Genomic DNA, 108,108 nt, shown 5'->3' with positions numbered 1-108,108 from the left:
TCTAGCAAAGAGGGCCACACTTGCACCAACCCTCAACGTGCCTTAGTCAGTTTGCTGAGAGGAAGTGGTGTAAAAATAGAGTATCTCCTGAGCACATGCAAAGTGTTGCTGTCGCACAATGGCTCCCGGGCTAGCATACTGAATTTCCCGCGTACATCAATCCTTGCTTTCCTAAAAAGAATATGTCCTGTCACTCATTTTCCGTAAATGTGATATCGTTTTGGAAACGTACGTGAAAGCTGCAGATTTATGCACCCCGAGTTGGCAGTAAGGCTCATTGATTAAACGTGCATCGAATGCGATTAATGACACCGCAAGACACCGTTTAGTGACGCTGACTTGAGCACGAGGTGTGTGCAATGTGGGGAGGCTGCTTTTGATTAAATACTTTACCATTTTAATTTGTTTTAGTTATTTTTTCCTTTTTATGGTATATTTTGGAAGGTGCTTTTTATATAGCAGACGCAAAACAGAGGTATTTGAAATTAACTGGAGTAAAAAACGGGAAAGCTTGATGCAATTCAAGCATTAGAATGGTTTCTGTGATCATGTGCAATAGGACTTACATCTGAATAAGCATGTTTAGGGTTACCTTGCACTGCACTTTTTCCTTTTCCTAACTGAAGATTTGCCCAACTGGGTCTCTGTGCTGGGACATAGTATGTCCTTTTAGTTTGAGATCCCACTTCCTTCCTCCCAGTTGAATGCAGCGTTCCATTTAAATAAAGCACACCACACAATAAAGGTTCAGCTGATAAGCTAGCTCTAACAGTATTGTTACCAACTACCTGTATTGAAAAGTCCCTTTAATAGAGGGTTGATGGGATGCTGTTTACTTCCATGAGATGAAAAGCTTCAGCTGTGCATTCCTATACATTAAGCCCCTACTAAAGGTACAGAACGTTTTCTTCAGATCTGTTGGCAATTTTGTTTGTCAGAGCTAGCATTTCATTTTGATCTGTGGTGTGAAATAAATACATTTCCACTGTGTCCTTCTCAGCCTGTTGACTTCAATGGACTCTGAAGGCTGTAATACTGTTTAGGATGGTACTGCATGTTATGCAACCTGGGATGAGGAACTGTTTGGTTAAATAAGTCAATCCTACCAGGAATAGTGTGGTTTTTCCTATAAAATAATTTTCAGTTTTATTAGGAAACATTAAGAATTTCTCAAACACACTTAACTGGCCACTCATAATTTGCTGAGAAATAAGCTAACAATTGGAAATTGTCTTGAAATGTGTGGATGTACTATCAGTAAATGCCCTAAGATGATTGTCTGTATCTATCTAACATGTGCCTTGATCTGGATGGCCCAGGCCAGTCTGCTCTCAACAGATCTCAGAAACAAAGCAGGGTCAGTTCTGGTTAGTACTTTGATGGGAGACTACCAAGGAATACCACAGTCTCTGTGCAGAGGAAGGCAATGGCAAACCAACTCAGAGTCTCTTGTCTTGAAAACCCTACTGGGGTGCTGTAAGTCTGCAGTGACTTCATTGCTGTTTACAGACACACATCTGACATGTAGTATTTATTTACTTGATTTCTATGCCACCTCTAATAAAAACATAGTGAAAACTGAACACAGCAAAAAGTTAGGTTGTTAAAAAAACTTTTTGCAACTGTATGTAAACTCTTTTTTGTTGGCCATTCTGAGTAACTAAGGACACAGACTTAAAATCTACTCCAGTGATGTGAAATGGCAGCCATCATGAAATTATCTAGTGCAATGGCATTCACTCTATAGTGTGCTCAGAGCCAAATTCGCAACTAATTCACCAAAAGAGCCACATGAATCCTGTATGCCCTTAGTATTACCCTGCTCAATACACATACAGTAATATAATTATTATTAAATAGGCATATAGGGTGGGCTGTTACTACCTCAGTAACTTTGGCTAGCCCTTGTGTATCTGGCATAAGGTGTAGGTTAATAGCAACAGACTAATTGAAGAGCTGGGTTTGATTCCCCACTGTGCCACATGAGCTGCGAACTCTTAGCTGATGAACTGGATTTGTTTCCCTGCTCTTACACATGAAGCCTACTGGGCAAATTACAGTCCTTTCAGAACACTCTCAGCTCCACCTACCTCACAAGGTGCCTCTTATGGGGAGAGAAAGGGGAGGAGTTTGTAAGCCCCCTTGAGATTCCTTACAGGAGAGAAAGTGGGGCATAAATCCAAACTCTTCTTCCTGACCTTCCTATATTCTCATCATGAGGCACAGCAATTGCCAGAGAGAGAGAGATTATCATGGTGCCCAAAAGAGAGCAAGCTAGCTGTGTAAGGAGTGTAAGATCTCCAACTCCTTACTGTGGCCAGCTTGCTCTGTTTCCAGTCTTCAGGTGCAGCCTAGAGATGTCCCAGAATTACACCTGATCTCAAAATACAGAGACCCCTGGGAAAAAGGGCTGTTTTGGAGGGTGGACTCTATGGCATTGCATTCCGTTGAGGTGCTTCCCCACCCCAAATTCCACTCTTCCCAGGCTCCACCCCCAAATCTCCAGAAATTTCCCACCCAGGAATTAGCAACCCTAGTCTGTTCCTGGATGACCAAAATGACAGCAGCCTGGCATCCCTGGGAGCTTCAGGGCAGGGCAAGTAGTGCATGTGATGTCAACATGTTAGCCAATGACCTAAAAACTTTATTGTAATATAACATTTCTAGAGCATTGATTGATGTCCCACCAAGGGACATTTTCTGAACATGGAGACACATAGTAGAATGTCTTCCCATTGTTCTGTTCTCCATTTATCTCCCACTGACCTCAGAGGCATGGGACAGGTGGAGGGGCTCTTCAGCAGGATGCCTAAAGTAAGTATATGGCATTCCTTGGTGATGGTGGTTTTACTCTCCCATCCCAATGTGATGGTGGTTTTATTCTCTCTTCTCTGTACCTCCTTCCTTGATTTCCTCCAGGAAGCTGTCTGGGTGTTAGGATAAGGACGGTTGTTGGAGATAATAGGTCCTTTCCTTATATCCTTAATGTAAGACCCACAGCTCTGGAAAGTTAGCAGCTTACCTCTCCTCCAGTTCTTTCAGTGGCTGGTGTTTAAAGGTTCTAACCACAGTGGCACAGGCCTTACCAAGCACTGGCCTGACCCATTTTTCTGGGACATGGGACAGGTGTCATATTGGGGAATGGTGCTCTGAAGAGCCACCTGTGGCTCCCAAAGTACTTAGTGATATTACTGATCTAGTAATTGACAGTGCCATCCTAATTACAGCTAATATCCTAATGCCATTTATGTTAGTGTGACTCTGCTCAAGGCTGCACTGAAAGTGTGGTATTGGAAAGTGTTACTAGAAGAGTAATGAGTCCCAGCATGTTTTGTGTGACACTTTGTGTCACTCCTGTGTATTACAATATTCAATAGTGGTTACCAAATATTTTGACTTCTGTGTTATAGTTAAATTACTAGTTTCATTAATATAGGCTAAAGAACTTTCCTGGATGTAAGTACCATTGAGTAACACAAGACTTATTCTTGAGTAGACCCGTTTAGGATTGGCCATGTAATATAAAACTCTGACTATTATAAATATTAAAATTGTGTAATTTAATTACAGTTGCTCATCTGATGACCACGTATACAAAACTGAAGAGAAACCAAGGAAATAAGGCAGGATAGAAACATTTAAAATAAATTAAATAAACTTTGTTCTATTTTCATTTGGCCATACGTAACATGATGTGACTTAAATAAAGCTTCAGTGACATCAATTGGAGAGTACTGGATATGATTTATCATGATTTATCAATGTTTTATACTACAGCAGTATATTTCAGATTTCACTGTTAATATTGATTACATTGATTTAAATAGTAATCCATTAAACTATGTCACCTATAGACTGCAGAAGATTGAACTGAGTCTCCACTTGTTTGAAGGCACAATGGAAAATGAAATCAAATGTTCCTGGATCCCTGCCATGTGTTCAGACTGCATTGTTTTTGATAGGCTGGCTATCTCAATTTTTTATTTTCTGGTGGTTTGAACATTCATTTGTCAGCAGCTATAAATACTATAGTAGGACAGATATTTTTTACCTTTTGCCACTAATTCCAGTTTCTCCATTCTGGATTGCAAAGCTTGGAAGCCATGCTACTAGATTCTATTCATCTTTGATAAGAAAAAATCTTCACCAAGTTCAGTAGGGATTCCTCCCATGAAAATATGTGTAAAGTTACAATCCAAAATTACTTTGTCATGGAAGAGATCCAGGGTATGATTCCGGTAGGAGTAATCACTTGTTAAATTAGGCCTTATTGCTTTCAGTAGGAGAGCATTAACGACATGCTTAATTCTGCTAAAATAAATGGAACTTCAGTATACTTAATTTGGGCTGGAATGTACTCCAGCACAGTAGTTTCATTCTTAATTATTTAGATTAGCTCTGGTATAGTGTCTATACCAAAGCAGGTCTACTCAAATGTGTCTGGGACCAAAATTGCCTGGATGATCTATACAAGAATACAGGGAACACAGAGGAATGTAGCTGTGTTGGTTCTTCTGGAGCTCTCAGCAGCTTTTATTAATATTGGTCATAGTGCACCTACATTCTCGTGGTTCTGTTTCCAGCATGTCTTCTTGCGATACAAGGAATACCGTGAACCCTAGTTTACAGACCTCACTTGTGACTCGCCCTTGTGCATTATGGGAATCATAGTCCTCAACTTCAGGCACTTTCCGATGTAGAACAGCGACACGACGCGCCTGGCAACGCCGTGCATCTTGGGAATTGTAGTTGATGAACTCATCAGTTGTCTTTGTTACTTGCAGACCGACGGACTTCATTTCCCAATAATCTTTGCGAAGGAAACCGGATCCCGGCTTGTTCTCGTGGCATTGCGGGAGAAGCAGCGGCGTGGAGTGGAAGCGAATCACTGGAGACAAGCTGTTGCAGGCTGCGGCTCATCACTGCAGAAAGCTGCGATGACGGTGAATGCCGGGGTGATGCGCTCACCCTCCGATTTTGGGTGGTGGGTGTGGGGGAATTGGGAGTCAGTATGCAGGGAAGTCAACTGAGGAAGAGGGAGAGGCCTGTGGCCCCATCTCTTTGCAGTAGAAAGAAGACCTCTTCAGCTCGCTGCTTCCCTGTTTGTTCTTGGTGTTTCGTTTCCTCGAATAAAAGCTTGCCTCGTTTCAAGTTCGAGTCTTGTAGCTGAGAGGAGGACAGGACTCTTGTATGGCAGGTCTTTTGTCAATTTTTTATCCCAGGTTTCCTCTCAGGGTCGCGGGATACTGTACATTAGGCAGAGAGAGAATGATTGTCCCAAACTTACCCTGCACCTCATAGCTATATTGAATAGTTAGCATCCCCAGCCCCATAACAAATTTCTTATCAGTTATTCTACAGAGATGAAGATTGCACAATGCCGAGCCACATTTAAGGGGTTGCATAGTACTCCCTTGCTAGGGTAAGTGGTAGTGGCAAACAAACTGGGCAGGCAGCGAGAGCCAGTTGGTCGAGAAGGTGGAGCAAGATAGGAGGCGAAACATAGGAGAAGTTGGGTGGGCAACAAGATAGTTCGAAGTAGCGCCTGCCACATCTTTCTTCCTTCCACAGCCATTACCTCCACTAATAACCCGGTTACTAGTATAAGAGGGAGCAGAGAAGAAGGTGGTGATGCAGCTGTTTTTTTTCCTGTTTATTGTGCTGAGTGGGTGGTTGAAGAAGGGAAAAAGACGAACAAGTGGTGGCAGCAAGGTACTGCTGCCCTGGTCTGTGCCAGAGAGAGAAGAAGCTGGGCTGAAGCTGTACCAAGTGTGGCATCTAGGAAAAAGAAAGTCTCCTGCTGCTGACACTCAACTACTGTGCCACACTAGCTCTCTGCAAGAAGTTGCATCTAATGAAATCCCCTCTTCTATGTAATTGTTAGAAGGGACACCCCACCCCCCTTCATTCTAGGAGTATGTTCCAGAGGAACTTCTCTGTTATGTCAGAGTATAGCATAACCTCACTGAGCATATTGTGTGCTGGAGCAGATCAGTGTGATCTAACTGACAGCTCACCTGGCTGATGCAAGAGGCAGAATTTCCCCGCCTCTGATTGGGTATTGTGTTGGAGCGGAAACATTACTCCGCCCTGGTTGAAAATTCATGTTATTCTTATTCTCATTTTAACGTTTGCACTTATCCACACATAAACAATTTATCAAAATCATTGTACCGTAGCTTCTATTTATGTTTCTTCATAGCCACGCCCAGCGCAGCACAAAAAAAAAGCGTGTGCTCTGCGCACAGCCCACTTCACTCTGATTGGCTGGAAGGTTTGAAGGGCAGGAACAATAAGCTGCGTCTGTCCCATGTTTCTCCCCACCAAATCGGCTTTAGCATGTGATTGAAAAAAAGGTTCACTTCAGTGCAGATTCCAAAAAAATGCGTGATGGGGGGGACGCATGCTAGAACCGAGATAAAGCCTTGTTTGGCACTCAAGCCGTGGGGAGTTCTTGCTTAAACTGTGATTTTTCGCATGAGTATTATGTGATAAATTGACTGTGGGGAATGGCCCATGTGCATTAGCTCACCCATTATATCCTCCTCAAAACTGGCAGCCATGCAAGAAGAAATAGTTGACAAGCTGCACCAGTTGTCATTTCTGAGGAAGGGTCTGAGCCAAGAGGCCTCTGAGGAATTGGCAGAATTGCTGGGGCTCAGCACTGTTTGCTCCTGTTTGCTTACTAATGGGCCACTGGGAAATTTCTCTGTAAGATAGATGGCCAGTCTATTCCCAAGAATGAGTCATGACTTTTACAATTCGAAGTTCCAGTGTGCAAGAGTGTTGGGTTTGGATGGGAGAGACCCTGTTTGGTGTTATTGTTTGCCCATGTAGGTTGGAAGCTCAAACGGAAAGGACAGGGTGCAACTTTTCTTGTGTAGATGATCAGGCCATGGCAAATACAACTTGTCCTGCAGAATAAGAAAACTTCCACTTGGCGAATTTCTTTCTTTGCAATTGATCAGTGCATAGAGCTCTTTATATGGTCCTCGTACAAGATTGTGTTATTTGTGGTGAAATTAGATTATGCAATTTCATATGTACTTTCTAGTCAGAAGCAAGTCTGTAGAGGTGGTAGACAGCCTGTGGTAGAAATGGTGTTGTAAATGGAGACGGTTCTAACATTAAGCTTTCTTCAGTCCTTATCTGATAGCACTTGATATGGACCATTAGTCTCCAGCTTTCTTTGACAGGGAGGAACAATCTTTTAATTTAGACCGGTTGCTCTTATATGTTTTTTGAAGATTAATATAACTTCAGTTTTGAAGCACCATATAGTGCACAAAGAATGACCAAAGAACTTTAAAAGTATAGGCCCCCCACTTTCTGGCTAGAATAATGTCTGGGAAATAGAGGATATTTCTCCAGTATAGTTTTAGAAGCATCATGTGTTATATGTGAAAGATTAAAGGTTTTCACCTTACTTGAAGACCTTACATTGATCACTTTTCCTTAGAAGTTTCACACCATTTCCAAATAGTATACCAAGCTGCTTATTTGCAATGTTGTTTCATTCTGTTTGCAACTTGCTGTTAACTTCTTCTAACATAGGCCCCTTCTCCATGGGCCAGTAAACACAGATGGTAAAAGAAACATTTGGGGGGAGGGGGGAGACTTAGCACAAGTCCCACCCCCAAAACAAGTCTGCCCCCATGTTATTTTCCACAAACTTAAAAATTTCTTAACAAGCAATCATTTTAAAAAATCTTCGATTGCAGCCGCTCGTGAGCGAACAGATGGACAGGAGATGCTTTATTCGCCTCCATTTTCCTTTTAAAAATGTTTCATGTCTTGCTTCTGTGTAACTACGCAGGTGCAGATGGTCATATCATGGGACACTGGCATAGCTGTGGGGGTTTGTTTGTGCATTCCTGCGTAGCTATGCATGTGTGGGAAGTAATTTTAAAAAATAGACACTCAGTGCAAAGGCATGACAGCAACCCAGATTTTTTCTGTGGGCTCCAATTGCTACCTGCACGGATGCATGCGAACATGAAAGCAGGAAAACGGGTTACTTCTTCCCCACTACGACCTGTTATACTTCTGCTGTAAGAGTGGCCATAGTCTGCTATTTTGCTGGTCTGTATGCTATTTAACTGAATCTGCCTCATTAGCCAGTAAAATGGCAGGCCAGGCTATAAGTGGTTGTTCTTCATTAATGCCAAGGAATAGTAAACTGGCTGTTAGGTTTGCAGAACTAGAGTCTTTAAGGAAGAAAGCTCTGAGATTACCCAATTGACTAATATCAGAGTATGACTGACTAAAGTGAGATTAGGTTAAACAATGTAGTCAGTGTTTGGCTGATTATCCACCAGTGTTGTGGTGCACAATGGGACAGGAAGTGCGTCGGGTCAAGAAATCTCTTCCTGTTCACGGCTCACAGAGAGAGGAGGTGCGTCAGGGCAAGATCTCTTATCCCAACAAGTTTCCTCTTGCCCCACGCGTGCTTCTTGCTTTCCCCGGGGAAAGCTAGAACACTTCTGGCGTGATTTTTTGCACCAGAGCAGGGTGAGGCTGGGAAACACCAGCAGTGGGTAATTAGTCTTTATGTTGCAGATCGGTTTTTCAGTGATAAACTTGTTTGTAATAAACAGCTTAGCAACCAGATCATATCAGGTATTTTCCTGTAACTTCAAGCAAAAATGAGCCAAACTTTAATGTCTTTTAATTTTCACTGTTTCTGTGGGCCATTAGTGTTTTGTGTTAATATTACTTTGTCTCAAGTGATATTTATACCCGAGACAAAGCCATTTTACTTAACCCTTTAAGACAGCGGTTCTCAACCTCCGGGGGTGGGCGGTATAGAAGTCGAATAAACAAACAAACAAACAAACCTGTGGGTCGCGACCCCTTTGGGGGTCGAACAACCCTTTCTCAGGGGTCGCTAACACTCTGCATCAGTATTCTCCATCTGTAAAATGGATAAATGTTAGGGTTGGGTGTTACATGAGGAACTGTACTAAAGGGTCACGGTATTAGGAAAGTTGAGAACCACTGCTTTAAGATTTAAAATGTGTCTGTACTGGGGGTGACTATAGATTAAATAACCAGACATGGTACTAAAAACCTTTTTGCTAGATGAGTATTGTGGCTCACGCTTTGGCATTTTTGCTGGTTGTTGCTTATAGCAACTTAAAAATGTATAATGGAATTAGTCTTGAGGATTTTGTTTCTGGAATTGACAAATTCAGTAGCCCCATTTCAGCTTTCTAGGAGTACAATGTGTCAAGCTGGCTTGGTTTGAAAGGAATAAGTGGTATGTGAATAATCGCTGTCATCCTTCTGAAAAAGCATAAGCTAAGCAGTTCTGTTCAGTGGGCCTGTGCAGTATGGTGCACACTGTAATTACCAGGCACAAACAAATTTTCATTGACCGAGTTGGGTTTTTTTTCCTACTTGGATTTGCTGCAAATGAGTATGTAATTGGAGTATCCAATAGGTATCTCTCTCTTTTATTCAAGAAGCAAAGTGGTATGACTAAGAATCAAAAGGTGCTTCTAGGGAGAAATTGCTATTGTAGTTTAAATGGTGGTTGCCACTGAAATTGCTTTGTACTTTAAATGGTTGTATAACTTATTAAAATAGGCTTTGAAAGTCTGTTCTGTAGGCCTTCTGTCATGTTTAATATTTTATGCAGTCATCCACATTTACTTGCCTGCTATCATAATATGACATGTTTCAGAGCCGATGGCAATTTCAGTGATCTTGATTGCCTGTTGTGGACTGTGGAAACTGGCACAAAATCCAGTAGCTTGATCTAGATGCCAGAAAAATGAGCTTCCATGTTTGACACATTTTTTTAGCCCTTTGCAAAATAGTAAATAATGTGAAAAACAAGAACTTTCCCCCATCACCTATCAAAACTTAAAAGTGTAGTATTTTATTACTGAGCAAACATTCAAAAGTGTCCAAGTTGCATAATCATGTTATCATTTCAGATTATTGGCTCCTGTCTAACTATCTAGTATTGGCAACCAGCTATTCAAGTTGCCAGCCTAAAATTTCTACTTATAGTCAGAAAAGAAGGCAGGTTTTTCTGCCCACCCGCCTTCTCCCATCACCCCCCCCCCAGCTGCTTCTCCCCTCCTTTTGCTGTCTTTGGCCTGCCCAAGCCCAGCTTGTTCTGTGTGGGGGTGGGAGAAGGGGGGCAGGGGGATAGGGAGGCTTCTGCTGGGCTGGTGGGGAGGGCAGCTTGCCACCAATGCACTGCTGGTCTGGCTTGCTTTTCAATTGTGGGAAGGCGGACAGGAGATTGGTTGGAATGAGAGGGGCGCACTTCCAACTAGTGGGCAAGCAGGACTCATGACTCCTGTGCACCCACTGGTTGGAAGTGAGTCATCAACTCACATTCCAAAATTTAGTGAATTATATGTTTAGATTATTTATAGTCCACCTTTCTCACAAGGCTCAAAGTGGATTTTACATATAGTGAATCAGTGCAGTCAACAAGTGGGACATTCAGTAACTAATGAATTAGGATTTTCAAACCTCTGAAACTCAAAAAGAACTGAAGCATTGTGTATGTATTAACATGACACATTCAGCAGTATGGAAATTACGTAATAGGATCCTAGTTATAGTAAGCTATACGCAGCTGTATAGAGCACAGTCACAATCATTAATCCAAGAAAGTTTGTGAATTATTTAGTGCAATTCAACTGTATTGCCTGCATAAAAAAGCCCTTTTGAACCATTTTGCATGGTTTTGCATAGTTTGTGAAAAGCTCAGAGAGTGGAGGCTTTCCTGATGTCGTTAGGCAGGTCATTCTGCAAGGCCATGGCCTGGTGGAACTCTTTACCAGCTAAGACCAGAGCCCTGTGGGACTTGCTTCAGTTCCATGGGGCCTTAGAGAGAAATGTTCCACTGGGCCTTTGGTTAAGGCAGATATGGTTTTTCCAAATTGCTGCCCCCTCTCTCTTCCCCAATTTGCTGTCCATTTAAATTATAATTGGGATGGGGGATGTTATGTAGTTCATACTGGGTTTTTTTGTCAGTACCCTGCTAGTTGGTTTAAATAGTTAGCTGCCATCATGGATAATATTGATACATATGTTATCCTATTTATTTTGTTTATTATTGTTGTTTTAATCAGACACTGAACTGTTTCTGATTTAACTACTTGTATGTTAGCTGCTCTGAGCTTGGCCATAGGCTGAGAAAGGGTGTGGTTGTAAGACTAATAAAATAAATAAAAAAGGAGGGAGTCACTACAGAGAAAGCACAAGTTGTTGTTGTTGCCCATTTGCAGGTTAGTACCTGTAGAAGTCTCTGCTGGAATGAGTGGAATTGTCGTGGCCCAGCATACGGAGAGAGGTGGCATATAGGTTTTCCAAATAAATAAAATAAAGTTTTATTATTAGCTGATCTTGGCCTCTTGCATAATCCCTACGAAACAATCAAGATCTAAGCTTGCTGCAGTGTGTTTGTTTTCTTGTCAATGGTCATGTCTTTTACTTCAAAAGCCAAACAATTCCATAATGGAGTGTGTTGCATAACTCTTTTCTTGTATTTCACTATTGTATTGTGTTATTGCATAATTTTATTGCAGTGTGTGTTTGTATTATATAGTTTTGTTGCATTGTCTTAATTTTGTTGTCTCCTTGAGAAAGACAGACTATATATGAAGTAAATAATAACAATAAGAAGAAGGTGGAGAAGATGCATGCTTCCCTGAGATCCTTGGAAGAAGGGCAGAATAAAAATTTGCTAAATAAATATAGCAAGTCTAGTGTAGGAAAATTATGTATATTGTAGGTTTTATATCTGTGGACATTTTGTACAGCCATTCTAATTTAGTTCTTTTATTCTTTTTAAGGAACGGAAGGGGACAGCTAAAGTCGACTTTTTGAAGAAGATCGAAAAGGAAATCCAGAAGCAGTGGGAGGATGAGGGAGCATTTGAAGTCAATGCAACAGATGCTGCAAACCAGAAGAGGTGGGAATGTGTGGCACTAGTAGGAAACCTCAGTGTGTGTGTGGCGGGGGGGTGGGGGGGATTGTATGTACTAAATGTTGCAGTTCTGGATAATTTTGCTGTATAACCACTTCTGTATTCAAGGTAGTGACCTTACAATCATTGCAGACAATTAAAAAAGTCAGTGTAGTTTTTGATAGGGCTTGACTGTAGCATCTGCCTTTGGGATTTAATTTTCTATATAACAGCATGGATGTGGGTTCTGTTTGTGGTACTTGGTTGCAGTGGTGTAGTGCTTAAGAGCAGTGGGCTCTAATCTGGAGAACCAGGTTTGTTTTCCCTTTCTTACACATGAAGCCTGCTGGATAACCTTGGGCTAGTCACAGCTCTCTGAACTCCCTCAGCCCCACCTACTTCATAAGGTGTCTGTTGTGGTGAGAGAAAGGGATAGGAGTTTATAAGCCACTTTGAGACTCCTTATGGTTGAGAGTGGTAGGATATAAATCCAGACTCTTCTTTTTCTTCTTCTTAACTGTATGTAGGACAGAAGCCTGTGTAAGGGGTGGAAGTTAAGTATAGATTTCCTCACTAGATGCCTGTTGGAACCTGGTGGTTTTTTAGAAGAATCAAATCCTCACCAGGAAGTATAATATGAGGCAGGATAATATAAGTCCTAGATAACTGAAGAACAAAACTGGGGCTGAAAAAGCTAGGGTTGGGTCAAATATAGCAGCCCAGACAAGGAGCAAGAGGGAAGCCAAATCCAGGATTGGGGAAGCGAATTCATACGTTGGGCACTAAAATGAAACCAGTCTCTAACAGTTGCTATAAGGATTCATTCGATGTTTCATCTGAGATTCCTCTTAATCTGGGAAAGTCCTGCTTGAAGCAGATAGTTGTTGACATTATGGAGTAGAATAACAATAATGTTAGATTAGATGTGCTACAACATTTCTATTTTTAGGGGAGATTTATGATCTTTTCCATGATGCTGTCCTTATAAATTACTATCCTGAATTCCTGGTTCTACCTGACAAAACCAAAGCTAAGGGTTACCACCTTCTGTGCAGTTCTGCAATTTAATCTATGATTTATTTATTAAAACATTTATAACTCACCTTTCCCCATGGCAAAAAGGTGCTTTACAATCTATTATTAATACATAATTAAAAACATCGGATGAGCCAGTCCTGTCTCTCATTAAAATGCACACTTTTTAAAAACTCTGTTGAAATAAAAGTCTTCTAGCACCTCCTAAAATGTTTTCAGTGGGAGCAGCCATTGAAAAATGTAGGCCTTCAACAATATAGAGGATGACAGTCTGAAGACTTTGACCAGCTCACAGGGACAAATGGGTAGAGACACTCTTTTAGCTATGTGAATCCAGGTTGCGGACGGCTGTTAAGGTAATAACCGGTATTTCAAATTGAACTCAGAAATAAACTGGCATCCAGTGAATGTGTGGACCTTTCAGCATTTATGAGAAATTGTCCAAAAAATGTATTCAGCCTTTGAGGTGTAAAATACCAAGAGGATTAGTGCAGGTTATCATTGTTTGGCCTGCAATAAATAATGTCTTCTTTAAAAATAGCATGTTTCAATAACATTTCTTAGTGTTCACAAAGATCCAATTTATATTAGTCACATAATTAAATCAGCCCAATTTTTTTTTAGCAATCCCTTTGGCTCCATAATATTAAATGGTACCTCCTTTGAAAACGTCAAAGCAGTATTTATTGGGTAATTTCTTACTTCATTAGAGATGTAAGGGTGCAGCTGATTCTTATTCTTCATGTCCATGAATGATGAGAATTGTAGTCCATGAACACCTGAAGGGCCAGAGTTGGACATCTCTGCCCTGTACCTTTATTCTTCTGTTCTTTCAGGGAGCAGCATGCATGCGCTCCTGTGCCCCTATCCTATCCCTCCAATAAACCTTACAGCCCTGTGAGGTAGACTGTGCCTGGTGTGTGTGTCTGACCAGAAACATTCAGTGAGCTTCAAGGCAAAGTTGGGATTTGAACTCAGTTTTATCAGTCCTAGATCACACTCTGATCCCTCTGTCACATTGGTTCTTACCTCAGCCTGCACTACAAGCCCCAAGAGTGTGTATAAGATTGCAGTCTTAAGAACAGGAAGCAAAACTGTAATTTGTAAATGAACGAAAACTTTAAAAGGTTGTCTTCAGTTTAAGGAAACAGTTTTTATTTTTTCCAAACCTAATAAAAAAATATTTTTTATAACAAAGTACAAAGGCTCAAATTAACAAAAAACAACATTAATAAAGGGATTAGGTCATTCTAAAGCTTGACAGATGTATACTAAAGAGTTCTACGCAGTCTTCAAGACCGAAAATTTATTTAAAAAGGGAAGGTCCACAATTTTTTTTCAGCAACAGAAGAAGAAAGAAAAGAATATATCTTTCTCATGACAACTGTTTGGAGAGGACATCTATTTTTGATATGAGTTGTACAATGTGTTATGTGTGGCCACTGTAATAATAAAATGCTTGAGCTGTTAAAAACATGCATAAACAAAAGTAATGAAGCATGTGTTTCTTGCAGATTTTAGATAATCATCAGGATTAATTTTGTTTCAGTTCTACTAGTAGTATCATAGGTTAGCTAGATGTTCTTTTCAGAGAACAGTCTTGTGTATTTTAGTTGTCTTCTGTTTTAATTGCTGCAAACTTATTGATGCATGCTTATTTTGTATCTTCCACTCAGCAATGGCAAATACTTTGTCACCTTTCCATACCCATACATGAATGGCCGACTTCACTTGGGACACACATTTTCTTTATCGAAATGTGAGGTATGAATTTTTCTGTGTTAAAACTTAACAAATGCTGAGAGGAAAAGAGAGAGAGGAAAAAATTCGGTCCTTGAGTCAACTGAGTGCTGATTACTGTTCTTTTTGAATAATGACTGTGTGAAATGGTGGAATTTGTGTACCTTGTTCATTTCTGTTTCAACCTGTATTTGTATGGTGGTTGAAGCAGTGGTGGGATTCAGCAGGTTCGCACCACTTCAGCAAAAAATCCAAACTTCACATACACGCTACAGGGGTCAGTGCTATCAGTCACAGACCAGGAAAGGGATTTAGGCGTCTTAGTTGATAGTTCCATGGGAATGTCAACTCAATGCATGGCAGCTGTGAAAAAGGCAAACTCTATGCTGGGGATCATTAGAAAAGGAATTGATAATAAAACTGCAAAGATTGTCATGCCCTTATATAAAGCAGTGGTGCGGCCGCACTTGGAGTACTGTGTCCAGTTCTGGTCGCCGCATCTCAAAAAGGATATTGAGGAGATAGAAAAAGTGCAGAGAAGGGCAACAAGGATGATTGAGGGACTGGAGCACCTTCCCTATGAGGAGAGGCTGCAGCGTTTGGGACTCTTTAGTTTGGAGAGGAGGCGGCTGAGGGGGGATATGATTGAAGTCTACAAAATTATGCATGGGGTAGAAAATGTTGACAGAGAGACATTTTTCTCTCTTTCTCACAATACTAGAACCAGGGGGCATTCATTGAAAATGCTGGGGGGAAGAATTAGGACTAATAAAAGGAAACACTTCTTTTTTTTTTTTTAAATAAATTTTATTATTTCAACCATATAAAACAATATTACACAATACAAAACAAATTTACAGTAAGACTTCACATAACACATCCATATAACACATATATCTTTTCTTCCTAATTCTTTAACTGGGTGAATAAAGAAATTCCTTTCTCCACAGATTCTTATCTTATTCCCAAAATAATATACTTCGTATTTACTACTCCCTAGCAGCCTTAATTATATGTCTCTAGTTAGAAAAAAAATTTTTTCCCCATAATACAAGCAAATGTATTTGTATATATATTCAAACTCATATCCCTTCATATATATTCAAACGTAAGTCTATAATCAAGTACAAATATATCTATCTTATATCTTATACACTTGCTTTTTTTAATTACTATTATATATATCCAACTAATCTATTTCTACAGTAGATATTTTTATATTATTAATTCACAGTTCTTATTTTCTCATTAACTATCCTTATGACTTAACTTTTTTACATGTTACAGTATTTTACAATATCTTTACACTCCTTCCTTGTATCCATATATTTTAGCAATGGGGTCCAAGTTTCAACAAAATCTTTGATGTTTTTATTCTTGATCAGCGATGACAGCTTTTCATTTGTTGCGTATTCTAGAAGAGCGCTCAACCAATCTTCAATTGATGGAACCTTTTCTAATTTCCAGTTCTTGGCTACAAGTAGCCTCGCCGCTGTAGTCATATAGAATAAGAGTTTTTTATATTTTAAGTTGATTCTTGTTTTCTTACACATTATGTTAAGTAGAAATAGCTCTTTGCTGAACTTTATTTTATTACCCAAAATTTTTACAATCACAGTATATATTTTTGACCAATATTCTGCTATTTTTTTACAGTCCCACCAGATATGCTCGTATGATCCTATTTCTTCCATGCATCTCCAGCATTTGTTATTTTTTGTTTTGTACATCTTTGCTATTTTCGCTGGGCACAGATGCCACCTATAAAACATCTTAACCCAATTTTCTCTTAAATTTATATTTTGTGTAAATTTTATGTCTTTCCACATATTGTCCCATTCTTCTAATTCTATGTTATGACCTATTCTCTGTGCCCAAATAATCATATTGTTTTTTATTCTTTCTGATTCCATTTCTTTTGTTAATAACATTGCATAGACTCTTTTAATTATATATTTTTCGTCTTTAAATAGAGCTTCCCAAAGGTCACACTTGTGTAATTCAAACCCTTTCTTTACATCCTGCTTGAACTTATCCTTCATCTGAGTATACAGGAATCTCTGACACTGTTGTCCATTTACCATGATTTCTTCCCTTTCTTTAATTTTCCAGTTATTATTAGTCCCTATAACTATATCCTTATATCTTACTGCGTTATATATTACTTCAATTGGTCTTAATGCTACTGCTTCTTGTGGAGATATCTGTAAGGAATTCCATAGAGCAGAAATAAAAGGCTTTTTGGGTTGAAAGACCGTTTATTCAGACATCTTAGAAAGCTCACGTACACGACGTGACAGGAATGAAGTCTCCCGCCAGAACCACAGGTTATAACCTTCTCCGTCCCATCCCCCTCCCGGTTTCCCCAGTCCCATTCTCATGGGAACGGCATTCTCATCTCTCTCTGTGAGATAAGGCCTCTACCAGAGTAATTGCTGCCGATTCTGGCCCATCGCCCGAGTCCTGGAATCCAGTCAAGGCCAAGCGGCTGTGCTGAGAATCAACACCATTGAAACCTTTACACTCTGCCTCCTCTAAGAAAAACTTCTCCCCCCCTGGTTTGTGCGGGAAGGTGCGATGGAAAGCAGAAATAAGAGAGGGGGTGTCAATATTTTCTGAATACACCCATTGATTATAACCAGAGGAATACCCCACCCAGGAAACCAAGTATTGCAAGCGATTGCGGTTAAAACGAGAGTCCAGAATGGCGTCAATTTCATAATGCTTGTGGCCATCAATTATAATTAGGCAGGGGGGTATCTCGGTCATTACCAGGCATCCGGAAGCGGGAGCCTCTCCTTGAGCAAACTGGAATGAAAGACAGGATGGATATTACTTAAAGAATTAGGCAGATCTAACGGGCAGTAACATCATTAATCACTTTTGTAATTCCTAAAGGTCCACTAACTTTTGCCCAGTTTTGAGAATTTATGTACGCGTCTCTGAGATTTTTTAGTAGACAAATAGACCCAAAGCCCCAACACGCAAAGGAAAGTCAGAGCGATGTTTATCCGCCTGGAACTTTTGGGAATCTTTAGCTTGTTGCAAAGCAGTCTGAACCGTTTTCCACCCCTCAGCCAGAGATGAAATCCATTGCTGGAATTCTGGAGGATGAAGCGCCTCAGCGAGTAGTTGGAGACTTGTGGCGGAAGGAGCGACCAGACACAATTTGAAGGGGTTTTTTGCGTGCTGCTATGAGCGGCGTTGTTATAGGCATATTCTGCAAACGGAATTAAATGCACCAGTTGTCTTGGTGATAGTTGGTGTAATAGCGTAAATACTGTTCGAGTTCTGTTCGTTCTCTCCGACTCCCCGTCACTTTGAACGCGATGGTAGGAAGTGCAACGCCGGAGTGGTCCCCAACAAGCCCAGGAAAGCTTTCCAGAATTTTGAAATGAATTGAGGCCAGCGGTCGGACACCACCTTGAGGGGAGGAGTGTAGACGATATATATGTTGAATGAACAGTCGCGCCAATTTAGGAGCCGGAGGGAATGGAGGTGCAGGGGATGAAATGGGCTTGTTTGGAGAATAGGTCCACCACCACCCACAAGACTGTGTTTCCCTGGCTCTCTGGTAAATCCGTAATAAAATCCATTGAGGTGACTTCCCAGGGACGGGAGGCAAGCAGGAGAGAGTTTAACAGTCCATGGGGCTTTCCGAATGGATTTGGCCTCCGCACAAACAGAGCGCCCTTGATATAGCCTCAATGTAATGCTGTGGCGCCACCAGAACTGACGGCGGGCTAAATGCAGTGTCTTGAGAAAGCCAAAATGTCCAGCCGGCGGGCATCATGACGAGCCGAGAACCTGCTTACGAAGGGGGAAGGCATCGCCAACACTCCCCGGCTTCCAAAACACCATCCACTAAAGCGCAGCTGGGGAGTGCAGCCTTCCTCCGCCCGACGGCTTCGAAGACCACGCCTCCTCGAAGTTCCCGCGGGAAGGGGAGACAAGGCTGGGTATGGCGATGGAGGAGGAGGCGGATGTCTGAGATCGAGTGGACGGCCAGCCCCAGTTGGGAGGAGAGGACAGTGCGCTGGATGTCTCGGTAAAGCAGCTCCACCCCCTCCCGGGAAGGCGACAGCATCAGCCAGTTTGTTGGTTTTTCCGGGGAAAAATGGACAGTGAAAGAAAACGGAAAAGAAATCATTGCGCGTAGTTGTTTTGCAGACATTCTGAGGGGGGGGGAGAGGGCGGCCAAGTTCTTGTGATCCGACCAAACCTGGAAGGGTGTTTAGCCCCTCAAGCCAGTGGCCAAAGTGAAAGCCGCTACCTTGATGGCAGCAGTCTCTTTATCCCCTACGGTCCAGTTAAGTTCTGAGCCGGAGAATTTTTTTGATAAATAAGCACCGCGGAACAAGCCTACCATCTTTATTTCTCTGCAACAGGGCTGCCAAGCGCTTTGTCGAAGCATCCACGTGAACCCGCGAAAGGAAGGTCTGGGTCGAGGTGCTTTAAGACGAAAGGCTTTCGGTGAGTGAAAAGTCGATTTCAAAAGCTGGAAGGCTGTTTGACATTCCTGAGACCAAGGGAGGGGCGGGCTTGGCAGCCTGTGGGTCTTTACCCTTAGTGCGTAATAAGTCTGCGTGGAAGGGGTTAGTTCAGCAAATTGGGGTATAAAGTCACGCGATAAAATTAGGCAAACCCTAGGAAAGATTGGAGCTCTTTCGGTTGGTGAGGGAACGAGCCATTGGAGGACTGCTTCAATCTTTGCAGGATCCATTTTTAAACCCCTCGGGTGAGATCCTGTAGCCCAAATAGTCTATGGAGGATTGATGAAAAGCAGCACTTAGACAGTTTTGCGAAGAGGGAGTTGTCGAGTAAGCGTTGCAATACTTCGAACCAAAGCCTCATGCTCCTCCATGGTTTGTGAATAAATTAAAACATCATCCTAAGTATACAACTACTCCTTTATATAATAAGTCATGCAAAACTTCATTGATGAGGGGCCATGAATGTGGGTGCCCTAGCTAACCCGAATGGCATAATTAAGTATTCATACTGTCCAAATTTGGTATTAAATGCTGTCAAATGTTAGTAGCCCTCTGCAATCCTGACTCTGTGGTAGTATGCTTCTCTCAAATCCAACTTAGTAAAATCAGTCCCCTTGCCCAATGCATCTAAGGGTCCTTGATTAAGGGGCAAAGGGTATTTATTGGACATGGAAACAGCATTTAATCCTCGGTAATCAGTACAAAGTCTTAAAGACCGATCCTTTTCTTTACAAAATAGGACAGGGTAGATGCTGATATGTTTGGTAGCCGTCATTATGAATCCGCTTGAAACAAGGTTTTATCTAAGAGACGCGAGGTTCCTTCTCTTCATTAGGAGACTCATCGATAGATTCTACCCTTGGGTAGTTGAGCCCAGACTGTAATATGATCTTGCAGTCAGTGTCTCTATGGGGGGCCAATTGATCACATTCCTGTTCTTGAAACACTCTGGCTAAGTCCTGGTAAAGCTTGTGGAATGCCAGAGGAATTGAAAGAATCATTGGGGCCGTGTACAGCCCGAAGAAACCAGGAGTTTATGTCGTTGGGTGGTGGGTTTTCCCCAATTCATATGCTCTCCACAGGGGATCAGTGAATTCTAGAATCCGTTCTTTCCAAATAATATTTGGTTCATGTAACAATAACCATGGCATGCCCAGGACAATGGAATGTTTGGCCACTGGAGCAAGTGTGGAAACTAATCTTCTCCCAATGGTCAGCTTAACGAAGAAGAACAGGTTACGCTTTTGAATCGAGCCGGGCCCTCGGCTCCGAGTGGGCTGCCGATCCATTTGTGTGAAGCGGTATGGGCTTTGCTAGGGAACTTCGGTCTAAAACCGAAGCTCTTCAGCCACTTGGGGCCGCGATTAAGCAATGGGAGCAGCCAGAATCCTACGAGGGCTGAGGCTAGAATCACGCGGCATGCTTAGCAGGGTTGAAGCCAGAACCGCTTGAACCGTAATGGGGGCTGCCTTCACTCCACCGCGATCTGGAGTAGGACCCACATCCATGGGTGCTGATGAGAGGCAAACCGCCCACTTCCCCTCCCTGGGATCACAGCCCGGTAACAGCTTTAGACGAGCCCGTTGGAGGAGGACCCGAACCTCCGTGGTGGCTTGGCAGAGGGGTGCGTGGGGTCGGAGGCCAGTGGACTTCTGTTTTCGGGCAGTTGGCAGCCAGATGGCCTGGTCCCCGCAATAGAGGCACAATCCCAAGCGCCGGCCAGCGTTGAGGGAGGTGGTTTTGGTAGAGAGCGGCTTGGCAACTTGGCGAAGTCGCAGAGGTGGTTGTAGTAGCGAGGTTTCGAGGCGTGGGACGCCCGAGCTGCGCGTAATCCAAAGCGAGCCGCTACTTCATGCGATCCCAATTCGATCCATTCAGCGATAGTGCGCGGGATCACGGATGAGAAGCACCGTTTCCGCGAAGTTTGATGTCGATGGCATCAAAGAAGTATTCACATTTCATGCGTTCAGGCCACTCAGGAGGAAGTCGCAGCAGCCATCCGACGGAATTCATGAGCAAATTCGCAAAAAAGAACGGTTGCCCTGCTGAATAGATTTTATGGTACGGATGGCTTCATTTTCAGCGTCCGGATCTTGGAAGCGGGCCCGTAAGGCTTGAAGAAATGCAGCCACTGTGCGAGTATCATCCGCCTGCAGCTCAAAAAAGAGTCACAAACCAGTCAGCAGCCACCCCATCCAGGACAGAACCCGATGTCCATTATTTTTTCCGCGTTCAGATCGATATAAGTCATCAAACTCCTCCATATGTGCATCGAGTTGCAGGATGAAGTAGTAGGGAGCTTAGAAGCGGTCCCATCTAAGCGGGCAGGGATCGGGGCCTGTAGTATCCTCTCTCCCACGACCCTTGGAGCCAGCTGGGGCTGCGATTCACGCAGGTTGAGGCGTGAGCAGGAAGAGCAGGAATCGGTGGAGGCACGGGCCTGGCGCCGCTGGCCCTCTTTGGAGAGCAGGACCTTGGGAGGCGCAGATGCTGGCGGTAGCAGGACCCTAGAAGCCGTCGCCCGATAGGAGGGCAGTGGTGTTGGGCGCTAGGGTAGCGGTGTAGGCACCAGCTTTCGGGGCATCCTATCGCTGCTTCTTCAGCTCCTGTTCCAAGGCAGCTAATTCCCTCTCCCTTCGCGAGTCAAGGCATCTTGATGCGCATGCAAGGGCGCTTTCGCTCCAGTTTGGCTTAGTTCGTCTTTCGTTGAATGGCTGCAGTCAGTTCACTTTGCATTGGAAGAGCCTTGATGCCTTGGCGTTGGCGTTCAGGTCCATTTTAGAGTGTTCCAGGACCTTATCATGGATCGATAAAATCCTGCATATATTGCCGTTACAGCAGCGTCTTTGGCTTCGGTCCAGTTCGAGCGTTGGATGTCTTTGCGCTGTTGTTCACAGTCTCTTTGCAGGTTTTCAGCTCTTTTTGCAGCTGTTCGTTCCTCCTCCCATAGCTGGCGTTCCGCGGGCCCATGCCTCTTGGGCATCTGCGCGGTCGGGCCACTTCATCGTCCCAGCTTTCTTTGGACGGGAAATAAATCCGGATGGGGAGTCAGGCTTTCCAGATTTCTCCTCATCGGAGAGCAGCACCTCGAGAGTCCACCGAGGCGGCTCCACGAGCGCCTCTTGTGCATCAGCTACCTTTAGTCCGGGATCTGGAGAGGCCCGATTGGGAACCGGCACGGAAACCTTCTCCCAATTCCTGATCCGATAAAGTTGGTATCAACTGCGGTCTTGGGGCGGCCCCGGTGCTATGCCACTGTGGATTCTTGGGAGCATCATCGAAATACTGAGTCAAGGAACCGTTCAATTGACTCCTGGGTTGCCATGAAAAGTGGTCAGACCCATCTCCTCCAGTGACAGAGTTGCATCTGAGGTTTTGTAATCCACACCGAAACGGGTAGAGATCCGATCCACAGCGCTTACCGATCCATAGACAGCGCCCAAAGCGACTCATGCAACTCCGCGCTGATCATTTCGCGTCCCTCATCCCAATTGAAGTAAGGGAAGACTTCGTGTTGAAGCGAGGGCGGGGAGAAGTCACCAGCGAGACCCGTTCTCCCGCTGGATCCTCAAAGCCAGGAGGGAAGGCTCGAACCCTCTATGGGGCTACCGTGCCTTCCACAGTTTCAGGAATATTCAACCTCTGCATGCCGGAACACCAGAGGTCCACTGATATTTAGAAGGAAGATGAAGATTGATTCCTGTCACAATGTAAGGAATTCCATAGAGCAGAAATAAAAGGCTTTTTGGGTTGAAAGACCGTTTATTCAGACATCTTAGAAAGCTCACGTACACGACGTGACAGGAATGAAGTCTCCCGCCAGAACCACAGGTTATAACCTTCTCCGTCCCATCCCCCTCCCGGTTTCCCCAGTCCCATTCTCATGGGAACGGCATTCTCATCTCTCTCTGTGAGATAAGGCCTCTACCAGAGTAATTGCTGCCGATTCTGGCCCATCGCCCGAGTCCTGGAATCCAGTCAAGGCCAAGCGGCTGTGCTGAGAATCAACACCATTGAAACCTTTACAGGTTTCCTGGTGTAGAAAATGTTGACAGAGAAATTTTTCTCTCTTTCTCACAATACTAGAACCAGGGGGCATACATTGAAAATGCTGGGGGGAAGAATTAGGACTAATAAAAGGAAACACTTCTTCACGCAACGTGTGATTGGTGTTTGGAATATGCTGCCACAGGAGGTGGGGATGGCCACTAACCTGGATAGCTTTAAAAGGGGCTTGGACAGATTTATGGAGGAGAAGTCGATTTATGGCTACCAATCTTGATCCTCTTTGATCTGAGATTGCAAATGCCTTAACAGACCAGGTGATCGGGAGCAACAGCCGCAGAAGGCCATTGCGTTCACATCCTACATGTGAGCTCCCAAAGGCACCTGGTGGGCCACTGCGAGTAGCAGAGAGCTGGACTAGATGGACTTTGGTCTGATCCAGCTGGCTTGTTCTTATGTTCTTATGTTCTTAGAACCGGTTGTTAAAATGGTGCTTGTATACAACCAGTTGTTAAATTATTTGAATCCCACCACCGGAACTGGTTGTTAAATTATTTGAATAATTTAACCACTGGGTTGAAGGGTTTAGCAAGAATTCTCAGTCTAAACATTTGAACACAATTGGCCAGTTTCTTCTGTCTAGCAACTTCCCCATGTCGGATCTTAACATCTTCATATATTTATTTTATTGGCTGATTAAAGCACTTCTTTACTTGATTCCTGTGTTTCTGTGATACATTTCAGTTTCCTGCCTGTCACAGTTCAGCTGGACTGGCATGTAGCGAGGTGTCCTCAGTGGTTCTTTCATTTAAAAATTCACCTGTTCACCTTTCAGAAAAGCAGAAATATGCTTCAGTTTTCACATATCTTGGTTGGTGACTTTAGCATACATTATCTTTGTTTCCTGCTGGTCAAGGTTTTTGTTTGGACTTCCAAAAATATTGTCAGACTCAGAGCTTTTGAGATGGAACAACTGTGGACTCTAGAATGTTTCCAGTCTTGTTATGTTGCAAAGCTATGCAGTGAATTATTTTCGTTTTTTCTGGCTCCTTTGTAATCACAGATTGGGTAACATCAATGAATAATCATAAAGGGGAGGATTAAATCTTAAATGAGTGATAACCTTTCAACACTAAATGCTTTTAACTTACCTACTTGTATTTGACCCTTCTTCTGCACATTTTTTTGGTGTGTACTACCAGTATATTATTGCTTAATGTTGGCCATTGCTTTTGTTTCCTGTAGTTTGCTGTTGGCTATCAGAGGCTAAAAGGAAAAATCTGCCTATTCCCATTTGGACTGCACTGCACTGGCATGCCCATCAAGGTAAAATTAGGGTTTTGTGTTTTGTTTGTGAAAAATACCATTCAAATTCTGTACCAAAGAAATATGTATTCAGTGTTTCGAGGCAAAGCGGCTTCTCCTGGGTCTTATTTTTAGATTTGGACTGAATAACAGTACAAAGTCCACGTTGTAGTGAAAAGTTTGGGAATTTCTGCTTTCGCTTAGCAATTTGAGCTATTTCTTTGCCATGGTAATTAGTACTCAGTGGAGTGCCAGTGATTTTCAGATGTGCCTAGTTTCTTTTAAATGAATTATCCTTATGTTTAATGATTTTAGTGCCTTGTTTTTGTTTTATGAGCCACCTCAATCAGGTTCCTGGAGAGAGGGCGCATAAACTTCCTATGTAACTAGCACACAGTTCTAATTTGCTTGCCTAAGGCTACAGGCTAGGATCCAAAGAACTCTTCTAGCATATCCAAAGTGCTGAGCATTTGTAGTGGAATTTTTAAAACTTTTTCTTTGAACAGCAGACTCCCAAGTCATAATACATACTTTTGGGGCAGGGTGGTGGTGGAGTTGTTTGGTGGGAGAATTGCTTTTTAAAGTCCCATTGGCTCTAAATAATTTGGTACCAGGGTTAAGCCATTTCCAGCTGATCTTATATGGTGAGAAGGAATAGTAAAGTGATAGATGTACAAATGATTGCTCTAACCATTACTACCAAGCCATTGTGGATTTTCTCATAGGCATGTGCAGATAAGCTGAAAAGAGAAATGGAACTGTATGGTTGTCCACCAGAATTCCCTGATGAAGAGGAGGAATCCAAGGGGGATGAAATGGTCATCAAAGACAAGGCTAAAGGCAAAAAGGTACTGTTTAAAAGGTGCATGGTTTTTTTGCTGCTATTGAAGATGATTTTGCTGCTATTGAAGCTACAGCTGCTCTTTAAATGTGAAAATGTTTCTTCAGGCTGAGCTTTCTTCAGTTCTGTCAAATCTGTGTCGTTTTTTGGATATTCACTCTCTTTTCTTATTTTCATTAAAGAGCAAGGCTGCTGCTAAGGCTGGATCATCAAAACATCAGTGGGGAATCATGAAGTCTTTGGGCCTCTCTGATGAAGAAATAATAAAGTTTTCAGAGGCTGAACATTGGCTCGATTACTTCCCACCTCTGACTATTAAAGATTTAAAGAGCATGGGACTGAAGGTATATGTTACTTCTCAAATTAGTATTTTAAAGAACTGTTTGACTTAAACTAATGGGCAGATTTCTCCCTTCCCCTGCAACCTTACCTAATTCTGTAGACATGGTTAAAATAAAATATTGGACTGCATACAATTATGCTTTGATATTGTATATGTCTTACTATATAATTGAACAGTGTGTTTCTGATGACAGACCAGAAAAAGTGAGAGCTGCTGGACACTATAGTCCTCAGCCATCTGGGAGGGCTTAGATTCCAGCTCCTCATGGAGGGCAAGAACTATACTTCCCAGCAGCCCTTGCTCCAGAAAGCCATACTCTCCTCCTTCCCCCATGGTGTGCTTCTTCCTGGCAATGGCGAGCCTTGAAAAGAGGGAAAAGTGCAGGAGGGTGCCATTACACCCCCCCCCCCCCGGTGTGCTTCTCCCTACCAGGACTGGGTCCCTGTGGTGAACTTTGAAGAATTTCCTGCCTGGGAACATGGGGACTCTGTCAAGCTGCAGCTGAGCTGGAAGAACCCATTTGCAAGTTAGGGGAGCCTATCTGTATGTGGGGTGGGGAGAGCGGGAAATCTGAGAAAGAAGAGCCTGTTTGCAAAGTTAGAGGAGCTTGTCTGTCTGTCTGTATTGGTGGTGGAGAATCTGAGAAAGGAGAGCCCGTTTGCAAAGTTAGAAAAGCCTGTCTGTGTGTGGGGTGGGGTGCGGGGTGGGGTGGGGTGGGAAGATAGAACTTGTACGTAAGCTTTTTTTCCATTGAATAATTAGATTAAGTTTTGGTTGTCTGTGGTACATTTTAGGGCCAAGTGGGGAGGAAAGGAGGAGGGGTTGGCCACCTTAATGGCCACCATTAACCCACCTGCGGTCTTCTAGGACAGTATTTGTTTATATAACAGGCTTTACTGCTAGTTTTAATTTGTTTACATATTTTCAAAAGATGTTTTGCAGCATACCTCTTTATCTAGGGCAACACAACAAATACAATGGCGTTTTCCGCATGGACCATATATCCTGGGATAAGGAAGTAAAACATCCCGGTTCGGCCATGATTTCCACACGGCTTCTGGGTCTAACTCTGGCCCACTCTGCAAGATTACCCTTATCCCACGGCTTTCAAAAATGATAAATTGGTGGTTCTTTTTTAAAAAGTGCCAATCCTTCTCCCATGCAAACACCGTGGGAGATGGACCAGTTTATTTTTCCCGCCTTGCCACCTGCTCTCCCCACCCCACAGCTGCAACCAATCAGAACGTTGGAAAAATGGGACTGTTCGCGCATGCATGGAAATGTTGGCCTGGAAAATGAAACTAAACCGGGGACCATGTGTAATCATCTGGAATTGTTCCTCCCTGTTTGAACGCGATAATGGGCAGCCATGTGGAGGGAGAAACTGAGATAGAAACATCCTGGCATGTATGATCCTGGTTTTCCCCCAGGATATTATGTCCGTCTGAAAAACGCCAATGTGTCGATCCCACTTAGACTCAAGCAATGGGCTTGTACTCATTTATTGGAGTTTGATGCTGTTTTGGTTGATTGTAGCTTTTGAAACTTCTGGAGTGCTAGTAGACTCATCCTTTTAAAATACTTTCAGGTAGATTGGAGACGTTCCTTCATCACCACTGATGTTAATCCCTATTATGATTCTTTTGTACGATGGCAATTTCTAACCCTAAGGGAAAGAAATAAAATAAAATTTGGCAAACGGTAAGTGTAATCCCATTGTACACCTAGTCTGTTATTTAGTTAAAAAGATAAAGTCCCCACATGGCTAACTTATTGTACTATTGTATAAATATGCTCTGGTAGTTACTTTATTACATCCTGGCTATGGACATCATCCAATTTTAATGTTTTGTTTTTTTACTGTGAGGGGTTATGGATTTCATTCTCAGTGAGTTGTCCTAGTGAAGAAATGAGGTTTCTTAACTTAAAAAATTAGTATGTTATGAATTGAATTCATAGTTCAGAGATGTACTAAAGGGCAAATGATCATTTTGAACTTTTGCTGGTAAATAATACATGCATACTGAGGACCTGTGCTATTTCTGAAATGACAGAAGGAGCCTCCCTTTTTTGTAGTTCTGTGTTAAATCATAAACAGTTGCTGCTTTAATGACTCGGTATATTGGGTTGAATCCGTGAACAGAAGTATGTGCAGTGGGTGTGTCCCATTTCCCCACACTGCCCCCCCCCCCATTAAAAAGCTACCTCTGATTGTTGAGGCACTCTTAGGAAGGATGTGGGGTGCAGTTTGAAAGGAAAGTGGCCACTATTCCCCACTCTCCCTAAGCTTGAATTCAAATAGAGCAAGGGCTCTTGCTCAACCGTGTGTGGGAATTTGTTTGTTCGTTTGTTTTGCAGTTCCCCATTCCAGAGTCTCAGAATCCTCTGGGTGCTGCAGAGGAAAGGGGAAGAGTTTGGTTCTGAAGACTTATTCTGTTCTCAGTCCTCTGGATCCAAAATTCAATTCAATCTAATTAGGGGGACACATACCACATAATATGGGCCTGAGAATTTTCAGTGGGAGGTGGAAATAGAATAAGAAACCAGGAACAGTTCCTTATCATTCTGAGCAGCCCTTTCTTGATGATATTGTTCTCTATAAAGCCCTAAGGAGTGGAATCTATTGAGAGTATGTGTGTTCTTGTTATAATGTCTCTATATGGTCTGTGACATACCAAATTAATGTGTGTTCTAGATACACTATTTATTCACCAAAAGATGGACAGCCATGCATGGATCATGACAGACAAACAGGGGAGGTAATGAATAATTCTTGATGCATTTGAGTGTAACTTACATACTGTTCTTGAAATTACTATTTACAGGGAAATTACAGGGAAAGCCTGACATCTGTACAAATAATCCCTTGCAAGTTATGTTTATTCACTAAATTATCTTCAGTCTCTAAATGGAAACCTGGAGGAGTTTGCTAAAATGTATACCAAACCAAGATCTGAAGAACTATGCAACTAGTTCCACAAGTTCACAGGGTTATTAAACTGGATTGTGGTGGTTTTTGTTTTTCCCGTCCAAAATGCTTTCATGTACTACTGCTGCCCTTCTTCTCACACGTATATCATGTTGCATGGCAAATTGTTTTTGAAGAGATGGGAGTTTTCAAAGTATTTTGTGATTTGGAATCAGGAACTGGGTATTCAGAGGAAAGGGTCACAAACTTCTTTTGAGGGCACAAGTCCTTGATGAGCTTTTTGGATCCTGCCCATGGTTCTAAACAGTGCATTGTTAGATTTTATTTTGTACCTTAGTTTTATTATGTCATACTGATGTATCCATTCGTTAGTTGAACAGACATTGATTCCACAGGGATAATGCAGAGCCTAGTCTTGTAGTTATATGCAGTCTAGTCTAGTGTATGAAATCTGGTATTCTTCAGGATGTTTTATCATATTCAGACATAGCTTATAAGTGCCAGATACAGGAGTGGTGTACTCATTGTTTGCATTGCTTGCTAGGGTGTTGGACCTCAAGAATACACATTAATTAAGATGAAGGTGGTAGAACCTTATCCTGTGAAATTAAGGTAAGTCTCTAGAGTGTTTATCAATCTGCCAGATACAAAAGTAGCTGGCTCCAGAGGTTGTTTATAATAATAAATTATTATAGTATAATAAGCCTTTTTGCTTATTAAAGACTTATTTGCTGTAATTGACAGAACAGAAGCAAAATCATTAGCTTATTACAAGTAAATCCTGAATTCCCTGGAATAAGATACGTGATGGCCACTGGCTTAGATCACTTTTACAAGGACCTGGCCAAATTAATGGAGGGCTCGTCTCTCAACAGCTGTTAGAGTGGAAGTTCCTACTTCAGAGGCATTGTACCGATAAATTCTAGATGTAGATTCTCAAATAGGAGTGAGCTTCTGGCCTCATGCCTTACATGTGAATTTCTAGGTAATATCTGCCTAGAGGCTATTGGAAGCAGGATGCTGGACTAAATGGATATGTGATATGATCAAGCTGAGCTCATGCTATGAATTCTTTTTTCTGCATTCAATTGATAGTTAGCCCAAGAATTGCTGATTTTGATAATGTGGGTTTTGATTCAAAGTGCATCTGACTATTCTGCAGGAAAAGAAAAGTCTGATCATTCTACATTCAAATTTTATATCTGTAGAAAGAAGGATCTTTCTTTCACTTATACTGTGCAAAATGAAAGTGTTGACATAGTTGGGCTCCCAGATACGCTTGATTTGGGTTGTCAAAGGTGAGGCCTTATCATCATGTTATAGTGGATTTTGGCAATAGGTTAGAAAGTTTCAAAGGGCTAATTTTAACTCCTCAGCTTTTGGGGCTTCATATAAGTAATCAAAGATACTTCGCTGATTACCTTTCCTTCCCTTACAGTGGCCTTAAAGGAAAGAATATCTTCTTGGTAGCTGCTACTATGAGACCAGAGACTATGTTTGGACAGACTAATTGTTGGGTTCGCCCTGATATGAAGTACATTGGATTCGAGACTGTGAATGGGGATATTTTTATTTGTACACAGAGAGCTGCAAGGAATATGTCTTACCAAGGTTTCACAAAAACTAATGGAGTAGTACCTGTTGTGAAGGAGCTTATGGGGGAGGTAAACCTTTTTCAGTCTGTGACTAAAATGATTTATGTGGTACTGTTTGAATGTCCAACTTGGGCATTATCTGTAATATTAGCATACTACATCAGTACTGAACTAAAGTTCCTTTCTCATGCACATTGTGCATAACCTTTTCAAGGTAGTGCACTTACTCTCAGAATCTTTGGAAGGGATAATTTCCATCCAAACATTTTATACATGTGTAAAGGAATAAAAATGTTTCGTAGGCTGACATTGTCAGACAAGTTTTTCCATCAGGTAGGAGCATAAATAATTTTTGGGTAGGGGCAGCTGTTGAGCTTACCTGTTTGCTGGTTGGCACCTTTGCTAAAATGAGCAAACTGCCTCAGGAAACCATACTGAGGGCAGCAATTTTGTGTGAGTTCTCGGTCATGAAGGATTTCAAAACCAACACCTTCAATTCAACCAGAAACTAATTGGTAACCATTGAGCTACTGTGAAATAGATGTAATATGCATACTCTGCTTTAATGTATTTGTCATTTGAATCCCTCTTTATCCCCAGGGGATAAAGCACCTTACATTGTTCTCCTCTTCTACATTTTATCCCCATAAAAAAACCCTGTGAGGTAGGCTAGGCTGAGAGTGTGTGACTGGCCAAAGTTGGCCCAGCAGCCTTCCATGGCAGAGTGAGATTCAAAGCTGGGTTTCCCAGTTCGTAGTCTGAAGCCACACAACATTTCTGACAGTAATTGGGCTGCAGTACGAAATATTTCCATATACCACTTCATGAGAATCTGGTCCAAAAGACTTTGGTTCAAGTCGAAAGATTCTGAAATATACTATAAGGCTATAACTGTAGTGTGCACTTCTATAAGTGCAATGTTGTTTCTATTCCTCCTTCTCAGGTGTAATCCATTACTACCTGTCTTTCCCCCAAGTTCCTTCTGGAGTTGAAAATGTGGCATTGCATCTTTCAGATAGATAGGAGTGCCTTCTGTCTGCACATAGGAGATGTTTAGATCCAGGCCTTTTATGTCTACCCTATATAATAATCTCATTTGTGTCCACTTCAGTTGTAACTATGACTTGGGCGGAGAGGTCCTCATCTTTAATCCTTCTTCTCTGCTTAGGAGATCCTTGGGACTGCACTGTCAGCTCCTCTAACGTGCTACAAAGTCATCTATACCCTCCCAATGCTGTCTATTAAGGAAGATAAAGGCAAGTCTGCATTCTCTGCATTAGTTACAACTCCTTCTGCGAGCTAATACCTTTCTTTGCATAGATAGATTTTTAGATTTTTCTCAGCCAAGAACCTATAATATTTCTGTAGTCTAGATTCTGGAGACTGAGTTGCAGAAGGCTGATGGCTAGATTAGATAATAGCCTTTTAACTTCAAGGGTGCATTATATAAACACATTCATTTAATATAATTGCAATTATGAGCCCCTTCCAAGTTTGATGTTTTCTTCCAGATATATTTTAAAAGATTTATCAATCTTACCAAATCAATCTTGCCTATTTTTTTTGTACTCTACGCGTGCATGTTTCTTCCTTCCTCTGTGCAAATTGGCCATGAGAATCTCCAAAGATCCCCCAAGTTATCATCAGAGTTCCTTCAGTTGTCGTCTGGTTGCAGCTTTGGCGTCTCAGGGAGGGAGTTGTCAAAAGATTTTTGTCAGGGAACAGTTTTTAAAGAAATATTTGTGGGCATGTTCTGGTTTCAATACAATTGTGTAATGCTTCAGTGTGGTAGCATACAAGAGATGTTCTTAGTTGCAATGTATCCCATATAGCCAAGTGGATAAAAATATTGCCTTATTTTCTTACTGTTTGACTTGAGCTACTTGGAAATAGAAGCCTTTTTAAAAATGTGTCATTAATTTGGCGCGTTTTTGCAATAAAAATACAAATAGGCTAATCTGTGCTTTTTCGACATATTTTAAGGCACTGGAATAGTTAGCAGTGTCCCATCTGATTCCCCGGATGACATTGCTGCCTTTAGAGACTTAAAGAAAAAACAGGTAAGCTTTTTAAACCTTCCTCTTTAATACTGTTTGCTAGTTTGTACCAAAAGACAAGTGATTTGATTTGTTTTATTTGTTCCCTGTCTGGAGATTTCCATGAAGAATTTCAGTGCGTAATCAGACAGCTTTTACAGATTCTAACACCTCCTACTTATTGTAGGCATATTTTTGAGTCTGGCAAGAGGATTTTCATTTTAGAATCATAGAGTTGGAAGAGGCCAGAAGGGTCATCTAGTCCAACCACCTGCCATACAGGAATACACAGTCAACACACTCCTGACAGATGGCCATCCAGCCTCTGTTTAAAAACCTTCAGAGAAGGAGCCTTTACCATCCTCCGAGGCAGGGTATTCCACTGTTGAACAACCTTTGTTGTCAGGAAGTTCTTCCTAATGTTTAGGTGGAATCTCCTTTCTTGTCATTTGAATCAATTACTTTAGTTATTAAGTTTGTCCATTAGGTTTCATATCTTGGGAAGTGAAGCAGTGAGGCTAGTGTCCACAAGATCCACATGGATAGGTAAATTTTAGGCATTACGGCAGCGATACAGGAGTTGCTTTTCTGTTGGACAATCAGTCGAGACTGAGGATAATGACTAGGTGATAAGGACCTAAACTGTTGGCCCTGTCCAATGTTGTAGCAGTACTATGAGATGAATCCTTGCCATTTCCCACTCCATTACCCTGTTCTGTGGTAGTTAGTGTATCAGAAAGAAAGACCTATATTGAAGTTCCCATTATGCCATGAAGTGCTTGGGTTATCCTTGGCAATTTTCTTTCTCTTAATGTGATCTACTTCACAGGGTCGTTAGTATAAAATGGAGGAAGGGAGAGCTCTATACCTTGAAAGAAGGACAGGATTAAAAAGTACCAGCCAGATGGGTAGAAAACCAAATTTCATTTAGTTGGTCCATCATTTGATAGTATTGGCCTTCTCACATCTTATATCTTGCCTGATTTACCCATGTCAAATGCTGATACAGTGCATTTACCTGGTGCAGTGTATTTGAAGGAAATGGTATTGGGAAAATCTCTTCTAAGTTTGGGTAAGGAAAGTTTTTTTTCATGTTTCATTTCTAATTCTCCACAGCCGTTTCGAGCAAAGTATGGCATTAAAGATGAAATGGTCCTGCCATTTGAACCAGTGAGTACAACATAGAATGATTGTGTATGATCTCTTAAATGCCTTCAAATTTTGTCACAACTCTTATGTTCTATATTTAGACCTATAATCACAACTCTTATGTTCTATATACAGGCCTCTCTCTAGTCACAACCTTTATATTTTATATATAGGCCTCTAGGCATGATCATTGCCAAAGATTGGTTCAGTTGTGAGAGAGTTGGGCAGTGGTAAGCAAGAGACATTTGTGAGGAATCAGAGGCAGTTAGTGCCTGTTGGTTGGTAGGGCTCTGAGGAGATGAAATTGCATTCCTTGATTGGTGAAAGATCTATGCATGCGTTCCTAAGAAGAAGAGTTGTCTGAGCTCTTGGAAATCCATCACTTTCTTATTTCCAGATGTTAGGAGTAGACTGTGGTTCTGGGATGATGATATGAGGGCCCTTCGTGCTTTATTATTTTTCCTATGAAGCATTTGCATTCAAAACAGGCTCCAAGCATTGAGGCCATGTAAAGTGTTGAACACGTATGACTCTGCCTTATACTCAATGAGGCCATTGGTCCATCAAGATCATTATTGTCTACTCAGACTAGCAGTGGGTTTCCAAGGTCTCAAGCAGAGGTCTTGCACAACACCTATTGTGTGATCCTTTTAGCTGGAGATGTGGGGGATTGAACCAGGGACCATCTGAAGGACAAGCGGAGGCTTTTCTCTGAGCCAGTTCCCCTCACCACAACCCTTCTGATTTCTGAGACTAGAGGGTCTCCGTATGGGTTCATTTTCTCCATGTTAGCCTTGAGAATCAGCGGCTTTTTAAAACAGTGTGAGAGTAGAAAGCTGAGATTCTTGAAGTTATTCCAAACAAAGTTGTTTGAATTCTTGCAATAACCAGTTTTTAATGTGTTTTTTTGTTGGGGGGGTGGGGTTTCTCAGTATTATCACTGAAACTGTCTGTTGGTTTTCTTAATTACATTCAGGGCAAAGTGTGAACGTTAAGCACTAATCTCATGTTTTCTCAATAAAGTTATTTGTTAGTGATGAAGTGTGTGCATATATATGTTTTCAGAGGAGAAAATAGCACTTGACCCCCAGCTTTGCCCCGCTGCCCTCCGAGACTGGAAAATGAGCCTGGTTGGGAGAAAAATGACCTGAGAGGAAAGGGCGAGGGGCAGTGGGCAGGATCAAGTCTTCCCACCTTACTTGGGTTTTCTCATGAAAGCATCTCTTCTCTCTTGTTTCCCAAAAACATGAAATGCAAGTCTTTTCTAAAGGAATGGGCTCCCCCCTCCCCATGCCTGCCCCAAACAAGCTAACTTACTGTTTGGTTCTGACAGTTCATCATGGAACACGGCACATCTGGAACACAGCACACAGCACATCTGGTGTTGTGCACTGTATGTAACCTACCTAGGTATTACTAGTGTAAAGCTGATTGTTGTATCCATCAAAAGGCAATTTTGGGGAAGTTGTTCGTTAGCAGAGCTCCTTTTTCTCGCAGTTCGACAGCAATAGAACATTTTTGGTACTATCTCAGTAGAATATTTTTCATTTTTGTAAATGTGATTTTTGTTTTAAAAAGAAGGTTTTTATAAAATGTTTATAGAAACTTGCTTATTTCATGAAATTAAATGTAAATTGACAAATTCAAAGTAGACTGTGCAAGTAGTAAAGAACTGCAGCCTAACTGGAATCATAGCATAGAAGTATCTCTCTCTGTATGTAAACTTAAAAGGCTGGCCAGTACGCGGACAGCAAAATCTATATGATAGGACTGTAGCAACCTAGCTGTGGCTCTGACTGAACTGCAGGGCTTTACTGTACAGCACCATGCCTTCACCCAGGTATCAGGTGGCCCTGCAGTACAACAGGGAGATGTACATTTCGGCATCTGCCAGTTTGCTAGAGCAACACAAAATGGCAATTGTAATTTTGCAAGGTCATCTCTTGAAGCTTCAGGTGCCAGTTTGAGTTGCCATAGCAACTACAGCCTCTTTGCAGGGTAAGGATGCTTGTTCTGAGTAGGAAGGGACAAACGAAAGAGGAGGAACGGAAAAAACGAGGACCTCTATCACACAGGTCATCTTTGTTATCAATGCCCAAATGAATAAATAAAAACACTTGAACACTAGAAATATGTGATAATAGTTGTTGCCTGTTGCTGCCTGTTTTCTGTATGCAAACCGTTTGGCAAGGGAAGGTGCTTTTGTAAAATCTCTTGCCCCAGTGAAGTACTGGTCTGTTCCCCCCATGCCCATTAAGCAAGTGGCAGTTCTAACTCTGTATATCCCTACCATAGCCAAGTGAGATCCAAAAATTGCTGTTGCTCATGATTGGTACTGGTCCATTAAGAGGGCTATGAAGCTAATCAGAGCCATGAATTTTTTAATGAATAATATACCCTTGTGAGACTCCATTTGAAACTCAGATCTGCCTGTCTGATTGAGAGCTTTGCTTTTATGTACTTTGTTGGTATTCTTTGCACACTGTAGATTTAGACCAGACAATAGTGCTCTGATGCAGGATTTAAAGCCAGGCATCCACTGGATAATTTTTGGGACATGTTTTACGATTCTTTCATAGAACATTAAGAGTCCCAATAATTTCAAGCAATAAATATTGAAGAAAAACATTGTTAAGAAGCAAAGCAGACAAACCTTCAAGACTTTTAATACTCATTAAATACAGGTAGAATACTCATATTCTACCTGTGTGATGTGTAGTTCTAAGATTGTTTTATTTGGATGAACTTAACTGTTTTTGTTTCATCTCTTCTCCTTCCATGGCTCATGTTCCAACCCATTAGGCCAGGGGTCCCCAAACTTCTTCAGCCTGCAGGTGCATTTGGAATTCTGATATGTCATGGTGGATGACAGCAACAAAATGGCCACCACATGAGACAGAGCCGGCCACAAAATGGCTCCCACAGCTTAACTTCAGTAACACAGAGCAGACTTATGTGCTAGGGTAGCAGCTGCTGTCAACGGAACATTAAAAAAATGACACAGCTAATCAAAAGCATTGGTGGGCAGAAGCTTTACCAGACTCCATTGTCTTTCTAAAAGCACTTGGCAGGTACCAGAAAAGGTGTTGGCAGGTGATATGGTGTAACAGGGACCATGTTGGAGACCACAGCATTAGGCTATGAGCAAGACAAATACTGTTGATATATTTGGAAACTTATAGGTTTGAATTCCCAACAGTATTCTTGATTTGCTTGTACAATTGATAATAGTTCTTCACTGTGCCTTTTTATATTATCAGGTGCCCATCATAGAGATCCCTGGCTACAGCAACCTTTCTGCTCCACTTGTCTGCGATGAGCTCAAAATCCAGAGTCAAAATGACAGAGAGAAGCTGACAGAAGCCAAGGACATACTATACCTGAAAGGATTTTATGATGGAGTAAGGAAAAAATCTGTATCTTCTAAAGCATCTTAAGGGAGAACTGAGTGTGATTGTTTTTGTTTTTACCATAAGCAAAGAAAGACCTAGCTTTTAGGGAATTGCATATGGTCAGTTTTGCTTCTGTGTCAAGGGTCTGAGAAAGAATTGCTCTGTAATTGGATTGGTTGTGACTTGCCTGTGATGTATGACCCCTTCCGCACATGCAGAATAATGCACATTCAATCCACTTTCATAATTGTTTTCAAGTGGATTTTGCTATTCTGCACAATAAAATCCAGCTGTAAAGTGAATTGAAAGTGGATTGGAAGTGTATTATTCTGCATGTGCAGAAGAGGCCTGTGTGTTTGCTTCCTTCTATTTTGCCCATGACACACTTCAGCATATCTGGGATTGTTCTGCTACATACTATCCTTGTCCAGTGAGCAGCTCTGGCACAGTACACCTTGTTTCTCTTTATTTTCCTCTTCTCTCTGTTTTACAATTTAGGATGCCTTTATCTATAATTCACATAAGGCGCTGCCTTCTAATACATCCACTGATGCTTATTTTGGGTTGGGTCCAAAGAAGTGTGAGCAGTAGAACATTAGTGGCTATCATTTATTTAAAATATTTACATCCTGCACTTGTTATTGAGTCTTATGTAGGGCTATAAGTAATAGGCTTTATAACTACACTCAGCTTTATAACTATAGTCTTATTCTTATATAAGATTTTTTGTGTATAGTTTTGCTTTGGAATTTGTAGACCTCTTTTTGATTTTTGTATCCTCAATCCTCTCATCACATCTCATCTCTCTATTTAATACTTCCATAAACAAGAGAGAACAGAGTGGGCATCCTTATCTTGTTTTTTCCCTCTGTATCTCATAAGGTTTTATTAAGTTTCCATTAACAGTTGTTTCTGCTGTTTGTGATGTATAGATTGATTACACCCATTTCATAAAATTCTCTCCAAATCCCTATTTTCTAAGACCTTATCTGAAAAAGACCAGTTCAAATCGTCAAATGCTTTCTCTGCATCCAAGAATACCAAGGCAACTTGCTTTTCATTATGTTTTTCCAAATATTCCAACACATCTAGTACAGTTCTAACATTGTCCCTCAATTGCCCTTTAGGTAAAAAGCCATATTGGTCTTCATGAATAACAAACTGTAGCACAGTCTAAAATTGTAGTAGATAGCTTATGGTCATTATTCAATAATAATATTTGTCTATAATTTTTTGTCAAAGGCCCTATCCACACGAATCACCTAAAATGTTTTAAAAACCATTTTAATTCCCTCCCTTTCGTTTGCACTCACCCCCTTGAAATGATTACCAGCTGCCACTATGTGACCCCCCCCTTTTTTTTTTAGTTCAGCATTGAGTTGATGCTTCAATGCTTCATGGTATCACACTGCATTCTATACTCCTTGTATGCTTGATGCTTCGAAGATTCCCCCCCCCCCCCCCCCCAATTAATGAACAAATAGAGCAATGCTGGAAATAAACAGGTGAAAAGGAACTGAGTACACTCAGAAGATGGAGAACCGGGTTAGTCAGGTTTGTAGAAGTGGACTTTCAGGCATTTTTCTTCAGGAAAAGGAAGGAACACAGTCATATATACTAAAATTCTGAAACAAATCTGTAGTGATTTCTCTTTTCAGGTAATGTTGGTGAACGGATTCAAAGGCCAGAAAGTCCAGGATGTCAAGAAACCCATTCAGAAGATGATGATAGACAATGTGGGTAGCAGTTTGTACTACTTTTTGAGATTACATGGTCAATTTCACAACACAACTGTACTGCCTTGTTTCTAGCATTCTGGCCCCAGAACATGAACTGCACTAGGTTAAATATTTTGATTTTGGTGTAAAAGAGAAATTATTGTGCTATCTATCAAACAGAGAGGATGGTTCTTGAAATCCTGCAGAGTTGTCTGCTTTCTTTTGTGAACCAGTCCATTTAATGTTTGCTCACCAAAGACAAACTTGTGTGATTCTGATGGGTTTTTTTAGGCATACTGGAAAGAAGGTTGCCCGATAGTTCTGAAGTTGACAGATTGCAGTAATGTCGCTCTCCCTTAAATCTTGTATCTAGAATACTTGGAGCTTCTTTACTCCTGAGTTCTGAATTCATAGAATATGATGGTTTATCTATAGCACTTGCATGTCTTTTTCACAAGAGGGCAGTTAAGGTATTGAGTGTCAACTTCTCTTTCAAGTACTTGGCATTGTGGATCTTTTAAGTTTTTCTTTACTGTGGAATTTCTTCACTGTGGTGTTTCATATCTATCTTAATCCTTTATTTTGGTCAATCCCCATGACATACAAAATTGAGCTTTGTCGTAGACCTTTTAAATGCATGTAATGGTCTGCCTACTCATGGGCAAATTTAGGCATTCGTTGAAAGCCACACTGCATGTGTTGGAGATCTGTAACCCCAGTCCTGCCTGATACAGTCAGCCAGAATATCAATTGTGAAGATTAGAGGGTTAAATAAAACAGAATTCAGGATTTGGGTGTAATTAAATGTATTACCTCAGTCCCTAAAATTCCCTTGTTATCATGACTATGTCATTCCTATTGTTTCCCTTTTCTTCAGGGTGAAGCAAGTATTTACATGGAGCCCGAGAAGCAAGTTATATCTAGATCTGCAGATGAGTGTGTGGTGGCTCTCTGTGACCAATGGTAAGTCAAAAGTTAAGCATAGCTTAATCAGCCCTAAGACTATTTTTGATGTCTGATTTTTGACACATTCTATTTTTTATCTGATTTTAGGTACTTGGACTACGGTGAAGAAAGCTGGAAACAGCAGGCTTTTGAATGTTTGAAGGGAGTTGAGACGTAAGTTTATTGATTTTTTTAAAATATCACCATTTCTCCAAGGTGCGTCTGTGATTTTCCCTTCCTCTATTTTGTCTTCATTACAACCTGGAACAATAGATTTGGTTAAGAGATTGACAGTTTCGAGATCATTCAGTGAGCTTCATTGCAGATCAGGGATTTGAATCCAGGTCTCTGTAGTCTAATAGCTCAATCACTGAACCATACTTGTTGCCTTGTTAGGAGCAGGGAAGATGTGGGCAATATCAAATTAGGAGCAAAACCAAGTATGTATGTTCTGCCCTTCCCAGGTTTTGTGAAGAAACACGAAGAAATTTTGAAGCTTCTTTAGACTGGTTAAAGGAACATGCCTGTTCAAGAACATACGGATTAGGTATGGAGAGAAAAAGTTTTCCATCTTAACTTCATTACATGGCTCTTCATTTTTTGTTGGATTCTTGCAGAATACATTTTGGCACATAGTGGGATGATATATGCAGAAAAGGATTTAATGTTACCTCTGAGTTGACATTAGGGCACAGTTCAGTTTTTCATGAAAAAGCATCTTCTGATTGTTCCTAGTATTGTAATGGGCATATTAATTCAGAACTGACTCAGGGCAGAGTTCATCAGTATGCTTTAATAATGAAGAATTTGCCTTCATTTTAGGTTACCAACTCAAGTATTCAGACCTTTTTTTGCTCTTTCAAAGATGATGGTTCATACAAAGGTGGTCAATTACTATCTTAATACCTGCTGAGTTGTGCCAACTAAAGAGTTGATTTTGCAGACCCAGTAATTTGCCTTTTTATCCTCTGGAAGGCCTGAAAATTAGGATGCATTTTTGCGCTTTGGAATAAACATACTTTGTCATCCTGCAGGAACTCGCTTGCCGTGGGATGAGCAGTGGCTGATAGAGTCTCTGTCTGATTCTACTATCTATATGGCTTTCTATACGGTTGCTCACCTGCTGCTAGGAGGCAATCTCCGTGGGCAAGGAGAATCCATATTGAAGATTAGGTAAGGGACAATGAGTGGGTAGGAAAGAATACTGTGATGATGTAGGTTTTTCCCCTCTTGGAGATAGTCAGCTTGGTACTTCATATAAAATTGAAAGCAAAGATAACCCTCTGGATACTGATACAAAAATTTGCATTTGCATCACACTTGGGAAAACACTGGATGCTTTCATTAATCAAAGTTACCTATGGGTCTCTTTGCAGGGCATCTGTAAATCCTAGCAAGGGGAAATAGTGGTCAAGTAAATTGACAGATATGGTTTCATGTCATTTTTGGTTTCTCAGACAACAAGGAAAATGAGAGGGCTAGCAGTTGGCTAGCATTTTCTTGCTGTCTCTCTACATGTAATCCAATACAAGGCCAACAATCCTGTCAATTGAGCACCTCTCATTTTACATACAGTAATCTTTGTTGTGTTTTCACTGACTGGAAGGCTATTGCTGCAGAACCTTAAAATGAAAATATAATTTCAAGGCACCATTTCATGTTAATGGAACTCCACCTTCAGGCTTCCAGTAGTGTTGTCTCCTGCAAAATAAAGACAGATCTACAGAGCCTTGCTTCAAAATGTCTTTCTAATGAACTAGTTTGTGTGATTTCATCAAGTGCCCTATTTAAATTATGGTGACTTGTACTGATCAGTTGCAATACACAGTTGGAGATCTCTGTAAGATGGTAAAACCACTTAAGGACCTTTCAGAAAGGATGTTTGAGAAGGAAAATTACAGTGGAGAAGTGGCTCAGGTTGTCATGTGGTAAACTTTCTTTTAGAAGTAGCCATGGTATGCCTGAGGTGTCTGCACTTGCTGTTGAGCTGGCTAGTGGCCGTGTCTGTCCTGAAAGATGGGAATGAATGCATTTTGGCCACTTTTCTCTTTGATCTGTTCATCAGGGACAGAACTACAGGCTGTAGCTGCCAAAGTGCTTCCAGTTCAGAATTTTACGTGAATTTATTGTTCTGCATTAGGGGGCTTAACCTCAGTCTTCTGTTTTACTTTAGGAAGTCACTTAATGCCCCCGAGTTAAGATTCAGTCAATCTATGGCACTAACAATATGTGAAAGATTACATTCACAATGCCAGGCCAGAAAGACTTCAGAATGAACCATCACTCAATTAGGATGTGGATCTTAATTCTTCCTTATTGCAGCCGTCCGCTGATCCAGTCAGTTGGTAGTAGTCGCTTCTCTGTCCACCAGGAGGCATCATCACTCAATTAATGTGAACCTTCATTTTTCTATAAAGTAATATTTACCATTGTATGTTTATTTATTTATTTTAGCTATTAAAAGTTTTATATCCTTTTCCTTTGGCTGAAGGCAGTTTACAAACAATAATGAAATCATTACCAATTAAACCAAATTTAAAAAATAATCCAAATACCTGTCCTCCAAGCCATCTGCTTTTCACAGTCTATCAAGTGCCTTGGCAAACAATCAAACTTTGTGGCACCACCCGAACCTCACCCCGACTAGGGGACTCTCCCCACCTCTTCAGGGAGCCCATTCCACATAGTGGGGGCTGAAGTGGAAAAGGCCCAGGCTGTGGTTGGTGTCAGGCTGTGATTTGTTGTACCTAAGTACAACCAGTAGGTAAAAGCCTGAAGACTGTAGCTGATGCACAGGAACCTATGGGAGGAGATAGTTCTTCAGTTATGTGGCACCCTGAATTGTACTCAAAAGCAAAGCAGCAGCCAATGTAGCTTTTTCAGATATGTGCCCATTCAGCTAGCCCCTGGCAATAATCAGATTTCCTCATTCTGGTCCAGCTGCAGTTTCTGGGTCTTCTTCTAGGGCAGCTCAATGTGGAGTGCATTACAGTAGTCCAACATGAGGTTACAAAAATGTGGATCAGTGTGGCAGGATTGGCTGCCTCTAAGAAAAAAGAGTGTTGGTGAACCAGAAGCAGGGGATATAAAGCAGTTCTGGCAACTGTGCCAGCCTGCTTTTTCAAACCCAATCTGAATCTGAGAGAACCCTCAAGCTCTTAACCTCCTTAACTGACCTCACAAGGTGTCTGTTGTGGCGAGAGGAAGGGAAAGGAGCTTGTAAATCCAAAACTCTTCTTTTTCTCTGCAGAAGCGAACTCCATCCAGGGCAAGAGGATTCACTTCCTCCATGGCATCAGCCTTTCATCACTTCTTTCTTGTCTGAATTCAGGGAATTCTCCGTTTCCTACCTGAACACTGACTGTTCCCTCAAACCATTTCCAAATTATTGCCATTTTAATGGCAATAATATTTAAACACTGCAAACTAGTGCAAAGCTGAGATGGCCACTGGGGATTTTCTTCTTTGAGGACTCTATTCTAATCGTCATGGTTGGTATTAGGGCCATTAGGGTGGCAGACTAGGTTCCCAGTAGCATGGGGGACTTGTAGGTGACTTGGTGCGGAAATGAGCATGTTGGCCTGAGTTTGCATAATATGGATGATGTATTCATGCAATTAATACTAAGGCAATATCCACCAGCTGTTTCCAGTTTGAAGAGTCAAGGAATAATCAGTGTGTGTCCTAGTCTCATTTAACATTGTCTATCTTCCAGGAAGCTCAGAGGAGTAGTGGGGCAAAATGGTGTCTGGGGCCAAATCCTGGCCTGCACCCACCCCAAAAAGCAGCCAAACTCCCCCACTTCCCTGCTAAAACAAACAAAAAAACCAAAAGACAAACCTGCTTCCTCCTGGGGAGAAGGGCTGGCTGGAGCAGGCTCTGCCAGACGAATGGGATTCCTTGACGCCACTGTCCCATTCCCACCGCCAGGCCCTGCTTTGTTCTGGAGGGGAGGGCTTCCTGGGCTTCTGCTGGGCAAGCTGGAGGGCACCTTGTCGCCACTTCCTCATCCCTGTTACTCGCTCTCCCCTCCAGAAGGAAGCAGGGTCTAACGACAGGGATGGGGCAGCAGTGGCAGCAGTAAGGCATCCTCCCACTCACCCGACTGCAACCCAGCCAGCCCTCCCCACAGGAGGAAGCAGGGTCTGGCAGGTGAGCAGAAGGGCATCTTGCTGCCGCTGCCCAGTCCCCACTGCTGGGCCCTGCTTGCTTCTGGGTGGGCGGGCGGGGGGAGTGACTGGCAAGCAGGCGTGTGTCATGCTAGTGAGCTGCTGTACTTGCTCCTGGGGGGAGAGGAGGTCTTAGAGCCCAGTGTGCTCCCCACGTGACAGGTTGGAGTGGTGCTTAGGTCGTCTGACCCCTCTGATCCCCCTAGATTTGCTTCTGAGTAAGCTTCATATCTGTTTTATTATTTTTATCACAGTATTTTAAGTTGCTTTCAATCTATCTAACTATATGTTATTTATTGGGAGTGTTTCCAGAATTCCTAAAGTTTGGGGGGAGGGGCATTGTTAGATTTTAGCTTTCAACTTGTTTTTAAACTATCAAAATTAGTTTTTAAGATGAAAGTAGCTATATTTTGAAGTGCAAGAAAGATGGGGGGGGGGGGGAAACCAAGGAACTGCTTGAAACCTGGGGGATTTGCCACACCATGTGTAAATGAATGACCCAGTCATATGAAATACAGAGACCAAGTAGCGAATGCTTAGTTAATGTAAGTGTAAATGTCTGTTTAGCATGATATAGCCTTAAAAGTAACTTTCACTGTATCTTTCTCATAACTTTTCTCTTACTGTTCTACACAGGGCAAATCAGATGTCTAAAGAAGTTTGGGACTACATCTTCTTTAAGACAGCTCCATTCCCTGCAACAAAAATCCCAAAGGAAACATTGGATAAACTGAAGCAGGAGTTTGAATTTTGGTATCCTTTGGATCTGCGAGCCTCTGGCAAGGACCTTGTTCCAAATCACTTGTCCTACTTTCTCTATAACCACGTGGCTATGTGGCCAGATCAAAGGTTGGTTTGAATTAAAGCCAAGGCGATTGAAATGTGCTTTCTCAGGTGTATTTCTAGAAAAAGCCACTTTCCCTCTTCTCCAGCTTTGAGTATGACGCAGAAGAGTTTATGCCATATAGATAATCAGACCTTGAGTCAAAGTATCAAATGAACTATACCTGAATTTTCTACTTTGGAGTATCTGATTCTCTCATATTCTAGTAATGTTTTGTTGATATGGATTTGGGTCACTTGTTTTTGGTTTTAACATGTATGCTGAATCACGTTATATTTAAAGAATTGTTTTTTTAGACGTGTGGATCTATCAGTATTTAACAGTATTTATTTTAAAAAAACTATTTTCTGTTGTCCACTGCAGAGAAAAATGGCCTGTAGCTGTGAGAGCAAATGGACATCTTCTCCTGAATTCAGAGAAGGTACATTTTACTTTGTGTGTATTGGAGATTTGTGACGGTCAGAACTAACAGGGGTGCATCGTATTCCTGCTTCAGAAATCTTGCAATGGCATCCATCCAGTCGCACAGCAACCCAATTCTGAAGAGCACTCCAGTTTTCAGGAGGGGAGATACCATCTTCTGCTGAGTTTGCCTCTCATTATAAACCCCTACTTCATCCTCTGTTCTGTTCTTCTGGCTATGTTGACCCTCATGCATGAAATTGAGACTGGGTGGGTGTCAGTGGGGAGTACCAAGAACTGGAGGCACAAAAAGTTCTTTTCCATGAGTCCTCTTAATTGTTGGAGGCAAACCAAAATATTGATACGGCTGGTTTCCACTTGCTTTACATTTTACTACCTTTCCCAATTTTGTAGGACCTAAGTATTTACATGTTTTGATTACCAAACTTGACATGTAAATCTTTTTTTTTTGCCAAGCGTTGATTAAAATCTTAATTGTCTCTTTTTCTGTGACCAGTAAATATCTTTGTAATATTTTGAAGGACAGAGTTTATCTGCTGCGCTTTACCTTACCATTCCAGTTACTTCAGCACTGCATACATGGCTCTCTACTTCACCATTTTATTAACACAACTGCAATTTGAGGAAGATGTTGAAACCAAGAGAATGACAGATAAAAATTCACCCAGTGAGCTTTGGGGCCAAGTGGGAATTTGCATCGCAGTTTCCCCAATCCTAGTCTGAAATTCGAACTCTTATGCCAAGTATTATAATCACTCTTTTGTTGTTATCTGTCATGGAGTACTTGATCTCAGCTCATGATCCCAGCATTATTTAGCAGTGTATATAAGATCCAGAGGGATCTTCTTTCATTTTAGCCTAAATCATCAGCATAATGAGAACTTTGTTCCTTTCTTATGCTTAGAAATGGGAACCATATAGAACAGTGGTGGCGAACCTTTGACACTCCAGATGTGGCCATGCTGGCAGGGGCTGATGGAAATTGTAGTCCATAACATCTGGAGTGCCAAAGGTTCGCCACCACTGATATAGAATAAAGCCATATGATTGATGTTGAGTCGTACAAATGAGTTTACTTCACCTGTATAGCAGAACTAAATGCTGGTGAAGTTACAATAATGTATCTAGGTTAAAATAGGGTGTTAGATTTGATTGATTGGTTCCCATGGATATTCCATTTGTTGATGAAAAACTTATCAGTGCTTCAGTCAACTTGTGATGGTGTTTGTTGTGTTTTCCCACAGATGTCTAAATCTACGGGCAACTTTCTCACCCTTTCCCAAGCTGTTGCGAAGTTTTCTGCTGATGGTAAGAAGCAATGAGGTTGAAATTTGAAATGTTGCCAAAGTGTTGGACAAATGGCTCTGCCCTCAGTGGCATAAATAAGTAAATATTAAGGCTTTTAATGGATGCATTTTAACAAGATTAGAGTTATTTTGAATATTTTAAATTTGAATCTGTAAGTTTGACCCAGGAAAAAGTGAGATATAAATATTTTAATAAATAATGGTTACGAACAGGGATTCATGGAGAAGATCCCATCCTTTTGTCTTGCTCTTTCTGACCCCCATCTACCCTCTCCACCCCCCTTTTCCTCGCTGCTTTTTTAGTCTTATCCCCCTCCCCCAATGGCACCTTCTCTCCCTTTTATCATCCTCTCCTTTTCCTCTTGATTTTCCTGCTTGCGATCACCTTCTCATGGGATACCTGGTGGTGGCACCTTTGTTGCCCTTGCTACCACCACTTGCTCCTTCCTTCCCTACTGCTTTTCTGGTTGCTGCCACGCTTTCTCATTGACCATCTGCCTGCAAAACCACTGCCTGCTCTTGCCTGGCTCAGCTGATGATGGCTCACTCACCATTCCTGCTATTTTTTCCCTTTCCCCATTGCCTCTACTGCCCACCAACTGGACCTGGTTTTGATTGATTATAGGGTTGCTAAGCAACTGATGAAAATAGCAGCCAAAACCTTGTGACATAGTATCATGAGATCTTTGGATTTTTCCCCAGTACATAAACATTTTTTAATTTTCTTTGTGCAAACTCCAGAGCTGCCCCTGGTTTGTACAGACTATCCCTAGAATTCTGATATTTTTCAGCAACACCCATTCCCTTGTCCATATCAACACAACAGCTTCAAAATATAGTTTAAAATTTGGCAACGAGAAACTTCCTCTTTCCTTCGCATCTTGCCTATTTTTATATTTAATTCTTGGTTTCTTATCCTGCAAAATGAAATTTCTTATATCCTTTTGCCATTGCCTAAAGCATGTTACAGAGTTAATTATTGGTATAATTTGGAACAAAATTAACATTCTTGGTAATAAATTCATTTTTATCACCAGAATTCTACCCACTAAAGATAAATTCAGCCTGCTCCATCTCAGCAAGTCTTTTTTTCACATCATTCCACATTTTGACATATTTTGGAATAACACACAGTTCTTGTTTGTCAACCACACTCCCAAATATTTAATTTTTTTTACCATACATTCAGATAGTTGAGATAATCTGAGGTGATCCCTATTTTTAGTCAGGATTTTAGTTTTGTTTGTATTCAGCCTAAACCCCGCCAGATCCCCAAATTCTTTTATTTTACATGACAATCTTTCCACATTTTGTACTGGTTCTTCCAGTATCATAACTACATCATCTGCAAAGGGTTTTAATTTACAATGCTGCTTACCAACTTTCAAAACCCTTATTTGATCATCACATCTTATGTTTCTGTTAAGAATCTCTGAAGTCAGTATAACAAGTAATAGTGAGAGAAGGCATTCTTGTCTTGTTCCTTTTGTTATCCTTTTGATATCTGACATATCCCCACTTACAATTATTTCAGCATACTGTTTGATGTAGATTACCTCTATGTACATGAGTATTGTGGGTTTCCACTTGTAGTCTGTTTGTTTTTTAATCCAGCTTGGAACCTGTGTTTCATGCTGGAGCAGTAGTTGAGAGTCAGGTCTTGCTATCTGTGTAATAATACAACAGTTGACTTCCTGTGGCACTACTCTATAAACTTGTTTCCTGTCCAGGTATGCGATTGACATTGGCTGATGCAGGCGATACTGTTGAAGATGCAAACTTTGTGGAAGCCGTGGCAGACGCTGGAATCCTCAGACTGTACACTTGGGTGGAATGGGTGAAGGAAATGCTTGCAAACTGGGACAGCTTAAGAAGCGGGCCTGCTACTACTTTCAATGACAGGGTCTTTTCCAGGTAAAGTGAAGTAAACCATAAACATCTAGTTTGAAAATATCTCTCTCTCTAAAAAAATCAGATTGACAATGAAATATTTGCACAGTTCAGTTCCACTTGCACTGTAGCATTACTCCTTCAACTTGTTGAACTCTTGATTTATCCATTTTTTTTCTTCCTCAGTGAAATGAATGCTGGCATAGTCAAGACAGAACAGAACTATGAGAGGATGATGTTTAAGGAGGCCCTGAAAACTGGCTTCTTTGAGTTTCAGGTAGGCAGTCTACTCTCCTTAACACAGAGAACAAGTTCATGTTTTTATATTAAAAATTCTATCCTGTCTTCTAGCCCAAAGGCTTTCAAAGCAACTTATGACCAATTTAAGGTACACTGAAAGAATATAACAACAGAAGCCCATATTAAAACAGTAGGTAAAACAAAACAAAAATCCTAGGATGTTGCTCTTCCTATTGAACCTAATATCTCTAGGAACCAAGAACATAAGAACAAGCCAGCTGGATCAGACCAAAGTCCATCTAGTCCAGCTCTCTGCTACTCGCAGTGGCCCACCAGGTGCCTTTGGGAGCTCACATGTAGGATGTGAACGCAATGGCCTTCTGCGGCTGTTGCTCCCGATCACCTGGTCTGTTAAGGCATTTGCAATCTCAGATCAAAGAGGATCAAGATTGGTAGCCATAAATCGACTTCTCCTCCATAAATCTGTCAAGCCCTTTTAAAGCTATCCAGGTTGAGTGGCCATCACCACCCTCCCTCGCTGGCAGCATGTTCCAAACACCAATCACTGCGTTAGCGTGAAGAAGTGTTTCCTTTTATTAGTCCTAATTCTTCCCCCCAGCATTTTCAATGAATGCCCCCTGGTTCTAGTATTGTGCGAAAGAGAGAAAAATTTCTCTCTGTCAACATTTTCTACCCCATGCATAATTTTGTAGCGGAGCTTGGATCCATATCCCCCTCAACCGCGCTCCTCTCCAAACTACAAAAAAAAAGGAGGTCCCCAAAGCGCTGCGAAAGCCTCTCCTCATAGGGAAGGTGCTCCAGTCCCTCAATCATCCCTTGTTGCCTTCTCTGCACTTTTTTCTATCTCCTCCGAAAGTATCCTTTTTTTGAGATGGAGCCGCAAAACTGGGACACGGAATTACTCCAAGTCGCGGTCGCCACTGCTTTATAAAAGGGCATGACAATCTTTGCAGTTTTATTATCAATTCCTTTTCTAATGATCCCCAGCATAGAGTTTGCCTTTTTCACAGCTGCCATGCATTGAGTTGACATTCCCATGGAACTATCAACTAAGGCGCCTAAATCCCTTTCCTGGTCTGTGACTGATAGCACTGACCCCTGTAGCGTGTATGTGAAGTTTGGATTTTTTGCCCCTATGTGCATCACTTTACATTTTGCTACATTGAACTGCATTTGCCATTTCTGAGCCCACTCACCTAATTTATCAAGGTCCGCTTGGAGCTCTTCGCAATCCTTTGTGGTTCTCACCACCCTACATAATTTGGTATCATCTGCAAACTTGGCCACCACGCTACCCACCCCTACTTCCGGGTCATTTATGAATAGGTTAAAGAGCACTGGTCCCAAAACGGATCGGGGACACCACTCGACATCTCTCCATTGTGAGAACTTCCCATTTACACCCACTCTTTGTTTCCTGTTTCTCAACCAGTTTTTAATCCATAGGAGGACTTCCCCTCTTATTCCTTGATTGCTGAGTTTTCTCAACAGTCTCTGGTGAGGAACTTTGTCAAAAGCCTTTTGGAAATCCAAGTAGACAATGTCCACTGGTTCACCCCTGTCCACATGCCTGTTTACACCCTCAAAGAACTCTAGTAAGTTTGTAAGACAGGATTTGCCTCTGCAAAAGCCATGCTGACTCTTTCTCAGCAGGTCTTGCTTTTCTACATGTTTTATAATTTTATCTTTAATGATAGATTCTACTAATTTACCAGGAACAGATGTCAAACTGACTGGCCTGTAATTCCATAGGTCCCCCCTAGATCCTTTCTTAAAGATTGGTGTGACATTGGCCATCTTCCAGTCTTCAGGGATGGAGCCTGATTTCAGGGATAAGTTGCATATTAAAGTGAGAAGATCAGCAATTTCATGCTTGAGCTCTTTAAGAACTCTTGGGTGAATGCAATCTGGGCCAGGGGATTTGGTAGCATTTAGTTTATCAATGGCTGCCAGAACTTCTTCCTTGTCTACCACTATCTTTGCTAGTTCCTTGGATTCGCCTCCTAAGAAGCTTGGTTCAGGTGCAGGAATGTTTCTCACCTCCTCTTGGGTGAAGACAGATGCAAAGAATTCATTCAGCTTCTCTGCAATCTCCCTGCCATCTTTTAGCACACCTTTTGTTCCTTTGTCATCTAACGGGCCTACCGCTTCCCTTGCTGGCTTCCTGCTTTTGATGTACTTGAAGAACTGTTTGTTGCTGGTCTTGATGTTCGCAGCCATGCGTTCCTCATAATCCTTTTTTGCCTCCCTTACAGCTAACTTGCTTCTCTTTTGCCACCATTTGTGTTCCCTCTCATATTCTTCATCAGCCAAACTGGAAACTGGACTTCCATTTTCTAAAAGACATTTTCTTTTTTCTGATAATTTCCTCAACCTCTCTTGTTAACCATGGTGGCTTTCTTTTGGACTGGGTGCTGCCTTTTCTAACCTGTGGAACACATTCCAGCTGAGCTTTTATTACTGTGTTTTTAAATAACCTCCAAGCATCCTGGACAGTTTTGACTCTCTTGATTTTCCCTTTCAGCTTCCTGCGCACTATCCCCCTCATCTTTGAGAAATTTCCCTTTCTGAAGGCGAATGTAACTACATTAGTAGTTGCCACTTGTTCGCATGCTGAGATACTGAATCTGACAGCATTGTGGTCGCTGTTCCCTATCGGCTCAACAACACTGACTTCCTGCACCAGGTCCTGGGTCCCACATAGAATTAGATCTAGGATCACCTCTCCCCTGGTTGGTTCCACAACCATCTGCTCTAAGCCACAGTCATTTAGCATATCCAGGAATGCTCTCTCCATACTATGACCTGAACATGCATTTTTCCAGTTTATATGGGGATAGTTAAAATCACCCATTACCACTACATTTTTGTTTTTGTTGGCCTCTCTAATTTCTTTTTCCATCTCAGAATCCTCTTGTGCACTTTGGTCAGGGGGACGATAATATATTCCTAATATTAAACTGTCCTTCACACCTGGTATTGATATCCACAGTGATTCTGTAGGGGAACCAACTCCCCCATTGTCTATTTTTATGTGATACTATGCTCTCTTTGATGTAAAGGGCAGCTCCACCCCCAATGCGCCCTGTCCTATCCTTCCTATAGAGCCTGTAGCCTGGTATAACAGCATCCCACTGGTTCTCCTCATTCCACCATGTCTCTGTAATGCCCACTATATCAAAGTCCTCCTTCAAAACTCTGTACTCTAGCTCCCCCATTTTAGGTCAGATTCTTCTACTATTAGCAGAGACACCTGTATCGCCCCATTATTGTCTCTGTCCTTAACCTGGGATTTGTATGTGCTTTACCCTCAAGTCTTTTGTAGACACTATCCCTTGTCACATGCACATTGCTATGTTCCTCGCTTGTATGTGGTTGATTTAGAAAAAACCTCCCTCTCTGTCTGCATCCCCATAGATACTGTATTCCGAACCGAAGTCACCTCAGCTGCTGTCGGCTTTCCCCCAGTGATCAGTTTAAAAGCTGTTCTGCCACCTTTTAATGTTGGCGCCAGCAGCCTGGTTCCTCTTTGGTTAAGATGAAGCCTGTCCCGTTTGTACAGGCCTACCTTGTCCCAAAAGGTTCCCCAGTTCCTGACAAATCTGAAACCCTCTGCCTTACACCACCTTCTCATCCACGCATTGAGACCCTGTATCTCCGCTTGCCCTAGCTAAGCCCTGCTGGCGATGGAGCGGGTAGCATTTCTGAGAATGCCACCTTGGAGGTCCTGGACTTCAACCTGTTTCCTAGCAGCCTAAATTTAGCTTCCAGAACCTCCGGCTACATTTCCCAATGTCGTTGGTGCCAATGTGGACCACAACTGCTGACTCCACCCCAGCACTGTCTAAAAGCCTATCTAGGCCAGGCGTGACATCCGCAACCTTTGCACCAGGCAGGCAAGTCACCATGCGGTCCTGCGCCTCTCACAAACCCAACTCTCTACATTTCTAATGATCGAATCACCCACTACAAGGAGCCCCACCTCCCGAGGTATCCTCAGTCGAGAGGGATAGCTGATCACGAGTTAAGGAAGGGATCCCGTCTAAGGGAGCATCTTCACCCACCTCTGACTGGCACCGTACGTCCCGAAGACCTTCATTCTCCATAACATCTGAAGAGATGTCACCTTGGGAAGTGGGACCGGTACTGTTAGGTCCCTGAAAGCCTCGTCTGTCACCCTCTCTGCCTCTTTCAGCTTCTCCAGGTCTGCCACCTTGGCTTCAAGAGAACGCACACGTTCCTTGAGTGCCAGGAGCTCATTGCAGCGAGGGCACACCCACGACTTCTGTCATACATGTGACACTCAGTGCAAAACACTGGAAAGCCCCCATCCCCCTGCTGGCTTTCTGCCTTCATATCTGATTTGTTTAGATATTTAAATATTAAGCTTTTAGTCACTGCCCCCCTGGAGCTATCTGCACGTACTATCTGTCAAATATGTCCTTATTAATTTAAAAAACAAAAAAATTTAATTAAAATTTAATTTAATCCCCACCTCTCAGGACAAAGAGGAACAAGAGATGAACTCTGTTAACCCCTGTTAAGCCCCACCTTCCAGATTCAGCAGCCTTACAAGGAGAAAAAGAGATAACCCCTGTTAAAATACACTGTTTTAAAAGCTGTGGCTTTGAGAAAAGCCCTCCAAAATGAACACCAGCAGGTCACTCTGCTCTTTCTGGCCAAGTCTCTTCTGCCGCTACTCCTCTCTGCTGGTTCCAGAGACTGGGTCTCTGGACCAAGGGTGAGACCTATCTTTCAGATCATAAGTCCATCGGCTGAATACCGCCTATTCACCTTCGTGGGTATTCTGTACAGCTCCACATTGAGGTTTTGCTTGTACAGGCCTGCCAGAAAAAGATTTACAAGCCTTCTGTCTGCTCTGCAGCTCTGAAAAGCACTCACCCCCCTCCTGTTTCCTTGGGAAGGAGGATTCCTGCCCAATGGGTCATGTGATGGGAGGTGGGAGGAGTGCTATTCTCTCAGTTCTTTCACCACCATGTAGTAAAGAAATTCTTGCTTGAGCCCTTCTGATTTTTGGCCTCATACCAGGCCTCAGGCTCTATGGGGCACTTTTTTGTCAAAAATGTGTTTTTTCTTTTCTGCCATGGAAGTTGAGAAGGACGCTGCCTATTTGATCATAAGTTTTCCTCAATTGCTTCCTTGAAATGAAGGTTTATGGCACATAAGTTGCTACAAATTTGCCTGTGAACAGTACATCTCCTGTATTGACTTATTCCAGTCAATGGCATTTGACCAGGAAAATGCTTTGGTAAGCTGCAAATTAATGCCATTAAACTCCAGACAGAGACATCCACATCATAGTATTTGTAGTTGGCCTATGACTCATCAGAGATTACTTGCCCATTGGATATTCATGCTCAAACCACCTGAGCACAAGTAGTGTTAGCTGCCTGGGCATCGAATGCACATTTGCAGGGTGACTTCACGGTCCTCCCTGACGTCCTTCTTTTGACACTGGTGGATGTTGACTCCTACAAAGAGACTGCAGTGGGCAAAGCAGTTCTGTAGACTTTATAGTCAAATAGACTACTACCAAGCTACTTCAGCTTGCTAGTCTCCCAGTGTGGGGCTGTACAGAATACTCACAGAGATAAAATACTGAGTTGCACTTACCTGTTACTGTCATTCATCAAGTGGGTTTCTGTGCAGACAGACAACCATCTCTCCTACCCCGCTGTGGGCTGCTATTTTTACTGTGCTGCAACTGGCGTCCAGGTCTTTTTTGTCTAGCTGTGTTGGTGGTAGGAGAACTGAGGGAATAGCACTCCTCCCCCTCCCATCACGGGGCCATTTGGGTGGGAATCCTGAGGGAAGTAGGTAAGGGTGGGGGGTTTCGGATTCAAACCTCTCCCATTACATGTCCGGCTTGCTTGAAACAATGCATGGAATGGAACAGCTGGAAAGCCCTCAGTCACCGAACCCACCCCATAAAAAATCTATACCTACGTCACTGGAATCCTCCCTCCCAAGGAGAGGGGAGGGGGAGTGAGTGCTCTTCAGAGCTGCAGAGCAGACAGAAACATAAGCGCAGCCCCCAGTGTGGGTCTGCACAGAAACCCACTTGATGAACTAGTTACAGGTAAGTGTAATTATGTACTTCTGACTGGCAATAATTCTACAGGATCTCAGCAGCAATTTTAGTCAGCCTTACTTTTACCTAAAGGTTCCAGGGCCCAAAACTGAACTTCTGCATGGAAAATATGCTGTCTATCCCTGATCTGGGCCTATCCTGCTTTGACTGCTTTCTGGAGCACAGGCTGGTGTTCTGCTGGACAGGAAGGTATAAAAAAATCAGTTTCTTTGCAGTCAGCTGTGTTCTGTCCTGGCCTCATTGTAGTGCTAGAGGTAGTTTCTACTGTAGTGCTAGAAGTAGTTTCTTCTTCTTTTAAGAAAACAAATTTTCATGAAGGATGAATAGATCAGGAAATGTATTCGTGTTACCATTAAGGAGCAGAACATTTTTCACAATAGTCTATAAGGTGTCAGCAACTCTCCGAAGTGTCTGCAGCAGCATATTGCTTTGCTTAGTAATGAATTGCTCTGATTGCCTTTACTCAACTGACTTGACTTTCAGGAATATGGCTGGCTGAACTATGTGCATAATAATAGATCATATTTATTACTTCTCTTTTTTTTCTTTCTACTTAATGGTAGCTTTTTATGTGGGCCATCCAGAATCATAGTGCCTAATATACAGTTACAGTTATCCTTGACTTTTATGCCCATGCCGATAGATGTCTCTTTTTAAGAGCCATAATAATGTAAAGCCATGCAATGTTCAACCAGCAGAAGTCCATTCGGTTCTAATGCCAGTTGTTGTTTTTTAAAAGAAAAAGATATAGCCCTTTTAATAATCCATTATAGAATTGTAAGTAGTTCATGTTTTAAGGGCAAATTAAAGCAAGGAAATTGGCTTTTATGCAGATGGAATGTCTTAAGGATGGTTGTGCTGACTCTCTTTCAGGCATCAAAGGACAAGTACCGTGAACTAGCTATTGAAGGAATGCACAGAGACTTGGTGCTCCAGTTTATAGCATCTCAGACGCTCCTGCTAGCTCCAATCTGCCCTCATGTGTGTGAATACACTTGGGCACTTTTGGGCAAGGTATAGCCGTTTATTTATTGCCGGTGTGGGTTTGTGGAAGAAGACTCTCTGATATTGGGTGGGATTTTGCATTGCATATATGTACACACTACGCAAGCAGACACTTCTCATGAGTGTGTGGGTGGACAACTTTTGTTAACTTACAAAGACTCAGTAACTTGTTCCATAGGATAAGTGGATCCCCTGAGAACTGTGCTTTTTATGTAGTCCCATTCTACACATCCTCTACCCCCATGTTGTTTTTGATGTGAGAATCTTGGTTTTTTAAGCTATGGCAGTGTTGGGAAGATATTCCTGGCTAAAGGAATAGTTGTTTTAAAATTTTTTTTATTAATTTTCTGCATATATATATATACACACACAGAATAAAAAAGCAAAAAACAAAAAAAACTGACTTGAAGTTTGCTTTTTATTTTTTATTTATTGCAAAAGCAGTAATCTAGTGCTCGTTATTGTTCCTTAAAGCAGTAGTTTATTTTAACAAGAAATGAATGGCTTTCATGTTGTGGAAGGTTGCAGTTGAACTGTTCAGTGTAGTATGCTGATGTTGCCAGATTCTTTGAAATCCAGAGTCTGGAATTAAAACTTTAAATTGTATGTTATGATGTTTTCCTCTGTCCTGCCCTGGTGCTCTCAGGAAGGTTTTCCTGCCAAAACTGTTAACAGTCACTGTGAGGCCTCATAGAGCAGTTTCCCACTGCTGTTAACACTGAGGTAGCATAGTTTGATTTTTCCACCTTTGTTTAAAATAAAAACTAGTAATGGTAACTGAAAGAATAATAAACTGCTCTATAATGATAGAGGAATGTGTTCGATATATCAAAGACCAATATTCCTTTTCTTTTCCTGTCAGACTCCTGAAATTAAGACACAAGAGACTTTGTGCTTTTAAAAAAGATAAAAAAGCAAAAGGTTTTTTTTCAGGAACTAAGCAAGAGGTTTTATAAAATTATTTTGTGTTATAAAATTATTTTGGTTGCGTATAAGTAAATTGCTATTCCAGTGGGAGACACAATTTTTGAAGTAATTATTGTAGCCTGGTGGGTACAAGTTTTCTTCTTTTCACTTTGGTTGTGTACCTTCCCCTTTTGCATAGCATGGAGTAAAATTTTAAAACATCACATGGAACAGCCAACCACTGGCTACTGAGTTGGCAAGCCTAGGGGAGAGAGACAGACTAAAGTTTGGGTGTGCCCAAATCGTTTCTTGTTTCATCAGGAGAGAATTCTGGCAAATGCTGTTTTGTGGAACTCTCTGAGAGAAAGAGAAGAGGGGGAGCTTCAACTCCCAAAGGCCCTGAAAATTAAGAAACTGCCAAGGCCATTTTGTTTTGTTGGCATTTGTGGGGCAACTGTTGAGGGTACAAGTACCTTGAAATCCAATGAACCTGTGTGGCATGTCCTAAACCTGCTGTCTGTTGACTTCATTTTAAAGACTGACTCCATCATGAAAGCTTCCTGGCCAGTGCCGGGCCCTGTGGATGAAATATTGATCCGTTCTTCCCAGTACCTCACAGAAGTTGCTCATGACCTTCGCCTGCGCCTCAAAAACTATATGGCACCAGCTAAAGGAAAGGTAAGTTTTATACTGTGTTTTAAAGTCATATTTTATCCTATGGTGTTTTAAAGTTGTATTTATATTGTGGTTGTTCACTGCCCTGAGCCCCTCGGGGGGAGGGGGGTGGCCTATAAGCCCAATAAATAAATAAATAAATAGGTGGCTGTTAATCACTTTCCTCCATTGAATGCTTAGTCCGTTCACACACTCTGGAAATGCTCCTTCTTTACTGCATTTATTGTCCCTGTTTTCTAGAAGGCCAGTAAAGAAGCCCCCCAAAAGCCATCACATTGCACCATTTATGTGGCCAAGAACTACCCACCATGGCAGTACACCACACTTTCCGTTCTACAGAAGCACTATAAGGTGAGCATCTTATCCCAGTTCCTCTTTTTAAAGACTTTATTCTCTTTCCCTCGCTCTCCCGCCTGTAATTAACTAATTTGGCATCAAGTTTATTGAATTTAAGGGAAACGGCATGTTTTGCCCTATGCTATAATAAGCACCTGCTAGGTCTTGGAGTGTTCAGGAATAGTTCTGTTGCAGGTACATGATTAAGCTTGCTGTATGACCTCATTTCTAGTGACATTTTGTAAATGAAGTTATGGCCTCAGCTTCATTCTTTATAATCTTTTGCACATACAGAGCTTAGTAAGCAGTTTGCTTGAGTGCTGTTTGTGCCACAAAAGGACCAGCTATTTTCAAACTGGCTCTGATTCCTTATTTGGCACGGGGCTTTAAGCTCAACTATAGTACTTGGTGAGTGTAATTATTCTGTGGCTTTATAGGAAATGTATTGAAGCACAATAAACTCTTTTCTTCTAACCTCACTCAGTACAGAGAAATCTGGCTTTAAAATCCTCGGTCCTTGAATTTTTGAGCTGCTGGAACTGATCCTTCAACCATTGTAGCACAGGAACAATAGCGCTGCTCAAGCTGAACTGCTAAATATACCAGTTGATTTAGGGACTGAGTGTGTATTGTACAGCTACAGTGACATAATTAAATTAACTCTTTTAATTGGAAAGAAGCATGGCTTCATACACTGGTACTCATTGCTGTCAATCCCTATTGGAAGTGGGGAATTGGCACAAATCCTTGTGCCTGCTGTGGGGCTTCTTTTGAGAAAAGTTAAATTGAAATGGGAAGTTTCCCAGTGTAAGGAGAAATCAAGGTACGTTACTGACTGGCAGTGAGTAAGAATCCCTGACTCCTAACCATGAATAAGGTATCTGTCTGGATTGACCAAGACTAGATGCTAGTTTTGTAAGACATCTGCAGGGGGGACTAATGATGTGTTAACCTTTTCTGGCACATGAAAAGGGATGCATGTGTGAACACAGTGGTCTTGAGGTAGTGAGGATAGCAGGAAGATAGCATGTATTTCCCATTGTATAGTAACAGTATGAGCTGCATTCAATCATGAATGTACCAAAGGCCTTCAGTATTTGAGACACACTAATCTCAAACAAGCCCACAAACCATGCTTTACAGGCTACCAGGCAGGGGCGTAGCGAGGGGGAACTGCATCCGGGGCACATGTGTGCCCTGTGCCCCCGCCATGCCCCGGAACGCCCACGTACTGGAGCGTGCCCAGGGCAATGCGCCCCTCCCGCCCCCTGGCAGCTGCACGTCTGCTACCAGGTGCTCAATGCTCTGTCCCCCACTCACTGTCTTCTTGACCCAGACAGCCAGAGAAAACTGGAGATTTTACTGAGGCCCTTGTGGTCCACACCTGAGGTGCATTCAGGTTGGTGGGTCATATGCTATGAAGGCGTGGATTAACAGCTGCTCCTATTGGATATTTAGGAAGATAAGATATTTAAGTTAACAGCCCATGTCGAAAAATGTCTTTGATAATGATATTTTGAAGCTGCCAGCTTGATTTTCAATCGCCATGTGAAGATTTTTTTATTTAAAAAACACATTTTTAAAAGCCTCCAGGAAAATGTAAGTGTGAAAATGTCTGAGACTGAGGAAAAGTTTAATATAAAGTCAGTTTGTGTAGCCATATGAAAGAAGCTCTCATGAAAACTGTATGTACTTTTGTACACATAGAACCATCATGCAGTGGTGTGATTGAACTTTGTGGGGGTTTTGTTGTTGTTGTTGCTGCAGACCAGTGGAGGACAACTACCAGACAACAAAATAATTGCCAGTGAACTGGGCTCCTTGCCAGAACTGAAGAAATACATGAAAAGAGTTATGCCTTTTGTTGCCATGATCAAGGTCAGTCTCTTTGCAACTCATTATCAGATTTAGTTTGGTTTGTAAGTCATGTGATTATCAAAAACCTAGATGAAATTAGTTTCTTGTTTGCTTCTGAAGTTTTAAAAACATAATCTGGAGATGAGTCAAATGTATTAATTCAGACAACTCATGACTATGAAGGAGAAACTGAATACATGGAATGTCTTTATAGCTAGACAAAGAGTGAGGGAAACTTCAAAATTTTCTAGTTGTTGACTCCTTCATTAACACTTATTTATTTGTTTAAAATATTCATATGTCTTTCTTTCTCCTGACCAGTTCAGGACCGCAGCCTGGGGTAAGAGTAATATAAAATGTGTAAAATCATATAATTGTAAAACAGTGAATTTAAAAATAACTACATTAAAACCGTCATTCTAAAATTTCTGTGTAAGCACTGAGCCAACTGGAAAAATACTCCCTGTAGCTGAGACTCGAACTGTCCCAAAATGTCTATGAAATAATTCTGTTTTATGGCCTCTCTGAAAGTGAAGAGGGTAGAAGGCCCCGCCCTGACCTTTTCTGCTGTGCTATTTCATAGTCATGAAGCAGCTGCTGAAAAATATGCGGGCTGGTGCAGAGTGTGCCCTAGACAAAGGAGGTGCTGACTGTTCCATTTTCATTTAGTTTCATAGGTAAACTTTTAACATAGCTATAAGTGTGTGCTTTGAGTTCAGTTAAGCACTCAGAAAAGTTAACAGCTATAATGCAGTCTCGCATTGATTTGAAAATTATCTTCCTGAGAATTTGAATCCAAATAGTAGGTGAAATTGGGGGTTTTGTGTGTGTGTATTCTGGTAATTGGGTTGAAAAATGACCTTGGCAATGAGTTCATCTGGAAGCCATGAACTCCCCATCCCTCTGGCAGGAACTTCCATCCTGCCCTGTAGCTTCTGGGGGATAACTCAGCACAACAGTACCTCTCTTCTGTGAGTGGCCTCCCAACTGGGATGGAGCAAGATTTTTAATCTCTGGAAGAAATAATCTGGCCGGTTGTAGATCATGCTGGTTCTTAAGGAACTGCACTGGCTCTGAATTTGCTGCTGGGTCCAATTCAAGGTGTGGATGTTGATGTACAAAACCCTAAATAGCTTGGGCTCTGCCTACCTGAAGGCGCTCCTGTGCCTGTATGTACCTGCCAAGGCACAGAGATCACAGAGGAGGTGCTCTTGGTGGTACCCCCCCCCCTTTCATTGAGATGCAGTGGGCAGGGGAATGCAGGAGGGCTTTTTCCATGATTGCATCCAGGCTCTGGAATAGGACTAGGTGTGAAATCGGGGTGTGTGTGTGTGTTGCTCCTGGATTTGTTGCTGTCCTTTGAGCAGAGGCGTAGCTAAGCTGGAGTGTGCCTAAGGCACACTCTGTGTTTTCCACCCCCTCGCGGACCTGGCCTCCCCCCCCCCCCACTTACCTTCTCCAGTCAGCAGAAAACTGCTTTCTGCCGGCTAAAAACGGGCCAGGCTGGTGGGGCAGGGCCTGGCAGGGTGGGGCGAGGGGGGAGTAGATAGGGGGTGATTTTTGCGCCCCCAGGCGCACACACGGTGAAATGCACATCCCCCTGTAGCTACGCCACTGCCTGTGAGCTTCAGGGGATGGCAGTGACCATGAGGACCTTCTAGCAGCTTCGTCTGGTTTGCTAGTCCTGCCCATTTTTGGACAAAAGGAACTTGGCCACAGTTTTACATGCTTTGGTAACCTCTTGATTGGATTATTGTAATGCACTTTCCATGGGGCTGTCCTTGAAGATAGTCCAGAAGCTGGAGTTGGTTAGGTTTGGAGATTGAAAAGGAAGTGCTGTGAGTTTTCAAAATTGAATAGCTGTTTCTTGAATAATAGGGAGAAGGAACAGTCGGTTTCCCCCCCCCCCCCCCCAAATATTGCAGGTTTCTGAGACAGTCCCAGGCTGGTGTTCTTCTCTCTTATGAGTTCAGCGCTGATCTGAGTGTCAATTTCTGCTGAAATGTACAACTTTCAGTTTGAGAAGGATAACACAGAAGACAGTATAATTTTTTCTGCTGCTTATTCTCCTTGTCAGTAATTTGCTCCCTCCACCTGAGTTACTGAATCGGGAACACTGTTCCAATTTAGCTAAGTTGCTGCCTCGCCTCCATTCCCTACCAAGCTGACTGGGAGTAAGAGAAGTCTGTACTGGCAGAAGCCTGACTCAGGCACATTTCGAATACTTGTGCTTCATGTAGAATTTTGCAAGAGGTGCAGCTTTATAGACTGAGACTGTACTTACGCATATAGGCCAAACATACACTGGCTATGTTTCCTTGGCGGTAGAATTTTCATTGCAGACACGCTCACGTTACGGTGCCTCATATCCTGGAAGTCCCACAGTTCCTAAAAGTGGGCAAACGCTGATGATTTACTTGGGGGTTTCCTCTCCTTCCAGTCTCCCCCTCTCCACTCCTCGCAAGTATTTTGGAGGAATTGACAGCTGGTTTTTCCCCAAAAAAGGGAAATTAATTTTTACAAGCCTGCAGAATAACAACACGAGGAATATTGATATGAAATGTAAAGGGCTGGAAAGAAAAAGCTGATAATCTTGTGAAGAATATCGATGTAGCCCTGTTTGCAGGCTCCCACCTCTTCTCCCCTTTTCCTTTTCCCACATTTCCCGCTCCATTTTCTTGCTTGGGGGCAGGGGAGCATCCTCCTCCACCGCCAATGATTGATCACACCTGGCCCACCTCTCTCCCGAGCTCTCCAGCATTGCAGCAGAGGGAGGGAGGCCATGCTGTGGAAAAATATGATATAACATTTAAAGGGCTTTTTAAAAAAAGATTTCAATCTTGCAATCGACGGGAGCGACCCAGAAGTGAGGAAAGGCAAATTGTGCAGCAGGCTGTATGGCAACTCCTCACTAGGAAACTGTAACCCCACTTTGGAGCAAAGAGCATTGTGGACAGCGCTGCATGCATAATGATCTGCCGTCTCTTTTATATGTGTTGCTTTTGCCTTGTTAAGGTATTTGCTTTCTTTGCCAATCTTCCCGTTGGCTCATAAAGCCCCTTGGACATTCTCTGCATGTGTGCTTTGAATTGGTGAAAGGACACAATTACATAACAAGACCTGGAGACATTCAGCCCTAATTCCCTGAGCCGGCACACAAAGCGGCAAAGCAGATTGTCTGAGCCGCTAATGTTCGCTGTGCTCTTTCATTTTGCTAGTTCAAACACAATATTTACTGCCTTGCAAAGCAAAATAAGTCGCTCTTAATTTTGAAAGCGTCTTGCATATTAGGAAAAAGCCAAGAACACCCAATGAATACCGAAGCAAACAGCTTTTATTCTGTCAGAGAATCTGGTGACTATTTAGGTATTCATGGAAGCATGCTCAGCAAAGGGAACCTGCAAAGGAGAAGTTTTACAATTGGAAATGCTGCAGAGGGTCTGCTAACAGTTTCTGTTAATTTGGGCCAGCTCTCCACCCAGATAGCCATGCAGCTGCTTTGGACATTACAGTGAGAAGATGCCAACATACTGTTATAATTTGCCTCGCTCCTGGACAGCAAGGATCCAGGAGATGATTGGTATGGCTGGTGTCTCCTTGCCTTCCGAGGCCTGTGCTGCCATCAACCAACTCTAAGCTAAAACTCTGGCTCTGCTTGCTTGGGGTAGCCCTGCCTAGAACATTCTTATCTATCTCTTTCCCACCATCTCCACCACTTGCCTCTGTCACTGTACTTCCATGCCAGCCCCTCCAATAAAAGTGATGGAAGAGGTTCCAAAAGGCTGTGGCCATAGTTTTTAAAAGAGTTGGCTTGTTTACCAAGGGCTTTCTGCTATGTATTGTGGACTATCGGTTGTGGGCTAATATGTTTGGATGTTTAGTATTGCTCGTTCGCTGGGTAGATTTACTTTTGTTGTGGCTTGTTGAAAGCCATCTTGTATTTTGGAAAGATAGGGTGCAGATCTTTGAATAAATGGATAATAAATAAACTGTTCTTTAGCTTCAGCCAGTCCTGATGTTACTGGGAAATTAAGGAATTTTACTGACACTTCTTCAGATGAGTTGAATATTGGCCACACTGCTTTTTGCACCTGATGGAAGGGAGGGTTTGCGGGGGGTGGGGGTTAGGCCTTAATATTCTAGGTCAGTGGTTGCGAACCTTTGGCACTCCAGATGTTATGGACTACAATTCCCATCAGCCCATGCTGGCAGGGGCTGATGGGAATTGTAGTCCATAACATCTGGAGTGCCAAAGGTTCGCCACCACAGTTCTAGATAAAAGTCTAACAATGCCTTGATTTGAAGAAGCCTGATCTGAGGACTTTTGGTCAATGCAGGTTTTTATTCCTCCTCAAACTCTGTAGTTATGAGGAAGTGGTCAGCTGACTGACAGTGTTTATTGGCTATCTGAACACAACAGTTCGGAGCAGGAGTTTATGCAGTATGAACTGTGTGGGGTGGGGGCGGGGGATCTGCACAGTTGACATTAAGATTTCTGTCTGGAGAAGACGGGATATGTGAAAATGTGACCAATGTGATTTGGCCCTCACGCTCTTTCATACTTCATATCCAGAGAGTAAAGGAGAAGGATTATGGTTGCATGCTAAATAGACATGCATTGTAGATGTTTGAGACACTTGGAATGTCATCTGATTCTAAATATGTTTCAAAGTGTGCTTTTAATACAAAAGATGAAAACTGCTACTGTCATTTACATGGTAAAGCCTAGTTTCTTTCTAGTTCACTGGTGGAATTGTAATGGCTCTCTTAGGAGCTTGGGACCCATTTGCTGCTGGCAGGGAACTCTTGTCAGAAGAGTTCTGTTATGCCTAAGGCTTCCTCAGCTATGCTATTCAGTTTCGTAATGATGGCCCAGTTTATAATGTTGCTAGGTTTTTCATATCTGCTTTCTCTACTTTTGGAACGACAGGAGAATTTAGAGAAGAAAGGCCCACGTGTTCTTGATCTGGAGCTGGAGTTTGATGAACGGGCTGTACTCATGGAGAACATTGTCTACCTGACAAATTCTTTGGAGGTGAACATCTGCTAAAGAATGTGATTGTTGAGTTGGCTGGAAGAGAGCTGCTTGAATGTTTATGATTCTGGCTTAAAGGCGCTCACAATTAATTTTTGAACTCATGCACTTAAGTTTCAGGAGATCGCAAGGTTAGCTAGTAGAAGAAGAGTATTGAAAAAGGTGTTTATCATCATTCACATCCAAGTCAGGTGATTCTCTTAATGTTGCAAACATTCAGTGAAAGATGCCACTCACATCAGACTCTTTTTAGTGACTGTAAGTGATCTTTCACAAGTGGAAGTATCATTCAAATGTGGGTAGATATTTTTACACTTGTCATCTTGTCATCTTACTGTGTAGGTACTTAATATGTTATTCCCATTTTTATTTATTTTATGCTTCGTGTTTATCTGTATTTCTTCCCTAGTGAACTCGGGGATGCCTCTGTAGTTCTCTCTACCCCGGGGGTCCACAACCTATGGCCTTCCAGATGTTCATGGACTACAGTTCCCATCAACCCCTGCCAGTATGGCCAATTGGCAAAGCTGATGGGAATCATAGTCCACGAACATTTGGAGGGCTGTAGGTTGGAAACCCCTGCTCATCACCTTCCAACTTTCCTCCTGTGTTATTTTCATGGTAGCCCTGTGGAATAGGTAAGGTTGGGAGACAGTGGATGGTCCAGAGTCACACAGTAAGCGTTACGGCTGAGTGCGAACTGAAAGCTGAGTCTTCCCGGTCCAGTTCTGAAACTACTGTACCACACTTGCTGTTTTTATCTTACGATGCACAATCCTTGTTTAAGCATTGTCAGCCATTTTAGCAGAGCACTTACTCAGCATCTGAGATATAAACACCCACCATATCTTTAATTAGAGCCCTCAAAGCTTCTGTCACAGTTAGGACTTTGCTTCAGATGTGACTTAACCCTGTGAGCTACTGTTTCATCTAAACCGTTAAGACTTCTTTTTTTCTACCTCCCACCAAAGCTGGAGCATATAAACTTGAAGTTTGCTTCTGAAGGAGATGAGAAAATCAAAGAAGATTGCTGCCCTGGAAAACCGTTTTGCACATTCAGAGTGGAAGTAAGTTTGTAAGGCTTCATTGCTTCCTTGCTTGCCCTGCTGAAAACCTCAACTCTCTGCACCAAAGCCATTTATTTACATGAGCAAAAGTAAAGGATTTCTCTGAGGAGCACTGGGGCAGGGGTTAAACATAATGGAAATGCTAGGATTTGCCACTTCTTAATTTGTGCCTTAGGCTGAGGCTTTAATCTATCCCACAGTAGTTAGCAGAAGCCACAGAAAACAGAAGTAACTACTATCACCCCCCTCTTCCCTTCATTTGGATGTCTTGCTGAGGGTTCTATTTATTCGGTGCTGTGCAATATTGATAGACTGTGAGGAAACTCTGGGAATGGTGGCTTAATGTATCTTGACTAGTAAAATGCCATTTATGTAAATACATGGGCCTGCATATGGAGGGTCCTGTGAAGGAGGGCAGTGTCCCTTTGTTTTGTCCCTAACAAACATTGTGTGCAGAGTTTGTTCCCACAGTAGTATTTTCCTCTTGTGCTGCTTTGCTTTTCCCTGTTTGAGTTGAATAGCAGTCATTTCTTTGTTTGACATAAAATGAAGGGGATTCCTTCATTCCTTGGACATGTTGCCCTGAGACAGGGGAAGGGGCTATACCTGCCTTCGATGGTCAGGTAGGCTAGGGACCAGGTTTGCCTCCTCTCAACTGTGTCTGATTGCAGTTCACCTATGTTTCCCCATGCATATTATCCCTACTGAGGTTCCATTTCTTTGAGGCTGCAACGTGATGCTGGAGTGTGACAGTGTCCTAAAAACTTTGTTTTTATTGCCCATTGCTGTGCAGATCTCACTGATTTGTATGTATTCAGAAACCTTAGGACGTTGTCATGTTTTGAATATTACATGTTGGATCTGGCAAAGAGTTGTTGCAGGGATGGTGCATTTTTCCTGCATTTCCCTTCCCCTAGCAGTCCCTTCCAATCCTGCAAAAGTTGATTCTTGAGACATTGGGACCTGTTGAATCCCATACCTCTGAATCCCAACTCTACAGATCCCTGCAAGAGCATTGCTGGAGTAGCCTTGACTTGCTGTTGAAAGGGAAGGATTTTGTCTTGGATATGGATTGCCAAATTGCTAAGCACATTTTAGTGATAGTTCTTTAAAAAAAATTAATTACAGCATTTTCTTCAAGCAGTTAATCATTCTACTCTGAAAAGAAAATGGAGTGTCAGTGAGGGCGCAAAAGACAAAAAAGCAGGGAACAAGGTATAGCTGGGATCTTGAAAATGCTCCAAGATGGGGGCTAAATACATGCCAATGGCAAGTGCATCAAGAGCAGCTAAAGGACTTAGAAGTGTCACTTGATCTTGTCGTACAGGTCAAAACCTGCCCTTTGGAGCTCTGAGATGCTGTGATGGGGTACTCTCTTCCTGTTTTCACCCTGCTCCTTCTGCCTTTTTATTTTCTTGCAGCCTGGCGTGTCTATATTTCTGGTGAATCCACAGCCAGCAAATGGCCACTTCTCTACAAAAATTGAGATCAGACAAGGGGATGGTCGAGATTCAATAATCAGACGCTTGATGAAGATAGACAGAGGAATCAAAGGTAACATTCTGGCTGAGACACAGTTTTATTCTAGCCAGCTAGAGGTGTATTCCTGCAATTCCTGTAGCTTGCCTTGTGAGTGCTGATGATCCCGAGTTCACACTCTTGCTCACTTGGCATCCTTTCTAATGGCTTTGGTTATTAAGAGTACAGGGCACTGTAGAAAGGCATGCCCCTTATTTATTTGTTGCTATTTTTATTACTTTCAATGCAATGCATGCAATTCCCTTTGCAATCTTTGTCAACTAATGGTTGTCCAGTGGTGCCAAAAGAATTGCTTGCCACTACTAATTCCCATATGAGGTTTGGGAAGGTTTTTTATTTTCTTTTTATTTCTTTTTTTGTTTGTTTGTTATGGATCTTTTTATGTATAGTGCTTTTTGAAAAAATAAGAGATACATTTATTGGGATAGTGATAATTTTTGTGTATAAAGTACAGGAGCTGCCTGATTGATTTGTTTTTGAATCCCCAAAAGTATTGCATGCACCTAAATATTTTTCATGACCTAGCCATTCTGATGAGACTATTCTAAAAGGGAGAAAATAGCAACATGTATGGTATTTGGGCCCATTGCTCTGTGTGTAGTTTTGGCAACAGCATTCCGAACAGCCTCCACATAATAATGTATGTAAGTTAGTTGACTTGGGGGGTTCACTTTACTGGAAGTCACTGGGTGGGAGTATAGGTTGGGGACAAACACGGCTTGGGCTCTGTGGGAAATCTGCGTCTGGGAGAGGACTTGAGGGGCTTGGAGAACAGCTGTTGTATCACAGAAGAATGTTGTCAGCTATAGCTCTGGACTGAGAGTGGGATAGTCAGTGGGATTGATGTATGTTGCTCCACAGTCATGAACCACCTTGCCTCCAGCTGTTAGCCTGGGTAGTTCCAGACTGTCAGTAGTCATCCCTGCCTCCTATAACCTGGAAGCTATGTAAGTAAAGCTCTGCTGACCTGCATTGTTGGGCTAGTATTTTGTCCTGTATGCCACCCCCCTTCTGAGAAGTTTTGCCACAATAGGACAACATGAGGTTGGGCTGTACAGGTGCTAGCCATTATTCCTCCCAAGAGTCTCAGGACAAACATGGATTTCCCACCTCTCCTGTTACATCCTCCCAAACCTGTCCTGGGGTATATAAAGTTATGGGGAAGTGATGTGATGCTGTTCTGTTTCCTGCTTTTCAAGAAGCTTGCGGCAGTAGATGTGATCCTCTTCTCCTCCATCACAGAAACGCAGTGAGGTAGACTAGACTGAAGGTCACTTTGTGAGCTTCCTGGTGTGGGCAATTAAACCAGAATCTTTCCAGTTCAAGCTAATAACAGTCTCCTTTACACCATTCATCTTTTTTCTTCAGCAACATTTTTAAAAGTTTACTAGCGGGCCCGGCCATGCATTGCTGTGGCAATTGTCCTTCTCATCACAGTCTGCAAACCACACAGATGTCCATGCAGGTCCAATGATCCCCAGCATAGCCTTTTGGAGTGGTCAAATGGAATCCCTCTTTCCCTTTTCAATTTACATCGTTATATGGTGCTGTCTTGTTTTTTTTAGTATAAGGTAACCCTTTCCATTCCACAGAGGAACTGTCCAGAGTGCGAATCCTGCTGCCCATGAGGCTGGTTGACACGCATAGTCCTGGCTTGGGTAAGGCAGAACTGGGGCAAGCAGGCTGTCCCAGTCAGGCAGCAGAGGCAGGGTGGTGAGGCGCTCAGATCGAGACCAGCTCCCTGGGTTCTTAAAGGGACATGTGCAAAAGAAGCGGAGCTGGTAGTGTTGGTTTGCCCCTACCCCGTAGATTTTCTTAGAAGAAAAAGGCAAACTTCAGCTCGCTTTTAGTAAAAGAGAGCTGTGGCGAATATGGGTGAGGAAGTGGGTAAGTGGTGGTTGGATGTGAGGGAGGGCAGAGTGAGGTGTGTGAGGATGAGCTGGATGTATATGAGAGTATGTGTGTTGTGTGGTAGTAGTGGGTGAGGCACAGAGAGTGAAAGTTACCTGTGTTTGGGGGGGGGAACCCCACCTGACGTCTCACATGGCAAAGTGTGTATGTGTTTCACTTCCACTCGTATTACCTAACAGTATTACCTATTTACTGTTTTCACTGCTCATCTCTGCCCATCTGCGCGAAGATTCTAAGGGCATACCAATTCCTCAGGCCACAGACATGCTGCACGAACATTCTAAGGGTGAGAGTTAAACACAGCCAGCTTCATGGCCTGGTGTGCCAGGAAAAAGATGTTTTACCTGGCTCAGGTATGGACTTTCGGCGATTTGAAGGTCTGATTACCTGCCCGCAACAGGGAGGAATGTCATGTGAAAATTTGGGGGCGATCTGTCCAGCAGCTTCTGAGGGAGACCATCAGGGACAAACTGGTATTCCATACTGTAGATGTTAGTTTCTGCAAGGTTGTTCAGAAATTTCTATATCATTCATCAGCATCTCTTCATTTTTTCACCATAGCTGACTAATTTATAGCTAAGGTGGGATTTGAACTCAGATCTTCCTGGTCAGTTATGCCACACTGGATTCTGGAGTTAGCAGCAGGATTTGGGGAGATAAACAGTTTTACAGCCCCTTTAGTGAGTCTATATGTATGAGTAAACCCAGCATTTTCATGTTTAGCTGGTGCTTTTCTTTTGCTCTAAATCGCCCCATGCAAAAAATGAATGCAAGAGATAGATGCAGATTAGATGGTGAGAAAAACTTCATGTATGAGCTTATATAAGATATCTTTTTCATAGCTTATGAGAGAAGGCCTGAGTTGTGAGAGGGCTCCAAAATGAGATTCGGTGTTGATGTTCATTGCCAGTACCATCTGTTTTCCTGTTCTCACATTTTTAGAATATAGCTACTACTTCATAAAGAGCTTTGAAAGGAGCCATACAGTGGAAACGGAGGCCTAGTAGTAAATTTCTGTTAACTGCTCCTGTGTGTGTGTGTTTATGTGTGTGTAAAGTGCCATTAAGTCAAAGAAGACTTATCGAGATCAGTTTGGGTCTTCAGGGCAGGAGCTGCTCCTTGTGATGGGCATATTCCAGTCCATCCTAACTTGAAATGGACTTTTTTGGTAAAACAAGTAACTTTCTAGAAAACAAACTCAATAGTTTCCAAAAGCATTCTGGAGTTAATGTTCCCTCTCACTCTAAGTGAAATAACTGGAACCACTCAAGGCCCCAGGTGTCTTCCTGCTACCCTACTCCCTTTCCAAAAAAGTCCTACCAAGCAATATTTTAGCAACAAATGGAGGGAGGGTATTTGCAGTGGAGAAAGTTGATGCTGGAGACTTCAGTAGACCCTAGAACAGTGGTGGCGAACCTTTGGCACTCCAGATGTTATGGACTACAATTCCCATCAGCCCCTGCCAGCTTGACCAATTGGCCATACTGGCAGGGGCTGATGGGAATTGTACTCCATAACATCTGGAGTGCCAAAGGTTCGCCCTAGAACATGGCTACAGCAGTTTTGTGGGTACCAGGGTTCTGGGAAAGGAAGTTTGTAAATATCTTCCCAATTCGTAAACTCTTCCCATTTTTTTTTCTTGACAGCCACCCTGTGTAGCATATCATGCTTAGAGTGCATGACTGGCCAGTGACACTAACTGAGTGTCAGGAAGCTTCATGGCAGTGAGTAGCTTTGAGTCCAGTCTCCAAGCTAACCTTCAGATCTCTACTCTGGCTGTCCGACCCAGGACTCCCCAGCCTTTTTGAGCCTGAGATAGTGTGGTGGGTGGAGCCATGAAATGGCTGTCGCAGCTTACCTTCAGTCGTACAGAAAAGATCCTTGTGCTGTGGTGGCAGCTGCTGCTAAAGCAACATTCTTAAGAATCTGCACAGCCGTTCAGAAGTCTGTCTGAGCAAAAGTCCCACTTGGCCCCACCCACTTTCTAAGAAACACTTGGCAGACTCCAAGAAAGGTATTGGTGGGTGTTATGGTGCACATGGACATCATGTTAGGGACCCCTGTTCTAACCGACATACCAGACTAACTCCTTAAGGGCCAAGCTTCCCCTGCCAACTTTAGAGGTGATCCGCCCTCTGCCCTAATTGGCTTAGGATTCTGAATTGAAGAAGTCTGTTTTTGAAATGCCATCTGAAATTTACTACAAGCACTAGTTAGTATCTGCTTATGCCAACCTTGAACCTGTGACTGACGTCTAAAAGATGCATTAATCCATTTCAGGTCCCCTGAGTTACCCACTTCCATTTATCCAACAGTTTCTTAATGCACAAACTACATTATTGTCAAGTCTTACATTTCAGATTATATGGTATGAGGGGTGGTGAGTATTAGCGCCATCTCTCCAAAAGCACTTAGGGTTCACTAGCAGTAATGACTTGCTGCATAAAGGCATTAAAGCAAATGCATTTGTTCACTCAGAGCCAGAATTCATATCTACAGCTGTTATGAAAAAGCATGTCTTTTCCTCCTTCCAGCAAGGAAGTTCAGTTTGTTGTAACAAATTACTACTTAATGATCTGTGTGTTTAGATAATAGTTGAGATGCTGCATTTAAAGAAATGCTGGGACCTGTTAAAATTGTTTCAGATCTGTAGTCTTGAGATTGGTGACAGGCATTTTGTCTCTGTGCATTGGCCTAAGTCTAAGCCCAGATTTGGGTAGCAGCTTATTTAGATGCACATTGAAAATGGTAATGAGAACATCTAAAAATGTGCTCAATATGTGCCACGTTCAACTTGACCACAAAACACTGCTGAGCAAAACAAAATGCTAATTTTTATTTCTTGAAGATGCTCAGGCATCGGTAAATCTCCTGGTAAAAAAGTTTGACTGGAGCATAAATGGTTTTTGGTTTGCAATGAGTTGTAGTCATAGGTGGGAGGGGAGAAACAATGGGTTGTATCCACTGATCTGCTCACAAAAAGATTGTGGGTGTTTTTTGCTCTCATGGCACATCCCATAATGATCAGCAACTGGTGGATTCTGGGCCACGTCTGTGTGATGGCATCTCCTCTAATTCTCCATTTGCCTCGAGTTCACAGCCTGAAGGGGAAGGAAGGTGTTGATGACTAAATATCTGTGAAAGTGGATCTGGGTAGCAGCCTGCTTAATGGAGACAGTCAGTGTAATATGGATCACCAGAAATACTCCACAGGCTCTAGTAAAATGAGCTGTTTTAAACTAGCTGTTAGTTCAAACTTGGTTTGCTGAGAAGGCAGAGAGGTGTCCTCCCTTCCAATTTACATTTTAAAATCAGTCTCCAAATTAGTTCATTTTCAGAACCACCTCCCGTCAGCATTCCTTTCCAACCCTGAAAAATTAATTCTGAAGGCTATGGGACTGCCTGGCGGCAGGGGTCTGCAACCTGCGGCTCTCCAATTGACCATGCTGGCAGAGGCTGATGGGATTTGTAGTCCGTGAACATCTGGAGAGCTGCAGGTTGCAGACCCCTGAGAGGTCAGAGGGCTATGCTTAGGAGGAGAAGCCAGTCAAATTGTCCTCTCCTCCCTATTCCATTAGTGCAGCTCCACGCTTTGCTGCTTAAAAAGCTCAGGTAACTTCTTGTTTACTTGGTGGTCTTTGCTGATTCCAGCAATTTTGTGGCCAGTTTGAGAATTATGTGTAGGTTCAAACTTTCCTGGTTGGAAAAATAATTTATTTCCTCATCACTTGAACAGCTTGTGTGTTTTGATCATAAGAAAAGAGACAATTTTTATATTACAGAGTGAAGCTGTGTTTTCAAAAAAGAGCTGAGGGAGGGAAATACAGAACTTGTCTTGCAAAGCAAAAAGCCGCGTACAACACATTTCAGATTCGGGCAGGCAATTACTAGAGATCCACAACATGATTGTTTGAAGTGAATGAAAAGCAATTGAGAGTAAATCAGGGATTCTTCTAAATCATTGTTTCCTGAAGATGTCACTGTTAGGCAGGCATTTGAAGAGATTGTCTGATAAAAGCTAGTGGTGAAAGAGCAGCCGCTTAGGCAGCCTAGAATAGCTGGCTCATTAGGAAAGTTCTGCTTAGCAGCTCATACAGAAAAATTGTTTGAACTTTTAAAAAGGATTTTTCTAAACAAAAAAAACAAAAGGAGTAGCAAGTGACAACAACTCTGGTTCCTTTTCTCTTATTGAAACAGATTATGATTTTTATGACAAAAATAATGCAAAGTGCCCCATAATGCATCTCACAGTAGTGGGCTGTGTACCTTCCCATCTTGCATTTATCCAGCCATTCTGCCCAACAAAGATTTGAGCTTGCCTTCAACTTATTCTCCTCTGGCATTAGAACCAGCGTGGTGTAGTAGTGGATAAGGGTGGTGGACGCTAATTGGGAGAACCTGGTTCGATTCCCTACTCCTCCGCATGAAGTCTGCTGGGCGATCTTGGGCTAGTCACAGTTCCCTCCAAACTCTCTCCAGCCCACCTATCTCATAAGGTATCTGCTGTGGGCAGAGGAAGAGAAGGAGTTTGTGAGCTGCTTTGAGACTCCTTGTGGTTGAGAAAAGCAGGGTATAAATCCAAACTCTTCCTCCTCGTCTCTTTTTTTATCTTCCATGGAACTAAAACTTAAGAGAAAGGGATTTCGGTTGTGGGGAAGGGAAAGGAAAGGAATTGCAATCTGCTTTGAAACTCCTTTAAAAAAAAAGAAGTGGGGCATAAAAACCAACTCCTCCTTAGGCTGGAGGAAGGTTTCAGACTTTGCTGAATAGGCTGATTGGATGCATGCCTCTGTTTATGAATTGTGCTGCTTCATTTGCTGCTTTTAAAAAGAGAGGTAAGTAAAGAGGAAAAAGAAGCAGGGAGAGAAAGGAAGTCAGATAGGAGACAGGGAGTCATTGATTGCAAATGAAGAAGCCCTCAGGATTTGAATTCCCTCATTTGTGGTACATTGTTCTGTTCTGAAAGGCTAATTTCATTTGGTTGGTAGATTAGACTTCTGTGCTGCCTTTTGCTGTAAGATCCTTCTAGTGGTTTTTAATATGGTTTTAATCTTGCCATTCATACTGGGAGTATTTTTTATTAACAAAGAGCAGCCTGTTTAGATGGAAAATAATCTAAATTGGTGTAAAGAAGCTCTCTGGCCCATAAAGTATGAGGAGTACGTTAGATGTCCCATCCAAAGGGCTCTGGTGGCTGGGGATGGTGGCGCTGCTGGGCTCCTCCTGAGGGCTTCCAGGAGGTGTGGAGAGGCATCAACACGAAGAAAACTCCAGCTACACAGAAATTCCTCTATAGGGTTCAGTGGACTTATACTACGTTTTGCGATAGTGTAAGTCGAAGGCCCTGACCGTAGCGTTCCCAGCCTCAAAGCCTGGGTGGAAGCTGACTAAAGTTGGCTCTACCCTGGGAACACCCTGTCTCGCCCCCCTCCTTCCTGCAACGCCGACATCCACTTGGACGCCAGTGCCCATTTCTGGGTGTTGCTGCCGCAGAACTGTGGGATGGTTGGATCTGGTGCTTTTGCCCTCTTTGACGGCAGGGGTGCCCTTTGCGCTGGCAGAGGGGACAAATGAATTGACGCAATGCTGTGCTACTCTCAGGAGCAGTTTCAGCCCCCCCCCCCCCCTTTGAATTGGGCCATCAGTATCATTGTGCTGTGTTGGAACCTGGTAAACACTCAGGAAATGGATATCTTTAACCTGATGGACATGACCCTGTAGATGAAAGTAATATTATAGCTGGTTTTCTATGCTGCTGCAAGCCTCAATTTGAATACACTTATTATATTTATTCTTTAGCCCTCCCCCTCCCTTGCATGCCACCCCTCACTACCTCCCCTCCCATTTTCCTTCTACTGTCAGTTACTGCCTCATTCCAGATTTTTTGAAGTTAGCTTTAGAATTTGCTTTAGAATTAAGCCTTAGCCACTGAAGGCATCTGTAGCTGGTGAAGCTTTTGTCAAGACTCAGAGTAAGCAGTTAAATAGCAAGCTTTAGTTAGCAATGTTGATGTTTGCCAGATAGCCTTTGGTATTTTTTCTGATACGATATGTTTTATACACATGCACATGTCTTATAAGTGTATTCTTAACTTTTGTTTTAGATCTTTCCAAAGTGAAATTGATGAGGTTTGACGACCCTCTCTTGGGACCTCGTCGTGTTCCTGTGCTCGGAAAAGAAGATGCCGAGAAGACTCCCATATTAGAACAAGCTGTCTTTCACATAGACCTGGCTGGCAAGCAAGTTCGCCTCATTGAGAATGGGCGAACAACTGATATTGGGGATACGCTAGTCTATGTTGTTAGTTAGGACTTGGACAGAGCTGCTCTGACCACTGATGAATCTTCATGGAAGGCGTTTGAAAGCAATAGTGGACTGCAGCAAATTTAGTTTTCGGGTATATATAAAAATCTTTCACAAGTTGAGCTCCTTCAGTTTTTAAGTATGGGTATAATAAACATATTTTCTGTCTCAGTGGCTTTTAAAAATAATCTTCGTAACTAAAACCAAGGGAGAATTTTTTCACCATTTAAAAATATGTGGGAATTTGTCGAGGGTCTGGGGCATACAGGAGGCAACAAATAACTTCCGTTTCATGATCTTTCTGGACATGTGTTGTGGATGGCAGGAAATTCACAGCTGCAAGATGGTGACCCCATGTTGTCCCTTCCACTGGTTATCCAAGTTTACTGCTCTGCTTCAGCAGCTTGATCTCTATCTGTTTCTCTCCTTTAGAAACTGAAGGGTAGTGAAAATACAGTCATGGTTCCTGCTGATGCATCTGATGGAGCATTATCATCCATACTCAAGCAAAGTGCTGACAGAGCAAGTCGCAGAAAAACCCGGGTGTCCCCTGAGTTGGTTTAACAGCTAGAGTTGTGTCCGGTAGCATTTGAGAGACCAATAAGATTTGTGGGGCATAATCTTTGACTCGTAAAAGCTTTTATGCCCTGAAAATCTTGTTGGTCTCTGAGGTCTTACTAGATTTGAATCTAGCTGTTCTACTGTAGACCAGCTTGGCTCCCCTCTGAAACTGAGATGGTTAAGCCTAGCACGATATTACCTAACTCTGACTTCATCAGAACCTGTATCCCAGCTGTTTGCTACTGTTACCACCAGCCCAGCAGATGAAAAGAGTCTGGGCACTGTTTTTTTCTCCTTCCAACTCCACTCAGCTCAAAATGAAGCTCTAACCTGGACCTGGATAACTAACGATTCTAGGCTATGAATGAAAAGGGGAAGGATATTAGTGCTACCATTTTAGAGAAGTGGCAATAAATGAGCTGGACTGTGGATCTCATCAATAGAACTTTGTGAGGTCTCTCATTTACTTATATTCACACACATACTCCAAATAGTTGCTTAGCAACTATTGAATACTAATGCATTTATTGTGATGTTAGCTGTCATAAGCAAGAATTTATTCCCTCAAATACATTAAATAACTGTAACAACCAGATACAAAAGAAGGGATTTAGTCAGTTGTTGCTTCAAAAGGTGAGATGGTTTTCAACAAAACTTGCCCTGCACCTCAGAAGAGCTTCTAGATGACAGGTCTTAGCAAAAGGATGCATGATAGGTACCAGCTGGCAAATATTGGAATAACAAACAAGTTTTTGAAGCAAGCTGCATGTTGAACATTCTTTTTAAGCACTTTTTGGTGTAAGAAAGATGAAAGATACTTTTCACAAATTGCTTTAACTTTACTGCCATCCAGAGGTTCTTTTGAGTGCACTCAAGAAATATGATTGATTGTTGAGAAGATATGCTTCTGTTGTGTCAGAAGGTTGAAGTGGGATAGCTACTTGAAGATAAATACAAGAGTGAAAAGGATTTTTGTTGTCTTCACCCTATTTTATAATGCATTCTGTACTAAAAGTGGGGCCACCTTTCATATTTCTGTGTAAACTGGGGTTAGAATAGGCTCCTCCAGTGGTGGGATTCAAATAATTTAACAACCGGTTCCAGTGGCGGAATTCAAATAATTTAACAACTGATTGTTTACAAGCACCATTTTAACAACTGGTTCTGCCGAAGTGGTGCGAACCTGCTGAATCCCACCACTGGGCTCCTCTGTCCCTCACCCATAAGCTGTATTTGCCAGAAAGTTCTGTCTCTGATAATCAGTAGTGCCTTGAGACTTGTGTTTACTCTTCCACTGTTTCTTAGCTGACACTAGCCTTGCTGAAGTGATGGATAAAAAGCCCCATCTCACACATTTACAGCTTCATCCAAAGGGCTGGGCACCCAGACGCAGCCAACCTTCCCCACTGTTCCCAAAGGGACTTTCCGTCAGTGTGGAGACAGGGACTTGCATGGTGTTTAGCACTGTGTTCCACAACCCACTGGGAAATTTGCCAGTGCAGCACCACACCGATCCTAGCAGCAGATTTGCCCCCTCCCTTTTGAATGGGACTCTTAATCATGAAGAGCCTTCCTTTGACGAACCGGGGGGGGGTGGGGGGTGGGGGAGGGGGTGACATTTCTTGAAAACAGTGTAAATTTAACTGCACTGGAAGATAAGTTTGGTTTTGTGCTACAGTCCTCCTTTCTCATTTGCAGAGGTCAAACAGACCAATTTGGAAGGGCTTGGGGGCCATGTAATCCACTTTTTCCAGGCCTTGTGCCCCAGCTCTTTCTCCAGCTGCTTAGCGTTGGTGATAACAAACAAGTGCTGTCCTCCACCATCTCCCCCATTGCCTGGGGGAATTACCTAATGAGCCCTGAAGATAAAACGGAGCCCATCCCATTCCTGCTTATCCCATGCACTGACTCTTGGTGTTAGGCAGGCTCAAAACCTGCAAATCAGAAAGCTGCCACTGCAGTGGGGTTTCAGTCATTGAACTGTCTTAGGCTCTTATTTTCAACTTCCCCCGGTTGGTCCTCTTCCCACCATGGGGGAAAACAAAAACCCCAAGTAGAATACATTACGTATCAGTTACTCGGAGGTCACCAAGTGACAATGAGGGGAAAAGTTGGTACAGAATTTTTTAATGTTGCTTCTAAAGGCATTTTAAAAACTATGAGACAAGCTCTCTCCTTTGCCGTTATTGAGATCTTTTAGCCACTCATCTCGCTGCCCCAGAAGTGGAACTGCTGTCAAAATTTACTCATTTAACCAATTTCTTTCTAGTTTGGAAACGGGGATGAGGGTACAAGCCTCCTTCCTCTTTTCTCATTCTCCTTTTCAACACTTTGATCAGCTCCCTCTGCAACCAGCCAGACTGCCTCCTGGCATCTAACTGTAGCATGCTAGTAAGAAAATGAGCAGTTCTATCTCTTCCATTGCACTGTCTGCTGAATGCCTGCCTTTGGAGTCTGGGGGACCCCAAGCTGAGTATGGAGAATAAATTACAGCCAGGGCAAAAAGCTACCTGTGCCTTGTGGCTGTGAGAGCTGCCAGGAATGAAGGAGCTGTTGGCCAAAGTCTCCTCTTGGTACAAGAGGCAGTGAGAAATTTAATGTGGCTTTTCAAACAAGTTAAGGAATTGGCTGTAAGGTGCAACACTGTTTTGAATGTGTTCTTCTCTATAAAAACAAAACCAGTAGTTCTGGTGGGTTTTCCAGGCTGTGTGGCCGTGGTCTGGTGGGTTTTGTTCCTAACGTTTCGCCGGCATCTGTGGCCGGCATCTTCCTGATGAGTACAGTACAATGAGTACAGCCACAGATGCAGGTGAAACGTTAGGAACAAAATCCACCAGACCACGGCCACACAGCCCAGAAAACCCACCAGAACCAGTTGAATCCGGCCGTGAAAGCCTTCGACAATACATTGAAAACCAGTAGTTTTAAAGAGAGGCAAATAATGGCCACATGCTTACCAAGTTTGTACATTTCTCTGTTGAAGCCACCTAATGCTTGCTGCCTGCCAATCATTGTGGGTTATTACTCCACCTGTTCTTTGTGTCTCTACAGTATTATCTTTTCACCCATTGCTTGCTCCTTGCTATTCATCTGAAGACATTCCTAGAAACTAGCTCAATCAAAATTAGCATTAGACATATGCAATGCAAAAAGCAGCTGTCCAAACGTCACACAGTGCAAGATGTGGAGAGTACAGGAAAAATACTAGCCCTGGTGGTTACAGAATTTGTTAATGGGTGTGGGGAGGATGAGAGCAAAAGGTTCAAATATTGGCAGTAGACTAGTATTATGGAAGGAGGTCTAGAAAAGGGAGCCCCTAGTGATGGCTTCCAAGAGATCCCCACTGTGGCTATGGTGTCCCATATCAGCGTTGGGTAGACTGTAGTATCAGTGCTTCCTTCATTAGCCAGTTTCTGATGGACTAACTAGCAACTGCTGGCTGCTGGAATTCTTTGAAAGGATGGAAGACAAGGTTGTCCATCATCTGAAGCAGGTTGCAAGGTATGTTTTTAAGTTCAAGAACATGTAGTGATAGGATCATCTCTGGTAGAGTACTGAAGAGCCAGCATCGTTTATAGTTTGCCTGTGTCCCTAGGAGTCAAGACAGATTATAAATATCAGAACCGTGCAATAAGCTGGTAAATTACAAAATGCGAGAAACAAATTCCAGTCGAACAGCAAGGATTCCGAGTAAAACAATAATGTAGGAGGGCAGAACAGATTACACACGTGAAAAAGACTATTCAGTTAATCACTGAGTGAAGAACAAAATATGATAAAACAGATCTTTCTAACAATAAATATTCTTAATAAAACCAAATAATGTAGAGGGACTGGGATAGAGGAATTGGGAAAAATAACAAGCAAACAGAAAAAAGTGCAATAGCATTGGAAAAGACAGTGGAGAGTTCAGAGTTCAATGAAACTTTACTGAAAGAAGTCTCGAAGTGGCTTGCGCCCACTTTCCCTTCCCTCCCACAGACAGACACCTTGTAGGTGGGGATGAGAAAGTTCTGAGAGAACTGTGACTGGAACAGAGTCATCCAGCAGGTAGAGGAATGAGGAATTTAATCTGGTCCACTGCTCATTTGGAGGAGTAGGTAATCAAACACAGTTCTGCAATTTAGAGTCTACCACACTTAACTACTATGCCAGGCTAACTCTCAATATGCATATATTTTTTTAAAGCTTTTAATTTTGTTTTCTACAATTTTTTTTTATTTATTGGTTTTTCTCCTGTCCTATTGTTTTCCCCACTGCTACCAAGCCAGGGGCTGGTGAACCAAGAATCTCCCATTTACTCACCTGCCTCCCCTGGTTCTAAAGAACTTTTGCACATATCTAAGACACTGGGCCAGCAATCCCAAGCAGGTCTATGCAGAATCCTACTCAAGTCTATTCAATGGGGCTTATGCCTAGGAACGGTTGCGCTGTTGATCTCTATGCACTCTGGGAATTATTGTCATGTTAGCATCTGGTGACCTGAGGGTCTGAGTAGATAAAATGTTAAGCACAAGTTAAAAGGGGGGAAATCTCAACCCAACTCCCATTTAACATGTGACCGACACTCACCTTCAGAAGGGCATGTGTGGGGGAAATAAGCTCCTGAACATGCACATGGAGGCAGGAGAGGCTTCTTTGCTCCCTGCCTTCCATGCAGTGTGCTTGTACAAACAGAAAGAAACAACTACCAGTGGGTGGGTTTGTTTGCCTTACTATTGGTTCCAGATACCTGGACATGTCTAATCAGACCCTGAGATTGAACCACGCTGACTCAGAGCATTCACAATGCTAGAAAAGGTAATATTGACTAGCTGTAGTTGGCCTGGCATCAGCAGGCAGAATTAATGCTGGAAGTGACATGGACAACCTGCATGAAAATTGCATTGCATCTTCTTCCCCTGACCTCCTTGAATTCTAACCTACAGACCAGAATAATGATGTTATGCTGATGTTAACGAATGCTGAGTTTAATTTGCTTTCTGTTAAATTGGCATTAATGAAAATAGCCTTTTACTTTTGTCTGGCTGGTTGATAGCGAAATGTGCATCTCTGTTTTACTGGAAGAATTAACATCTGTACATTTCATTGTTTCTTCTGCTCTCACATGCAGCTCTGATCTTTACCTAAGTACTCTTCAGTTTTTATAGATCCCTGGTAGTTGACTCGGTTGCTGAAGTAAGCATTTTCTGAAGTTGTTTGGTGTCCTGAATGTAAAGGCCTTCGATTTTCTGTGGAACTGAAGGGAAGAGTTTTTATGTTTGGATTTTCTTCGTTCTTCCAGAGGTTAATCTTTAAGGGTTTTGGTGGTTTATCCTAGCTTGTTTTGAAGGGTTGTCTTGTCAGTTCTGGCTTGGGAAATTCCTGGACATTTGGGGATAGAGCTTGTGGAAGGCAGGATTTGAGGAGGGAAGGGAACTGGAGGGGGAAATAATTTCATAGACTCAGTCCTTCAGAGTTATCATTTCTTCCTGGGAAACTGATTTTTGTTGCCTGGAGATCAGTTGTAATTCTGGAAGATCTTCAGTTGCCACCTCTTGGAGGTTGGCAGCCCTAAACTGAAGGGGTCTCTGGTCCTGTTTGTGTATGCAGAGCCATAATCTGATTTTTATTTTAATCACTCAACACTTGATGACTTCATAACTGTGTGTATCAGAGGAGTCCCTTAACAAAGCACAATGCATAATGTGATGTGGAGACTCTACCTGTAAGGGCTTATTCACACATGTATAAATTACCACTAAATTCTGCAGACATCCATGGATGAATATCCATGTAATACATTCCTTGTAGATGCCGACTTCAGCTTTGGATGTTCCTGGAACTCTGGGACCAATGCCTGGGAAGGAAAGTTTGGGGAAGGAAGGGAACTCAGAGGGGGTATGATGTAATTTGCCATCTGAAGTTGCCATTTCTTTTACCTGGACTGATTTCTGTAGTCTGGAAATCAACTGCAATTCTAGGGGGTCTCTAGGCCCTACCTAGAAGTTACTGTCCTTAAATCCTCATCTAGTCACACTTTGGGGTGTATATGTGGCTGAAGGAGAACATGGGGCTGAAGAAATAACATTCCTGGAATCAGAGGTGGGATCCAACCAGTTCTCGCCACTTCTCTAGAAGCGGTTACTAATTTTTTCTGAGTGCCGAGAAGGGGTTTCTAAAGCAGCCTCCCTGCCCAATAGGGACTGGAGGTGCGTGTGTGCGGTGGCGCCACTGTTTGAATCCCACCACTATTGGAACCTGTTATTAAAATTTTTGGATCCCACCACTGCCTGGAACCCTCATTGAATAGGATTATTCTGCCAATTTGGGAATCCAGGCTCAGGGACCCTGGCACTGCACACAATCAGTCAGATGCCAAGGAGTGAGAGGTACAAAAGGAAACATTATTTTGAGCCGCAGCCAAAATATGCAACTGGCTAAAGGCGGAAGCAATGATACAGTCAACATTGAGAGGTTATACAGGAAAACATACACCAATCTTCCACACATCAGCTGTTATATCACTTTGGTACAACCTTTTACATGTAAAGACAGGTTAAGCCCCCTTCAGACCACTGTATGCGACCCATGATCAGAAAATGGCGGAAAAGAAAGGGCTTGGAGGTAGATATTTTACCATGGGAATGAGACCTAGGGCAACATTCCAATGTGGTTAAAACGATAGCCTTTGTCTACAAGGCCATAACATATTAACCCAGACTATAGCTTATTCCCGTATCTCTTCAAGTGGAGGAAGAGTCTAGTTCAATTGTTTATCAGAATGCCTAATGTTCTCAGAGCATCCTTGAAGTACAAATTGTTGACTGTGTCAGAATATTAGGAGTGGCAATATCCGGTGAACTTGTAAGACCTGTATGCCAGGGAGATGTGTGCAGTAGCTATCACTGCAGCTCTGTGACAGGGCCTGAAGCCTTTGACTAATGTCCTTCCATGCAACTATTTAAAAGGCACTGGGAAGAACCCTCCATTGAAATCTCTATTTTTTGCTGTTGAGTAAATGATATTCTGTACAGTACATTTCCTCTCTGCCAGTCTATTCCCAAATCTAGCACACTGCAAACCTGGTTGAATAAATAAGACTCAGCACGGCTGCCTTAATCAGATCTACATTATTCCCCAGCCTGCCTTTATGCTTTGAAACTTGGCCTTGCTAGTAATGTGGCTGTTCCTCTCAATTTGCATTTGTATTCCTTGTCAACCAGTGTTACTTACGATTCTCCTGCCCATAGTTCCTTGGGGTTGGGTCAGTTCAAGAGCTGCTTTGTAGTCATTAGCAGGTCGCAGAGCAAAGGGCTGTCTATTGTAACAATGGCACTTAGCTACCAGTGAGGGCAATACATTTTTCGTTTCGCCCGAAATAGATGATTTTGATAGCCTTCATGTTTTTCAGTGAAACTTAATGTAGTTTGCCTTTGTCACAGACCTCAAGGCAGACAACACACTGTAAAACAATGCAAATTGAATAGCCAGCCAGTAAATAATATTACAGAACTAGGATTACAGAAATTAGAAACAATGCAAAAATATAAGACATATGTCAAATGATGCAAAAAAAAATGGCATTACAAAAGCAGAAAGCAATGCAGTTAGATGAGGATAATATGATAAACACTAACATAAACTTCTAATTCATGTGACCAGGCAGTGGTGGGATTCAAATAATTTAACAACTGGCTGTTTACAAGCACCATTTTAACAACCAGTTCTGCCGAAGTGGTGCGACCCTGCTGAATCCCACCACTGTGACCAGGGTATGTGAGTGATTACTATGTCATGAATTGAGCAAAGTGTGGCTTTACCTTGGGGGTTTATCTTTCACTTGCATCAGTCAGAATGCTGGAAAATCAAGGCTCTGGTTCATGTGAATAGAAGCAATGCTGTCAGGAAAATTGAGATGGCAGCTGCTCGTACAGTGCTACTGGAGAGTTCCTGGCTGGTGTGAATGGTACAGAACATATACAGAGGGCTAGTGATTTGCAACAACAGATTTGCTGTTGATTTCTAGACTGCAGGGTTTGTGGGGGGAGGCTGGAGGAAAGAATCCTTCCACCCCTCTAGCAACTGCATTTTTCTTGCTTAGCTTTTTCTTGCTATAGAAATTGGAAACCAACAAGAGAAATCTTGAGGCACTGTGAACAACCTACAAGATAAGCAAGGTAGTCTGACAGACTCTGACTTCATCCAGCAGTTTCTAACAGCAGAGGTGGCTGCTTTATCTTTCTCATTTAACCATTTGCACTTGTATTATCAGCACGAAATAAAGGGACGATTTTAAAGTGCTGTTCCAGAAGAAAACAGCATTATTACCTTTTGTAAAAGGCTCTGAGGGCTGATATCTACCATTTTTTTATTATGGCGCAAACATGGCGAGAGAAATCTATTTTGCAGCCGACAGGCAGTTTTGCTTGTTTAAGGGGAAACCTGGCTGGTTTAAAGACAGAAGAAGCCATTGAGGAGTCCAGTGGATTGGTTTCTGTATTTCATTTGCTTCCAGGAGATGTCAGTGTTAGGCCAGCAGTTAGCTTCTAGACACTGAGGAGACCCAGCAATGAAGAGAAGAGATGCATGTATTAGTAATAAATCTCCACACTGTTTACTAAACTATAGGCTGTACTTCATTGGCCTTTAGGGAAAAAAATTACTAAGTCAACTTTTAACAGAGAATAGCTACTTCTTTTAAAAGCTACAACAGAATTGGCAGATTTTCTAAGCTGATTAGTTCAAATTTACATTAAAAGAAAGTGGACAAAGCAAAAAAAAAACAGGGCTCAGAGCTCTTGTTTTGCATACTGTAACATAATTTGAATGGCCACTAGGAGGCAAAGGCAGCAGTTTGAGACACTGGCAGTGAGAAGGAGCTTTGTTATAGGACTACCAGCAATAAGACTACATACTCCAAGTTTCTTATAAACTGATTCTTAGAAGAGAGATCCTTCAATGGCTACTAGCCATGGGGAGTAGAAAGAACTTTCACATCCAGAAGCAGTCAGCCCTTGAATACCAATGCTAGGATGTGCCATCAGGGGAAGGCCTTGGCCTCCATGTCCTGTCTGTTGAAACTCCAGGACAACTTGGCCAGAGTATAAAACAGGAATAGATGGGGCCCCTCCGCACAGCAGAGGCAACTAGGGTTCGACTCGTGTCTTCGGAAATTGTTACCTGAGCTCGACTCCTCTGTTACTCTGCACAGCAGCTGACTCGTGTCTCCAGAGCCGAGTTCAGAGGGCGGGATTACCTCCTCGCGTCTTCTGCTCCTCATTCCCGATTGGCTGCCGTTCTATGACGGGAAACGTGAGTGTGTGTCCCTTTTTCCCCATTTACCGACATAGGAGCTATGTAGGAGGATGTTTTTTAAGTCGCACTTCTCGCTGCCGCCACGAGTTTCCCGTTCTGTGCATGGCCGAAATACTGCACTGTGATTGGCTGGCTGGCAGAGTCAAGGCGAGGGAGATTCCGCACTCCGCTGGCTTCGGCATGAGTGCAACCCGAGTTCGCCAGGAAGTTGTACCTCCCAGTCGAGCTCGAAAATTTAATGGTGGGGGGGGGGGGCGGAGCCGAGACAGACACAAATCGAATGCTACAGCTGTGCGGAGTACCTGGGTCGGGCCTACGTCGAACTAAGGTCGAATCCTACAGTGCGGAGGGGCCCCAAGGACTACTGGCCAGATCCAGCAGAGCCCTTCTAACTATTCCTTTTGTATCCAAGGAGAAATGGATTCAACAAGACAGTGTAACAGGTCTATTTCCTGCCTTTTTCTTGGTGTTCAGTTTAAGGCACAATTCAACAAAAACGAGTTGCGTCCAAATCTCATTTAAATCAATGAGACATTATTTAATAACAATGAAATTCCACTGCCTTCACGGATCACAACTAATACTGGGACTTACATTTCTGAATGTTCAGCCTGTAGTGCAGATGCCAGTCACTACTGCTAAAGCAAATGGTAGATGCTGTATATAAGGGGGGGGGGGGCGCAAGAGCAAGTAAGAATAGTCAGATCCACATTGAAATTAAGATTGTTCTCGAGTCTGTGAGTTTTGTGTGTTTTAATTAAAGAAAAATCTATCATGATCGGCTTACTAACATCTGTACTAGCCAATGCTATACAGGCAAAATTTATTATAGTTGTAGTGTTAAGTGAATCAATTAGGTTGATTAGATTAAAAATTTGACCAATTAAAATGGTCCCTGTGATTAATTGGAACACATACACTCATACACACACACACATAAAAGTTATAATGCAAATATTTCTGAAATCTGTAGAGAGAGGACACTATCTCTGCTCTCCAGACAGACCTTGGGAAGGATTATCTTTTCTCTGATGGGTACCCGCAGTGTGACACATACATGCATCATCTGAAAACAATGGAATAATGAGAACAGTGGTTTTATTCATATGCAAATGTATGCAGATACCATCAATTAAAACTCACAGTTAATTGATTAGGGTTTCTTTAATCAGACATCTTTTTTGCTGTATCAAACAAAAACAGAACTTTATACAAGTAAGCATATAGTCATATTCTTGGCACATAACTTTTTGTTCCTATCCTTATAGAATAATGCTGGTTCAACATCAACCAGTATGACTTCTTTGGGGAGGCAAACTGGCAGAAAGCAGCATCCAGCCAGAGGTGGCCAATGTGGCCGGCACCACTTGTTGCCCCTCAGACCTGTGTCATGGATGTCCAGGTCCAAGGTGAGACTGGAAGAGGTCTACCATGCTCCTCACTTTCACCCCTTTCAGGCTTCAAGCTAAGCTGCAGCAGAGCATCTACTTGGAAGCTAGTGCAGAAGCACAAGAGGAGGCACATGAACTTTTCCTTCTCATGACATCACCTGTTTCCAAGTCAGGCTTCAGAGCATCTGTGCAACCTTTCTTGAAGCCCACAGAAGCAGCCATGGAAGAGGTTCTTGGGGTAGCACCATATGCAGAATCAGCCTTAATTGTTATCTTCACTTGGCAAGGAAAGTTTCCTTCTCCTAAAGGCATATCTTGTTTGTAGCTCTAATCAGGTGTGCAATGGTTGCATGCCCATGTGCACACAAACCCTTTCTAGAGCTGTTATACTGCTCTAAAAATTATACTGACTAGCCGTACTTCAAAGCAGAGTTTTACATTGAGATCATCAATCATTCAGAGTTTGGAAGTATATTTCTTAAGTATAGGCTTGAATCCACATTTCTATGTAGAAGGATTTATGCCCATGGGGAATGACTTCCTTGACTTTCCCAGCTGCTGGCGGATAGGGAACCCCACAAAACAACATTTCTAGAGGTGTTTTTGGTTTCTAGGGGAGCGGGAAGGGGAGCAAGTTGTCCTCCATGGGCAGAAATCCTTCAGTACTCTGGTGAATCCAATCTACTGTCTCGCTAGCTTCTTATCAGATAAAGCACATATGGCACTATGGGTGGCAATGGAGTATTTGTACAGCAGCAATCCATGAACAGGCTGTTGTGAATTTTCTGGGCTGTGAGGTTGTGGCCTGGTAGTTTTTGCTCCTAACATTTTTGCCCACAGAAATTACCAGACCACAGCCCCACAGCCCAGAAAATCCACAACAGCCAGTTGATTCCGGCTATGAAAGCCTTAGGCGAGAAATTTATGAACAATTTGGTTTCAGCCTGAATGTGACACTGAAATTGGGAATGTTGTGATGTCACAATCATCTGTTCCTAATATTCTAGGAACTCTCATTTCACCTTTCAGTCAGTGCCTGATTCTTTTTCCATTTACTCAGTCATCCATAATGGACAACCTTAGAAATTGCTATATAAGTGCAACTGAGAAGAATTCACATGTTAACACCTCAAAATTGCCATTAGTCATTCCTCTGTTGTCATCTGAAGAATGGCCTGTCTTCTTGTCTACACTGAAGTAAGGAAGGAAGTGAGTTATCAGTTGCTTTGGGAAGGAAAACTAGCCTGTGTTGCTGCACAGCACTGGATAGGTAAATTAGACAATACCTCAAGGGGAGCACATACAGCTCCAGGCAACTGTAGTTATGGATTTTGGAATGTTGGAGAGAGAAGAGTGAGACTGGGAAGGGAGGGGAAGACTGGGAGTATTTCTGAGATCCTAATTACTAAGGAAAACAATCCTGATGAAATTGATGGAATAATGAGGAGAACTCTGAGCTGCATAGGACAGAATGGCTGTGGGGAATAGGGAAGCCTAGTAAACTGCCACATAGTCTTTGTGGAAACAGCATCACCTCATGCTATCTGGGTCACATTGTGCCACTGAATATATATGTATGCCTGTGTGTGGGTAATTAGCCCATACGAACTGTACTAAAATGATAGATCACTGGTCAAGGTTATTTTTAAAGACATGGGTTCCTGAAACAAAATGCTAATTATAGTAATAAAGTACTCAACCTTCACTACTGGCTGGCATGGTGAGCACACACATGATTATTCACCAAGCTGCTCAGATACTTCCAAATTAATTTAGATGCATCTATTTGCATAATTAAACTGTTTTCTTGTATTATTACATTTTCTCACAGCTGCTGCCTCTAATTTTTAAAGGGGCGCATAATAACAGGAAAAACAAATCAGCTTGAGATTTTTGAGTTGAGACTTACTACTTGGTATCTCTCGACATCTGGTCATAAACCTAGCTAATTTTTCAATCAGTTCTTGTGTAGATGGTGCTTCTGTGTACAGGCACAAAAAGCAGGCAGTGCATTATATCTGATTTAAAGGATACAACTTACTGTGCAAGCACAAAAAAATGACAAATAGCAAGTGAGTCATGTTTATTCAGGTTGGTCAGCTTAATAACTTGAATGACCATGACACTGGGAAATTCTGCTCCTTCTCTGGTAAATGAGTCAGATTTATTGATAAACAAATGCAGCTACAAGCTACAAAGCAGATTTATTTGGTGCTGTGCTTGTGATAGGAAGGGAAGATGGCATGGCATAGCCAAATCTCATCAGATCTCAGAAGCTAAGCAGGGTCAGTACTTGGAAGGGAAACCTCTGAAGAAGGCTCTGCAGAGGAAGTCAATGCCAAATCACCTCTGCTTAACCACTTGCTTTGAAAACCCCAGCAGGGGGTTGCTATAAGCCAGCTGCAACTTGTCTTGCACTTCACACACACACACACACATGCGTGTGATGAATTGTGATGAAGAGAAGTCCAGTCAACTTATCCCCCATGCAATCAAGAGAGAGTTTGAACAAAGTATGTTCTCTACAATGTTGCTTGCATAACAACATTTTCACATTCATATGGCTTCTATTTTCCTCAGTCAGGGCAGTCCTTCAAAGATATCTTTTCAGGGGGCAGGTAGAGAAGTAGGTCTTTGTTGGTAGAAATCTTTCAGTCACTAGAGATTTTCAGTAGGATCCAAACCCTGGTTCTTCATGGAGACTTTGTAGTAAAATAAACATTATACTTGCGCACAGAAATTGCTCTAAGCTAATATTCCCCACTATATTGAGAGACTATGTCTCCAATTTGGGTAACACACAGACCTCTGACCCTTCCTTCTTTTAAGGATCATGTTAAGTAGAGATTCTCCTGCAAAATATTATTCCAGTCATGATGAGACTGCAGTGCTTCTCACAAAGCTAATGTGCAGAAATACCAACGTTTGTGTGCAGGAGTTCCCTCCAGAGTGTTTTAGTTTAAGAGCAGAACCTATTGGTATTGGCATATTGGGCAGCTACCTTGATTTAGTGCTGCTGGGGGAGGACTGTGTTCTTCCTGTGCTGTAGGAGGGTGGGGAAAATAGTCCCCACAGGGCCTTGTATTGTCAGTTTAACCACAGTGATTTACTGAGATCTCGCAGCTGCATCAAAGTGACAAAAAGGACTATTCACAGGGAAAAAAGCAGAGAAATTATTTAGCAAGTACACCAGAGAGATGTAATCTGTTTTTATCAACATTCCAGTAGTTTCTACACATCCATGTTCCACTCAGTGCAGAATTTGGTTTTTTGATGTATTGCCTTTTTGTTTAAAACAGAAGCCTCTAATGATCTTGGTGGAGGGAGCATGTAGGACATGAATGGTATTAGGCAGGAGTTCCTGAGCAAGCAGACTCCTAGTAAGGATGGTGAAGATGGGAGGGATTAGAGGGATATAATGTCAGGCACCTTGGTCACTCTGGGGTCCATGGAGCTGGACAAATAACATACCGTAATTTGCTTTCTGTGATGTTTGGGTTGGTCTGGATGGTATATGTGTGAAAACAGCTTGCTGAACTGGATGGACTGTTGGTCTAACCCAGCAGAACTCTTCTTATGACCTTGGCCCATTATGCATGGAATACTTACCTCGGGGTTATTTGTTGCGCAGTGGGGGCCTCCTCGCATTTCTCTATTTACACCCAAGGAGGCACTCACTCCTGTACAGCTTTCCAGCTGAACTCTCCTGGGTCTCTGCTGTTCCTGGCTGTCTTAACTCTGCCCATCAACTCACTCTTCAAGGCACAGATCTCATCAGGCCTGCTAGTCTCAAGATTGCTGGCTTTGTTAATGTCCTTAAAACTGCTGTTATATCAATATTGCTGCTACTGCAGTTATATTGATATTGTAGTCCCTTTCCAAAAATAATCTCCCCACAAATGAAAGAGGCAAAGCAATTCCATGGGCCACATACTTCTGAAGAAGGGCCCATGTCCTAGAACTGATATTCTCTCTCACCAACCCTCTGTACACAAACACAAACACACACACACACACACACTGCTGTATTGTATTCATCCTGAATCTTCCCCCACCTTTTCTCTAGTCATCTTTCTGTCTTTTCATCACAAGCATAATCAGCCATCTTACTCATGTGACTTTGCAGTGGCATAGAAGGGTAAAGGGAGCAAAAATGTCTATCCTTTCTGCCTCAACCCCACATTCTTTGCCAATAGCAATCGCTCATTGATTCCCATTTGGGTATAATATACACAAACAAGGATAAATAGAAAAACAAACATGATCAGAAGCTATCATTAGGTATGTGCAGTTAATTAATGTCTAAGTCACACTGACTTATTATTTCACATTAATCTACTGCTCAGATTTCAATATTTTAAAATGTTTTTTTCTAAAATGTTTCAAGTTGATTTTCAACCATTGCATTAAAAAACCCAATACAATAACAAAAATAAAATAATAAGAATAATACAGATCATCCTGAAAATGAATAAGCGAGTGCCTCTCACAGAAGACCCATGTTCCCAACAATTGTTCTTATTTCCAAAGGCATATCCAATTGTCCAGTAATGTACTAAGCCTGAGTATGAATTCCTGTGGTACTTATATGGTTATGATTCCCAATAGTGTTTAACCATAAAGGAGACTATGGCGGGACTGGAGTCCTGGGTACCACTTCCTGGAGGTTCATTTTGTGGCCATCCCCCCTCTCTTGCAGCTGTGCCCTGCTCTGAAACTCCCTGTGGAGTTCAGGGCAGTAGAGCAGTTGACCACCAGTGAATGGGGCTAGCCCTGCCCCCAATCTCCACGTGGTGTTTAAAGGCGGAGGGGGGGGAGGGTCAGAGCAAACAGTATAAATCTGGAAGTGGACAGCCTGCATAGTCTGATGCTGGCCTGCAGTTTAAACCTGGATCCAAGCCTTGCTGAGGTCAGGATCAAATGGCCCCTTGCCTTGCTGCTCTGATCTCCACATGGAAATGGGGGTGGGGCAAGCCCGGCTGGCCCTATTCCCAGCTTTACATGGAGATTGGGGTGAACCCTGCTTGCTGGTATTCAACTGCATCCCTGTCCCAAATAGGGTGAAGACGCAGCGGGACGGGTGGTGGGTGGGTGGGCACTGTTTTAAGTAGCTTCACCCAGAGGTGGGATCCAACCAGTTCTCACCACTTCTCTAGAAGTGGTTACTAATTTTTTCTGAGTGCTGAGAAGGGGTTACTAAAGCAACCTCCCTGCCCAATAGGGACTGGAGGTGCATGTGCGCGGCAGCGCCACTGTTTGAATCCCACCACCATCGGAACCTGTTATTAAAATTTTGGGATCCCACCACTGGCTTCACCCTGTAACTATACTACTCAGTGACAATTAATTTGTGGGTGTCCTCCCAATGTAGGCTGTGAGTTACTGTAAGTTTCCTTGGGAGAGCTGGGGTTATTTTCAATGTACCCCAAACTTACCTATACCCGTAGGATTTCTAATTTTATCAGCAGACCTCCATTATATTTTAAACATTCCTGAGTTCCAGGACAGGTTGTGTAGAATGAGAGGATCTCAGGTGTAGGGTAAGGGAACCTCTTTCAACTTTGAGTATAAAGTTAGTAGCAGGATTCTCTGGATCCTAGCCAGAATTCCTCATTACCTCTGTGAAACAGTGGAGCAATACTGAATATCATAACAAAGGATGGGAACATATGAATGTATACACACACATATCTTATAAACCAGGAGTATAAGCCATCGAAAGTCTAGTTAACATTCATTCTTTGAATGAGAGAGAGTGGGAAAGAGAAAAGAAAATGATATCATTTATCTAGAAAGAATAAAATACTTCTCTGAAAAAAAATCAGTATGGGCACTTCAGAATCATCTTCCTTTAAAATTATGGATGATTTAGAGCATTCATTGTGATGGTCAAAGATCTGTATGCTGCAGATGTCTGGCTTTTTACCACAGAAGAGGAAAATGACAATTGGGCAGGTGGATGCAGAAATATGTACCAATTTTGTGGATTACAATATACAAAGCACTTCAAGGGCTTTGATTTCTGTTCATATCTCCATTCACAAGAAATGAAAGGGCACAGACAACTAGGCGTATGTTTTGCTGCACAAGTGGAAGGAGAGGGCACGGCAGTAACACAAGTGAGGAGAAATGAATCCAAAAAGGGGATGATTGCTATAAAGCAAAGTAAACAGGTGGCACTGCAATCACGAATCTTTTCCTTCAAGCTTCCTTGCAGCTAACCACCAGGTTTCCTCTTATTTTAGTGTTTGTGTATTATTTTTTAAAAATTCAGGAGCAGAAACTCAGTGGAACCTGTGACAACTCAGCCAACTCCTGGCATCGCAACTTTGTCTAGCATCATCCTGGCACCGGAGCATACTGGAGGCAACTGGTCCACGGGCTTATTTGATGTCTGCAGTGACAAGAGAGTTTGTAAGGATTGCAACTGTTCCTTTTAAGTTTTCTTCCATAGCGGTGCTCTCAGGCAAGCATGGGGGAAAATGAGGTTTTTATAGACATTACATGATTGAAGATGAACTTCATCCCACAAAGGTTGTGGCTGGGGTAATGAAGCTGAGATGCTCTCAGATGGAGAAAGGGTACAGGGACAGCCTTGAGTCCTTGACCCAGGCTCATCTGTGCCACCCTCTCCTCCCCCATTTCAGAGAATAACCTTCAGGAAGCAGATTGCTTGCTCTTCTCCAGAGACCATTTTGTTGAACCTAATTTGACTTACTAAAATGAATTATGCCACAAACACTGACAGTATCTTTTTAGACTCTCCTGCTCTCCACAGACAAAGACACTTAACACCTGCCTGAGTCTTTGAGTTTTATAATTTCTTTTTAAATAGGCATCAAAACAAAAATTTTTACTGTCACTGTAAACATTTTACTGTCACTGGTACAACTATGGATCAGATTCTCTCATGGGGTAAATGAAAGGAGTTCATGCAACGGGAGCTTCCCTGCCTCCCCCTTCCCCAGCAGCCCCCTCCCCCCAATATTTGAATGATGGGGACCCTCTTGAGAAGAGTGCTTTGTAGCACTGAGAGCTGCAGTGAGAAAGGGGAATTAGGCCAAATTGCCATGCCTTGCTCTTGCATGAGTGTAACATGCTTTGAGTACAGTGTGCTGTGTTTACATCAGAGTGAAGGAGAGTGATTTTGCCCAGTTCCTCTTCTTTGCATGTCACAAAGGTACTCTGTGGATGGTTTAGGGGAATGCTGGTGAAAATGGAAATGAAAAAGATCCTTTTGCTACCACAAACACATGAAGCTGCCTTACACAAATCCATAAAAAGTCAGCAATGTCTTCTCAGAATGGCAGCTGCTCTCCAGCGTCTTAGGCAGGTTAGATCCTATGACTCCCTTCTGGTAAACTGGATTTTATTGTTATTCTTTTGCTTCAAGGAAGAAACTTTTCCTCTAATGGGGAATGACATTGTCTGATGCAGAGAGGCTCTCCCTGATGGAGAATTTGTTCTTGTTGCAGATGAAGTGAGGCCTTTTTCAGAAGGGTAGAAAGGGAATATTAGAATCCAGTTCAGTGGAAAGGAGCCATAGGATTCTAAAGTGCTGAAGTCATCACTGGCTTTGATCCAGGTCTACTTATGTATAAACAGGATACGTATATCTGGTTGCATAAGAGTATAAATGGGAATGTGCTTCCAAAGCAATACTTGGATGCATATCTGAATTATGTTTGCAGTTTCCAAACTGGCATGCATACGCATTTTTCTGTGTGCATGCACATCTCTTTCACCGGATCAGAGTAAGATGTTTTGACCTCCTCCTCTTCTTTGTATTGCATTTTGCAAAACTTTTCCTCATATGATCTGTTTCTCAAACAATTTTATTCTATTCCATTTGCATCTGCTTTAAAATGCTGCTTGACATTTAGTTATCAATACTGAGGTACAAAAATCCATGCGCACACCATTGGATACTAAAGTTTACATATGAAAAGGGTCACTTTCCCCTTTAAAAATCTATTCTGTGATCATGTTTGTATGAATTTTGAAAAGTAAAATAGTATCTTATAACATGCATTTTTAAAAAATAAAGTTTATTGAATAACCACAAAATTACAAAAAAGAAGAAAAGAAAGAAAAAAGAAATGTACAAGAAGAAAAAGATAGTTACATAATTAAAGCATGAGTCAATCATAAGATTTTCATCTTGTCAAGAATAAACAAGAACAATTTAAAAGATTTAGAGAATGTGATTTTTACATGTCTTCATATATTATCTACATCTGCCATTTACTTTATTGCTGAATTACATTTCAGTGTAAAGTTAAATGAATTAGAGTAAAGACTAAACCCAGAAAAACATTTTCCTAATACTATTATAGATTAGAACAATTAGGGAATAAAGAGAGAAAGGCCCTTTCCCCACTTCTCCTGCTGCTGCCGTCGCTGCGCGCTGCTCTGAGCGCGCGGCATCCCTAGCGCTCTGCGCGGGGTCATCCAAAGGCGCCGTTTTTGCCAGCGCCAGGGATGCCGCGTGCTGAGCGGGTGCAAGAGCGGCAGCGTCGGGGCGGCCGCGCTGTTGCCACTCCTGACGTGGGGAGTGCAGTGGGACCCCGCGCTACTTGCGGAGAGTAGCGCAGGGCTTAAGGAGAGTGGGGAAAGGGCCATTGATTTCTAAATTATTTAAGTTTGAATTTGAAATATACAAAGTCCTGCCTAATTGATCTTCATGTTTTCTTTATTGTATTATATGTATTTTGTACTTGGATATTGGCAACCAAGTGAACACGTTACCTTTATCCTCAGAATATTAGTCATTTAATTTTCCCCATTTTCCTGGAACAAGCAAGGTAAACTTCATTTTAAAACTGTTAAGTACCAGCATTCTTTCCAAAATTAATTTTAGTTGGGAAGTTAGCACAGACCAATGTTAAGTGGCTCCGAGTATGCACTCTTAAGAATGTAAGAAATGCTTTGCAGTATCAGTGTGAGGCCCACTGAATCTAGCATTCTTTTGCAAATAGACTATTGAGCACCAGGAATTAGATTGGGGTGTCAAACATGCAGCCCAGGGGCCACATCTGGCTCCTTGAGGGGGCTTATCAGGCTCGCAAGCTGGCTGAGCAACCCTTTCCCTTGCTCCCCATCCCCTGGTGAGGTTTTTTTTTTTTGGCTCCAATTGGCTTGTGAGCCTGATAAATCCTTTCAAGGCAGCCACCCCACCCCGCTGTGAACTCACCAGTCCAGGCACCTCCCTCGAGGCAGCTCCCCCACCTTAGTATCAGACTCAACCAAATTACATTTATGTCATATCCGGCCCTTGTAACAAATGAGTTTGACACCCTGGATTAGATGTTTCACTAGTAATTAGTCATTTGTCTTTTAGGAGAGCACCATCTTCCTTCCTTCTGCCTTTAAATTAAATCTCAGATCTTATCCAGTTGGGAATATGCAAATGAATAATGTCTTCCACTCCTCTGAACAGCTTTTTTTAAAGTTCCAAACTGAATGAATAGAAGAGGCCTTCAAACTGATCTGCTAAATTTATTTATCATCAGTTATTCAAATTTGGTCTGGAATTTCCACTTGGATTCTCAAAGTTTACATGTGCTTGATTATGATATTCTGATCTTTTTTATGATTTTTGAAAATGATTTTAAAAAATGATTTTTAAAAAATGTTATTCCCGATCACATCGCCACGTAGTTATTGGTTTTCTTAATTAGATAGAAAGTCTATTTATTTTTGTTACCAAAAGATCTGCCTTGATTCAAACATCAAGGTGATTGTATAAGATAGTTCAGTTGTAACTAGCTGAAATATGGAACACTCCTCCCAATAATAACTTAATCTCTCACATAAAACATAAAACAAAAGTTTGAGCTAGCAGAAAGAGACATTCCTGGGAATGTCAGGAAGCAGCAAACTGTAGTCTCCTGCAACTTGACCCCTTGGTAATAGAGGAAATGTGGCATATATATAAAGGTTTAAAAATTGTTATTTAAATTAGTTATTTCAAAACTATTGGGATCCACCTTAGCATTGAGAGTTGGTACCAGAGAAAGATACAAAATACCTTGACCTTACATGGTCAGCAGAAGTACTTGATAGAGCTCTTGTTAAATCCATCCATTTGGTACTGAAAGTGGGGTTCATATACATGAATGATTCCATATATAATATATCCTGCCTGCACACAGAAAAATTAGCATGACAGGAAGAGTGGTAGCATTTAAATTGTGGTTGCATTCATAGCTGTCAGAAGGTACACAATGTTATGACTAGATCAGTGTCTGCTATGCTTTTCTCAGCTTAATTTGAGGGCTAGAGAATGTTAAATTGTTAATGCTCAGAAGGAATACATGTCTACAACCTCAGAGAAATCTCACTCCAATAAAATTTAGTGATGTTGCTAAATTTTGAAGGGAACCCTGTTCCAAAGAGTGAATTCCTCTTAGTTGGATGTCACCTTTCTCCTGATTTGAGCCAACATCTATTTGTAGATAATAACCTTTGCTCTGAATATATCATCCAGCTATAGTATAAGGGGAGCAGGAGTGTTTCTTGGGCCTTTATGAGGATCCCAAACTACTTACTCCAAAGAGCCCTTTTTTCCAGGACAAACTATACTTCCCAGAAATATTTTCCCAGGGAATAGAGTTGCCAGTTCAGGGTCTGGAAATATCTGGAGATTTTGGAGATGGACCCTGAAAAGAGTGAGCTTTGGGACTTCAGTAGGGTACAATTCCATGGGGTTCACCTTTCAAAGTGACCATTTTCTCCAGAGGAACCAGTCTTTGTCATTTGGAAATCAGTTGAAATAGTGGGAAGTCTCCAGGCACCACCTGGAGGTTGGCAAGCATAATAAAGAACTTTCTGCAATACTATAGGGCTTGCTGATGGCCTTGGGTCCAGCCTTTCCCTTTTTGCACCCATTGCTATTGCTGGAATGTAATACTGGAAGGCGGCAGCTTGTGGGTGCCTTACAATGAGATTAGTGATAGGGTGGTCAGTTTGAGAAATTCTTGGATACTTGGTGGCAGTACTTGGGTTAGGGAGGAAAGTGTTTGGGGAGCGGAGGGAGCTCAGAAGGAATGTGATTAGGACTGGCAAGTCCCCTGCTAGTAGCCCTAGTTTCCCTCCGCAGCTCCAAGCCTTTGGGCTACCTGTGGTATAATTTGAATCCTGTTGGTTATGTAAAGAAGGTTGGGGGGTGGAGGATTCTGTCATCAGGGTGAGAAGCTAGGTTAGCTGACTTCTCTAGGTCTCTTCCAACTTTATGTCTGTGTGAATGTTTGCTGTGAATACAGCTTTGTCTGGTCATAGCTTTTCTCTGGTTGTGTTTCATGACAGGTGCTTGTGGTTTACTGTGCAGTCTGTGTCTGGAATGTGGCACTGCAAGTCGCTATGGGGAGTGCTTTTGCTTTCCACTACTATTGGGATCCACCTTAGCATTGAGAGTTGGTACCAGAGAAAGATACAAAATACATGTAAGTTGGTGTATGTTTTCTATCTGGATTCTGGCTCTCATAAAGCACCAGGCCACAGGCATCCGATTTTATCTGTCTCCTTCTGCTTCATGCCTGATAGAAGCTATTGATGTAGCTTTCAAAATCTGTCATGGCAGGTTGCACTTAACTATAGTAATCCATGCCAACAGCAAGTGAGGACCTAAAATGTTTGCAGGGGTGAAAAGTTTGCTTTAAGCATGGCATAAAATCTTAACAGTGCACCTGCTCATCACTTTTCCTGATCATTCTAAAGATCTAACATCTCTGCTCCAATTGGGGGGCAAAGATGTATTTTTTCCTGTTTGCTTCACACCTTCTAAAGCCAGTGAGTTTTCCTCTTTAAAAAGACATGCAAGTACTCATATATTTCCTTCAATTTCCCCCTCAGAACTCAGAAGAACCCCCCAAAAGGGTACCTGCATTCAGTCTCTCTCACACACACACACACACACACACACACACACACACACACACACACACACACACACACACAGAGCCTTCTTTTAAAAAGAGCAAATACATTAAACCTTTGAAATGGCCTCTTTTTAGGCATAGATAAGGCAGCATTTATTTTATAAAGGCATGTCAGAATCAAGCAAACACCTATGTTTTTAAAATAATGGATAATAGCAGTTTATGGTAGTGGCAAAATTGCATTGAGCAAAAAGTTCGTATGGAGGGGAAAAATCATTTGCCATATAATCAGAAAGAGGGCCAACAAAATTCCCCTGTAATTGTAGAATCTGTGTTGAAATTTACTATAATTCCTCACCTTCTGACTTCTTAATGCTCTTGAGGTTTCAGAAGAATTTACATAATTTGGAGGCATTTTCTCCATATCCTTATTTGGCAAGTTACAACATGAAATTTGTTTCCACTGTGTTTATTCTGTATTCTCTAGAACTTCAATGTGTGTGGGGAAGGATAGCAGGCATGTTCAGAAGTTTGGGCTGCCAACCTCCAGGTGGGGCCTGGAGTTCTCTCAAAATTACAACTGATTTCTAGATTACAGAGATTAACCCCCCCTCCCCCGAGAAAAAGACAGCTTTGGAGGGTAGATTCTATGGCACCATATACTTTCTGAACTCCCTCTCCTTCTCAAACTCCACCCTCCCAATGCCCCTCTCCCAAATCTCCAAGAATCTCCCAGATCAGAGTTGGCAACCCTGTCAGGAATTGATGAAAAAACTTGTGCATGCTGAAACACATCCATGTCCTTTTGGTGTTTAGAGCCAAACTAGATGTGACCCAGGGATTCATTATAAGCACTTATATTTGAAATACTAAAAGTAACCTATGTATGGGTGTAAAAGAGAGCCAATATGGTGTAGTGGTTGAAATATTGGACTAGGATTTGGGGGAAAAACTGGTCACATCTCTGCTCTGCCATGGAAGATTATTGGGTGACCTTGGGCTAGTCAAACATTCTCAGCCTAACTTCACCTGGCTGTTCTGAGGATAAAATGGAGAACAGGATTTAGCTCTTCTTGTGCCATTCTCTTCTGTGCCAAACTCTTCTGTTTCTCATTCCTCAAGCTGCCATTTCCTTTCATGTAGGAGTTTGTTTTCTTTCTCCTCAGAGCAAATTGCTCTTGGGTGGGGCAGTTTGCGCTGGGACATTGATGGTGATGCAGAAAGGATGAAACATTCTTTCTAGCCCTGATCCAAATGTAAGCTGCTGCAGGAACGTTCAGCCTATCCCAAATCTGGGGCTGACAACACTGGCTTGACCACTGGGAAAACGCAGGTGATACTCTAAAGTGCCAGATTTTGAGGGGCACCAAAAAGGAAAGAGAGGCCACCTCTAATGGCTTGAAGGGAAGCTTGGCATTAGCTGACTTCTAGAATATGCTTATTTATTGACTCTGGTTTTTTTTTAAGCTGCCACAATGTAACATGCAAGGATTCTGAAAAGCTTTCTATTTTTATGTTATTCATTATGAATGCTCAGGAAGTAAAAAGCTCATTCTGGACTGCTCAGTTTTCTCTCTATGGAATGGGAGAACACCAAAGTCATCATTTGCCCTAGGGCACCAAAAAACCTTGAGTTGGTCATGCTTGTTGGAGTTCTTCAAGCCGTCTGTTGGGGATGCTCTACCTTTGGATTTCCAGCACTGAGCAGGCAGCTGAACTAGATGGTCGATAAGTCCCTTCTAGCTGTGTGACTATGTCTTCTGGGTCCACACCTCATTTGGCTCTTTGCTGAGAAAACTTTAAAATGCTTTAAAATCATTTGTCCTCTCACTTAAGTATGACGTGGCCCAGGAACACATCACTGGCACCTATGAAGGGCTGGGCAAAGGGTGGGGAATCAGTGCTAGCTCAGCCAAAGGTGCATGTGGAATACGTTTGTGATGTATGCTGTATGGAGTATATCTAATCTTTGTGCAAAAAAAATGGTACTGCTCCTTAGTTGTGAGAAATAAGGACCAATTGAAATAGAATCCTGGTGATACAAAAATACAAATCTGTTGCACTTTACTTTCGCACAGTGTCTCATTTAAATTGGGCAGCTGCCCATGCAAAGCAGTTACTTGTTCTGAGTTAGCATGCCAGAGACTGATTGGATGGCAAGTGTGCTAACTAAGCCTGTGTATCTGGTTTTGCCAGGCAGCAGCCGAGTTTAAACAAAAAGCTGTAAGATTGCAGACCTGTTTGAATCAACCCTCTAACTCTGTAGCAAGTGACATGTTGTCACTTTTATATGCACAGAATAGGGAGTGAAATATGTATCAAAACACACACCAACATATCATGTTGTCACAGAAGCTGCATAGAACAAGAGAGATTGGCTGAGGTTTTCTCACTGGGGTGGGAGATGGACATATGCTCTTTCACTCCCTTCAATATGTTCCATTTGACACCCCCCCCCCCCGGCACAGAACAGGCCAGCCAAGTGCTGCTTCCCCTCTGGCTATGGAAGTTCTCAACTTGGAAGAGTCCAGAACACCTCCCCGTCCCCTTGATTCCCCTGGTTGTGTCTCCTTTACCATGAGGCTGAATAAGCAAGTGAGTCTAAGATGCATAAAACCATGTTGGAGTTTTAAAAGCTCTTTAAAAACCTTTCTTCAAATATTTCTTTCAAACAGAAAAGGTGTAATAGATGCTGTTGACTTGTCATGAAAGAAAAGTGGTGTCAAAGCACAGGAAAGGTGGCATGCATGGTCAAGGCAAAAGTGATTGGAAGCCAAAGAGTGTCAAGTGGGCAGCTCTGTGAACATGGAAAGAGGTGGAGCAGCAACTTGGCCTGTACTGGGTGTGCTGGGTTGGGGCTGGGCTGGAGTTTAAACTACATGTGTGTTCAGCCAAAGAAAAGGAAGTGGGGTTGGCCGAGTCAAAACAGGGAAAAGGCCAGCAAAGTGCAATAAGAATCCCCCAAAGCAGTTAGCTGAAGCAGAATCCTCCAAAGCAATTCGATAAACTTATTGCCCTACTTCCATGCTCCTTGATCCTTCTCTGAATCTAGCAGGCAGGGGCTATGTACCTTAAGGTGGGGCAACTGCCAGAGCTCAGGGCTTCTGGCAGGATCAACTGCTATCAAGTCTCAACTTACTTATCTTCTACATCTCCACTGTGCTCCTAGTTACACTCATGGCTCAACACCCCTGGGATAATGGCTGCAGGCAGAGGGGAGCATGGGATGTGGAAGAACTAAAAAGCTGACAGCAGAAATCACATAGGCAGGTGGGAGGCATGTATGGGGGGAGGGGAAGGGAATATGTATGGGGACCTGGTTGTGGGTAAAAGAGGGGAGTGGTCCTGGGAAATCTCTGTTTGGGGCTCCTCAAAAATTGGAACTTGCCCTACCAGCAGACATGATTTATCTTGCATGAGGTTACTTATTTCTACCAGCAGGAACTATGGTGGCTGAATTAGTCTAAGAGAAACATACTTAGGTGTTCGAATAGATTTGGGGCTTCTACTCAATGCCCCAACACACTTGGCTAAAGACAGAAATATTCCCATCTCCTCCATTTCATTTTCTCTAAAGCAGCAAGTTTTGGGGTGCGAAAATCAAGTTAACGTTCATTTTACGTTGGGGGGAGTAGTGTGCACAGGCCATTACTCCCCCCCCCCAACACACAATTTCCAGTATTTGGGAAACAAGCTTTTGCCCCTCTCAAACATTCCATGCTAAATATAAATATAAATATTTATTTATTTATTATTTCCACTTTCGAGGAACCAGTTTCTCTCCCACACCCTCTAATTTATACATAAATATAAAATGGAGATGAGATCAGTTATTTGTCTAAGGCAAGGCCCATCAGGACATACTTGTAGGGTTGCCAACTCAAGGTTCGGAAATTCTTGGAGATTTGGGGGTGGGTCCCGAGGAGATGGGGTTTGGGAAGATACCTCAGTGGGGTTATAATGTCATACCATCCACTTTCCAAAGCAGCCATTTGCTCCAAGGAAACTGTTCTCTGTCATCTGGAAATCAGATGTACTTCCTGGAGATCTCTATTTCCCACCTGGAGGATGGCAACCTTTGGATTCAACAGTGTTGCAGTTATTTTCATCCCATTTGTGAAGGCAAACCATAATTCTCTTGATCTGTTAATTACACCAGAGTTTGTGTTGCTTCAGTACGACCACTGAGGCCTTCTGACTGCTAGATGAAAGTTACCAGTTCGATTAATCTTTCCCTCCCCGTCCAGGATCTATCTCTTTATTGTTTCTTCTCAGACAGTGTTATCTACTGAAAGTCCCTTCTCCCGCTTATCTTTACAAAAACAAATAAACAAAACTAGCCTTGAGCCTCCTATGAGCTTTTTGAACTGCTGCAAAGATGAAAATGACTGACTGAACTGGATGGCCGGAGCAGCTTCATGATGCCATCTGGCAGGGCACTGCCCTCTCCTGGAAATTCTGAAGAGGAGGTTGAGCTCTACTATCCCCAAACATTTATGCCCCAGGGACTGTGAGACTCAGGGATTTTATAGATGACAAGTACCTGGCTGCAGAGGCACTATTACTGCTATGAGACGATTTTTCTGTTGGATTGGAGAAGGCTCACAGTTTCTTTTGCTACACTTTAAAAGAAAAAGGATGATTTTCACACTAGTGGTAGAGAGCATGAGAACAAGCTAAAGGAAAGAACACCTGTTCATGAAAAAGCTAAGGCACTGATGTGGTGAAGGGGAGTGTTCTTGTTTGGGTTTCTCAATTTTTTTAAAATTCAAAATATTAATTCTGTGGAGGCAGAAATGCTCAGATGGCCCTTTAAAGATTCAGTGGTATGGTATGGAATTCAGTGACATCAATAATGACACAGAAATAGCTAAGAGGTGCCACTGACACTTGAAACTTTCTAAATAAACAATTGGACCTGTATTTGATATTTTGGGGAAAGTACAATAAAGTTTAATAGCCATTTGTGCTGTATGCATGCTTGTAAAAATCTATGCTATTTGAAAATATGCCTTGGCTCTGTTATGGGAAAGTAACCAGGCTTAGCACTTAGTGCACTAGAGAAAAGCAATATTACCAGCCTTCCTCACAATGTTAGGCAAGGTTGGAAGTTGACTATTCTATAGAAGCAGCAAGGCTCGCCATCCTACCAGTAAACCATAATTTTCCAGTAAATAAACTTTCTTGTAATTTCCCCCAAACATCTTTCATTTTTCTATGTATACCATGTGTTTTCTATTTCCCTTTCCATTAGGTTTTAGCTCTCTGATCATGTGAGCAAATTTCCCTGCAAATATTTAAGGTGACAAATATTTATGTTCCAACACATCACAGAATCATAGAGATGGAAGAGACCACAAGGGGCATCCACTCCAACCCCCTGCCATGCAGGAACACACAATCAAAGCATCCCCGACAGATGGCCATCCAACCTCTGTTTTAAAAACCCCAAGTAATGAGACCCCACCACTCCGGGGCAGGGTATTCCACTGTCAAACTGCCCTTACTGTCAGGAAGTTCTTTGTAATGTTTGGGTGAAACCTCTTTTCCTGTACCTTCAATCTATTACTCCTTGTCTCTGGGGCAGCAGAAAACAAGTTTTCTCCCTCTTTAATATGACATCCCTTCAAATATTTAAACATGGCTATCATGTCACTCCTTAACCTTCTCTTGTCCAGACTGAACATACCCAGCTCCCCAAGTCTCCCCTGGTAGGGCAGCTAATGTCACCCTTAACCTGTGGCTTGCTGCTAACTTTGTAATCCATCCATTCCATTGTAAGCTGACATAAGTCATTTCTATAACACACACAGTGCAGCAATGTTTGCCAGTGCTTGTGTGTGAATGGTGCAGAAGTGAGGGGATGGAAGTTGACACAGGTCTACAAGAATAATTCACCTAAGCGGATTCCCATGCAAAGATGTTTTGATCAATTTGATGACTGCTAGAAGGATATATCCTGGCTGTTTAATATTCTGGCAGTCTATTACATTCCACACCTCAACTGAACTGAACTGAAGGATATTCTGGGCCCAGACCGTCATAAAGTTAGACCCCCTTCATACTGCCCTTATAATCCATTTTAGCAGCCAACAGCTAATGGATATTTTGTGCCAGTTCAGACACAACCAGTTTGGAATGGTAATCTGAAAAGGCCCTTAGTTTCTCTTAAAGGAGAGCATAAAGGAGCCAGTTTAACAAAACTTTTATAAACAGCTGTATTCACAGATGTTCATTCAGTCATTGCTGGTCTCCAGGCAACGATGTTTCAGAATCAAAATATCCTAAAAACTTTCTGACCATAACGAACCCCTTAGCAACTTTTCCCAACCACCTCTAGTATCAAACAGTTTTTTTCTCATGCCTGCCTAAAGACTTTAAAAACTGTTTGTTCAGCTTGATCACAAGCAGGTGGAATGCTGACCCCTCTTCCAGGGCCCCACAGTGACTATAATCAGGAGAGGCAGTGATTCATTTTGTTTAAAACATGTATTAGCTGCCTTTCTATCCTGTGGGACTCAAGAAGGCTTACAATGTAAATTATAAAAAAATACATAGAAGATCACAATTTAAAATCACAATTAGGACTGCCAATAAATTAAAAAAAAGCAAAATTAGTCAAATGTAGCCCTAAATAAAATTGTCTTCAGCTGCCTCCTAAAGATAGAAACTGAGGAGGCTCAACACACCTTTGTGGGGAGATTGTTCCATAATTGTAGAGCAAAAACATTACAAAAACAATGGAAAGGAAACTTTTTGTATAATCCAGGGATACCACAGTAAAATTGCAAGAAACACACAGGATCCACGATCCTGTGGATTGCCAGGCAAAACAAGCTTTATTCATGTACTTTTTACAGTAAAATTGTACACGGATGAGCTTCTAGCAGAGGAAACCTCTGTAGGAAATCTTCACCAAATGGCTGGTAGGACAGAGAATCTCTGCAGCAGCACAAAATGGTGGTCACAACAAAATGAAACGGACAAGCTTCCATCAGCTACTGGAGTGGGAGCGGTGTGGTGGGGGTGGGGGTGGGGGTGGGGGGAGGTAGGATAAAGACCTGCTTTCCCGGTCAGTGCTTTTTTTGTCTGTGCTATGCAAAACATTTTTTTTAAGTCTGCAAGACATTTAATTTGTGCTGTGCAGAAAAGACCTGGGTGACTTTGAGCCAGCCAATGATCTTAGCCTAATCTATCTCAAAAAAAATAATAATCACAGAATAAAATGGAGGGGTGTTGTAAGCTGCTTTGGATCTTCACTTGGTAGGGGGGAGAAGCAGAGTATGAGTATCTAAATAAAATACATCCATTCTAATGTGATGAAGCTCTGTTTTTGTCTTCTCTGCTCCCCCCTCCCCCCTCCCCCACAGGGAACCCTATGTGAAGATTGGATGGCAGTTCATTGCTGCTGGCCTTTTTCAGTCTGCCAAGTGGCCCGGGAAATGAAGAGGAGACCTATATTTCAGATCTGTGAAATAAACCCATCATCTTCTCCTCCTTCGGTCAAAGATGCTCTAGCTTGAAAAAGAAACTTTCAGATGTATAACTTCTTGGTTCATGGTACTTTCCCTCCTTTCCCCTGAAACTGCAAAAATGGTTATTTTTAGAAATAAAAATGCATTCATGTGTCAGAGCAATTCCTCCCCTTATGTTTCTACCAGAAAGGCATAAGTGTTAGATCCATTGACAACACCAAAAGTAGCCAAAGTGCCAGAGCAAAACCATGTTAGTGTGCCTATTAAAGTGGTTTGCTGACCCTGGGATTTTATGGGGGAATGATCTATAGGGATTTATGTGAAATCAGAGTAGCCGAGGTCCTGCAAGCCATGCACAAGCTTGTACTGGTCTTTTCCACCTGTTATTTAGGGCCATGGATCAGACCATTGCAAGTTGAACTTGCTCATCAGTTTTTTATTTGGTTCTTTAAGTTCTTTTCTAGTTAAAAAAGCTCTATTAAATGTATATCACATGATGACAAAAATTAGTGTCACAGAGTTGCTACAACAATTAATTTTATGCATTACAATTGTATACATTAAACAAGGCTTGCCATCTCTGGATTGGGAAATGCCTGAAATTTTGGGGGTGGAGCCTGTGGAAGGTGGGGCTTGGGGGAGGGGAGGGACATCAATGAGATATAATGCCACAGACTCATAGAGTCATAAAACCGGCTACCTGAATATCTTAGAAAAGTACTAGTTTTTTGCTAGATGAAGGGCTGCTATTTACAATCTCCTTCACATCAAAGATTCTGTGACTGCCAAATAAACATACTTGATTCACCTACACATGTGTTTTTTGATTGTCCGAAATATGAAGTAGAAAGGAAAGTTTCTGACAAAATGGGTAGTTAAATTTACTTCTTTTCCAGATATTGTGAAATTAAGGTTTTTTTAAAACAGTCTAAGTCAAAACTGTGTAGTAGATGTGGAAAAATGAAAATGAGAAGGTCACTAGATACCACGATTTGAAAATCAAGCTTCAGCATCCATGGCACAAACCAGCTGAGGTTGTCCCAGTGGTAATTGGCACCCTAAGCGCCATTCCGAAAACACCTAGGGCAGCACTTGAAACATCTTCACATTGACATGAAGTTATGTGTTATGTTATATGCTGTAAACTGCTCCAAACTTAACTGTGGTCAGAAGGGGGTGGGCTATAAATGTAATAAAATTAAAATAAAATAAATTAATTGATGCTGGCCTTAGCTTACCCAACCTGCAGTGTAAAGCTCAACCCAAGCCTCACTGAGGCCAGGATCATATTGAGCTGCTGGGCTGACCGGCTCTAACTTTGCAATTATGGCTCTGCCCCAAGCTCCACCTCTGATCAGGTTGAGGTACAGTTGTGAAGGGGGACTGCCCTGCAATGCTCCCCCACATGATTGTGGGAAGGGCTGCCCAGGTCTCCAGCCTTCCCACGCATCCCTCTCTATACCACTGGCTGCCTCTCTTTGCATTACTTTTACTATTAATATTAGCTAAAAGACTACAACCTTGCAATGCTCCTTATGGAACCATCATGGTTTTGCTACTGCATCCCTGGACAAACGAAGCATTGGCAATGACCTGGTTAACAGAGTTTCCTTCCTTTATTTAAAAAAAATCAAGGAGCAATGACTGAGGTTTCATGGTCAAGGGGTTAATTGCTTCAGGACTTCTGCCTCGTTGAGCAGCTACACAGGCAATCACATCTAACAAATGATCAGATGCAAATTCTGAAGCCAGCTCAAGCATTTCATTAGCTAAGTGTATAAGAAGAGTTTAAATTGTGCTCATCGTGAATTTGAGCTACTGCCTGTTACCAAGCCGTTCTTCCCCAACTACTACTTTATTCACTTCTGTAAGGATTCTTTGGCTCAGTTTCCAATGAATTGCTCCAGAGTTTCTACATGGAAAGCTCTCTAGGAAACAGCATGGCAAAACTATATGGCAGTGTTAGCGAACCTTTTTGAGACCGTGTGCCCAAATTGCAACTCAAAATCCACTTACTTATTGCAAAGTGCCAATACGGCAATTTTAACCTGAATACTGAGGTTTAAGTTTAGAAAAAACGGTTGGCTCCGAGGCGTGCGTTACTCAGGAGTAAGCTTGGTGAAGCAACTGTGCAACACTTCAAATGGGTGAATCACGAGCCTAGGAGGGCTTACTCAGAAGCAAGCCCCATTGCCAGTAACCAAGCTTACTTCCAGGTAAAGGATCGCGCTTTAGGTATTAGGTTTAATGCTAATAATCTTCCTGAAATAATTACACTACTATCACACTGGGGGCCTGACAGGGGAAGGGGGAGGGGTGGGGGGGGGGAGAGGGAAGTAAAACTTTCGCTTTCCGAAACCCAATAATTTTACATCCACCCACACGACGAACTCTGTGCACGCATGCC

General features: G+C 42.3%; 2 protein-coding genes across 3 annotated transcripts; both read left to right on the top strand.

Annotated features, from left to right (window-relative positions):
- Positions 1 to 4,800: 4,800 nt before the first annotated feature.
- Positions 4,801 to 75,269, top strand: LARS1 (leucyl-tRNA synthetase 1). 2 transcript variants are annotated; one of them, XM_048489873.1, is made up of 32 exons: positions 4,801 to 4,943; positions 11,820 to 11,938; positions 14,644 to 14,731; positions 24,451 to 24,531; positions 25,236 to 25,358; positions 25,534 to 25,695; positions 27,283 to 27,395; positions 28,390 to 28,453; positions 29,168 to 29,235; positions 30,062 to 30,287; positions 31,387 to 31,474; positions 32,202 to 32,278; positions 33,371 to 33,424; positions 36,664 to 36,804; positions 38,454 to 38,531; positions 39,391 to 39,476; positions 39,567 to 39,632; positions 39,923 to 40,005; positions 40,493 to 40,631; positions 44,264 to 44,476; positions 44,835 to 44,892; positions 46,139 to 46,202; positions 47,932 to 48,115; positions 48,278 to 48,368; positions 55,338 to 55,478; positions 56,913 to 57,053; positions 57,294 to 57,401; positions 59,154 to 59,264; positions 64,174 to 64,278; positions 65,250 to 65,345; positions 66,767 to 66,899; positions 74,899 to 75,269. In XM_048489873.1, the coding sequence occupies exons 1-32, from the start codon at positions 4,938 to 4,940 to the stop codon at positions 75,102 to 75,104; spliced, it is 3,513 nt and encodes a 1,170-aa protein (XP_048345830.1). In that variant the 5' UTR covers positions 4,801 to 4,937; the 3' UTR covers positions 75,105 to 75,269. The 2 variants fall into 2 exon arrangements, with proteins under 2 accessions (XP_048345830.1, XP_048345829.1); XM_048489872.1 differs by having other exon boundaries at positions 57,291 to 57,401.
- Positions 75,270 to 86,387: 11,118 nt separating this feature from the next.
- PLAC8L1 (PLAC8 like 1) lies at positions 86,388 to 106,220 on the top strand. The gene is made up of 4 exons (XM_048487382.1): positions 86,388 to 86,629; positions 92,622 to 92,761; positions 97,655 to 97,791; positions 105,597 to 106,220. Exons 1-4 carry the CDS (start codon positions 86,388 to 86,390, stop codon positions 105,747 to 105,749), a joined length of 672 nt encoding a protein of 223 aa, XP_048343339.1. The 3' UTR covers positions 105,750 to 106,220.
- Positions 106,221 to 108,108: the final 1,888 nt, after the last annotated feature.

This window comes from Sphaerodactylus townsendi, linkage group LG03 (assembly GCF_021028975.2).
Source record: "Sphaerodactylus townsendi isolate TG3544 linkage group LG03, MPM_Stown_v2.3, whole genome shotgun sequence".
NCBI lineage: Eukaryota > Metazoa > Chordata > Lepidosauria > Squamata > Sphaerodactylidae > Sphaerodactylus > Sphaerodactylus townsendi.
The sequence above is the reverse complement of the archived record's forward strand: the minus strand, read 5'-3'. Positions and strand labels throughout refer to the sequence as shown.

Bases quoted from the DNA above. Each gene is read 5' to 3' on its own strand.
- LARS1 (XM_048489872.1), top strand. The intron at 25,359-25,533 runs GTACTGTTTAAA...TTTTCATTAAAG, and splicing joins ACAAGGCTAAAGGCAAAAAG to AGCAAGGCTGCTGCTAAGGC. The intron at 48,116-48,277 runs GTAAAGTGAAGT...TTTCTTCCTCAG, and splicing joins AATGACAGGGTCTTTTCCAG to TGAAATGAATGCTGGCATAG.
- PLAC8L1 (XM_048487382.1), top strand. From the start codon at position 86,388: ATGCTCCTCACTTTCACCCCTTTCAGGCTTCAAGCTAAGCTGCAGCAG. The intron at 86,630-92,621 runs GCAAGGAAAGTT...TTAAAAATTCAG, and splicing joins TTAATTGTTATCTTCACTTG to GAGCAGAAACTCAGTGGAAC. The intron at 97,792-105,596 runs GTAAGTTGGTGT...CCTCCCCCACAG, and splicing joins GAGAAAGATACAAAATACAT to GGAACCCTATGTGAAGATTG.